General features: G+C 41.8%; 2 protein-coding genes across 2 annotated transcripts; both read left to right on the top strand.

Moving 5' to 3' along the window:
• The first annotated feature begins 56,075 nt into the window (after positions 1-56,075).
• Positions 56,076-70,559, top strand: DUSP5 (dual specificity phosphatase 5). The gene is made up of 4 exons (XM_067537063.1): positions 56,076-56,839; positions 61,842-61,984; positions 64,775-64,994; positions 68,897-70,559. Exons 1-4 carry the CDS (start codon positions 56,446-56,448, stop codon positions 69,295-69,297), a joined length of 1,158 nt encoding a protein of 385 aa, XP_067393164.1. The 5' UTR covers positions 56,076-56,445; the 3' UTR covers positions 69,298-70,559.
• A 25,607-nt stretch (positions 70,560-96,166) lies between these two features.
• On the top strand, positions 96,167-143,353 carry SMC3 (structural maintenance of chromosomes 3). Its single transcript, XM_067536959.1, has 29 exons — positions 96,167-96,316; positions 104,274-104,349; positions 106,161-106,199; positions 107,009-107,076; positions 107,733-107,804; positions 107,983-108,062; positions 110,856-110,934; positions 112,575-112,692; positions 115,661-115,836; positions 116,033-116,113; positions 117,762-117,926; positions 118,585-118,706; positions 119,379-119,592; positions 122,797-122,900; positions 123,146-123,245; positions 123,952-124,112; positions 125,545-125,686; positions 127,018-127,168; positions 128,725-128,877; positions 131,107-131,258; positions 131,744-131,902; positions 132,626-132,733; positions 138,619-138,727; positions 139,442-139,689; positions 139,819-140,031; positions 140,802-140,993; positions 141,164-141,341; positions 141,956-142,062; positions 142,880-143,353. Exons 1-29 carry the CDS (start codon positions 96,302-96,304, stop codon positions 142,949-142,951), a joined length of 3,654 nt encoding a protein of 1,217 aa, XP_067393060.1. The 5' UTR covers positions 96,167-96,301; the 3' UTR covers positions 142,952-143,353.
• Positions 143,354-144,179: the final 826 nt, after the last annotated feature.

Genomic DNA, 144,179 nt, shown 5'->3' with positions numbered 1-144,179 from the left:
CTTTAAAAAGAGAAACAGTTTCTTGAAGACTGGCTCATTGGCAATGCTATTGGCTTCATTTTTTTAAAGGTCGCAGGAAAACCTCTTCTGCTGCCTCTCCAGGGTGTAACACCTGCTGATCTAATCTGGTAACAAACAAATCGTGTTCTACAAATGAACCCAGCAATTACCTTGCCATGAAGCTATTTACAGTAAGATAAACCTGTTTGTCTGCTAGTGAAAAAAAAATGTTGATTTATTATCAGACTTGTGGGGAATTTCAGGGCCAGACCTAATTTTATGTCTTCACCGAATGATTTAATGGATTTTAAAGGGTATTTATAAAAACATCCTGCTAGAGGTCAGAAGATATATTCCTGAATATGTAGGCATTGTGCGTCTGTGTGTATTGCATCCAAAAAAATCTGTGAAATGAACATTAAGGTTGCTAAGTCAAGCTCTCAAAAATGAGGAAATACCAGAATTAGGGTTGTCTGTGCAACCTTAATTCAACTCTTTTGTGCATTGTGCATTATGATGGTCACATGATCACATGCAATTTTTTCCATAGTTTAGTATGTCTTTTCTAAAATATTGTGCTATTCTGTCATTATGACCTAAATCAGTGTTCTAACAGGGGGGTCCAAGTGATTCAGCAAACTGGTAATGGGCCGTAGAGCCTTTCACCTCTTAGTCACCCGTTCAAATCTAGTCCAGTTTGGCAGAAATCAAAAGCTATCGCTAGCTGGCTATTGACTGGCTTTGTGAAATGAGTGTGGGGTCGCTCCAAATGTAATTGGACAAGTGTCCGTTCTCTTCTCTCCTCCTCCCTTTGGCACTAACTGGAACCCTTTTGTTGGCACTCTCAGCAGAGTTGTCAAGGAATGAAAGAATTACAGAGCCTGAATTATTCTCCCATGGAGCTGGTCCCTTCATGTCATGGCTGAGGTACGTTGGCAGGGCAGGATGGGGGAAAGTGCCCCGCTGCTGCATATGCTGGTCGTGTGATGTGGATAAACATGAATTTAGGCTCCATCACAATCAGCCTGGCACTTTCCACTAGCACTAGGTATAACTGAGGGAGAAACTGCAGTGTTTTGGGGTGGATCTTGTCTAATACTGAGATATGGATGTTTGTAGGTTGTAGGAAATGGGTAGAATCAATTTTGGGGGAAGAAGGGGAGATGTAGCAACAGAACTCCATGCCCGTGTACCAAAAGAGCAACTATTTGCATGGGGTTTGTGGCACAGGCTGAATCAGAGACTAAAGAGAAACTCACAAAATAGCCTGTCCTTGCAGAATTTCAAGCTCAGGTTTGGACAGTTTGAGCGAGCATCAGAACTTTGGCAATACTGATGCAAGCCAAGCCTGAGCTCCGAATCTTTTGGAGGCTCAGACATCACTAGTGGGAGGAAGGAGAACCTTGTGGTTAATGCATTAGGCTAGTATTTGGGAGATCTGGGATCAATTCCTGCCTGTGACACTGAGTTTCTGGGGAACTTTGGGCAAATCACTTAGTGTCTCTGTCTGAATTTCCCATTTACAAAATGGGGATATTGATATTTCCTTTCTCCCACACTTTGTCTGGTTTCCTTCGACTGTAAGTTCTTCCAGACTAGTCTCTGTTCAGCATCTAGCACAGTAGAACCCTGCAGACATGGAAGTGGCTATTGTAAGAGGAATAAATAACTATTCAGCGTTCTTCTCCATATATTCTTGCATGCTCGTTTTCTCTCCCCTTACCCTTCTCTTCTTCAACTCTAGTTGGGCTTTACAGTGGTTATGTCATGTTCCAGGTGCAGTGACATCTGAATGCTTTGTGCAATAGATCCTGCCTGGAGACAGTAAATTATCCCCTGAAGTCTGTGCTGTTCTCAGAGAGGTGAAATGCTTCTCTGCTCTGGGAGTAATTTATTAGGCAACACTTTTTTCATGTCACAAGTCAGTCCCGAAGGAGAGCTCTGTGCCTCATGGCTATTTCAGCTTGTTAAGGATATCTTTTAAAGGTAGGGATGGGTGAGCAGTTTGAATAAAAGATTCAGGAATCTTTGCCCAAAACGTGAACCATAACCTTTCCTTTTTAGAGATGAGCCCAGGCTTAAACTCCACATCTGAATGATCCTGGACTCTGAACAAGTTTGGATCCAAACTTTGTGACTTGCCCCTGTATTTGCATTGGTCCAAAGCAAGACTTTTGATCCAAAGCCTCCTGAACTTTGGACCAATTCAGGCCCAGATCCATCTCTTTTTTCTTTTGTTTTTTTTTTTTGTGTTTGTTTGTTTGGTTTTTTTTGGTAAGATTCAGGAAATGTTGTTGAATGTCTTATTTTTGCTGTCCTGGCACCAGCAGTATTGTCACAGTATAAGGAAATTGGACTGTGCAGGGTGACCAGAGGTAGGAAGTACCAAGAATTTCACATGAAACCTTGTTCCTTCGGGATTTCCAGACGAAGTTTGCAGAGCCAAGAGCTTGAGATCATTTGAATAGGCCAGACTTTGTGGAGCTTATCTGAAATTGACGCTAAGTCTAGATAGAAGTTTTTGTCATTTGCCTATTGTTGCTTTGGATTTCCACCAGTATCTTCAGCTTCTTTTGGTCTCTATTGTTCAACCATTAAATTACATAAAGAATCACCAGGTAGAATGTGTGCCTGGCTCATTACACAGGGAGGGAAACAGAAAGAACAAGACCTTTTATGTGCCAACAGTGATGTCAAAATGTTACTGTGCACAAGAGGTGAAAGATGAGAGTAACCTGTCTGTTTTAATTATAGCTGGATGAGCCACCATCAAGGTATGCTAAGGTCTGTACTGGTTGGGGAATGGAGCGGAGGCATCACAATGATTACTCTGTTGATATAATGGCGATGACTTGCCTAATAAAGTCCCTGCACTCAGCTGAGCAGAGTGAAAGCATTTTTTTCATTTCAAACTACTTATAACTTTGATGTTCAGCTTAATCTCTCTGGAAATGCTGGCTGAAAGGAGGATTGCCTGGTGTGCAGTGACGGTTCTGGGTCTACATGCTGTGGCCTTGAAGGACAGATTTGACCAACTGAATTTCTCATTTTGAAAGTACTGTAACATTTTGGCCCCTCTTTGTGGCATCTGAGCACCTTGCCTGGCCGGAAATGCCCCAAGAGCAATCTTTCTCAGAGCATCACTTTCACCTTTGGTTCTGGCTAGAACTAAAAAGTCCAGGAGTGAGTGCAAAATGAAAAGGTAAAGAGAGATGGGCTCATACAAAAACCTCCGTTCCAAACAGCCTTGAAACTTGGGAAACTTTGGATCTGATCTTTGTGTCTGGCCCCCAAGAACCATCAGAGGTTAAATCAAAGCTTTAGATCTGAACACCCCGAATGTTGAGAATGTTTGTTTGTTTGCATTGGGTCTGAACTTTGTGGCTTGGGCTCAACCCTAGAAAATAACTGTTTTTAAAAAGTAAACTGTTTTGAACTCCAAAGAGTTTGATTCAGGATCTACATAACCCTGAACCTCCATACTAGCCATCAGACTTTTGGGCAGTGCTAAATCAGGCAGGGTTCATGCTAGCTATGCTGAGTCTAGTACAACCCCAAGTCATTGGGCAACATGCCAGAATCACTGGGTGAAATTCTATGGCCTGTGTTATACCAGAAGGCAGACTAGGTGATCACTGGCTCTAAAAATCTAAGAGTCTATGCAGCAGTAGCTTCTATTCAGTCCACTATCTGAGTATCCCTATTGCCTCATCTCCTTGTTTTGTAATCCTGCACATTTCCCATGTATAACCCAAAAGATACTGAGTTACAAAGTTTAAAATGAACTTTTCCATTACGCGAGGTGACCTAGGCTATTTGCAATAAACTGCACTGCAGGAGCAGGAGACTTTTCAGTAGGGTGCAACGGTGGCTGATTTTTAACGAATTCTCCATGTAATGTCCTGTTCTGCTGACTTGTGCCTCCTGTAATTATTTTTGGAAGTCCATAGAGGTACAGTTCAGCTAACATTCTACTAGCTCATTATATCCTCCTGGTTAGAATCCTGTTTAAAGAGGTGGTAACCCTGGAGTCTCAAGAAGATATACTGGAGATGCAGAAAACATCAGATGTGTTCTCTGTGCATGTTGATGATTGTGTTCTCAGCACTGCTTACGTTTTCAGATTCCTTGGAGGAATAAGGTTGCTGCTGAATTGTCAGAATCTTCTGAAGATGCTGACTTGAAGTTGCTGCCATTGGCCTCATTACATTAACAAGAGATATTTTAAGAAATACAAATAATTTGGCATTTACATTTTCAGAGAGTGAATGGACTTACCCAGCAGTTCTTATTTTATGAGACTCTTTTAATTTCATCTTAGAAAAAGCTGACCATCTCTATCCCCCACTGCTCCCTTGCTAGAATTAAGATCGTCATATGTCTTCCGTTGCTGTCTGCAATATTCGAGTCTCTGCCATGTGCACAAGCAGACAGCCTCAGTCCCTGAAGAGCTCACGATATAAGACTTCTGGTGAACCTCAGCATATCTTTCATACTGAAATACACAAGATGAACTAACGAGGGATGGCCAAAGTGAACCTCAGCCTGAGCTATGGGCCTCAGCTGCCAGCTTCTTTAATATGTATGGAGAGGATGAAACCCAGCATGCAATGTTCCATCTTGAATCTGAATGGACTCTGGATTGTCCTCCTTGCGTTGTAAGACCTATAACCTCAGCAGAGACCACAGCTGTAAATCAAAGAGGGTATGCTTTCAATCTGCTCCATGGTCTGCAAATCCCAGCCCCTGGGAAGTTGCCAGTGTGGCCCTTAGTGAAGAAAATATGAACATAACATAGTATCTTCATGCTCTTGTATAAACAGAGTTCAGTAATATCCCCCAAATCTCATCCTGTTGGCAGAATTCAGTAGCAAAATGAAGAACTAGTAGCAGGCTTTGCATATTATCACTGTGCATTTCACAATCAACAGTATTAAACACTTAGATAAGCTTAGTGACTCTTAATGTAAGAGTCCAACTTGTAATATAATGCAGGTTTATGAATAGCTCCAAAATCATCTGCTTGCATTGGAAGGCACTACCTCTAGTTAGCTCCCTAGTTGCAGACTTGCTAAGTAGGTCTATCTAATTCTGACATCTCAGCAAAACCTCCTCCACAAACCCTGAAAATGTTTTAAAATAGTAAAATTAAGGCTGAGATTTTCAAACCTGCCTGATGCAGCTGCCTGATAGTTTATTCCTGTTAAAATTTATGGGAAATGAGTGTCTAAATCCTCTAGACAACTTTGAAAACCTAAGTCTTAATGTGTTGCTTTCAAAGCAGTGACAGCGCAATTGGACCTTTATTTAATACTTATCCGTTCCAAAGAGTTTTAGGAAACACAGTGAATTCCTTAGCTGAACCTCTTTCAGAACTTGATGCAGCAGCCTGTTTTCATGCAGTTCAATAGCTTGCCCACATACAGACTGCAGGGTTGGGAATAGGAGGAGTTCGTAAGGCATTCACAAGCATTGTCTTAGTGCAGGCTTTATTACACAATGAACTTACATGACTTCCCATCACATGAGGTGTTTATCTCTTGGGTGAGGATTAACTAAATACTGTAGCACAAAGTCTGGTATAGCTGACTAAGTGGTTTAGTCTAATTCTCCTGAGAAGGATTGCTGTCCTGAAGGGGTTGCTAGGAAGTGATTCTGCGCACACCAGTCTTTTGAGATGATTTTCAGATAGTTTTCTTTTTATTTTGAGTTGTGTGATTGTTCTGGGACACAATTTCTAATCAAGACACCTAGGTAATATTTGGTTCAAGCCAGATCGTCTTGGAACTCAGACAGTGTGAAAATAGTTTGCTTAATCCTGAAGTTTCCACTGAGGAAGAAATGCCACATTGTTCCAACAGGACCATGATGGATTTGAGTCAATGGAAGTTTGTCTGAGTAAAGGCCCTTGTGAATGGGGCCAGACTGATGCACGACATCAAAGTGGTTCTGTTTTGACATTTGTGGGTATTTTACGTGTGTTGCTCAAATGAGCATGGTCTTTCTTGTTTTGCATATAGGTTCATTTTAAATTTCAAGGCATCTCCGGGACTGGCCTGGTAACTGTAATAGGTGTAAGGAATGATGTAGATGCAGCATTCAGTCACCAGATAAAAGGAAGCGGTGTTGTCTTGTTAGAGGAATTACTGACTTAATTCAAAATGGGGCCCTTCCCCCATTTCTGTCACTGGTTGGGCATAGGTACAAACTCTCAAGACAATCAGATGCTTGAATTCTACGGTTTATTAATGGGGAACACGACTAGGGTAAGGGCACTGGTCACTTGTGGATTAATGATATAGATACAGAGGTGAACTCAAGGTCCTTTCCCAACATAAAACCTTATATCCTGGGCTCGGGTCTTTATATACTCAGGATCTTTCTTCTCCCTCACTGGGTGCTGATACCGACTCCAGCAATGACTCCAGGGGATCAGGAACCCAGGCGGAGATGGTCCTTGATGTCATCCGGATCCAGGTGAGTGTGTCTATTTTCAGCATCTCTTGTCCCTTGTCTCCCAATCCTGAAGACAAGCAAGAGCTGATGTCGCTGCTCCTAACTGCCACTAGGATGGACAGTCGTGTGTGCTGGTAAGACTGTTTCCAGGGTGGACAGCCGCGAGCGCTGTCTGCTCCGCCCTTATATAGAGTCCCTGTTGTCAGGCAGATTACAGACCTCTCCCTTCTGGAGGTTTCCTGCCGTTTCCCCTCCTAGAGTGGGAATCTTGGACAAGAAGGGGCCTCCAACATGGAGTATGCTTTGTACTTACCATAATCCAAAATGGCTACGCGTCAATTTATCATATAAATGTGTCTGATAGCCAACCGTCTAGTGGCTGGAGCAGAGGGCTGGGTGTCAGAACACCAGTGACTTTGGGAAAGTCATTCATCCTCTCTGTGCCTCCCTTTACCCACTTCTGAAGTGAGGTTAATAGTCCTGGGAGATTTAACTGAAGCTCCTCAGATTAAAAGCACTGGATCACTCCTAGCCCAATCAAAGTTGTGGGTTTGATCCAAGAATTATTAGGTGACATTTTCTGGTCTGTGTAGTGCAGGATGTCAGGCTACATGCCCATCATGGTCCTTCCTGGTCCTGAAATCTATGACTAGACAATACTGAATGGTGTACTTTTTTAGCCAGTCAAAGAGTGATATTATAGTAATAGACAGGGATGTAAGTCTTGGGAGGTGCCTTAATCTAGGAATGATGGCTGCAACCCAGAGTGAGGGATTGAAAACAGCCCAAACATAGGGGGTACCCATGGAGCTCTGGCGTGGACATGCCAGGCTCTCCCACACCACCCTAGTCACTCTAGAAATACAAAATCCTAGGATATAAAACACGAAACTATTACAGCAACAGAGGAAACAAACATGAAAATTGGACATTGGGCAGCTGATATCCCCTGATGGGGGAGGGTCCTAGGATTTGTTTACATTCTCCTATTTTTTTAATGATGCAAGGATTGTGTATGGAATTGAAATAACTCAACATCTGGCCTTCTCATGGAATTCCAGTTTTTATGTTGGAAATGAAATGACCGATACTGAATTACTGGGAAAATGAATCCCTGTGGCATGGAAAAAAGCCACTGAAAGTGTAAACACAGGTATCAAGATTCTCTGGCTTCATTGGGATTGTGGCCATGCTGCTGATTTCAATTTTGTTCAGGTTCCTGCGGAACCCAAATGTCTAGCAGCATCTTGGAATGTGCAGTAATGCCGATCTCAGGAAGGCCAGAGCACAATTGGAGTTGCAGCTACATGAAAAGTAACCAGAAGAGTTTCTACAGATATGTTAGTAACAAGAAGGTGGTCAGGGAAAGTGTGGGCTCCTTACTGAATGGGGGAGGCAAGTTAGTGACAGATGTGGAAAAAGCTGAAGTACTTAATGATTTTTTTGCTTCTGTCTTGACAGACAAGGTCAGCTCCCAGACTACTGCACTGGGCAGCACAGAATGGGGAGGAGGTGAGCAGCCCTCTGCTGAAAGAACAGGTTCAGGACTATTTAGGAAGGCTGGACATGCCACAAGTCCATGGGCCGGATGCAATGCATCCAAGGATGCTGAGGGAGTTGGCTGATGTGATTGCAGAGCCACTGGCCATAATCTTTGAAAACCCGTGGCGATTGGGGGAGGTCCCGGATGATTGGAAAAAGGCAAATATAGTGCTCATCTTCAAAAAAGGGAAGGAGGAGGATCCGGGGAATTACAGACTGGTCAGCCTCACCTCAGTCCCTGGAAAAATCATGGAACATGGACCATAAAGAGGTCAATTAATGGTGATTTTTGTGGTGTGGACTCTTGTGTGTTTTGGGAGAAGAGCTGAGACCCACTAGCCTTTCCCATGTAGTTCACCTAGAGGGTAATATGCCTGTTACCAACATGGGTTCTACTGGAATATATTTAAGCAGCCTCTGAAGAAGTCATTTATTTTCAAGGGTATACCAGTTGCTCCTCTGTTTTAACTATGAACTCAGTGCAATATACATTTCTGGTATTGCTGAAAACGAGTGATCAGTTGGAACGATTATATTTACAGCCAGAAATGTCACTTTCAGTTCTCTCATAAAAACAATTAACAACACAGAGCTCTTATGTAGCCCTTATCCTCTTAACTGTCCATTCACATAACATGGTAACTAGTGCTGGCCTAGGAAAAGGAAACAGAAGCAGCACAAGGTCTCTTACCCTTTCTTTTCCTTGATGACATACAAGCTTTCATTTTCAAACCTTTTCAGATCAAATAAATTGACAATTCACAATGTGCCAACAAACCAATCAGGCAGCTTTCAACTGCACTGCATGGTATTGTGTTCAGGGAATTAATATGGATACAATTCTTTCAGCAGGTCTGCTTGACAGATCTCTATTCTGACACTCTCCTTTTCCTTCTCCCACTCTCTCCCTGGGATGGATACAACGCAGCCATTTCCAGCTCTGATCTGATCTTGGAGTAGCAGGATATGGCTTGCATTCCCATGATCCCCCCTTGAAAGTAGAGACAATTTCCACCACTTTCTGTGACACAGTTATTGACTTGAGACAGGCTTGACTCAAACACCCAGTGAGAGTGATTCACTACTGGAATAAACTTCCAAACGGAGGCGTAGATTTTCCATCCCATGATATCTTCAGTTAAGAGTGGATGACTTTTTGGATGATGTGCTTTAGTCAAACACAAGTTATTATATCAATATGGGGGTGACTGGATGAAATTCTCTGACCTGAATTCTACAGTTAGTCATACTGGATGATCTAATTGTCCCTTCTGGCCTTAAAATCTATGATCCCTTGGACTTGGTGTGATTTCAGATGTGAACTTCACTTGCTAATTGTCATAATGGACTGAGCCAAACACACACACCCACCCACCCACCCCCCCAGGCTTCAGGAAAATGTTGAGCTGAATTTCGTAGTTAGTCCTTATTTCTATAATAGGCCATACACAAGCCACAAATTTGAGTAAACTTGTACTTTAAGAAAGTTTGGCTCTGGATTCAAACTTTACATCTCTGGCCCATCTCTTATGCTGGTTTATTTTAGCTTTTCATAATTCAGCTTCCTAACTGCAGATCTTTAAACCCTCTAAGGTACTGGGAAGGCTCTCCATTAGAATAGTACCTAGGAGCCTTGATCTTTAGTGCATGTATCTCACAATTCCCCTGTGAGGTAGGTAAGCATTACTTCTGTTGAACAGATGGGGAAACTGAGGCACAGAAACAAAGTGACTGGCCCAACATCACACAGGAAGTCTGTGGCAGAGCAGGGATAGAACCCAGGTTTCTGAACATCTGGACCTTCCTGCCAAAATGTATACTGGAAAGGGAGATGTGGTGCAGATTCTTTGCTTCCTTGTTCTGCTGTTCTTCTGTATAAACTTCTTGGATTTCTGTACACGTGGGGTAGGGAGATCACATCATGGTTAGTATGCCAAATGTGTCATGTAGACAAAAACTGAGAAGCAAGACCTGATGCGAGTCAGAAAGGAAAATTACCGCTAGTGATAGCTAGATTATGATTTTTTCCCCCTAGATGTCCTTATTAATTAATAATTGGTCAAATGGCCTTGCTCTTATGTAATACATAAATCAATTCACAACCTTCTCAAGTAATCTTCCAGCAAAGAAGAAACACACTGTATGTCCTATTCAGTTCTAATTTTAAGGTGAAACCAACAACCTACTCATTAGCCTATTATTGTAATAGACTAATGTAAGAGTATGTCCATGTTCCAAGTCTCCCAAACAAATGCATCCTGTTCGGTAGGAATTCCTGACCTCCGGAGTAGGGAAATGATGACATAAGAAGTCTCCTACGCAGATTGTTTAATCTGTCCCTCAGACACTCCCCAAGACTTGGGAGAAGAATGTAATTGACTGTGAACTGCAACCGAAGCTTTCCTGAGAAGTGGCATACTTGCAATTCAAAAATGTAACTGGTGCACAGTGATGCAGGAGGAATGGGTTTGAACCAGGACAAGCAATGACTGTGATCCATAAAAGTCCCTTTGTAATAGGTTCAGTGCCTTCTAACCCCATTTGTTCTTAAGTCTTTGTGCCATCTCTCCTTAGGAGCTCTCCCCCACTGATTGCCAAATCTCCCATTACAGTTCAGCCTCCAGGGCAATGGAGGGGGATCCTTACAGAAAAGGAAGCAAGGATTCCGAGAGATGTTGTGGGTGTGAAGGAAAATTAGTGTGTATCCACATGGTTCTATTACTGGTAGGTGCTGGCACCACAACAGTCCAAAACATGTTTGCCAAAGAGGTTGTAATGTAGTCAAATGACATAACATCTTCATGCTCTAGCGCTTCAATTTCTCGGAATTCCCCTTCTGTGCCATTTTGTGAATCAACTCCATCTTCCTAAAGGGTTTTAAACCATTTTCTCATTATTTCAGCTGTTATTAGGGATGATCCATGCAAGAACTGATCAACTCCCAGGGTTCTATTTGAGTAGTGGATCTTGTGGGAAGCAAACGAATATGTGGCAAGCTAGACTGGTGGTCTAATATTCTGCACCGGCATGAGAGAGGCAGGTTGGGTTTCTGGCTTAGGTCTCTTTTTGAAAGCCAGCAGTAACTGGAGAGCATGAAGGAGGAAGGAGAGCAGTGTGGCCTAGTGGACAGAGCACTGGATGGGGATCCGGGAGAATTGGGTTCTATTTATGGCTTTGCTACTGGCCTGTTGGGTGACCTTGGGCCAGTCACTTCACTTTTGTGCCTCAGTTTCCCCATTCATAAAATGGGAATAATGATGCTGACATCCTTTTGTTAAATGGCTTTGGTATCTACTGATGAAAAGTGCTGTATTAAAGTTGGGTATTATTGTTCTATCTTTTACCACCATGCCCCAAAAACAAATTCTGGGTGATTGACTCATCTTGCTGCTGTTGCCTTACCTTGTTTCCCCATTTGGGTAACATTGACAGTTGAAGGCACCTGATTTCATATAATGCAACACTAAGGTACTGTTTTATGCCTCAAACCATGTTCTTCCCTCCCTCCAAAAAAACCAAAACAAACCAAAACAAAAACCTCCAGTGTTAAATGGAATGATCTTCACAGATAGATAAATAAATCAAATCAATTTTATTAGATCACATGACGTATGTCTTTTGCAACTACAAAAAGAAACATGCACAATCTAAAACACCAACATTCATATAATACTTTAAAATGGCAATCAGAACTTGTTAAAAACTCTTTACTTTGTCACAATGCTAGCAGGACAAAAATTGCCATTGATCTCATTACTACTGGGGATTGACAAAATCCTAAAAACATTATCTTTTGAGATGGTGATAAAGATTATTTTTTTATACAAAAGATGTAAAATCCAGCATGCTCTCAGAAGCTGGAAAATTCTACAATCCAAAAGATAAGGACGTAGATCTTATGTATGCTCCGGATTTATATGGGCAAAAACAAAGATGTGAAGAAACTTTTCCATATTTACCTTTTAAGGAGAGTAGTTTTCGTGGTTTGGAATCTTAACTGAATATATGCCTTACATAAATGAAGATTTGATGATTCATTCAAATACAGTTCAAAAACATGGGCTGTCTTCAAAGCAAAAAACTAAAAAGCAAACTTAGAATAATGAATCATAGCCAGATTTTCTTCGTGGGAAATATCTGTCACTCTCTGTTTGAGTAGTTTATTATGTTGATGAAAAGTTATGGACAATAAATGAGTAATAGAAAAACCCAACCTACCTATAATAAAGCAGAGGGTCTCATATTGTGCAAATAAGGAATACACAGGTTATTCCTCCACCTCTTGAAGACAAAGATGGGGCGATCTATAATCTGAAAGAGTTCAGAATTTAGATCAAAATTTAAGAAAAGCTCTCCTACTTTACAGAAAAAATACCCATCTCAGCACATAAAAATGAGGCGGGGTAGAATTTGGGAGAATTAAGTCTGCTCAAAAATTATTTTGAACTACCTCCTAAAGCAAACTTCAGAGCATTTGCAATCTTATTTTAATATTACAAATTCTTAGCACTGGGGAAACTCAGTTCCCACCACATGAGTGGGTAAAACAGAGCAAAGCTGAATGACCCTAAGAGGCCAATAGGAAAAGGAGACACAAAAAGCTTTTAGCTGAGATGGCTAAGCAGAGAGAGGCAGCGAGGCTAGTTCAGATGGCAGGAGCTGCAGCACGGAAAGCTCTTGCACCAAATGCAGCAAGACAGTGTGAAGGATGGTACCATACAAGAAAGAGGGGAGCAAAAGAAACACAAGGCCGGTGGAGTTCAAACTTATCCGTCATGTAGTCCTTTGTAAGAATTAGTGGATAGGCCAGAGGTTTCAAAGGGTGGGAAACTGTCTATAGTTAAAAGCAGAGCTGGGTGAAACTTTTCAGTGAATTGTTTTTCATAGAAAACTGCACTTTGGGGGACAAATGTTGTCAAATTCAGGTGGAATTTGATTAGTTTTGGTTGGAGGGAAAAATCAAAAGTCTAAATGTTTTGGTTTGGCCGCTTGGAAACATTTCATTTTGACTTTTCTGTTCAAACTGGATTTCAATTTCAAATTTGGCCAGGTTTTTTTTTTTTTTTGGGGGGGGGGGGGGGGGGTTAAGTGAAAAACACCTGGAATGGCCAAATCGAAATGAAAAACTTGGAAGGGGGAAGGGGAAAAAAGGTTTTGTTTCGAGTTGACTGAAAGGTTTTGGTTGATTCAAAACTTTTTTAAAAGCTTTTCAGTTTGATGAAAAAAATTGGAAAAAAAGTTTAGATTGAAATGGAACCTGGTTTTTTGTTTTTGTTTTGCCCCTAAACTGAAAAAATCCATTATTTGGTCAGGTCTAGGTAAAAGTAATAGGGAAAGACAGTGCAAACTGGGAGCTAGAGGAAAGGGTTCCCACTCTTGATCCACACTAGATTCCAATCTTTTAACCCTAGAAATTAGGCAGTTCCATTGTAGTGCCGGCCTGATGAGTAGCTTCTTTGCTAAGTGGGAATTGTAGACAGACTCCTCTGATACTCGGGGCTTGTCTACACTACAAGGTACAGTGGTGCTGCAGCTATGCTGCTGTAACCCCATAGCATAGATATGTCCCACAGTGACAGAAGGGTTTTTTCCCTCGCTGTAGGAATTCCATCTCCTGGAGCAGCAGTAGTTAGGTCGATGGACGCATTCTTCCGTCAACTTAGCTGTGTCTACATGGGGGGGTTAGGTCGGCATAGCTACGGTGCTCAGATGTGTGATTATATATTTTTTTTTCATGAAAATCTGTTTTTAGCCGAGACCAGCCTACATAAGGCAAGAATGAGGTAAGACTCTACAATGAAATCAAACAGGGAGACGTTAATGAAAGCAGCCGAAGCTGATAGACTGTTGCTAAGCACATCCCCTGAATGCTAAGTGCTTCAGGTTGCCAATGACGTGGCAGCTCAGATACAGCAGATCACTTTGCTGAAAGGAGTAGAGAATGAATTCATATTGTGCTCTGACAGAGAAGAAGATCACGTAATCCCAGGACAATATAACACAGTTACTTAGCACTGAGAGGAATATTCCATGCTGCCTCCAGCAAGGGAACAAAATCCATAAAGATTGCCAGTTAATGATGCACAGTCTCTGAATAAAATCTGTAACTAGTCATTCAGGCAGAGTGACAGAATTCAGTACCTGTTTCTTAGCTGGGATTCCTGCTTTAATGAATCTTTTAAGCTTTTAATTGTGCTCAGTTTTAGCAAGGCTGAAATGGAAATAAATGTAAAGGAAATTGTACCCTCCTATTAGCCATAGGTGGCTATCTTGCCATGGCTTCATCACATGGTCACCAATGACAGGGCACGTAACAGCAGAGCTGGTCAGAAAGTGTCATTTCCATTCCCTGGGAAATTCCAACACTTTGAAATTTCCTTTTGGTCCAAATCATAACAAGAAGCTAAAATGTTGACATTTCCAGCAAAACAAAGATTCTGAACAATTTCAATTTGGAACTAGTGAAACGCTGTGTTTCAACAATGTTGAAATAGTTGAATGGAATATAAGATATAAAATATATGTTATAATATATAACTAGAACAATCAATATAGTAATGTAATATCAAAATTGAAACTAAATTAACTAAAATGAGAAAATCAAAATGAACTTTTTTGAAATGAAAAGTTTTGATGGAATCAAAATGAGATGAGAAAATCGAAACTCATGCCTTTTTCAGGTTTCATCAAAATCAATTCATTCACTCGTGTGAAATGTTTTGATTTTGCCAAAACTGCATTTTCTGCCAGAAAACCTGTTTTATCAAAATATATTTGACTAGCTCCACTTTGCGGGGAGAGTTACAAGGTCAAGGTGGGCCTCGAACCAACATCAAGCTCTTTGTGGTTTTGGGAATCCAGATCTGGATTCAGGGGTTTCACAGTTGGCTTCTCCATCTCTATAATAGGTTGAACTAAAACCTTGGTTCTGAACAGCCCTCCATACTTTAGGGGCTTATTACATTCAAGTCTGGGTCTGAATTTCACAGCTTGGGTCCATTCTAAACTTAGAGAGACTTAGGGGGAGAGCAAGTGACTTGGAGTTCCAGCAAATGGAGACGTTATCCCCAAATTGCAGGGGAGGGCAACAGAGAAGAAGCCAAGAGTAGGCAGAGAACAAAAACACATGGGCCAAAATTCCGAAATGTAGGGGCCCAGATATTTTGGGTTGCTGAGGACTTTGGAAAATCTGGGTGCTTTGTCTAAATGGGAGCTGAGCTCATCTGAAAATCTGACTATTTACTTTGGTGCCTAAGCGGGAGCTGCTGGATGCTGAGATTGTTTTGGAAAATCTGGTTTCAAGTAATTAAAGCTCCGTACTGAACCCCTAAATAAAAGTGACCTTACTTTCAGATGTTCTGACACCCCTAATTCCATGGGGAAGACCATAGGAGCTGCCAGTCCATTGGGCCACTCTTTCTGGGTGCCTAACTTTGAAAGCTTTGGCCATGATTTCCAATGCTCCTGTACAAATGTAATTTGGGCTTTTTGCTTCCTTCCATTTGACTAAACGGCCTAAACAAATGGGCACAGATATCATGGGATTTTCCGTTGGCAGAAGGGGTCTTGTTTACCAAGTTGTGTGTCACAGGAAGGGGTTTGCCTTTGATGCTCTTTAGATCTGGGATTTTCCATAGGAAATAAACTACAAGGGGACACTTATGCGCCTCTTGACTAGCGGCTGGTTGTTCAGAACTCGGGTTCTGTTATAGACACGAGACAGGGCAGCTGTGTGTGCATTTAGCATGAGCGGATGGAGAGAGGGGACAGAACAGCCAAAGGGCAAGGGCTGGCTGATTTATGAGCAAGCTGATGCCCAAAAAAAGAGGGAGCACGTGTCCTCTGTCCCTGTCTGTGCTCATGCATAAGCTTCCTTCCTGCGGTAAATCCTGCATGGCTATGGGTGACCCAGAATCAATCAGCCAAAAAAATCCTACCCTTTATTGCTTAGGTTAGGATGCTTCCAACCCTACACAAAGCAGAAGCTGAGCAGTTTGTGCTGTGAACCAGGCAGAGGGAAAATGCCCTGAGTGAGACAGGATTCGCTTCTCAGGCAGAGGGTTCACTATGTGGTGCCAGTGTTGGGATTAATCTTTGTTAGAGATTGGAAGTGTGACTTCATGGCTAGAGGCCCTGGAGAAGCACCCGATCAGACAAGTGCATGGCTACCTCCTCGCTTTGGTGTTTAGGTAGAGGCAGCAGGAGAGAGAGGTCAGCTCCAATCCTGCTTGGTGAGTGTTTGTTTGCTTCCTTAATCCTTTTCTTTCTCTCTGTCGCGCACACTCTCTCACACACAGCCCCCTCGGCCCTCCTTCCTGATACTCTGGTCAGTCCAATCTATATCCTTCCCCCTGATGCCTTCCCTCTTGCTTCTCCTGTGTCAGTGCCCCCCACCTTCCCCATACTGCTGCTTGTCCTCCAAGTGCCCCAGTCATGGGTCCCCCCCTCCTATAGGTGCCTTCTGTCTGGTCTAGGGTTATGTGCATGCACTCCCACAGCTCCAGGGAAGTGTCCCCTGTTCACACTATTCCTGCTGTTCGCATAAATGGGATGCACACAAGGGTTGTGCATTAGATTAGTCTCAGACACAACAGAGGAGCACAATCATTGTCTGCTGCACTTTCAGTGAGTGAATGTGTTTATCTCTAAACACCTGTAGAAATATGGCCCTTGATTGGCTGCAATAACCTTTCCTCATTAAATCACCTAGCCACCCTCTGACCTGAAATTTGCAAACAAAAAAAAAGAAAGAACCTTTGTTGTTAAATAGAAACCACCTTTGCATAAAGGATTCCTTTAAAAATTGTTGCTCATTAATTGCCTATCTTAAACTTACAAGCAAGAAGAGCTAGTCAAATCTGCAGATCTGGTATTTATAGAAGCCCTGTGCTTCTGTGTCTGAGTCACTTTCCACTCTGCCCCCAAGCCATGCACAGTCTGAAATTGATGGAGCCAAAAATGTTAATGCCGGTTTTGGGCAGCAAACTATGCCTGGTCACAAAAACATGGCAAAGAAAAACAAAAAATTCCCCTGCCCAAGAAAAGTCTGTTCACGGCCGATGTAACTTGTCTTCTAGCTTTTTGGGTTTTTTTAACATGTGACTTAATGCCACAGAATTCACTAAGCATGGACATTGCTACAGCAACAGCAGTAGCACATGACCTGTTGGCTGCCTTTTGAAATGCAAAGTCTTGTCTAACAGACACTCACGCGTGCCCTGGCTGGTGGGAACTGCATCCATTTGCACGCTGGCTTAAAAATAATGTACACAGGGCTTGACAGCAAGACACGCTTTGTTCTGTTTTTACTGAAGCTGTGGCAAGGTGTTTTTCAGCCTACATTAAGAATTGCTTAATTTTCCATTGAAAGGGAGATGGATTATTTTCGGGAAGGTTTGGGGTGCTAGCCTGGATGTGCAGCTCAAAGGAGGTTGAGAGAGAAATGACTAACTGCTGACTGAATCCACGCAAACTCCTGCAATTGTAGGCGGTCATCCCAGTATTGACTAATATCTGTTATTACATTTTATCTTTGGTGGCAGTTTTCTATAGATCCATTTTGGTGCTGAGCAGTTACGCCTCAACTAAATAAAAAAAAGACGGGCAGGGCCTCTTTTGATTTTTAGTTCTGAGCCAGTGATTTTAAAACACAGACTCGGTGGAAACAAAATACAGTTGCCTACATGTGGACTAAATGTTGCTTTGACGCTAGGTTGCGTAAAGCATCGTTCCTTTATTACTATCACTGCAGATGTTGGGCAGCTCGTGAGGATGAAATAGTTGGTGACTTGATAGATCTCTTCCAAGACTAATCACAGAAAATTAGTTCTAAAAAAATGTGAAGTCATCTAATCCATCCTCCTCTTGGCTAGTGGAGGATTGTGCTCTACCGCATATTCTCCATTGCTTTGTGTAGCTGTTCTGAAATGTCACAAGCAAAAGGACTTCCATCACTTCTCTTGAGCGACACTTCCACAGTCCTAATAGATCTTAGATCCCAGGAAGAGATCAGCACTTTCTCATCGCAGTCACTCATAGTCCAACTTTTCAGCTTTCAGTGTGTCAAAGGAGCTGAGACACCATCATGGTGAGTTTGGTATGAGAATATGAATGGAATAGAATTCAAGATCTTCTCTGACACGTGCATAACTTTCCTCCTGAAAAACACATTGCACTCTTCCACTGAAGAATGGGCAGCAGAATTTGTCTGACAGCCCTTCCCCACTTTGGCTGAGAATAAGATTCAAGTTACCAATGCTTGCTTTTGTTCAGAACTGTCCCAGGAGCTCTCTTGCTCATTGGTGGATGTTGTGCCATTGGAGCTCTGATTGTTTCTCTTGAATGCTTTTTGCGAGATCTCGTTGAACCAGGGCTTTGACCTTTTGTATGTGATCTGGGCCTGAACAGAAGAGTAGAGCTTCTAGTCTTGACCTTGAGGTGCACATCAAGCAATGTTTGCTAACCATGTTCCTTTTACACGTTAGAGCAGCCTTGGAGTCATCTGAATACATGGAATCCAGGCGTCATTAATCCTGAACGTCATGTTCAGAATAGCAGGACTGTCTCCATGGTAGGTTTTGAGTCAGTTAGCAGCTTCTCAAGCAGAAGTTGAGGGTAAGTCGAAAAGCAGTGGCTTATCTGCCTAATCGCTGCTGACTTCTAGAAGTTTCATTTCAAGTCTTTTCCTGAAACCAAGAGAATTCCAGAAGATTGAGATCAAGATTGTATCAACTGTCCTAAAGGGTGTGTTTTGTTTTGGTTTTGTTTTTTTGTTTTTTGGGGTTTTGTTTTTTTGTTTTTTGTTTTTTTTTGCATTTTTATTAGCAGAAAGCCCATCATATGATGGATTGCAATAAAAAATCATCTGCCATGCTGTGGAGGTTCTGCATGTCAAGTCATATTTCTGACTGACAGTGTCCACTCTAGATAGTGTTTTGCTTCCTGAAATAAAAACTCCATCAACTGCTGATCTGAGTTTCCGGCTCTCCACCAGTGCTGCCAGAACAACTTCCATTTCCTCCCTACAGCCTCCTTTAAATACTTGTAACTACTTTTCAAAAGCTTTATCAAAAGCCTTTCTTGATAAGCAAGGGGTGAGACATTTATCATGACTTTCATTTTCACAAAAGGAAGAAGAAATGGTATCAGTTTTGGTGATTTCCTACAGGAATTATGGGTATTTCCACAGGATATTGTGGGAGTTTGACCTCTTCTTCCAGAGGTCCTTCTGAAATTTTCCACAACCTTCTGCTTCAGGGACCTGTACTGGGAACTGAGGTATAAGTACCCAGAAGGCAACATGACTGCAATGGTGCAATTCCACACAAGTGTGGATGTAGGACAAAATTGCAAGTGAAACAGCCCAGCTAGTGTAGACACACTGCACGGCTTGTATTCACACTGGTGCAGTCCTAGCGCTTCAATGGCCAATGGTTCAGTTCTCCAGTGTAGGCATGATCTATGTGTGCTTTGGACAGAATTTGTCCCAAAATTTGCAAAGTGCTTTGGGATCCTTCAGGATGAAACCCATGCTAGAAATGTAAAATATTATTTTCAGTCGCTTCCATAATGAGCTCACCAAAGGGTGGACCCGACACATTCTCTGACCTTCACTATATCACGCAGATGTATGTAATATAACTTTCACTTTAGTTGGATATTGCTTTGCTGGACAATGAAATTACTACCTCTGCTTTGGAGAAACAAGAATCCTGCTTGATGACATTTTAGTGTAAATTTTTGATGTCTGTACAATGGCTGGTTTCCTCTAAGCCCTCAAAGCTGTTGCTTACAGGAGTGATGTCTTATCTACAATAATGTATTTCTGAAGCACAAGTAGGCTGGAGACTAATTCTTTTGGTTCTGATCATTGCAATTCAGAAATAATTTTCATTTGGCAAGAAGTCAGCATTGCAAGGAGGAAGGTCTTTACAAATCTAGTAAAGCAACATGGCTTTTAGCCAAATACAAGTTTTTTTTCCCCTGGAACAGGGACTGTCCTCATTTAGAATTCAAACACACACAGCTTGGATGATGAGTGTGAACACATGTTCACCTCTGGCATAAGCACCATCATGCCATCGATACCCCTTCCAACCTGACTCTACCCCCTATGGCAGAGCAGCTCCTATAGGGCCTCCTGGACTTATGTGACCCCCCGCCCCACCAAGCTCTTCAAGGTCTGGATTTACATCCATAATCCCTGAACATTTGGGACCCATCACATAGAGGCTTTTAAAAATAGAAAATGTCTGTGACATTATTCTTAATGCCTCTCATGATTACACACAGACTGCCAGTGGTGGGAATGCTAACACAGACCGATCACTGACGACTCTAACACCATGTCACTGAGACCTGCACTGTGCACGCTAGCGGTGCCGCTCATAGAGCTACAACGGTGCTAGTGCAACAATGGGAAATTCTGAGGAAACTGGCAAGGTGGGCAATGACTACAGGACAAACCTGCTTTGATTGAAGCCAATGACAAAACCCAGATGATAAACTTAACTGACAGCAAGATCAGGCTCCCAATTATTTGTTTGTGATTTATCCTCATGTTATGGATAAAATACCTTTTTTTTTTTTTTTCTGTAATTTAATTTTTTTTTAAATGCATAATTTAAAAGGGAGGGGAAAACCATATGACTAGTTGAAAACTTTTTTAGATGTGAAATTGTATTTAAAAAAAAAAAAAAAAGGAAGGAAAACATCTAGAAGCTAAAGTATGATGCTGGTGCTCTTTTTCCACTACACTTGCCCATCAGTCAGTCCATCTTCAATCCCTTGACATCATGTCCCCAGATGTCTCAGCTGTTTAGATGCCTAATAGTGTCCATTTGATTGACTAACTGATGAATGGCAGCCCAGGTAAAATAGCTCTGTAAGTATCAAATGATCCTATCTTCTGCTCAGGGTTCCTACTAATAGAATTACACTAAAAAAAAAAAACCCAAACCTAACACAACCTCTCTCTCTAAAATGGGATTATTAATTTAGAAAAAAAGGGAACGTGGTTTCAATAATCTTATTAGTTATACTTAATTTTAATTCTCTCTTTCATTGATCAAACTGATGTGTGGATTTATGAATTAGCTGAGCATGTGTGAGCTAATGGATTGTTAGTGACGGTTGCCCTGTGTAACTATAATCATAGGAACGTGTGTATGTATAAGGGAGCAGAGAGAAGGTTGGTCTGGCAGCTTAGTGCTGCCCTCGCCAGCTCCTTTGAGCAAGATGGGTGGGAGTATAGCGGAAGAGAGCAGAGTTAAGGTTAATGTGGCCAATGGCAGGGTTGCCTGTGCGGCAGGAAGGAGCAGACAATGGTATACGTGGGCACCCTTAACTCCAAATATCCTGGCACATTTAAATTCTGAACCTCAATGGTGCATTAGCATAGGAGTTTGCCTTGGTTATATAAACACTGGAGCCTGTGTAAGCCATGGGTCAGTGAGTGCTACACAGGTCCTGATCTACAGGGCAGGCAACCCCGTCGCCTACAGAGCCTGTCTCTTCAGTTCAAGCTGTAGGGACTTATGCTTTCAGTTCTCGGTCTCCAGAGTTGGCCAAGATGGCAGACATCATTATAGCGCAGAGTTCCAGCAGTGCGCAGAGCCCAGCTCTGCTCCTGGCTTGCTGTGTGACCCTTGGCAGTCACATCACCTCTGAGCAGTGAGACCGAGAGAGAATGTTTTGCCGGTTTTGGGAAAAACGAGTTGAGATTAATAGATGACAAGCCCCCTCTAAATTAGTGGCAGCGCTCAGGGGTGTTCGGCTGACCCGTGTGGGGAAAGACAGGAGCATATGGACCTACTCTAGGACATCCTGTTTTTCTTTTCATGAGGGAGTCAAGGTGGCAGGAGGGCAACGTGAGGGAGCTCATTTACTCAATGGGGCCTCACATCTCAGTTTTCAGAGCCAGTCCCAGCGTCCCCCGAACTTGGAGCGTGTAACGCTGTTCGTGTAACCCCTTGTGCACTCTGGCCAGCTGAGCACACAAAATAGACAGCAGGCAGGCTGAGCACATGCACACCGCAATGTCTACAGCCTGTCCTCCCTCCACCCACGTGGAATCCTACAGCTAGGAATCTCCAGGCACGTGAGTGCCGTCCTAGCCTCCTGCATGAGTTAACAAAAAACAATGTCCTCAACTTGTGAACCTGCTGCAGAGGTGCTTCTAGCCCTGCGGTAGAACGGGTAGAGGAGGTGGTGTCCTTTCACTCTCTTTCCAATGTGTCAAAACCCTCCCCGTTCACTTTCCTGACCCCCCCACCAACCTGCAATGTGTGTCCTGGATTTGTCTTTGAAAACTTAGTCCCCTGAATATCCTCTTTCAGCTCGTCTGCCTCCCCAGGTGCCCTGGAACAGAAATATAGCAGGAAGGTTTAGGGCTGCAGGCATGTTAATTTTTGGCCAAAGCTGCCCAGTGAGGACTGAGCAAGCTTTTCTGTGGTGTTCAAAGGGAAAACAAAAGGCTCCTTAAACCTCTGTGCCTAAGAGGAATTTAGTTAAAGTCATTGAGTAAGTATATGCCTCCGCCTGATTGGAGAGGCTCCCACTTCACTGTGGAAATGGAAGCAGGAATTTGCTCTCGGACTGTTCACACTATAACTGCGTGCTGGAAAAGGTGTTGCCGTGACACCACTGGAGACCGCAGCCCTCGGCTTATCCCCATGATACAGGACCACATGGCTAGCAGCTGTGTAACCTGCCTCATGCTCCTGTCTTAGAGTCCCAGGGGCAGGCCATTCTTGCTCTGTTGAGTGAGTGCTGGATTAGTGCTTGACTTGTGATGGAGTTTTTTCATTATTTGTATTACACAAGCACCAGACTGAGTGTGGCTGCCCTTGTGCTAGATGCGAGGGTCTTAATTTTGAAATTGTTCCTAGGCCATCTCCGAATGGGCAGAATAGATGGAGCAATGAGGATCAGTGTGGATCGTGTCCCCCATCCCTCTCTCCTACCCAGCTGAAGCCGGAGGTGAGCATATTTGCAAGAAACAGCAAGTCACTTTAATGAAATCCTCCAGCGGTTTCACTAAGCCTGGAGAGCTTTGATGTCTTTAACTTATTAATGGAAGAAATAGGCTTGCTCAGGTATCCAGCTGTGCTTGTCCTAATGTAAGAAGCTCTGTTTAGGACTCCAAAAATCTGTGTTCCAAACACAGTTGGATCCTGACTCTAACCCTTTGGAGAATATAGCAAAATCCCTTCGCTTTCCACTCAGCCCCCTGCCTCTCTATTCCAAAAAGAAGGTGAATTTATTTGCCATTGAAGACAGCATCTGAGACGTCTTTTCCTGAAACGTATCACCCAGGAGAGTTTTATGCACCTGCGTTGTATAGAGCTCCTGGGAATATATTTGATTGACATATTTCAGGATGTCAGCGAATAAACAGGCAAAGCTCAATTAGATGTAATTAAAATGCTGCATCTTGTGCTGCACTGTGTTTTTTCATAAGGGTAGATGTTAATTATTGGCTAAGTCCCTTCTTTTGCTGTTACAACAAATGTCTTTGAAACTGACAAGTGGAAGAATTTGAATCTTCAGGTCTTAATCCCTGTCTTCATTCAAGTAGTTGTACGGCACAGTTTACCTTGATCAAACATCTCCTTCTCCAGCCTTGTCTATGGCCATGTCTACACTCAGGGGACTATAGTGGCATTACTGTGGTGCTGTTGCTAAGCTAGTGTAACTCTGAAGTGTAGACACAGCCTACACAGAAAGGGGGGGAGGTTCTGTCTATATAAGAATCCACCTCCCCAAGCAAAGATAGCTAGGTTGATTGAAGCATTCTCTGGTTAATCTAGCTGCATCTACACTGGCGGGTAGGTCAGCATAGCTACATTGCTTAGGGATGTGAATATTTCATACCACCAAGCCATGTAGCTATGTCAACCTAAATTTTAAGTGTAGACGAGGCCTATATCGTGCAAATATAGCCATGTTAAACACAGATGGCTGATATGGTTATGGTCAGGATATAATGTTCCTTATTCTTGTCCAAGTAAACAGGAAGGAAAAATGCTGATACCATATTAGAGAACCTTGGGTGGAAAAAATCCTGGCCCCAGTGATGTCAATGGCACAACTTCCTTTGACTTCAGAAGGCTTGGGACTTAACCCATGTTTTCAGACTAGATGTTTAAAACCGGGTTTTCTAGTGTGGTTTTTACTGCCTGCACAGGCAAGAATAAGCCACGCTATAACATAGTGCAGTCACAGTCATGTTAAACACGGCTTCTTTCGTAGCATTGGCCTTGTCTCTCCAGATTTCCCACTCCTGCCACCACTCGTGCAGTTCCACTGACAGAAGGAGCGGTGGGGACCCTCATGTAGACAAGGTATCGGCAGCTGCTGACATGTACCTTTGTATCTTGGGCAGGGCTACAAAACATGGCCCCCTTCCACGCTGAAACCACTCAGGCACGTTACTAGTCTCGAGGAAATCAATGGGACTGCACATTTGCTTAAAATTAAGCATCTGCATTATGTATTTATGGGGGGCCTGGAGCTATACCTTGCCCCCATTACCATTGCTATGGGAGTCTGTGGAAGATAGCAATGGGAAGAAATCTGAGTGAGAAAAAGGTTAATGTAGACCTAGCCATAGACAGAAACCTGCATGTAAGAACCATGGTACTGTAGCAACCACTATCTTTAAAGACAGCTGTTGCAAGAAGGATGCTAGGATGGTTTCTGTGAACTGGTGGTGTTAATTTGTATTGCAGTAGTGCCTGGAAGCCCCACTCATGGGCCTGGACCCTGTACAAACACGGGACAAAAAGATGGTCCCTGCTTCAGGAAGTTCACAATTCTATGAATTGTGCCGGTGTAATGTAAACCAAGTGATTTTGATAGGGGTGATGCTACCCCACTGAGCTATAGACTAGGCTACCTATGGGCCTCTCTTTGTGGGCAAATTAACTGTGTTAGGTATCATACTGTAACCCAATAGCCCCCCAGGCATGTTAGAATCGACTTGGTCTGGCTGTTCTTCTCATGTTACTGAATTCTGTTGGTCTTCGTCTTTATGGGGCTGTAGTCATTATGATTCAGGAAGTCTGGGTTGAACAGTCCATGTCACGCAAATTGCTAATCCTGTCACCTTGGCTGTCTAGACGGGCCCAAAGTCATGGCTATCTGACAGCTTCCCAGACAAAAGCCATCTGTCCTCACTAGCCAGGACAACCTGTCTACACGTTGGAAGTGCTCATTGTTAAGCACATGGCCAGGATCCAGGTGAGCCGGCTTCTATACACATCACTTCACCTCTCTGTGACTTGGTTTTGCTATCTGAATTCTTAAAGCAATAATATTTATCTGTCACAGATGGATATTGGGAAGCTTGCTTTAATGACTACCAAGGATTCTGACATCCTCAGGTTCTATGTATGGGTTCAAAGTCTGGTTTGCTAGGTGGCTATTCTGTGTCTGCTGGCAATCTGGTCATTTTCTCCTAAATATTTTGGTCTAGTCCATGTTATCACTGCTGAGAGCTGAACAGATCTGCCTGTCTGCAAGCAGATACGGCATGAGTCGCAACGGCAGCTATAGACACTTTCTCCCCATGCCTGGCTATTAGATCCTGACCTGGAAAGAGCACCACTGGAGCTGAGAGATTAGCTCACTCTTCATGGCCCATTTGACCCTTGGCCTGTCTGGTGAAGCTGTCAGCAGAGGGGCCAATTTCTCCTGCCCCTTTCCCTGCTTTTAAAAATAACGTTGAAAACGATGACTGATTAAATCTAGATGTGTGCAGCGATCGTGTGTGGGATTCCAGACCTTGCTCCTGTATGATCATACCGAACAGGAGCCAGGAGCCTCATCTGATGACTGCTCTGCAGCGCATGCAAATTACATTACACAGGATGATCCCATAACTCTTTTCCAGTTGAGCTGCTGTGCTTGCAAACTCCGTATTTCTCTAAGACTCCCCTCTTCTCCTTGGAATCTTTCCAGTTATTTTTCCACCTTCCTGTGGCAGGATGCAACGTTCATTGTAATAATAGATCAGACTTTGAGTGGAAAACTGTGCTTTATGGTTGTCTTAATGAAACTGGGATTCTTTCTGGTTAGCTGACGTGCAGCCCTGACCCACGCACTTATCCTCCTCTCATTACCCCACCAGGTACTACAATGTAATAATGTGGCTAACAAACCTAGCAGTTCTGTGTAAGTACTAGCAATTAGCTGATGGGGGTTTTTCCACAGGATCCTTTGATGTGCAGAAAATGGGGCATGTAGTTTTTAATCTGCCCCAATTGCGTCCGGCTATCAGGTATTCAAACCTTAATGTAATAATTCGCTTTTTAAATAAAGGGATATGAAATAATCTTATATGATGAGCTGCTGTCTGCTAAGAATAGCCTACACATGTGTTCTGTGTCTCACTGCAACCTTCTTTTTTGAGATTGTAGCCTACCTCTGGCATCTGCAGCTCATATCGATAGAAATGGGATTCCTCTACAAAAACCCTTTGTGACAGGAAAATCAGTTAGGTCATGGTGTTCTCATATTTATCATCATCTGATGTAGACAGGAGCGGAATTATAAGTGTTAAGAACGAGCAAGAGAAATCAGCAATATGCAAGAATACCGCTTTTTTCTTTTTATAGTCCTTTCCATCTGAGGAACTCAGTGTATTTGTCAAATAGTAATAAATTCATCTTCCTGATATACCTGTGAAGTAGGGAAAGAGATTCCTTATGAGGTTAATATTAAGGCACAGAGAGGTTACAAGACTTGCTGAAGGTTGCACAAAACTTCTGCAGAAGAGTGAAGACTAGAACTCACATCTGCTTGCCATTTCTCCTCTTCAGCCACAAGATTGTCCACCCAAGAAATATATGGGGTCACACTTTCAAAAGCAACCAAATAATTTAGGAACCCAAGTCCCATTGACTTTGAATTAGAATTAAGCTCCTAAATGCCTACATGTAATCAGAAAATGGAACGTTGATTACAAAGACACTTTGGTGCTTTTGAAAGTTTTGCCCAAGCTTTTTCAGTGATGAGTTACTTAACTTCTGTGCCTCAGTTTCCTCATCTGTAAAAGGCATATAAATAAATAAATAAAATGTTAAGTGTCTAGGTGCTTTTGAAAATTCCCTAGTGATCCATCTGCATCTTTTGGTGCCTAAATTACTCTTTAAAAATCTAGACCTCAGTGATGTTAGCAAGTGCTAAATATTATCCAAAGAGATTTTTCTTAGTAGTTTTCAAGGTGGAAATGCAAAATCTATTACTTTGTTTGGAGAGGGTTTTGTTTTTGTTGCTTTTTTTTTTTTTTTTGGCTTCCTGTCACTCTTAAATTGTCAGCATGGAAATACTCTATTAAATTATGTGACCAATGTAGCCAGGAAGACTAGCCACAGCTATTATACAATGTCTGGTTGCAGTAAACATCCCTAAGATTCTCTCTGTGATTGCAGTGTGACTATATCCTGTGTTCAGTATGTGGGTTACTGGGCAGGGTTATGTCATGACTCAAGATGAGCCAATATCATGAATTTACATTAATGATGGGTGGGATTTTCAAAGGTGTTCAGCATTGACCTAGTTCAGCTCCCGTGGAAGAGTTAGGCCAATATGCAGTGCTTCCTGAAAATACCACTCTAAATATTTACCTGCCTTTATTGGTCCCTCCTTCATAGTGGGGGCATGGGAGATTATTGTTAACCTACTAATCACATGCGTGCACTAAATAAAACTGTCGGGCCTTATCCTGCAAATCCTTATTCACGTGAGCAGACCTTACTCAGGTAAGTAGTCCCATTGAAGTCATTGGGGCTACTCACCCCAGCAAGGGTTTCCAGGATTGGGCCCTTATTTAGTGCAGCATTTTGCAGACAAACTTTAGTTTGAGACTTCTTAGAAATCAATAGGAGCCCGTCTTTTCTGTGTAGGGAGAGGGAGGATTCTTATACATGCCCAGTCTCTTGTCATGCTATAAAGGCCTTGCTATTACCCAACTGATCAAGACTGCTGTCTCCTGAGTACCCCTCTCTGAATCTTGCCTATTTTACATTGCTCCAGCGTGTCTGTAACACACTAGTAGCCTCTAGCTCCACTTCAAATGCCTCCCTATAATAATTGGCCCATGGCCCCCACCCTGCGTAAAAGGGTTCTAGTTCAGATATTTCCTTATATAAAAACAGCTTCCATTTCTGCCTGAGCACCTCCTCATGTTATGTTGTTGGGGCAACGGGATCCCCAACTGCAGAGAAAAGCGAAGGGCTTTTCTGCTCAAGTTGCTTTCGATGAGCAGGGTTTTCTCTGAAAAATGTTCTACGCATCCTCTGTTAACATATATATTCAGGTAAGAATTGAACCCTCCTAGTCAAGGAAGTGGTGTCACACACACTTGCAATAAATAAACCAATTCTAAATTATTATGAAACCCCATCATTCTGATTTTTAATAACCACTTACCTACCTATCCAGTTCTGAATATGGGCCTTTTTCATGATACTGCTAATCACATAAACCTCAGGTTTTAAACAGGTAGAATTAAAATGATGCATGAAATTTCAAAGGGGTTGGGCTGATTTTTTTTAATCGAAATTGGAGATTTTATTTTAAAGGTTGGATGGGAGCAAGGGATCTTACAAAATCAAATTCTGTGGTTATTTTATTTAGCTATATATAGCGCACCTAGAAGCCTCAACCAAGATTGCAGCCCCATTGCGCTAAGCGCTGTACTAATATGTAGTGTGAGACAGTGCTTGACCAGAAGAACTTAGTCGTAACGGACAAGATAGACAAAGGGTGAGAAGGGAAGCCAAGACACAAAAGATAAAATGATTTGCTTGAGGTAGCACTGCAGGTCAGTGGCAGAGCTGTGATCGTAACCCTATTCTCCTAACTGTTAGTCCTGAGCGTTGTCCACTAGACCATGTGAACATTTTTAATAGAATCACAGAATTGTTCTCGATTGCTTTTTTTAAAAAAATAATCTAATAGAATTACACATTTATTGATTTATTCCAACATGCCCCTACAGTGCTGGCAACACCCAGTACTGTGACACTCTATTCATGCATGAGAACCAGCAAGTGAAAGGGACCCGTCTTGTGCCCCTACCCAAAGTGAGTGAAATGCCAAAAAAGTAAACCGCATGAAAGGTGAATAATAAATCCGATTTTTAAGAATTGAAGAGATTTACAAAGATGCCTACGGGATTTAGACGCACAACTCCCACAGGCATTCCTAAACCCCTTAGGCAACTTTAACACTCTTCCTGCCTTAGGCCATAGCTGCAGTATGTGTGCTACACTACACTATAATGCAAGAGCTCTGCCGCTGCAGATGCTTCCTACAGCAATGGAAGGGTTTTTTCCAGGACTGTAATTAATCCACTTCCCGAAGCAGTAGTAGCTACTCCTCTTCGATTGCAGAAGAATTCTTCTGTTGATCTAGCCTCATCTACTCCAGGCTTTGGTTTGGCTTAACTACAGTGCTTAAGGGTGTGAATTTTTCACTCCCATGAGAGCCGTAGCTATGCTGACCTAACTTGTAAGTAAAGGCCAGGCCTTAGATTTTCATAATTTTGGACGTGAGTAAGAGAGAAGGGATCTCTTTAAAAAATGAGCGATGCTGTCTCTAGCACTCCTTTACTTGTCGTTCGCCGTTATACAATAACGAGTAACAACTCTGGGTAGCCTTCTGGGTGATGTAAGAGCTTTTAGAGTCTATCTTACGGCTGCATCTGTTTATTTTTAGTAGCAGTCACAGAGCAGCCTAGGCCACTTACACAGAGAAAATACTGGTGGCCTGAAGGTCATTAGTTACAGAACAACCCTGTGCTCTACTAGGACAGCTGAAAATACGTCAGAGCGCTGACACAAGTAGCACAGATCTTTGTATCTGGGTGCTTATCGGCCTACATCTGTCACTGCTTGTGTTGCTATAGGTGCAACACCATAGCTCAGCCGCTGAGAAGCCTGTCTCCTGCATCAACTGCCCTCTTCAGTGACACAGAGATGGCTCGCCCAGCAGGTCAGCTCAGCCCAGGGCTTCCTGTGAATAGGAGCTGAAACGACCTTATGGGAAGTTGCATTGTGCTGGTTATCCTCTCCAGTTTAGACCCTAGCCGGTGACAGAGGTGACATTAGTGTTTTGGATACTCTGGGAATATTAACGCTGTTCCCATGATGGCACCAGCTGCCATTAATTCCTTCATCCTTGAATTCTTTGCTGCCATATGCAAAGAGCACCCAGTAACAATCTGAGATTATTTTACTAAGATTGTGAACTCTTTAGGATGAGGTCAGTGTTTTTGTTCTGTGTTTGTGTCGCACCTACCACTATGGGGACTTTTGTCCAGGACGAGGGCTCCTGGGTGCTATTGCAATGGAGATATATTGGTACTCTGCATGTTTAACTAATGGCTCTTCACAACACCCTTGTGAGATATGAGTACCCCCATAGTACAAATGGGGAAACTGAGGCACAGAGCAGTGAGGTGACTTGCCCAAGGTCACCCAGTTGGTTAGTTACAGAGCCAGAATTAGAACCGGGGATCTCCTGCCTCTCAGGTTTAGGCTTAGTTCAGACTGTGTGGCTTCTAATGTTTTGCTGTCCTGAGCAGCACAAGACTCCTCGGCCAGCCGCTGATGGGTTTTGCATACCCTGTTTTGAGTCCAGAACAATATAAGTCTTTACCTGCTGCTGTAAGTTAGCTGTGAGCTGCAATCAGTGTCCTTCTTTAGGCTCCAGCGCTGACAAGCTGCCTGGTCAACCAGAATGATAGCAATGGCTTTGTTGAAGGGTTACCAGACTCTGGGGGTGGGAGGACGAGCAAGCGAGCGAGAGAGCGCTTTTTAAAGGGCTTCACATATGAACTGGCTTTCTTTGAGAAAGTCCTTGATGTGGGTGTTGTGGGGGGGTCTCGTGGGTCTGGTGTTTGTGTGATGAGTAATCAGTGTCTGCAGACCTGCCGTTGTGCTTCATTTACTGCAGTAAGAGTGGGTGGGAGAGGAAAACCACTCTTGGTTCTCATCTTACATTCTGCCTCTGTAACGCAGCCCCCCGCTTCCTCTCACTGTTGTTCCCAGCCTCAGCAGAGCAGCTTCCAGTGGGAAGCCACTGGAGGCTTCAGCTCAGCAAAAATTCCTCCTCCAGGAGCTAAGCTATAGTGTAAACAGGGAGTCAGCAGAACATGAATTTTATCCACCCGAGAATGTCACATAGTTGTACCCACCCTGGGGGCGGGGGGGGGGGGGGGTCATCGAGTGACAAATGCTTTATCCCTGAGTAGCCCCCTCTGGGAATTCTTTCCAAAAAGCCGCATCTGGAATTTGCAACTCACTGATCTTGCTTAATAGAGTCGGTGTAATATAAACGTTAATGCTCGCTTATGATCTTCCTCTCACCCTTGCTACCCTTTTAAGGCGCATATATAAGAAGAAATGGCTACTGATATAAGAGCTTAGGTGGATAGATCTGGGGCATTGGCTGCATGGAATCACTGGTAGCCTTGCTTGTCCTAGGATTTTGTGGCTCCATGGGGCACTGTTCTTGGCAGAGCTGTTTCGGGGCATCTACATGCATAATGCTTTACAGCTGTGGTGGTATCGCTGCGTTCTGGGGTTCCTGAAGGGCTGTTCTGTAGTGCCCACTAAGGGTGCTGGGAGCTGGGACTGTGTGGAGTAGCTTCCGCACAGAAAAGGCATTCCTCTGTAGAATGCAGGTTGGAGGCCTGGCTGAACCAGGGCAGCCACAGTGCTTGTCGCTTCCTATCCGTAGTGTGTGCCACAGCTGCTTTTGTTACGTAAGGACCAGGGTGTAGCTGCAGAGACCAAAGGTCATCCTCCGTTTTGGAAAGTAGGGCACCAGCCTGAAAGGACCAGCAGGCTGCAGTCAACACCCAGTTCCGGGCGTGGTGGTTTGTTACATAACATTGGAGTAAAATAATGTCAGTATTGCCGCCCAAAGTTTAAAGAGGAGTTAAAAATAAATAAATGTCGGGATTCTTTTTATTTCCTTCCTATTTATTTTTATTAAATGGAGCCTTTAGGGGATCACACTTTCAAGCTTCCCTCCACAACCCTGAGGGTTTTGAGGTGAAAACTGATCTCTTCACATAATCACATGACTCCAGGAGTGGAGGCTTGAAGAAAAACCAAATATTGCAAGACTTGCAATAAAATCACAAGAGCTGGCAACACTGTCAGGTCTCCACACCTTACTGAAAAGAACAATACAACACTGTGGGCAAACTGTCAGACCAGGAATGACTGTTGGGGTGAATATGTAGACACAAGGTTTTGTACAGGAGCTGCACAACAGTTGGCTGGAATATTTTAACCTAGTAACTTTTTTTTTCTCTTTTTATGAGTCAGACCTGAGAAGCCATGTGTCACAAAGAGTTAGACTTCAAATTAACACAATCATAATTTTTTTTCTCATTACCTATTGGTCATTAAGTGTAAGCGTAAGAATGTGTAAGTCAGGAATTGAGGATAATGACCGTGGTCAGAGTTGTGTGAAGAGGAACGAGATTGAATTACGTTTTTCAGGGTGAATACTTTAAGTGTCCTGGGGAGGATTTAGGAATGGCTTAAACATTACCTTGGCCAGTGATATCAATGAACCATAGAAATATAGGACTGGAAGGGACCCCGAGGTCATTTAATCCATCTGCCCGTGCTGACGCAGGATTAGGTAGAACAAGCCCATCCCAGACAGATATTTGTCCCAAATGATCTGAGAATATCTAATGACGAATGGCTGAGAGGACCTTGTACTATGTACAGTCAGTCTTCACAGAGAGCATCTCCACTGTTTCAAGCAAATACGCAGTGCATGACAGAGGCGCCGAAAGAATTTGTAAAGCTAAAACTTACTCTGTGTATAATGCTCTAGAGCCTCTTGAGAGGGGTCATTCATGACCTAAATCTGTGCTTAATTATGGAACCCTTTAGCATCTTTCTATATTTTCCAGTGCTGTGGGGACTTTAAGTGTAACTTTATTTTTGCTTTGTCTTGCTTTGAAAGTATGGGTGAAGTTCCACTTTCACTGACACCTGTAAGAGCTGGAATGAGTCCACGCAGAGAAATCGCTCCCCTATTTTTTTTAAATTACAATGTTGTGTTAAGATTTTCCTCCCTTTAAGTAATGTATTTGTCTTTACAGCCTAAACTCCAGTTTAATGATGTGTTTTGCCCATGAATTGTAATTTAATCAGAGTTTTGCAGTTGAAACTCAGCAGAACGCTAGTATCGCTGGTAAATTTAGAAAGGGTCGTGAACTCCTTGAAAGAGTAGGCTTTTGTTGGGATATGGTCTTTGTGTTCAGTTCTGTTAGGACTCTATGCTGTGTTAATGCATGTGTACTTGGGCAGAAAGTCCTTTTACTTCATGTACCATTTTATTATGGAACTGCTTGTACCAGTCACAGATCGTTACCAATTTGAGTATCCTCCTGCCTTTCCCTGCCCCTTTCTATGTTCCCCATTTTAATGCCAGATAAAATATTTTTAAACAAAACAAGGAATCAGCACTTCGTACTAATCGGTTAGGTGCTATGAATTAGTTGGCAAGCTTTCGTCCAGCAAAGCCTAGTTAACGCTGGCCTTTTCAGTAAACTGATTATGATAAATAGGCATGCTGCGTCTTAGCAGACGGCTGAAATCAGATCAGCCAACTGCTGTTAGACTGGCCATGCGACGTAGGAGGCTTTTTGTTTTGTTTTGTTTTTTAAGCCCCAGAAGTGGTGACGCTGTACTGGCTTTGCTGAAAGATCTTGTTGGGATTTGATAATGGCAATTGGCTGCTGGCCACCAGCTGAGGTGGGTTGAGATCAGAGGAGCGTCTGGCGGAATGGTTTGGGCTTATGTGGACGCTTGGCAGCTGTTCTCTTGGAGGGAAGATGTGCATCACTTCCCGTGGAAGAGACTAGTCTGAGCATGGAGGGGTGGGAAGCATGAAACCTGCCTAGGGAGCAGCTGGGCAGGGGGAGGAGTGGGAACAGAGAGAGAGAGATTGACTCTCTCACTTCCACAGCACCTTCCATCTGAGGATCTTTAGGGAGTGGGGATTAGGGTATTTGGCCCATCCATATAATGGGCTAAACCCATTATAAACCCATATATCATAAACCCATGTATAGATCCTCCGGTACTGGTAGCCATCATTCTATAGTCTCTATGTAAGAGAACAGTTTTTCTGTTTGCTGGATGGTGGATCAGAGGATCCCAGAACTGCATGGCTGCAAGTTTTAATCTAGCCAGGGATGAGTAGTGAGATATATCACTGCATTTCCCCTCTAAGGGTATTCCTACACTGCATGTGAAGGTGTAAACGTAGCACGGGTAGGCAGACACCCATGCTAGCTTTAATAACAACAAACAATAGCGGTACAGACATGGTGGTGTGGGCTAGCAACCAGAACCTCCAGGGACCTTGGGTATCTACTCTGTGCTGATGGTGCTGCCACCACATCTTCAATACTATTGTTACTCATGCTAGGTAGATTTTACAACTAACAACGTGCGTACTTGTGCAGCAATCGCTCCTTCACTTGCCATGTAGTCATACAATAAAAGCAAACTCTCCTGGGCATGGTGGAGAATAAAGCTCCCCTTCTGAATATTGTTGCTGTTTAAGAATCTTTAAAGATTTTTAAAAGCCTTGTTTATCAGGAACTAGTCTGTTTATATTCATTGCCAATTATAGCCAGAGGGCAATGTTCAGACCTGGTGTAAGTGCTTGCAATTTGTTGACGTCAATGGAGTTTTGCCCACTTACACCAGATGTGAGTCTGGTGGGAAATTTCTAAGGGATTTAGGTGCCTAACTCCCACTGAATTTCTATGAGTTGGGCACCTAACTTCCCCTTTGGAAATCTTCCCCTTGGCTCTTAGACTTTGTTTTCAGACTCCAGAGGTGGCCATGTCCAGCCATGAATCTTGAGAGAGTGTGCTGTGTACAAAGGGGTATTCAAAATTCAGAACAGAGAGTCAACCACCAGTAAAGACAATGAGAGGCGGAGTGGATAGCATACTAACGGGCATTTAGGAGACCTGGATTCCATTTCCGGCTCTGCCACTAACATGCTGGGTGGCTTTGAGTGAGTCACTTCACCTCTCTGTGCCTCAGTTTCCCCATCTTTAAACTCCTGCTGATCATGACCTCCTTGTACACAGAACTTCAAGACCTACTGATAAAAAGTGCTATATAAGAGGTAGATATTATTTAAAAGGACCCACCCTGCTGTGTTAGTTCAATGAGGGGCAATATAATCAAAGCAAAAGAGAAAACTGTCACCCACTGTGATCCGCCAAATCTGCCACCAGTAACAAAAAGCCCTGGAGTGAGAAATGGAGATATGGGGAACACTAGAGCTAAGTGTCGTTCGTGTTAATGCAACAAGCATTGTTCTGAACTGGGATGTGTTTTGTACCCTCTTACGTTGTGCTGTTCCTAGTTCTCTCTCTTCAGCTCACACGCCCAGCTTTATACCCTACAATACGTAAGAGAGCTCATGGCAGGTGTATTTCATTGGGGACCTTTCCCTACATTTTAAGCTGAAGTCTCAGAGCATCCCATAGTTCCAGTTCAATGCTATAAATTCCTCCCCATCAGCCTTGTGGCGCAAAACTCAAGGTAGGCCCACACAGAAAGTTCACAGACCTTTCAGGGCCTGAATGAATGAAACCTTCAGCTATTGATTTGGCAAAGACGTGTATCTTTAGCACCTTACTTGTTTTCGTTTCTCACTCACAATTCTGAGAGAGTACGGAAAACCCAGGAAACTGCCAGGCAGAAATGAGGAAGAGAGTCAAGAAAATAATCAGGTAGGTCATTTTTCCCAAGGTTTGGGTTGCAGGGGCCTGAAGCAGACAGCAGCACATTAAGCTGCCTGAAGGAGGGAAAACTGGGCCTTGAAGTTTCCTTATCCTGTGGTCAAAGGGTGTTCTGGTAGTGACATGGTGCATAGTCCTTCCGGCCTGCAACATGCGGGAAATGGAACTGACCCATGAGTTGTGGAGAATCCCAAAAGAGCAAAGCCTGCATTGACAACCTGTGTTTTAAAGTCTGGTTTTGATGGAAAGCTTTATTGCTTATGTTTTAGAAAGTGAGTGTAGCGGAGACTACAGGGTGCATGCCTTCAGCCCCGTAGAAGACGTAAGAGTACCCACGTAGGCAATACATGAGTACAATATGTAGCATCTTCTCTGGTATTCTAGAGGATGCTGTAATTCTGCTCTTCGTTACTACCAAGTCTCCTGCATGTTACATTGACTGATTCCATCTTCTATCTTCTACCTATGCCTGTGCAGCGGAGAATGTCGGGGAGCAGAGCAATGGCAAGCAGAGCATGTCCTGAGCTATCCGAATGGAACAGCTGTTGGAACCAAAATCAGAGCCTCATAAAATATAGTATCCCATCAAACCTCAGGCCCTCCCAGATTTAACCTTTCAGGTTCAGGATGTGAGGCATTTGTGAATCTCACCCCATGTTTGTGTAGGTGGAGAGAACATGGGCAGAGTTTGTTGGTGAACCTTCACCCCCTCTCCAGGCTTTGGGGGGACACCTTCCTGGCTTCTTTGGAATAGAGTCTGTGGCTTGGTGGGAAGAAGGAGGCCATACATGTATAAACAGACCTCTTACTGGGGCAGGGTGTCCCCTCAGAGGTTCTCGTTTGTTGAACTGAACCCAGCAAGTGTTGATTCACTTCCACTTGCTGCGAAGCAAACAATGGTTCAGATCTCAAAGCATTTCATTAACTGAATCCTGCAGAGTTTGCACAGCCCCGACCTAAGTTAGCATCAAACTCTCCTGGAGTGGCCCTGAATACTCTATTAGTTTGTACACACAACTGCCTAGAAACCAGGTATCCACAGTAGCTTGTTGGCTTTGGTTTGTTGTTCACTTTAGATGCAGAGTTTGAAAGGCAGCCAGCAGTTTCACTCTAATTCCAAACTTTTGTTTACCCACCAAGTTCCTCAAGCTTCAAGGATCTGTTTTTCCATTGCTCCTAACCCCCATATCCAGCCAGCTGTCCTTCAGGCCAAGCACATTGCCCTCTCCTGAATTTGTCAAGCATGCTCCTGGCTCTGCCAAAGCAAATATATTGCAGAGAGCAATGCAAGGACCTGAGACCTCTTCCTCCCACCCCTCTTTTGCCTGAGAATGAGGGCTCAGGATCAAGACCCAGACCTGATTCTGCTCTATCACTAAGGGGCTAGCCAGACCTTAGTCACACCTCCTAAAGAACTGAATGCTTGTTCTTAGTTCTGTATGAGGACAGGTGGCTTTAAAACACATACACCGAGGGACCACGTCCATCAGAAGGTAGCTGTAGGCGGCCAGTGCTGGTTCTGTAGATGGCAGACAGACCTGTTCTGGAGAAATGCCACTTAGATCAAAGGGGTCCAAAAAAGCCCAGCATTGTATGTAACTTTGGGGAGGAGAGCAGCGTCTGCCATGGCCTACAGCTCCCTTCTCTCATCAATGCCACTTCCACCTTGTTCTGTCCCTGATGGACCATCTCTGGGAATTCCTCCTGCCCTATGGCTGTCAGACATGGAGTGGGACAGGACTCAAGCTAACCGAAATAATACACTGGAGCCAGAGCCTTGCTTTAAATTCGCTGGCTGATCAGCCCCACCACATGCCACGCAGCACAATAAATACACACAATGCATTTCCCCCAAAGTCATTCCTTTGAACCCAGGAGCCATCTGACTCAACCCCTCATCAGAGGGCTCTCTCCGCCTGCCATGGAGTGCTGGATGACAGGGGCAGTAATGGTCTTCCTCAAGCCCATCCCAGGAAAGAATATCCTCAGGTTGCATATCTTAGGAAGTCCTTGATGGACTTCCTGGAGGCATCAATGGAGAGGCACCTGCAAACGCTTTCCACGTAACCAGCCTTAAAAGGAATCTGTCACTTTTTATAACTGTGTCTATCTAAACTGATCAAAAATTAATGGGGGAGGGGGAAGGATAGGAAATTGACATTCATAGAAACACAGATATGGGAGAAAAGCCAACGTGAAGGATTCCCCGTGACTTAAAAAGCCTGATTCTCCATGCCAAAATGATGGCTGAAAAGGAAAATGAGGCTTCTTTGTATTTTTAGTTTCCTGGGTCTATGCTTCTGAGGGTAATAAGCTGCTGCAGCAAATGGTGGGGCTTTTAACAGATCCAGCAGGCTGCAGGGCGATTAGGATAGAAAATGAGAGAGAGATTAACATATAAAGGGAGGCAGCTGAGAGGTAAAGTTTCCTGTTGACTGGAGGGAAATCCAATCAAGTCATTTTCTTTCTTCTTGTCTTTGATGTTGAAAGGCAAATGTTTAAAACACTTGTTTGCTGTGGAGCAGCTTGGGGTATTACTGGGAGCCAGGCAGGTAAACAATATGCAGAGCTTCCTCCTACGCTTTCATGATGTCACATGAATTAGACTGATCACCCAAGAATGTCTTGTCTTGCTCAGCAATGACTCTGACTAAGCCTGACTTCGTTACCAGAGCTGTCATCACTAGGAACAGGAGCAAGATCCAGGCTGTGAAACCAGTCCAGCAGTTCCTGTTGAAGAATAAAGATGAAGGGAGCTTTAAGGTCTTCTCAGTGAAAACTAAACTAATGATGTATGATATATTACTGCGTGGGTAGGAGTGTGTGCTTCATAAATATACGCAGAGCCACATACTGCTTGTCTAATTCACACAAGCAGTCCCCCTGATTTCAGTGTGACTACAAATGTGATTAGGGAAGCAGGATTTGTTTCTCGCTCGGTTGCTGTGGGTGTCTTCGATCAGTATATCCGTGTATATAAAGCATCACCGTCATTAACCACTTAATTTAAAGGATCTGCTTGTAAGAAAAATAGAATCTTGGTGGGAGAAAGTGACCTGATGACTGTAACGCAGTCTGCCTATAAAGCTGTACGGTAAGAATTGGTGTACCTTAGGGTGTTAATGACTCCATCCCAGCTGAAGTCAGCTGTGCTGCAGGTACTCGGCACCTCTGCAAATCAGGGCCAAGTTGTGTGTGTCTGTGTGTTGCTTGTGTGTGTATATAATGAAATCACTGCACCATCAGCTTGATATGTGGGTGCATAACGCAATTAAAAATGACAAAAGTGCTGCCAGTGGCTGGCACTCAGCCTGATTAATCCTATCTGCTGACTAATCTCCCTTTCCCACATCTCCAGCTGCCTGCCCAAATAATGGGAATACTACATTTATTTCATAGGGGAGCCTTGCAACTTGGTTTGAAAGTCACCAAACAGCAAAATGTGGTTCCTGCGGGATGGCAAAAGGAAATCCAAAGCCAGGGACCCTTCACCAAGAATTTGCTGCCTGGATTTCAGCCTTGTTGGGGGACTAATAGTGTTATGTGGTGGTATGGAATAAAATGGGTGGGGGAAAGACACTCATTTTCCTTGAGCACGCACTGCTTCCCAAGCCCATGGCCATGAAAAATTGATACCATCGCATGCTTTGGGCATTGTTAGCAGGCAAGCAATGCAGGATCAGGCCCATGATCATGCCACGTTTTTCTTATTTTGTTGGGGCTTTACTCTCTCACCATCTGAAATATTCTGAGTCTGCCGTTCTCAAGGCATGATGCACGGATCCCCCAGGGAATGTGGTGGGATCCCTGGGAAGTTAGTTGACCGGGCTCAAGGAAATGATTCTAAATGTTAAAACACATGGAGTACTTTCCTAATATTAATTTTTTCATGTGAAGCAGTTTCTATAGCTGTCACAGGGATGGGATTGCAAATGGGGTGGGAGCTGGTCTGTGCAAATGAGAATGGGCATGAGGCGTTCATTAGACTCTTTCTGCATGTGCTGGCCACCGGGGCTGCAATCGCATTGTTGAAATTCCTCTTGTATTTGTCTAAGTGAATTCAAAGCATCACTCCGAGTTTTGCTAAATAAGGAAATCTGATCAAAGTCCCTGTCATGGAGAAACCCCATCATGTTGTTGTGTCTCAGAGTCGTATTTCCCTCGCATTGGCACATGGCAGGGGGAAGTCAAAGGCTGACTTCTGATTGGAGAAGCGAACCAGCTGCTGTGTTTGTACACCACACAGAGTGTGGTGGGCCTGTGTACTTCTGTTGATGACCATTTCAATATGTGTAGTGCTTTTCACATCAGACTAGATTCCAAGATGACTTGCAATGTAACCCAGCAAAGCTCCTCACCAGATTTTAAAGTCTATAAACAGGAGCAATCTTTTTTCATCCAAAGGATCTCAGTGACGTACACATAGTGTGCTAAATTCTGACTTAATTTAGCCCTAGTAACCTAGAGTCTTTTGCAGAGGGTGTTAATCGAGGCAAATTATTCCAATATGTCAGTGTATCCCTGACCACTGAAATGCAGTCATTTAAAGGTGGAAAGTATCCATCTGAAATGTAAGCATAACATTATTTTTCCTATGTATGATTGACTTCACACAGTGATTGGTTTTACTTTTGATAGGGCAGAGTAAAAGTGTTTCTGTCCAGTAAGGAGAGGCATTGCTGAATAATGTTAACTTGGGCCCTGGCACAAACATCCATACAAACCAGCAAAGGGAGCGGGACTGGAAATGGAAGATGGCTCCAGTTCAGGTTGATAGTGATTGAAAATCACCACCTGGTGCGTTCTTGGTGGCCCATGTGAAATGAGTTTGGTGGGCCATAGCGCAGGTCCCGATGTGATGATCTTCATGTTGCAAAGAACGTTACCATAATGAGCAATCTTACTGGGCATCTCAACAGAGAGGTGAAGGGCAGAATGAGCATGAAGACTGAACTAACTTTTTAACCCTAGAAGTGGTCCTGCTTTAGAGTAGAAACTGTGAGCTATTGCTGCTTGTGTTGTACGTGTTCCCTATAGAGAGGATTTCACTCCAGGGCTGTCAACCCAGTGACTTTCACAAGGACTATATCCCTAAAAGATTTAGAATAGATAAAAAAATAGACCCAGGTGTGAAACGGTTTTCCCATCCCATGAAAATTTTCAGAATTTCAAAACTTCTCCCCATTCTTCTTCATCAGATGAACTAAAGACCTTTCTGAAATTTTTGTGGAAAGTGTGTGTGAGAGAGAGAGAGAGAGAACAAGAAACGAGAGATGACCCGTAACTGCTGATAGTGAGTGGCACGATTTAAAGGTTCAGCTGCCCCTGGAACAGCTCAAGTCATGCCCTCCCAGAAAGCAGCAGCCTCTCCCTGCAGCTCCCAGCTGTTGCTCTTGCCTCTCTGGGCAGGGCGCAGCTTGCAGGCTCCAGCAGCTGCTGAGCAGGGAGGGGGCTCAGCCACATCCTGTGATGAAGCAGGGCCAGCAAGCCCTGGTGGAAATCAGGGGATGGGGGGGCACATGTCCCCGCATGTGACCCTCCCCTCCCCCCCATGGGTCACTTCTGCAAAAGGACCCATCCCAGAATAACCAGGGCTCTCACTTAGGTTATGGAAGACCCAGGTTCAAATCCCTGCTCTGCCTGACTCTGGACTTGAACTTGAGTCTCCCACATCCTAGATGATTAGCTGAACCAAATGGCTCTTCTGGGGAGTGCACACGTTTTGATCAAAAATTCCACCCTGGACGTGAGACACCTTCCCCGGATACGGTCCTGTGAAAAGTTTCGGTTTCAACAGATTGGCATTTTTTTTGATGAAAAACAGTTTGATTGAAGAAGCCTTGACCATCTCTACAGAACAAAACAGCAAACTTGCCCCGGGTTTGTCCCTGCCATCACACAGAGTGGCTTTTTGTGTTTCACTGTCTGCACAAGAGAAATAAAGCGAGGTTTAAGAAATTGCACAGTCAAGCCAGTCTGCGAGCCGGAAGAATGGAGATGCTTTCAGAATCCTAGAGCCTCTTGGAATCAGGGGTGTTAAATTATTCTGCTAGGTGTTGTTTTAACAGCTGGCTAGTCTTAAAAATGACTGCAGCAAGTCATGACGTAAGTAAGTGCCTTGTATGCTTCCCCATGCAGCTCATCCCTTGTTGTGCTGAGCTTCTAAGGGCCAGTGTATGTACAATTACAACTGAATGAAGGGAACACAATTACAGCCTGCCTGTGGCCCAGCACGGATAAGTTCTAGTTCTGCCCAAGACTGTAGTGCAGATGTGTTTAAGCTAAAAACATGCTGTAAGTCTGTCTGGGGACGACTGTGTATATAGCCAAGTCCTCGGACATGATTGCATTTATAGTGTAAATGGGGCCTAACTGTACAGTGGTTTTAAGCTAGGACCATCACTCGTTTCATTTTTGTATGTAAAGTCCAGAAAGCTCAGCCAGCCTATAGAAAAAGGCTATTGCATGAAACAGCTGCACAGGGTTAGGGCACTGACCTGGGAGTCAGGAGATGAGGGATTCTATTCCCAGCTCAGCCACTGACATGCTGGGTAACCTTGGGCAAGGCACTTCCATTCTCTGGGCCTCAGTTTCCCCATCTGAAAAATGGGGCTATATGATCCCAGCTTTTCTTTGTAACGTACTTTGAGATCTGTGGCTGCCATGTAAAAGCCAGTTACTGCAAACATTCTTTATTTCACTTCTATCCCGTGCTCAGTTATTTGAATTAAAAATACAGCATTCTCTTGTGACTGGAACTCAGGAGTGTCAGTAGCCTTTGTCCACTGTCAAACAGCTAGCGCTGTGGAAAAGAACTACTCTCCCTTGAGGACACTTTAGCTCGCAGGTCCAAGGATATGCTGCTTAGGGCTCGTCTGCACAGTGCATTAGTGAACACCAGAAGTGTGTAAATTGCAGCATGCACGAGCATGTTGCGCAGGAACTGACTCACACGGACCCTGCTGGCGTGCAGTAAAAGTTCCCTGGTGTGCATTAATGTAGTCCAGTTTCAAACAGGACTATATTAACCCACAGTAGGGAACTTTTAATGCACACCAGCAGGGTTCACGTGGGTCAGTTCACGTGGGTCAGTTGCTCTGGTGCAGACCAGCCCTTTCTTGTTCACAACAGTCAAGACCATTTTTTTAGTGTTTAAACACTATTTATTCCCAATCCCAGTGGAGCTGGTTTACAACATGACTTGGCCGACCTATGTGGACAGGGGCCAAGCCATGTTGCCTCAATGTTTTAAAATCATGCTAATAGACACATAGGGTACAATTTCCTCCTGTTATTCAGCCCAATCATTTATACAGATGCCTTGTTACGTGCAGTTCAGGTAAAACAATCTTGCAGTTAATCATGGAGTCAGGTCTGGTTCAGCTGCCTTCTGCTATACCCTGCGTGGAAGAGAAGAAACGAGGCTGAGAGCATCTCTACACTCTGGGTGCTGCTGAGGCATAGCTACAGCATTACAGCTATGTCACTGTAATGCCATAGGGTAGATTCCTACAGTGATGGAAGGGGCTTTTCAATCACTGCAGGTAATTGACCTGCCCGAGCAAGCGGTGGTAGCTAGGTCGAAGGAAGAACTCTTGTGTCGATCTAGAGGCATCTACATGAGGGATTAGGTTGACTTAATTATGGCGCTCGGGTGTGAATTTTTCACACCTCCGAGTGCTGTAGCTATGGTGATGCATAACTTGAATAACAGGAAAACTCCCATATGTAAATGTTGCTGTTGCTGCTACTTTGCATACTGCTGGAGCCATTACCATTTAACAGCAAGCAAATGTCAACACACAATCTCGGTTTGCTAATGGGCTTTGTTTCCCATTGAACTGTGCTCAGGTGAAGAATTAGCAGGATAGAATTATGTGCCACTGCATAAAATGCATCTCATAATCCCATATGTCTGGTTCAAATCTCATGATAACCACTTTCATTGTGCTCAGATAAATCCTGAATGGTTGCACACGCTGCCCATCCATCAGTGAATGAGTGAATGAATTATTTGCAGTAAGGTACTTGCCTTTAGTAAACTAGTGTCCACTAGAATAAGGATTTACTTCTGGATGTGCATCCACTTCTTTCTGCATTGAGCTCAGCATGTCAGACTGGATCCTGCCTCCTTTGATAGGTTTCCACATGGCATTCAGCGTGACAGAGACTCAGTATGTTGCAGCAGAGTTTCTCATAGTGTGTCTAAACTGATTTGATATATAGTGACAGCTAAAGTACAAGGCAATAAGCATGTATTCTAAACATGCTATCAATAGTCACTGGACTGGATAACTGTCTTCTATTCAGGCAGTGAATTTTCAGCCCAAAACTCAGGGAAAGAACGGAAGCTGAATAAATGGATAAAGTTGCCTGTTGTGGAAAAATTATGACTGATGCATTCCAGTCTAATTTAAGCTGTTCTTGAGGTCTTTGTGCTCATGCTTTGATAGAGAGCATTGTAGTATGGCTGCTAATGCATGGATCAGCTTGATAGGATGAGGCATTTTTCTAGCCAGTCATAGTTGGAAGAGGTATTTTTCACAGCTGTAGCTATTTTGAGACTTTAAGATACTTACATGGTCTCCATCACAGTAATATCTTAGTGCCTCACAATATTTAATGGGAGATATGATGGTGGTAGCTAGGTCTTGAAACTATTTCCCCCTTCCTAGTAATGAACCTCCCATTTCACCGTGTCCCAATGTACTTCCATCCTAATGGAACCAGAAAGATGCATTCAACTGCTTGTGCAGCTAATATACTCCTTTAAAACAGTTTCATTGCACCAAACTCCATAGGGCACTGGGGTGTGGGAGGGGAGAACTATTTGCCTCAAGCCTCTTCCTGATTTTCCAACCCTTTTCAGAGGGTAACGTTTGTTTCTTTGTCTGACTCTGAATTATGAGACTGGACTTCCTGCTGGGAAGTACCATGCTGTGTTGTTAAGAAATAATCCTGCCAGGTGCATGATGGGTTCTCTTATATTATCAGACCTAGGGCACTGTCTAGGCAGGGCCCTGCCTAGACTAGGATAGAAGGTCTATTCTTAAAACACATTAGCTAACATGTTTTAACTACCATGGTTCAACACTTCAGTGCAGACAGGGTAAATTAGATAGTCAAGGTGAACCCCAGTGATGAGCCTACACTACAAAATAACCAGTTAACATGTTAAAATACATCTTGTTCTATCTATGCACTTTTAAATGCACCTATTGTTTTGGATTAGACAAACCCTAGGTGTTTGAGTGCAGATGTGCTGCAGGCTGCGGAGACCACTTTACCGACCAACTATCTGCAGAACCAATTAACTGGCTCTTGCTTGGGAACCCCAACTGTTTAGGTAAAGAAGCATTTGCCCTAGGCTGGGGGGATAATTGCATGCTGATTTGTCCAGGTGGAGTGTTAGCTAAGTGAGTCTGCATTATCATCAGACAGATGTAACACTTCCTCAGTCTCTTCTCTTTGCATAATCCATTAGGATAACCTAATGTCAATCAGAGTGAAATCCTGGACTGGAGTTTCTTACCCATCCCAAAGATATTGTAGCTATGCCCTGAGCGAAGTCTGGTGTATAATCTGTTATGATGGAAGATTTACCTCTCCTGTCCCCAGCTGTGGTGGCTAAGGAACCATGTTTACAGGGCCTGTTTTTAACCACTTCAGACTTACTTTGCCTAAATACGCTTTGCCCAACCAGTAAGGATTGAAGCAAATATTGAACTCAAATTTGGAAACTGCTCTGGGACAATGTAAATTTCTTTAGATCCTAAAATGTATAGGTATTTCCTATGCAGTATCACTGTGTGCTGTTTCTCTCCTCTTCATACATAGTAAAAAATTAAAAAGCTTTGTGCCTAGTTTAGGACAAGGAGGAGTGGTCAGTAAATCGTATAACATTTATTGGTTTTCTGCGTTCCCAGGCATAATTCTATGGGTCACTGTCCATTCTGTAGTGTGTTTTTGCATTGGATCTTTCCATGCCCTTTGTTCACCAAAAGAAGGAAATGGAAGGAGGGAATTGACAGAAAACTCCCATTTGCTGTACACGACTCACTGCCTTCAAAGGACACTTGTTTTCAGATGAGTTACGCTAAGTAAGGTTGTTTAATGGTGAGAAATCTGATCTATTGGTAATGCTAGGTGGCTACCAGTGCGCCGCTGTAGCAGTTATAATTATGTATTTATATTACAGGAGCATCTAGAAGGTGAGAGTGATATTGTGGTAGGTGCTGTAAAACATATAAAGGAGACAACCCCTGCCCAATTACAAACTAAGTGCAATATTAGACACAACAAGTTTATACAGGGCCATGCACAGGAATAAAAATTTCACTTCTTTTGGAGGGGCATGTTCTATGCACCCTACCCCCTCCTCCTCCCATCATGGCCTCAGGGCTAAAGGAGCTTGGTCTACCTGCTGTGGCCCTGGGGCCAGAGGGGCTTGCTATCCTCTCCCTCTCTCCCGGGCCAGAGGAGTCCAGTGTCCCCACCGATTATTACGGGGACCCGTGCCCCTGCTTGCCTCCCCTTTGCATGTCCCTGAGTGTATAACAAACAGCCATCCCAGGGGGTATGGAAGGGAGAATGGGCTCTAACAGTATTAGAAGTACATTTTTGATCAACAAGCTTTGTGCAATTTGTAGGTAGCCGGTTTGGTTTTCTTAATATACAAAATAAACATGAAAATCAGCTGTCACAACTGTGGTTTCTAGACACAAGCTGTGTTACAGGCATGGTGAGTGCTTGCAATGCCCAAGTTCTCTAGCATAGACCTTCCTCAGTTGGTATTTTCAAAGCCAAAGCCGCATTTGACATCTACCATTTCGGAGGTATGAGCTATCCAGATCAGTTCAAAAGAGCGATGCTTTTTCTTTCTAGTGGATGTATTGTAAGGATTTCAGAAACATCAGTGATTTGTGTGGCGGAACATCAGTTGGTGGTTCAGTAATCCACACGCAACATTGCTGACGACACAAACAATGTTACGGTGAAGAAGTGGGGGACCGAGTTTGTGCAAGCTTCCTCAAAAGAAGGTAAGTGTTGTATAGCCTTTCTGAAAGGAGGCTGTTAAGTTGATCCTAGCCAGGTTGATGCTGCCCCTTTAAATATTCCTGGTACTGGTCGGGCTGTGGTGCTTATGGTGGCTTCTGAGCGTATGCTGTGGGCTGCAGGCAAGGAAATAGACACATCTGTGAGTAGAGCCTTTGGAATGGAGGAATATTGTGGTATGCAGCCACCTATTCCATTCCCACGCACTTCAGAGTGAGTAGAACCTTGGGAATGGAGAGCTATAGAGAATCTCTTCACCCCTACATCTCAAACTGTTTCTAGCATCTGATTCTAAGGTGGGGTCAGATCTATAGTATCCTTTGGAAATGCCTGTGGTGCAAAGAGCATAGAAAAGCCCAAATGAAGTGCAAACTGAAAGCTGATTTCAGATGATGTAGCATGTTAGCCACAATACAAATATGCTCTGCTTGGAGGATGATATATTAAAGTGAGGCAGTAAGAGGGAATAATAGGGGAAATCTTTCATAAACATTTTGGCAAATGCTGAATCGCTTCCCAGTTAAGCTATGTTCAAACTGCCTTTTTGGTTCCTTTTTCTTTGTGAATAGATTTTTGTTCATACAGAGGTTCAGAGAATGAACATTTGTTGCATGAATATTATTTGTATGATCATAGCACTTGGGTCCTTGTCCATGACTGAGACTTCTTCTTATGCCAGGCGCTGTACAAACAGAACAAAGTGATGGTTCCTGTCCCAAAGAAATCAAGGTATCTTGATCAAGGTATCAAGAGGCAACAGATGGAGATTGACAGACCAGTAGGGGGCGCAAGGAAAGAATGAGACAATATTTGTCAGCATGACAGGCAGTGGTCTCAGTACTCCAGCAGCTTAGCACTCCTATTCTCAGGCCACCAAAAGGACTGGTACATTGATACCAGCATTTACCATTTATGCCAGAAGCTTTCCTTCCCAGACACATTCTCACAAACCTTCAGACAACCAATCAGGGAGCAGAAACGATACCATGTGATTTTCCTCCCCACTCGCAAACTATGAATAACAGTGACAGTAGATGCTCATAATTTGCGAACAATCCATAGGCTGAAATGTTTGTGTAAAATATTTGTCTGGTTTTACAGGACCTGGAGGCCTGGGATGAAAGCAGTTTAGAGTGAGAAGGAGGGGCCAGTCTAGCTGCCTCCTCTGTGGCTGCTGCTAGATAAGATATCAGATTTATAGAAATTTCATGTTGTTTGCAGATAACTTGGAAACAGACATTGAAAGCTGAATTAATTGGGAAAATTGTTCATTATGAATTGCTTGCCCAGTGCTATGCACTATTCCTTGCCTCTGCAGCATTTTTACATAAGCAGGGGTATTTCCCAGCTGGAATTTGAGAAACTCGAGATGGTTTTTTGTTTGTTTGTTTTTTTTATTACCACAAATTTCTTAATAAATCTGGAAATCCCCCTCAAGTTTGGGACACCTCTTTCTTCCCTTCCCCTCCCAAACCTGCAGCTGAATAGTTATGGCAGAGATGTTGCATACCATGCACTTGAAGTTAGGGAAATAGAGAAGAGGGTTTTTAAGGGCTTGTCTACCATAGAAGAGGTATACCAATTCATACTGAAGCGTGAACTTAAACCAGTATAATCATACCGATATGACTCCCCTCTGGAGTTTATTATTCTGGCATAGGAGTGCCTATTTTTAAAAAAAATTTCACTGACGTTGCTTGGGAAAGATTAACCTAAACTGAAAACGCCACTTTCATACTGGAGTAAGAGGGTTCACACGGGAAGTTATTCTGATATAGCTGTATTGTTTTAACTAGACCAGTATAACTGGCCAAACATTTCTGTATAGACAAGCACTTAGTCATGGCTTCTGTTCCCACAGTACATATGTGAACCAAACACATGCCTAAAAAAAAAACCATCTTGAGTTCTGTAGCACTTTAAAGACTAACAATTTTAATTTCAGCAGGCATAAGCTTTCACGAGCCTCAGCTCACTTCCTCAGATGCAGTTGGTAGAAATGAGCTGAGGCTCACGAAAGCTTATGCCTACTGAAATTAAAATCGTTTGTCTTTAAAGTGCTACAGAACTCAAGTTGGTTTTGCTGTATACACACTAACACAGCTACCCCTGTGGAATGCCTAAAAAAGTTGCCCTTCAAATTTTAAATGACCCTTCCTCCACTTTTTAAAATGTAAATTACTTTTATTATTAATTTTTACCTTGCCCATTCACATCAGTATAAAGGATCTGTAAGTGCTTAACATACATTAATTACTTCACCCATCAATGAAATGTAGCCACTTCTGACACAACAGTTGGAGCACAAAGTGAAAAATATAACTAGCTGAAATGGCTGGGGTGGGGAACTTTTATTTTATAAAGACTCTCTAACAGGCTATATTATCAAAAAGGATACAAAGTACAAGGCTCATTCTGCCCACGGACTAATCCATAAAAGAGATTTCAGTATTTTCCCTTGAAGCAAAGGCTTTAAATTTTAATAAGCTGGAGTGTGCTTTCACCGGATGTCATAAACTGATATAAAGTTTACCTGGGGTTAAGTAGGTGGGAGCCTTGGAGAAATGAGTAAGAGATGTAAATTATTTTCTACTTTTTATAAGTTTTTTTTTTTCCATTCATGAGAAATGTGTGTTTAAGATTATTTGGAAAGAAATGATTTTTAAAATTCAGATGATATGATTCAAAATGTCAATGAGGGTAAAACCTTAGAAATACTGGTAGAGCTTCTGGAGCCATGGGGATATACTCAGTGCAAGTTACATCCTGGAAATTGATGGATTCTATTAATTGAGTTTATCCTTGTAATGTAATAAATTAAAATCTACCAAGAAAAGGTTAGATGTTCTGTAGAAGATCATAAATACCTGGTGAAATGAAGGCTATAGAATATAGAAAAGGGCCTAGATCTTTTTGCAGATCTAGGGGGAAAAATGTCTTTTTAAAGATGCACTGTATGGTACAAAATTCAACATGTAATGGTCTAGAACAGCAGTTCTCAAACTGTGGTCTATGGAGCCCTTTGTGCTTTGTGAAAAGCTGGTTGGTCACATGGTTCTGGCTTTACAAAGCCTGGGGATCTGTAAAACTGCTAAGAATAAGGAGAGGGAGCCAGCCTAATTGCCTCTGCTAATGCAAGACGAGGATGCAATATTTTGAGTCCCGTATTGGCTTGGTGGTGTTGTATGTTAGTCACACCCGGGAATTGAACCAGGGACACACAGAGCTAAACGCATTAGCATCTCCATCTTGAGTGAAAGCTAACTCCTTTAAGTAGGAACTATATAGACACATTCTCTGTGGATCAGGCACAAAGCGAGATGCGCAACACCTCCTGAACAGTAGGTTACGCTTGCATGATTATATCCGCCCATTGGCAACAGCTTGACACTGATGAAGCAACTGAGTCAGAAAAATCCCGGAGGAGAGAGAACCAGCTTTAGTGGTGATAAATTCTGCTTAAAAAAAGGCACCCCCCAGCTTGCACCAGACAACCATTTCTCCAAAATCTAATTGCCTATATGGTCAGTTAAACAAAACATGTAAAACTATAGTAGTGTCATCTGGGAACTCCTTATGCTATACTGTAGAGAAGAAGCAAAGGCCACCCACAGGAACTAGGGCTACCTGCAGCAGACACGTGTTCAGGGCAGACTGGAACAAGACAGCCATGCTGTATGACAGGGAAGTATGGATAAAGCAGATCAAGTAGGTGAGTAAGCATGATCAATAGAGAAAGGGAGCATGTGCTGGGGGAAGAGGAGGGCTAAGCTAATTGGAAATATATCCAGGGAAAAAGGAAGAAAGGCAAGTGGCAAAGAAACATGTGCTGTGAAGTAGGAGCAGTGAGAGGATAAGATTTGAAGAGTCAATAAAAAAAGCAAAAGGGCCGCCCTGAAGACAGCTACAGTACACAAATTGCTGTAGTTGCACCAGGGATGTTATTGGATCAGAATTAGGAAGACAACTGGGATATGCACTCATGATTAGCAGGAGAGATGATCAAGAGGTGAATGGTGAGGGTCCATGCTATGTGAAGCGTGAGAGTCCCTGGTCTAGGAGTTAGTCTGACTGTTAATATATTTGAAATGACTGATTATAAAATTTGTTCTCAATTTAAAGCCACAGGTGGAAGTAATTACCAGCAAGTGTAACAGAAAGAACAGCAGCTCTTAAATTAAGACAGATGGCCTGATTCTCCACTCTTACTGCTGTAAATCAGGAGTTTCTCCACTGCTATCAGTGGAGGTACATGGATATAAGCGAAATGAGAAACAGGCCTAGGATGCATAAAACCACTTATGGCCTGATTTTTCAGACATGCTGAGCACCCACAACTCCCACGAAAGTCAGTGGAAGTGGCAGGTGCTCACCACGTCTGAAAATAGAGCCCCATGTATGTTGTTAGAAACATTTTCAATCCTCAGATCTCAAAGTAGTTTGAAAAATGGGTATTGCTGTCCCCATTTAATGGGTGGGGAAACTGAGGAACGGAGTGGTAATGACTTGCTCAAGGTCACACATCAAGTCAGTTGCAGAGTTGGGAATAGATTCCAAGTCTGGGAACATTCATTCCACAATGAAACCCCAATTCTACCAGCTGGTTGTGCCCAATTTTACAGTTTGTGGTATCCAGTTTTGCATTCCTTGGCAATAGCCATTTATGATGGTAGATTTGCTGGAATCTATATATGTTGCACTCAAAGATCAATTAACTCCGTTTATCACAAATGCATATGCAAATTACCAGTCCTCAAATTAGCAACACCTCTCTGAAAAGAGGGTCAGATTCAACAATGAATCACACTGGCAATGCGGTTAAGCAAGGCAAGAGATTGTAATGCAATGTAGAGTTCTTGTCTTTAATTGCATCTAGCAATAAAAAAATCAGACCTTGACAATGAGTTACTATATTTAGACTGAGATAAATTATAGTGAGGAGATTGTTAATTCATTATTTGCTCTGTTTTATTGGGATTATGAACAGTGAGAATTACAGTTGTCAAATCTTTGGGTTCTTAACTCTCCAATCTCATTTTGGGTATTTTTCCAGCCATCCCTTAATCCCCAGTATGTATTTGCCTTCATTTCTAGACCTCCGTTTACTAGCATCCCTGAAACCTGCTATCTCACTGTTTGCTGCTCTGTGTTTGACATCAGCAATTTTGAATTTAGAAAGGGAGGTTATGGAAAACTTCAGATGTGTTTAAAGAAATGTCAAGCTGTCTCTTCTGCTGTTTTGTCCCTCATTTTGAGTATGTCTCGCATTTGAAATTTAGCTTCACCGACTGGGTCCAGAGCAGGCTAAGGGAAGGATGATTTTTTGATTAATGCACTGGACTGGGATTTGACATCTGGGTCCAGCTTCCAGCTCTCCCATGGATTTCATGTGTGACCACAGACAAGTCACTTAAACTCTCTGTGCCTCAGTTTCCCATCTCTCAAATGGGGCTAACAGCACTTCCTTTGTCAGTCTTTTCTATTTAGACTGTAAGTTCTTTGAGGCAAAGATTCTCTCGTACAATGTGCCTGTACAGCGCCTAGCACAATAGGGCCTTGATCTCAGTTGGAGCCTCTATGTGCTATGGGTATACTAATAAATACAACAGGTGGTCATGGAAAACTGGCTGATCATGTATCTCTTCCTTTTAAGATATGTAGAGCTCAAAGGAGTTGTGTTCGTTATTTGACTAAGCTGTTTTAAAGCTGTTTTTAATTATATTCTTAATAAAGGCACACTAGGTCTTTTAAGAGGCAGCATTTTATTCTTGAATAAACCCTGGATATTGCACATGTGGGAGCTTTTACCTGTATTTACGGGTTAAGCTTTGTTCTGGCACTTCTCTCTAACAGGAGCAGAGTGCCAGCACTTCTGAATCACAACGAGAATGTTTCTCATTGTTTCCCAAGAAAAAGGAAAAACAATGAGTCTTGGATCGTGGGGGAAAGAATGAAATAATTTAAAGGAACTAGTCTGAAAGAAAAGGAAAAAGACCAGTTGCTCTGAGAGGGCTGATAAAAGGTCCAGAACAATGGGAGAGGTAGCGAGAGAGATTAACAAGGGGGGAGGGGAAGAGACACAGACAACACAGCAGCAGGAGGTAATGACAGGAGGTGCAAGAGAGAGGCAGCATGGGGGAGGGGAATTTCCTACCTAAACCAGGGTGGTTTTTGGCTTGCTCAACCACTTCCCTTTACAAGAATCCAACCCCCTTCTCTCTTCTCACTTTGAGCACCTGCTCTTAGAAAAATAAAGGAACCACCCCAGCGCCTACACCAAACTGGGAACAGTCTGGGTCCAGTCCTGCAGCCCTTCAGTGAATAATTCCATTGCATGCAGTAGGTGACAGGATGGGGTCCTGTATTGCTAATGTATTCCCAAATGTTAGAGGAGGGGTGTTACAGGCAAGAATCCCAGTCATTTATAATCTGTGTCACCGGCTTAGTCAGATGCTTGGGCTGGGCTGGGGAGTGGGGCAGTCAAACTCTCTCCTCTACCCCCTCACTTTTCACTTGTGCTTCCGTTCTGAGACAGGGCCCCCACATGGGGGGAATAACGGTACACTTTACCGGGGCCCAGGCTGCAATCCCCATGGGTATGTGTGCGGGAGAGGGCCCCTGTTACAAGTTTGTACTGGGCCTGAAAAAAATGATGCTTGGGCCCTGTCCTGAGAACAAGAGAAGATGTCATGTCACTGATTCTCCCCCTCCCCTTCAGCAGGGGAACTTTGCCATCTTCTTTCCCGCATCCTTCTCTTCCTCTTCCATTGTGTTCTGTGCAGTGAACAAGGAAGGACTGGTTAGGGAGAGTGAGTTCACTCATTGGGTTTCCGAACTTCCCCGCTTCACACCCACTGGCTGCTAAAATCAGCAGGGAAAGCAAATGTGAAAGGGTAAGTCTTTCCATGGTCCGCTGTCTACAGCTGGGGTTCCCCGCGGGGCAGGAAGAATGGGTTGAGGCAGGAAATGTGGGTTCTACTCACACTGAGCCTTAGCCTTCCTGTATGACCTTCGGTCACTTCACCCCTCTGTTAGATTCCCCACCTATAAAATGGCGATGATAATTATCTACCCAGGGTTGGGGTGATGCTGTTCTTTGAGACCGTGGGGTAGAAGGTGCTATGGGAATGCAAAGTATGCCTACAGTCAAGCTGCTAGTGGTAGCAGGGGCAGGCAGATGCACGTAGGCACTAGCCACCCACCAGACACTTTCATCAACATTGGCACCATCGGTTTGGCTGTTTTTGTCTCAGAGTGAGACTGGCTGTCTGGGGGGTGTCAGGGTGAAAGGAGCAGTCAAGGGCATGTGGAGAGAATACAAGAGGTAGAGGAAGGGGGTACTTAAAAAAAAATAGCATGTACCTAACACCACCTCAGACATTTTCCTTGCATGTTGTCTAGTTTTTGAACTCTCTTATCTATGTATTAAGACCTTCCGGTCTGAGCTGTGTCAAAGGACCAATTTGATATTGGAGGCTAAATTGGAGCCTTCCCCCTTAAGGTTCATTCTGGATATATTCCTGATCCCTGGAGGTTACCTGGTAGCAAGGCGGCGGTGTTCCAATGTGCAGCTTTGGTCGCTAAAAAAAATTAATCCTGCAAAATGGAAAAGTGGATCCCTCCCAACCATTGATGCAGGGCTTAGGAATGTAGCTGACTTCGCAGCTAGCGAACTGGCAGTTCGCAGAAAGGGCATGCCTGAAAAATTCAAAGCAACTTTTTCAGAGGTATATGACTAATACAGATCCTGAAGATAGGTATATCACTTCCCCTTCCCTCCCTTTATCCTAGCCCTCTTTACTTAACTTTGTGCAGTAGGGGGACTCTTGTATTTTGGTATATTTGTTGTATTTGAAAAAAACAAGGTAGATTATATGTATAATTTATTATCTATCTACGTTGTAAGCAATTTGAGACGGCATCTTCGGTATGCTCTGTGAATTGCCTGGAATACTTTTGAGACATCAGCCCAACGATGTCATGCGTACATAATGTTTTGAGTTTGCGCCAATATGATCTTTAGGGGCTGCTGTAGTTTTGTTCTAAGCTTGTGCTTTCTTGTATCAGTTGTGCCTACATTTCAGGTATTGTTAGTGTCCCTCTGGTCATCAATGAAACAAAATGTCACACCAGGCGCTCTAAGGGGATGTTTATTATTTTACTGGGGTAATGTCTAGAGGCACCTGTCAGGGACTGAGGCTCCGTTTTGCTAGGCACTCTCTACAGACATACTGAAAAGATTGACCCTGGCTCACAGAGGATAGGATGGAAGTACATCATTCTTATAGTACCCACAAGTGTACTAGGCACCATGAAGAGTATAAAATAGTTCCCCTGCCTCAAAGAGTTGATAATCAAAGAGATGTGACAGTAAGAGACATTAAGTGAGAGTAATAAGCAAAGGGGGTGATTTTGATGTATTTCAATCATTAGTCCCATACCTTTTACCCGCCCCCTACACCCCTTCCTCCCTCTTTATTATTGCAAACCTCTTCTAGTCTTCCTGAACCCTTACCCTGCCTTTTGTGTGCCTGTCAGCCTGTGTTGTCTTGTAGGCCTCGTCTACACTGGGGATCTGCCTTGCTGTGAGCCAACCCTGTGGTGCAGGCAGCCCAATGGGCTCTTCTCAGGGGGGTAATACACCCCTTCTAGAAACTGGGGTAAAGGGCAAGTGCCCCTTCCAGCACTTTTGCCTCTGCACCGGCAATGAGAGCTCCCCCGCTGCCTGTAAACAGGACCCATCTCTCCCCTCGACCTGGCCTTGCCTGTGCTTCATTCAGGGCTGCCCGTCGATTCGCATCGCTGCCTGCCTCTTTAATCCGAAGCACGGCTCAGGTTTTTAAACCAAGCCAGGGAGATGGCTGAAGCCCCCCCTTCTCTCCGGGCCGGATTCTAAGAAAGATGTCGGTGAGCCACCTCGGCCCTTCCCCCTCCCCCATCACGCTTCCTTGCTTTCATTCATCACTAAATGCGGGGCGAGTGAGTGAGTGAGTGGCGGGGCTGATGACTGGAGAATGTTTGAGGCGTTCGGCAACTTCCTCTGCCCCGGGGCTGACTAACCCTTTACTGAGAAGCGCCTCTGCTTTCCCCTCTGCCCTCCCCCGGGCGCCACTCGCGGGGCTGGGGGAGGGGAGGGGCGGGGCTCTTAGCCTCTTCCCCCCTCCCCTCCCCTCCCCGCCTCAGTGGCCGTGGCCCCAGCGTGGTGGAGGCGGGGGGTTGCCCATATTTAGAACGCGGCCGGCGTCACGCTCCTTGTATGGGCAGTGCCGTCAGGAGCCGGCGTTCCATTCAGATAAATTTCCTCCCCGGCGAGCGGAATCCCCTGCTGCTTCGGTGGAAATGCAGCGGCGGCGCGGCAGCCGGGGGAAGTAGGGGGACCCGCTGTAGCCGCTCGAGCTCGCCCGTTTTAAACCCCCCCCCTCCTCCGGCCGCTCGAGAAGAGGGGCTCCCCTCCTTCTCCTCCTCCCGCCATTTAAGCCACGCCGAAGCGACACCCGGTTGCAGCCCGCTCCGCTTCTTGCCCTGCCTCGGCGACGCTGGAGGAGCGCTCGGCTCTGCCCGGGAGCCGCGGCCGGGACCCCGCCATGAAGGTGACGGCTCTCGACTGCCGCCAGCTCCGGAAGCTCCTGCGGAAGGAGCCCGCCCGCTGCCTGGTGCTGGACTGCCGCCCCTACCTCTCCTACTCGGCCTCCCGCCTCCGGGGCGCGCTCAATGTCAACCTCAATTCGGTGGTGATCCGCCGGGCCCGCGGCGGAACCGTGCCCCTGCACTTCGTGGTGCCGGACGAGGCGGCCCGCAGCCGGCTGCTGCTGCTGCCGGGGGAAGGGACGGTGGCGGCGCGGCTGGCGGCGGTGATCGTCCTGGATCAAGGCACCGGCCACTGGCAGAAGCTGAAGAAAGAAAGCACGGCGCAGATCGTCCTCAACGCGCTGCTCTCCAGCCTGCCGGAGACCGGGGCCAGGGTCTGCTTCCTGAAAGGTCAGGGCCAGGGAGCGGCGGGATGGGGGAAGGGGCGCCGGGAAACGGGGGGCAGACAGACAGACAGACAGACAGACAGAGCTTAGGAAGGGAGGGAGAGGTGGACCGAAGACAGGGGAGTCAGGGGAGGGGAGACATGGGGGAGGAAAGGAGCCGGCTCAGTTATTTCTCCACCGACACAGCCAGACAAAAGCCTGCAGCCAGGTAACGGCGGCGGCCCCCAGAGAAATATGCGCAGACAGAAAGAGCAACATCTGCTCCTTGGCTAGGGAAATGACCAACCTTTGACACCAATGTTGTGTGTGTGTGTGTGTGTGTGTGTGTGTGTGTGTGTGTGCGCGGGGGGGACAGCGGAGCGGTCACGCTGAAGTTTCATTTAATTTGGTTCCCCCCCCCCCCCCACCCTGCAAACCAATCCCTGGGAGAGGCCGGAATGCCTGTCCCTCAGACATGAGTTAAGGGGCTGATGTTGTTATGGGGGCTGAACCTACCTTTAAGGAATAAGAGCAGAAGCTGAATACTAAATGTGTGTGTGTGTGTGGGGGGGGGGGGGTTGTATTTTGTCATTGCCATGGTATCAGGTGGCTCTAGCAGGGATATGAATTGGAGCCATTTGCAGGATTTAAAGTATGCTGGGCTCTTCCCAGCCTGAAGGTTGCTGTTACCTGGGCAGTTTGTGCACTAGTTAGATTACCAGTTCCTCTTTCTAACCAGGAGGAATAATGGATTATTTCCCTCGGCAGTGTCATAAGAGAGTCTGAAATCCTCTAAAATGGTGGAAATTATCTCCCCCTCCACCAAACAGAAAGGGTGCTTTCATCTCAATCAGACATGTCAGAACTCCTGAGTGTAACTGCAAATCGAAGCAATCTGTTCCAGTGTTCAGCATAGCAGAGATACCGAAGTAATTTGTGAAGAACAGTGCTATAGTCATCTCTGGGTTCTCTAGGGCCTCAGTAAATACCGAAGTAATTTGTGAAGAACAGTGCTATAGAAATCTCTGAGTTCTCTAGGGCTCACAATAATCCACCAGGGTGAGAATCCAATGGCTGATGTCACCGATACTTTAAATGACTATTTATAGCATTTTTCATTGCTGTTTTGTTTTCCTTTTGTGTAATGCATGGGTCATAAAACAATAAAAAATGAGCAATCGGGCCTTTCTTCTGTCCGCCCAGCTCACCCTTATCCTTCATTTCTCCTTGTAACTCTTTTGTCCTTCTACCCTTGCTTTTTCCTTCCCTTTTTCTAAAGCCAGTCTGCCTGTGCTCTTCTCAGTGCTGTTAGTAAACGGGTGGGGGGAATCCATGTAGAGAAATAGAAGCTCTGTCCCACTCTTTTTCAGTAGCATTTCATCTTGTGGTCTCGCAGCTCTTATGCTGCAGTTTACAGAAAACAACAGAAGACTTTGTTCCTCCTGGAGGGATTTGAAAATGTAAAGTAGAAATTTAAAACAAATAGAAGGCCCCTATCCCGCCCAGTAAACAAATAAATGATTGCAGCAATGCTGAGAATCTAGGGTGTTTGTAAGAGAGTTAGAGAAGTTGTAAATCATAGGTGTTGTCATGTGTGAATGACAAACCTGAGAATATATCCATCGATAAGCATGAAGCAAAATCTTTTAGTGATCACAATTTGATCAGTCCTTCTGTTCACATGGTCTCATTGCAATGTGTGCGTCACATAAGGAACAACACAGAACAGAAAGGAATATAGTTGCTTGAGTTGTAGGTATATGACATATATTCCATGATACAAGGCTGAAGGAAGTCCCTCATACTTTCAGCACCAGAGATGGGAATATGTAGTAATATTCTATCCTCTTCCCTTTTCCAAATGCTGAGTTAAGCTTTTCAACACGCCTGTGAGGTAGAGGTTACGTGACTTGTCCAAGGTCATTCAGTAAGTCTGTCATGGCTGGGAAAAGAGCAAGATCTTCTGATTCTCAGTCTTGTGTTTTAACCACAAGTCCATCTTCTCCCTTGTAATGCACTGACCCCTCACTTTGAAGTGGTATTTGTGGAATACTTAATATATCTGAGGCAGAGTAAAATGCAGGGTGTTTATTACAAAATGTCTTATTAAAGCCCCATCCACTTGGTGTAAAAATAGTTTCCCTTAATTAGTAAAACTACAGACTCTCTTTCCTTTTCCCCTCCAATCCCGTTTAGTTTTCATTACCATAAACACACTCTAAGCTTGAGACCGCACAGGAACGTAAAACACCTAGCAGCACTTAAATGGTGTGATTTGAAACAAGCCAGGCTGACTCAGGGGGGGAGAAAGCCCCTTGGTAGTCACTGTGGTTCTGGGAGATGCCCCCTTCTGAAATGCTGGGGAAATAAGAATAACTTTTTTGAAACTCCATGATCACTAATCAGAAAACAGGTTCATTTTGTTTTCTGCAACATTAACATTGCTGCCTATTCCCTGCTACGTGAAATGGATCATCCTGTTGATGGCTGGAGGGGTTCTTTCCTGGAAGCTGTCATTGGCTTTGATAGGCTGGCTGTCCAAAAGCCTCAGTATGTGTTTCACATTCTGTTAAAAATCATCTGACTGAAGCATGAGGACATAAAAACAAAGAACCATAACAGAGAAAATTCTGAAAGCTTTCTCCCCTCATCATCATTTACCCATTCAAGGGTGTGGTGTGAAGAGAGGGGGCACAGGGCCACAGAGGGACAGTGTGGCTAACTGGGACCTGACCCAGGGAATTATGGTGAGATAGAGGGATGAGTCAGAACTCTTGTCAGCTAATCACGGTCCTCTGTACAATTCTATAAGGAATTGCTTTTAGTGCTGTGTAATATCATGCCTGTTTGAGTTTTTCTTTAAAGCTTCCCTTACTTATTAGCTCTAGGAGTTCAATGTGTCAGATCTTCCATGTGTGTAGGTGCAGTTTCTTTGTGTGTGTGTGTGTGTGTGTGTGTGTGTGTGTGTGTTGGGGAGACGGGAAAGGGATCATGGAAGAGTAAAATAATAAATCACTTACCACTGGGTCACGGTACTAGCTTAATATGACAGGAATTATATTAATTATTGATGAAAAGAGCGAGCTGTGCTGTGCTTCAATGTGATGAGCTATCTAGTATTTGCAGAAATGACCTCAAGGAAGTTAGGTTGGGTGGGGAGGGGGAGACAGAGGGAGCCGGCGAGCCAGATGAGAAGATGACTCATTTTAAGAATGGCCTGCAAATATCCTGATCCCCGAGGCTTGCAATTAACCATTCGCCTGCTGCACACACAATCTGCCCGAGAGAAATCTGTGTCTCTGTTGAAAACAGATATAGATTTCTCTCTGGGCAGATTTCCTATGCTCATTCAAGAGTGAAAACAACAATATAGGTCATAAATGGATATAATGGTTAAAATATATAAATAATAGAGAGTCTTCCTACGCAACGCCACAAGACAAGGGAGAGGGAGCAAAACAAAGATGGAGTTTGGGGGGGTTTACTAGAGGCGATTTCAAGTCAGGGTAGAGGGTGAATTTGAGAGCTTGCAACACTTAATGTAAAGAGCCAACACTATTTGCCATGGGTATTGTTTTATTAGCCCTTTTAAAAACCTGTATATTATTTATTAATTTGCCTTCTGATCTATTGACTTGCACTGTATACTCACATGGCAATCTGTAAATTTCAGCGGAGGGCTGCACTGTCTTGGAGGAGTGGAAAGGTACAGGTTCTGAATTATGGGTGGATGGAATTTCTACCCTTCCAGGCCTGATCTAAAACTCACTGAAGTAAATAGAAAAAGGCTCCCATTGATTTCAATGGACTTTGGATCAGGACCTTAATATCGCACCTTCAGCACCCCATCTTAAGAGCAGTATGAATTTCAGCATGCATCCGCTCAAACACTGCATATGTATATCAGACATCTGCGACACAAAGAGGTTAAAATGTCAGCACGACTGTATCTTTATTTGGGCAGCCAATACATCCAGCTTTCTGATGCCATCATTCAAAACTTTAGCACTTGTTTCTGAGGAATTCTATTAATATGGTACCATGTACTGACCTAAAATAGAAGTATTTATTTAAACAATTGCAAGGCAGCTAAGCATATCTTGCATGTATTTGGTCTGGGAGCCTTGTTTACTTAAGGCTTATTCTTCCTTTTTCTTTTACTGGAAACTCACTGAAAGGTGCAATTCATAAAGCACAAAAATGGCTTTTAAAAGGTTTTTGCTTCATCTGTTTTTCACAATCATGCTTGAAAGTGATGTGCAGATTTCTCCTGGTGGTGAAAGAGATGACACTTTAGCTGATGACAGACTTTGAGTTACAATGTAATAATAGGATTAATTCCTTTTCATTAGCAGTTCAGTGAGGATAACAAACACTATACTTAACGATGCAGAATAGCTCATGGGAGGCCTATCCAGTTGTCAAAGGCTATCACAGGATTTCATTAAGTTTTATGACTGTTATTTATTGGATCGATTTCATCTGAAACATCTTCATTAACTTGCAATCCCTTGTGATCGTGTAAATAATCATCTCTGTGCAAACACCTCATATGATCGTATATAAAATGCAAATAGTTGGGATTTATGATGTTGTCACAATGCACAGAGTAATAACTGATATAAAGAGGATGAAAACTATACAGCAATCTCCTTTTCTGTCTCAAGTACTAGAAATCATGCTCATTGAAAAATATGTTAAATATTTAGTCCTAATGAAGTTAATATTTTCCAGATCCAACAGATTTACATTCACAAACAGTTTTAATCTGTGTCCTTCAGCTTTTGAGCAAGTTAATAATTGTCAGCTACAGTACAGTTTTTCTTTGAGAGCACAGAGGCTCTTTAAACAAACACTCTTACTGAATGGAACTTTCTTTGTTTTTGAACACTCCATGGGTCTGATCATTTATTATATGGTATTCTGATTTATTGGAAGCTCCTAAAGCTTACCTTCTGAGCCAGTTTAATTGACTAAATTTTCAGAAACCTGAAAATTCATGTTTCTTTTTCTCTGTTTTTTCCTAGGGGGATATGAAACCTTTTACTCTCAATATCCTGAGTGCTGCGTAGATGTAAAACCCATTTCCCCAGAGAGAAATGAAACAGAGAGAAACCTCAACAGCCTCTGTGAGACGCAGAGTACCAATCACAAACCGGCTTATGATCAGGTATGTTTGGGGAAATTGTGAATAATTTCCCCTGCCCCTTCCCCCCCTAGACATTTTCCAGGGGCTTCCTGTCATAATTGACTATCACTCTTTTATTTTCATCTGGTACTTCAATTAAGCTGTCAAAGTGTAGGTCTCTGGTTTTTCCTGTTTTCATGGGGTCTTAAGTGCTGAAGATTTGAGACTAGGATTGAAGCCAGCAAATACCACTTAACTGAGCAAACACATTCAAAATGATCTGACAAATGCAGTGTGGAAATAGGGATAAGGAGAACACAAAGCAGTTGCCGCACTTCTGAGGTTAAAATTAGTTGTAGGTTATTTCTTAGGGTCTTAAAGGCATGAGGGAATCCTGTGTCCTCTCTTTGCAATTTATTGCTTCCATCTCCTGCAAAAAAGGTCCCAAAATTACAATCTAGTTACCTTAGAATCTAACTATTCATGATATAAAATATATATAAGGTGTATGATGCACAGTATTTTCACAGCAGCCAACCTCTGCTCCCATTGACTTCAGTGATACAGGATTGAGCCCATAAAGAGAGCTTTTACTTATTCCAAGAAATGGGGAAAAAAGCAAAATACTGAGTGTTTTTTAAAAGAAGAAATCCATAATCACAGATGTACAAAATCGTCTTTGTGGTATGTTAGGACAATAATATTTGTACGTATCTGAGTTTTTTCCTGTATTGAGAAGTAATCAAGTCTTGATCTGATAATCTGTGGCCACTCCTCTGTAGGTACTGCCAGCTAAAAGAGTCAGGATGCCTCTTGAACTAAAGCCCTTAAGTAGATCACAAATGAAAGAAGCATTAGTTATGGATCTACCTTGCCAAATATCTGCATACCCCCTACTATGCAAATAGACCATGGTGCTAGAGTAGGCCATAAAAAAGCCATTGTAGTTTGAATCGGCAATCCACATGTCAAGTAAAGAGCCCTTCCAAATACTACTCTGTAGTATCTTGTACTAGTGTTTTCAAAACAAGGAAAACCACAAACCAACAAAACTAGCACAAATATTTTGTTGACTTTCTCATTACACTGGCAGCAACATCACAGTCAGCAAAAGTAGACTTTCCTTTTCAAAGTCCTTGAGCAATAAATGTCATGCTAGGGGAATTAAATCTTAGAGCAGAACAAGGACAGAACTGCCACATGAATTACCAGCCATTCAGAATATATGCATCTACCTTTGATCTCCAGTGCTTTTCAGTCCCCTGTATGACACCTAATGAGCCACTACTGCAATCTACAACAGATGCATATTCATTTTAACAGGAACAAGCCACCAGTGGGACCTGAGGGTGCCTTGCACCTTGTTGGATTGGGCCTCTGAGTAGCCTGGTTGAAATCAATGGGGCTATTCATATGAGTGCGTGCGGGAGGGACTGTATTCTGTGAATGGTATATTGTTTAGAAGATCAGTTTCTCTGTGATGAGGAAACACAGGGCAGATACTTCCTCCTCGTGGGATTTCCACTGGGGAAATCCTGACACCCACAAACACACCCGGGGGAGCACTTCGTCTTGAGCCCAGGCTGAGAGCTCTAAACAGGTTTCGTTCAATAAGGGTCCGTTTTTTTTAACCTGGAGGCCAGTTTTGTCCTGAGCAGACTGAGAAAGTTCATTCCTTTTTACTGCTGAACAAAACATTTACTCAAAGCCACTCTTTTGGATGGTGTCTCTAGATGACTTGCAAAGGGGAAGTACTCCGATTCCAGCCGCTTTCCCAGCATGTGCTGAATAACCGCATTAATAGCCAGACTAAGGCAGGTATTCACCATATTGCAAATGAAGGCCATGCCTTTCAGCTTGTTGCTGTGCATTGAGCACACCATGGGAAAGTTACCTGCCGAACCCAGTCTCTTTGAAATGCTTCTCTGTCAGGCTGTTTTGGATTTGTTCCCCTCTCCCCCCCCCATCTAGTCTTTGCTTCATTTAGTGGAAGAGGGAACAGAGATTACATCTCAGGTGGCAGGGAGCTGTGGGTGGCTCAGAGCAGCAGGAATGAGTGTGTGATGACGTGGCAGAGTTCTGTGCCTCCATGTTACTGCTGTTATAGGCGTGCAGGAAATGGAGGCAGCTAAGCTAAGCTTTGTCATTGAGGTCGGGGGAGGCTCTGCAAACAGACACCAGCTGTCACTGTGCAAGTCTTTCTGAGTGTGGGTGGAAAAGGTGCTTCACTTTTAAGTCCACTTATATTTTCAGGTTTGCTTTCAAAGCAGCTATACAATAAACACATACAAATATCTAGGCATCCGGAAGGCTGTGTATGGGGGGGTTGTTTGGTCTTTTTTGTTTTGTTACAAACTGTGAGGTTTCTTATTAACCTACATTGTGTGCGTGGGTTCCAAGCCCTGCACTGAAAGTATTAACTGGCTTTCTGTGCAAACCTTTTGTGCACTGCTTTGAAATTGCAACCTTTTTGTCTCTGCAAAAAAAAAAAAAAAAACTCCAGGGAAATTAGCTTCACATATGAAAGCACTTTGGTGGGTTCTAAGGGGAAGTGCTTTAAAGGAAACAGGAAACATCATGCCCACGAGTGGGCTGGAAATGATTTCGTACCTTACAGATGTGGACAAGAAAATGAAAATCTTTTTCTGTGTGGGCTTTTTCTACCATTACAATGGTTCATTGGCCAGGATCTAAAACCATCAGACAGGGTGTTGGCACCCACGCTGGCTCTGCTGCATTTCTTTGTTCAATGATTCTGCCATAACTTAAGACAAAACTCACTTTGAGGGGGGGGGAAAAAGCAAAATAACATATTTTTTCTTTAACTTCCAGGGTGGTCCAGTTGAAATCCTGCCTTTCCTTTACCTTGGCAGTGCCTACCATGCTTCCAAATGTGAGTTCCTAGCCAATCTGCACATCACAGCATTGCTCAACGTCTCCAGGAAAAGTTCAGAGTCCTTCAAGGAGCAGTATTGTTACAAATGGATCCCAGTGGAGGACAGTCATATGGCAGACATCAGCTCGCACTTTGAGGAAGCCATAGATTTCATTGGTAGGTATAGCTATTCTACTGCAGCTTTTAAACAAATATTTAAAATAGTCACTGAATTTTAAAAAATCTGGGCTACTCTGTACTTCTATAGCATCTTTCAGCCAAGGGACTCAAGCGCTTTTCAAACGTTAAGCCCTTACAACAGGCCCACAATGCAATTTTATATATGGGCAAATTGAAATATGGAGAGGTTAAGGGTTTTATTTAAGTCAGTAGTAGAGTTAGGAATAAAACCTAGCAATCTGATCGCTTTCTCTTGTCCTAACCACTAGACAACACACCTAAAAACTAGATCTACATCTAGATCTATGTCTGAATATGAAAATCGCTGTTTAAATACTAAATCGGGATTTATATGTAAAATCCATATGGAACTGGCATACGAAATAACTTTTGAAAGGAAAAACTGCATTTAACCGTTCTTTCTTATTACGGAGATTAATTTTTAAAATCTCTCTTCTAGCTAAATGTGGCAACTCATTTACACACGTTCCCAAAAAAGGGAAAGCACAAACTATTTTCACACATTCCCAGATGTCATTGCAAATGCCCAAGATTATTGTAATCATGTATAAAATTAGACAGATTTTTTATTCTCACCATAAGAGGAGTTTAAGGCAGGCAAATAAGGAAAATGTGGACTGGGAGCATAGTTTCTTTCCTTGTCTCTTTCCCAGATTTGCATAGGGAGCAGAATTTGAAGACAAATGTGATTTCCTTTCGCCTTTGTCAGATGGGACAAGGCAACTCCGGGATATCAAGTTGCACAGACTACAGGCATGTCTAGGGCAGGGGCAGTAGAAGGGGGCTGGAGATAGTTAAATGAGGTTTCTTTATGGGTCTATAGATTGCAGCGAGCACACATGTAATCTCAGCACAATAAAAGAATGTTGCCAAAACCAAGATGGTCTTAAGAGAAACCAGTTCCATCTCTTCCTTCTGGCTTTCATATGGGGGTGTCCCCTACACATCAGACCTTGTCCAAAGCCTACTGGAACTAATGGAAAAACTCCCACTGACTCCCTTGTCTTTGGATCAGGTCCGTGATTGCTAGTGAATGCAGGGTTAGTTTATGATGTATTTATTTATTTTGTATTGCAGTAGGCGCTCTAGTCATGGACCAGGGGCTGCCCAAACACAGCATCTCCCCATTACTGCAGAGCCATTTTAGCCTTGCTTCTCCTTTAAACCATTTGATTACTAAGGCCTGGTTTACATGAGAAAATTAGGTCAGTTTAACTATCTCATGAGAGGTGTGAAAAATCCACATTCCTGAGTGGGGATGTTAAGCCGACCTAAGTCCTGGTGCAGACAGCACTAGGTCGACAGAAGAATTCTTCCATCAACCTAGCTACCTCTCCGGGAGGTGGATTACCTGCACCCATGGGAGAACCCTTCCCGTGGGCGTAGGTAGTGTCTACACTGAAGTGCTTCAGCGACACAGCTGCCGTGGTACAGCTGTGCCACTGTAGCATTTTACATACAGACAGGCACTTAGTAACTTAGAGTATATTTACACAGGGATAAAAGACCTTTGGCCGGCCTGGGTCAGCTGACTCGGACTGACGGGGCTTGGGCTGCTTGGGTAAAGATTGTCGTGTTGGCTTTCTCCCAAGCTGTGGGACCCTCCACCCTCACAGGGTCCCCGAGCTCAGGCCCCAGCCTGAGCCTGAACATCTACACAGCATTTTTTCAGCATGGACTGCAAGCCCAGGTCAGCTGAGCTGATCCCTCTGTAGACATACCCTTAACTTTTGCTTTTAACTAACCCTATCTTGCATGAGATCGTGGGGCCTCCTGAAAGATCCAGACCTCCCCTCTCACCCTCAGGATATTGGATAGACCTAGACAGAGTTAATAGCCTGGCAGTTATCTCCATGGAGTGCTACAAAAGGAAGGCACAATGTAAAACCATCTGTAAAGCATAGAGTAGATGGGCCTAATGCTAGGTGGAGACTGTACTACTGATCATCATAAAAGGGTGGCTAGCAATAGTTGGAAAGGAAAACAGGGGGAATCACATACTTAATTATGGAGTCTCTTCTTTCTGCCTGTCTGTGGCTGGCAGTTTAGTTCGGTCATTCAGGGGTAGCTTGCAGGTGCTAAAATACATTTCTAGCCTCTGATTGCTTTCTGGTGCTGATGACTTATGGGACTTTTTGCATTTTTATGGGGAAACTCCAGTTCACCACAATCAGTAGGGAAGGGGTTTTTTTTTATTCCCCCCCTCCCCCCCCCCCCATTCTAGCAGAAGCTGAGTCACTTCAAACTCTCCAAACCCTTTGAGGATGGCTTAACTTTTGGTTTTCCTTTTTATTTAAAACTCTGTGGGTTCTGTAGATTTCTATGGCAGTTCAAGAACATTCTATTATTTTGTACTACAACTAAATGTAACCGACCGCCATGGATCTGGTCCTTCACCAGACAGCAGAAGAGCTTTTTGTGTGGTTTCAGGGCCATGTACAGAGCACACTCTCATGTTCCATTTCTCAGTAAACTGGAAATCAGGGACATATTTCTCAAGCCGGCCTGACCAACGACTTTCTATTTTAAAACTAGATTTTTATGGAAGGAGCTTATTTTAAGCATTTTTTTTCTTTAATCTAATGACAATAATTGTGTTGTGTGAGGAACCTCAGCGCCTCCTGATGTGGAAAACGGGAGTTTGCACAAGCCATTTATATCCTGACTTAACTCAAGTATCCTTTTAACTGGGCTATAATTAGAGACTTTAGGCTATTTATTGTGCACTTTATGGTGGAAGCCACTTGGAATCAAGCTTGTGGGGGGGGGGTTGGAGATACCAGAAACACCCAGGGCAGACACAGAAGTGGTATTTCATGTTGGCTAAGAACCTATATTAGCAGTGGAGAGAGACGTTATACAACCGTTCGGCCCTGCCAGCAATTAGGTGCATGCTCCGTTACAGCTCTGCTATGGCACTGTATTTCTCCTCTGGTTTTGCATTATAACACAGTCGTTTTTGCTAAGCAGATGAACCCTGAATTACCTATCTTCACCCATTGAGCTCTACAGCTTGCTGAGAGACTTGCAAAGATGGGTTGAGATATTTGCCCACTGCAGACCCAGTAACTTTCTATCTTCGAGTTTGGGACCATTTAAGAATGTTTGTAGGTGGGTGTTTTGGGGAGGGTTATTTTTTGCAACAGAGCTGTCAGATGAAGGAAAATAAGTGTAATATTTTCTCTCAAAATCAAAGGGAGGTTCAGGTTCCTCATTTCTGAAAACACGAGTTGTTCAAGTGAACCTAAGCAAAAAACTCAGTGCTGCAGTTCTATCCCAAGTGAACCTCCCACTGACCACCGTCACGGCAGCTTTGTCTGGGTTAGCACTGCACAACTGGGCCTGTGCATTGATGACTTTGAGCACTAAAAAAGAAAATGTTAATGCCAGCTAGAAGGGCAGCATCATACAAATGTCTGTTGGGTACCAAATTCTGTCTCTCAAAGCTGAACAAATATAACACTCTGGTTACTGGGGAACTGCTGATACTTGCCACGTTTTTGCTGTAGGAAAAGAGAATTTGTTTACAATTTTTTGCAAAAGAGGCGAGAAAAGACTTCTTAAAATTAGAGGTGGGGCCAAATCAACCCACCCTGTCCCCAAGATCCAAACATTCTTAAACAAAGGGATAACTCCAATGCAGACCCCAATCTGAATTTTGACTCAGACCCATCTCTGCTTTTTTGTTTAATCTCTGCTTGATCATGAATTGTTTGTGTATCAAATAAGAGGGGGTGGACTCTTCCTCCTGGATGACTGGACATATGGCTTCTTCTAGATGCTGCATTTTGTTTTCAATGTCACTTGGAATGGGTACTCTAGCATCCTTCCCATCTGTAATGAGAACTGACGTCTAGAATGAATTTCTTTCTTTCCAGACTGCGTGAGACGGGCTGGAGGCAAAATCCTGGTGCACTGTGAAGCCGGAATTTCACGCTCCCCCACCATCTGCATGGCTTATCTCATGAAAACGAAAAAGTTCCGCCTGGAGGAGGCATTTGATTACATCAAACAACGTAGGAGTCTGATCTCACCAAACTTTGGTTTCATGGGCCAGTTACTACAGTATGAGTCAGAGATCCTGTCTTCCACTCCCAGCCCCCCTGTTGCCTCATGCAAAAGGGAAGCTGTGTCTTTTTTTGCAGAAGAACTGACTTTAAGCAAAAACTTTGAAGGCTCATGTTACAAATTTCCTACCTCAGTCTTGAGCTCTGTGCCCATTCATTCTCCTGTCCATCAGTTAAAACTTAGTCCTATTACTGCATCTTCATCATGCTAAAACCCTATTGGAAATTAGAGATAATATGGTCCTTGGATACCAACTGTGACTCCAATAAGAACATTTCATAAACGTGCAATACAGAAGGCCTCACTGATTTATTCCAAAACGGAATAGTCATAGTGGGTGATAACTTGTGTATATGGACACTGACAACAAACAAGAGTGCTGTACACAGGGCTGGCTTTCTAAAGATTTAATGTCCTCTTTTTAAAACAAAAACAAACAAAAAAATAACTACGTGCTTTTCTAAGTTTTTAATAGTGTGCAACCACTACTGTACTTCCAGATCCCAACGGAACAATGGGAACCCCTTCCACGTAAAAGGGTCAGACCCATACAACTGTCTCTCGGTTCCTGTCTCTTCTTTTTAAAATTGTTACAGCCTTGTTTAAAGTGTAAGCAATAAACAGCTGTATCAGGGAAGAGCAAGTCGAACGAAAAGCACAATCCTTGAAATGACATGGGAGGCAAGACCTCGAATATTCGTTTTGCTTTTTTCCTTGTTGTTCGTTTCATGCGTCAGGGATGAATCTGATCAGTAACTGGGGTTAGGAAGAAACTTCCCTTTGTAGCTTTATTATTGCAGAATCAGGGGCATTAGAGGGGGTTTTCACCTTTCTCAGAGGCATCAGGCATTGGCCACTCTCTGTGACAAGATAATTGATTAGATGGCCCATTGACCTGTTCAGGTATGGCATTTCCTGTGTTTCTGCATTTGCCTTTGTACTGTATGTGCTTTTACCTAACGCAGAGAACCGGGTACTTTAAATGAAGTGATCAGGCTACCTTGCTGAGTTACTATAGTCTCACCTGTTATTTAAGAACTGCCCTATAATACTTGAACATCTACCTACCCCTCCTCAGAGTTACACTTCCATCCATTGAAACTGTAATTGATGGAGTTTAGACTAAAAGTCCCAGCCCCTGACCCCTTCAGAGTGTTACTGGTTTGTACTATGTGCAAAGAAGTGGTCTTGTTCAGTGTTACATGAATTGCTGTCATATGTGTGGTCACGTCCACCTAATGTTTCTTCTGGTGAAACTGTCTGTCTCACAAGGAGACTGTCTTTTGTGTTGAGTTTCTGTGTCTGCAGAGAGTTCAGTCCGTGCTGCTGCTTTGTCTGTTGACCTTTTTTTTTTTTTTTGGTAATTGTTTTTATATGGGAAATAGCAATAATTTCCTGAAGATCTTGTGAATGTGAAAGAAAAACTGAAATGTTTTTATGGAGTGCAAAATAAAAGAAAAAACTGTTGAAAAATTCTGCTTGCCTTACTTTTTGCGACAAGTCCGTCAGGCTCACGAAAATGCTTTCGCTATCCTCCGTGGCACAAGTGATCTTAAACAGGGCCATGGGAATCCCAAAGCAGGTTTATTGAAAGAGGAGAGGGTAAAAGCAACTGGTCTACCTGCAGAAGGCTCCCAAAATAATTTTCTTTAAGAAGACCAGACCACCTGTCTCTGAGCCATTTCATGTCCAGGACCCCAGGATCTTTCTGGCTCAGCACTACACCCTGTTTTCTCCAAGTTATCAGACTGGAAAGTTTTGGCTCCCTTACAGAACCTCCAAATCCTGTGTGGTTCACCCATCTCTAACATACCCCTCCATGGAAGAATTTCTTACAAGACATTACAGGCACCACTGACTGCAGTATGGGATTTCTTCCACAGGAATGGGTGAAAATGACAAAAACCCAACATGAAGTTCAGAACAGGCTAGTGGAAGCTGAATGCAGAATAAGCAGTTGGGAGGTGGGCTGGGTGGGCTAACTGCCCTAATAGATCCTTTGTATCTTGACTCCCAGAAGTCTCCCAGATGTAGGGACTCAAAGCAAAAATGGCTGAACCATCAGGAAAGTGGGAGAAGGGGAAGTAATCTCTGCAGTTTTAGGTGCCCTTAAGGAATAGAACTGGCCTTCCTGCCTTTCTAAACTTGAACCGGCGCCTGTGGGAGATGCTGAAAGAACCCCTCTAACTACATGTAACTGAGCTCCCTTCTGTCATTCTACCAGCTGGCTAAATGGAATAAAATATTCCAGATTACCTACGTGCCACTCCTGACTCGAAGCGTAGGGCCTTGGAATGCACAAGCAAGAGATCAGACACGAGATAAGAATGTCATGCCCTCGGGCTGTCCTTCTACACTTGCCATGCACCTGGCTTGTGAAACTTTAATGTGTCATCATGAGGACCAGACCAGAAAAAGCTGCAAGCCCACTTAGCAGTCCTTCCTAAAGGTAAGGAGACAAACTGTGTGTGACTAGAACGACACCCATGAAAATCCTTTATTAATCATGTTTATTACAGTTGTGCCTAAAGGCCATTGAAGAATGAGGTCCCCTAGTGCTAGGCACTGTACAACCCACAGCAGATGGTCCCTGCCCCAAAGAGCTTACAATCTAAGTAATCAAGACAGGCACAGGGTAGGGGAAGGGGTAAAACACAAGCAGAATGAACAATGTAATGGAAGCAGATGACATTAGTTCCATGATTTTTGTGTTTGGGGAACAGGGGGGTACTTAGGAAGGGGAAAACTGCAGGGAAAGAGAAGAGAAATGGGGTGAGGCTCAGGGGAGAGAAGGGTAAGAGAGGCAGGTGTGGAGTGGATCTAAGGTGAAGAGATGGGGAGGGTTGGAGCAATCAGCTCAGGGCCGAGAAAGTCTAGTCAAAGCTGAAAGTCCAGTGGTCCCCCTCTCTTGGCTGTTTCTGTTCCTTCTGGCTGGCTCCACATGGCAGCGGGGAGCTACCACCGGGCTCCTGGTGCACTGAGAGTGGGGGAGTTCTCCCCACAGTTCTGGGTGCTGAGGTAAGGGGTGACCCCACCTGAGCCCCATTTTACCCACTCCCCCACCCCGGGCAGCAGTCCCTCCTTTAGCTGCTTCTGTCCCGACTGGCTGCAGTCTCTGGCTCTGCCCTTAGTGTTAGTACTAGTAATGACTCATTGTCTTTACGGCAGCTCTCATCAGAGGCACTCAGAATGCTTTACGAGACAGGGGCCAGTACTGTTCCCTAGACCTGAGGAAACTGAGGCCCAGAGGGTCCGATAATTTGTCAGAGGTCGCAGTGGGAGTCCAGGACAAAGCTGGGAATAGAGCCTGTGTCTCCTGACCCCCGTTCCTGTGGCTCCTGTGTGTTGTGCTACCTCCCTCTGAAGCGCTGCAGTATTCTCAATCAGCTGAATTTCTCCTGTCTTGAAACCTCTGTACGTCTCTAGTAGGTGTTTGTGCACGAGCCTCTTTGCGAGTGGCCCATCTCCCTTCCATGACGCCCTGCCCGGGACTCGCATCAAAACGAGAGATGATTTTATGCACCCCAAATGCATGTGAGATGTCCAATCCGCACCACTAATGGCAAATGCATCTACGAGCTGTCAGGAAAAAGGCTAAGCCAAGGAATTGTTCTATACGCTATTGTTCTGTAGCAGAAGCAAGAATTACAGCCCAGCCATCTGTCTTCCTCTGTTTGCCTCTCCGCTCCCTGCCCACAATCAGGCCGTTCCATCTCCATACTATTACCTGGTTGATGCTTCCACGAGCTGCTGTAACTGCTGTAGAACCAGCTTTCTAAACGCCAGAGGTCCCAGAGCGTGGCGGCCAGACAGCTCACTCACTCTTTGGCACCATCCCACCCTCCGACACGTTCACCGGCTTCCTATCCATCTCCAAATCCCCGTCACACCTGAACTGGTTTTCACATCACTCCAGGGACCGGCTCAGCCTGGCACACCCCCGTTCTCCAACGCTCAGCTCTTGAGTCCCCACAATCAAAGGCTGCTATGTCGCTGGAGCTGTCCCACCTGTTTGAAGCGCTTCACCCCCTCTGAGTCACAGCCTCTCTCCAAATGTTGCTAACAAACTTTTTTTTCCCTCTTTAGCATAGCGGTGTGTCTGTGAGGCAGTTTGTGGCATGCTGTGCGAAGGATCCTTCAGAAAAATAAGCTGTTGTCTTCTAGAGTATTAATCCTCACTTCCAGTGTGACGTGGTAGCAGTAATGAGCAGTATCAGCCCGGTAGGTACACATTTTAATCCCTCTCAGAAGCCAGGATTTAACCTCTGGTAACAGTGCATCAGATCAACTCCTGGTGTAAGCAAGTGCACCACCATGCTTACCTCTCACCCCCACTGATTCTGGCCCTTGAGTCTTGCAAGCAACAGCTATGTTGAAAAAGCATTTGAGACTTTGTTTGACTTTGCCAACAATTTTTTTTTCCTAGCACAAACCCCTGGTTTTTGAAAGGGTTAGAAGTCAGACGGTGGAGAGGGGTTGGTGAAATTTCATGCACTGTGACCTCTCACATTGATGTTCATTAATTCATTTTAAGGAAGGTCTATATTGTTGTGTGGTGATGCTAGTAATAGATTTTTTTTTTCCTATTCATATGATTAAGGAGGTGGCTCAGTGCAGACACTAGGCCACTGAGGCTATGTTTCCACTGCAAAAAGGTGTATTTTTACAGTGAGTTAGCTATCCCAGTGTAAAATTTTAGCGGGGATAGGGCAATGTAGTTTTTACCTTGACTAGCTACATTGAGGTAAAGCCCAGGTCAGGGGGATCTACTGTTGAACTGGACCAGCCACATCAAGGTAATAATGACCTGTGCTTGGTTTCCACTGGGATTTTACATCACATTAGCTACCTTGAAGTAAAAATACCCTTGTTTTGCAGTGGAGCCATCGCCTGAGAGTGGCCCACTTTAGTTGTTTAATTTTAAATTCCTTGATTTCCGTTGGAGATCATTTTTCAGGAGCCAAAAACTGAATGAACGTGGTTCTCAGCCAATATTGTAATTTGAATGTTAAAAATAACACTCTGGGCATCAAAAATTCAAAGGACCAAATTCACTGTAGACATAACGCAGTGAAAGTCAATGGAGTGCCATCCAGGAGGAATTTGAGCCCGTGCTTTTCTTTTCTCCGGTGGCTGTGCTAATTGGAAGGAAAAGACAAGGCTAGCTCATTCCGTTTGGGGAAAAGCAAGCACCACTTTATAGAGCCACATAAATGTGGCAGTAAGACTTTTGGTGGGGGAGGTGTTCCCGCCGCCACCACACATTACACTTCCCTGACATTTGCTTTATCACATTGCAGGCTCTCTCTGAGACATGAGTAAGTCCTCTAAATAAGGCATATGAAAAAGAGCTCATGAGATAGATTGAGTCATCGGAGTAAAGCAAATGAAGTACTGGTACTGGAGTTTCAATTGTAAAGTCCCACTTCGTTTCATATTCAAAGTATGGGGCCATTTCACTCTGATTCTGTCTCAACTTAAACATTGTAAATGCTCAGCCATTCATGAGGTATTAAGGATGATGAGCTCAATTCAGTTTTCCATTACCGGTTATGATGCATTTCTCTGCCCTGTCTCCATATGTCCACGTACAAAATGTACAGCCCCATGCAACAAAGATAAAGGCTACAGAACCAAACGGCCTGTATGCTCGGGTCCTGCATGTTCAGCTGTTGTTTCCATCCTGGTCTCACAAGGGTGTGTGTCAGTAAAATATCCCTTTAAGGTGGGGTTTCCAGAAGCACTCGGGAATGGCCTAACTGGTCACACTGACGTCAGTAGGAGTTTTTTATTATTAATTATTCATAGCGTGGTACCACCTAAGAGCCCTAGTCCGGGCCCAGGTTCCCACTGTGTTAAATTCTGTACAACCACAGACCAAAAAGACAGTCCCTCACCAAAGAGCTTTCGAACTAAGGATCAGACAAGAAAGAATAGGTGGATACAGATCGGCAAAGAGAGGCGCAAAAGGCAACAATGAGACAATATTAGTCAGCATGATGGGCGGTGGTCTCAGTAGACCAGTTGGACAGCACATCATCAGGTCTCCCAGTGGCTTCAGGCAGAGCAGAGCTAAGTCAAGGCTGAGCAGGTGAAAATCCCACCCTTAAAATACACTTCTCGCTCCATTTAACTTTTCAGCAGAGTACGTTGCCTGGTCCTCATTTCCAACCTTGAAAGTCCCTGGGCTACTCCTGTTAGTAAAGTTACTCCTGGGGGTAACAGCTCCGGGTCCCATGTCCACAGAGCAATGCTGGATTGCAGTTTTTTTTCCATATGCCTATTCTTTTTGCGAAATGAATGACTGGTGGTTTATGTCTGTTATCAAGCGACGCTCAGTTGCTGAGCTTCCTGTGCAAGATGGACAGGGTTTGATAATGAGTCAGCAATAGGTCTTAAACTGTACTACACTGGACCCTGACAGGGCCTGATCCAAAACCCATTGTAGGCAGTGGGAGTCTTTCCATTGATTTCATTGGGCAAGTGGTGAAAGAATCTCCTGCTCTCCCCCACCCCAATAATTTCACTTTAAAAGTGGTTCACTGTAATTGGAATGATGATTTCTGCTGGATTGAAATTGTATTTATAGTTTTTTATTTTTATATTACTCAGCCTAGAGTGAACCACACCCAAGAGACAATGGTTTTTGAGTGTCTGCACTTGCACTCCTGTTAATTAAATCAAGCTAATTAGAAAGCAATGTAAGTGGAGTTACAACCTAGCCACAAGCTGTAGCCTAGGCAAGCATGGAGGGGCGTAATCAAAGGAGTGACTGAAAAAGAAAAAAAAGGTTGCTGAAGCATGGTAGGTTTCTAACAAGACTGGAGCACACTTGTGTTTGTTACTTTTAGGGACACTTTGCATCCTAATAACTGTGGTCTTCTGTGCAACATTCACAGTGCCCTCAAAGCATTTATGAAGGGGGGAAGATGTTTAGGCGGTTAACGTAGAGGGCTAGGAATCAGGTGAGCTGGGATCAGGTCCGAGCTCAGCCACTGATTTCCCGGGGCAGCCTTGGGGAAGTCATTCAAACCCTCTATACCTCATACTAAGACTCACCTGTTAGTGAGCCAGGCTTTGAAGCTTTATTCACAGAGTATAAAGCCAGATGGAAATGCTGTAGTCTGACCTCTTGCATAGCACAGGCCATGGGACTTCCCTGGATTAATTCTCGTTTGAACTAGAGTGTATATTTTAGAAAACCAGTGTTTGCAAAGCACTTTGAGACAGAAGGTGTTCTAGAAGTGTAAAGTACTATTATTTATGAAGGTCTGGCCTCCCTGAACCCATATGTTCAATACTAAGAGATAAGATTGTTAATATTCAACTGATTTTGTTTCCAGTGTATATTTTACTTCAAATCAAAAACATCAGAGCACTTTATATAATAGCTTAATAAAACTACAGGGCATACCAGCCATTCGTCTAGTAAATAGACAGTGCAAAGCGCTGGGTGGGTGGTGAAAAGTCTGTGGGGCTACAGAGTGGGAAAGCATGGACATGGTTCAGCTTCCTAACTCCAGCTGTGAGCAGCAGCTGGTCTGCTGGCTGTCAGCATGACATGCGCAGGCGGATATGCTGCAGCGAATTGATCAGGGGGCCGCTCATAGGGGAGAATTGAAATGGGAGAGTGTATTATTCTGTCTGCCGCTGAGCCTAAAGTGGCTCCTTACAGTTCTGATTACTAAACCCAGCTGTGAAGAGTGCTTGCTTTTTTGGAGGGCTGGCGGGGACGTGCTTCAGAAAATGTGTGTGTGTGAGTGTGTGAGAGAGAAAGTGTGCGTGTGTGGAGGTGTGTGTGTTTGCGTGGGTGGGTAGAGAAATCTGGAAGGAAGAGAAAAATGGACTGCTTTTCAGTAGCCTTGCATTGAACTGCCTGAATGTCTGACTAGCTGGATAGTGGGGAAGGGTCACCAGGACAAGCAGGAGCGGTGTATAACCATTAGTTGGGGAGTGTCCGTTCTTCCATTTTTCTTAGCTTGGTCTCCCTTCCCACTTCCTTTTCCTTCAGCCCTCTCCTGAGAGGGAGCAAAGAATCCCCTTCTGTGGAAATCACTGATTTGGGACGCAGGCTGGGAGTTTTGCTGTGAGGAAGGAGTGGGGTGGGGAAAAGGAGTTCAGGAGACAAGGCAACAACAAATGAATAAAACAACTGAACTAAGAAGACAACGCTAGCAATCCCTAACTCCCTGAAAGTCTCTGACTCAGCAGAGAGATGATTTCTATAGGCTTCTTCAATGGACAAGAAAACCATACTGCAATGCTGGGAAAGTATCACTAGCTCTGCTCTGGATTCCACAGGTGACCCCACTGCCGTCGGTGTAAAAGAGGGCAGAATTTGGAGGGAACACCTTTTGATATCTGTAATTTATTACCAAACACTGTCTTGTCCCACATAACTCTGTCAAGCATTTTAAGATGCAATTTGTATCAGAGTCTTTCTGCAAAATAAAGCGGCGTTACCGATTAGTGTTAGAAAAACGTACGAACGCATGTTGACTGTGATAAGTCACAGCCTTGCAGAGGTGAAAGAGTGACCAGAAAATGTAGAATGGATGCCTGTGAACTGGCCTGAATGAAATTTGTCACTTCCAGCAATACTGGTAAGACTCAGGCAATGTTTATATGATTAGAGGAAGTTGCTCGTTCCATTGGCCTTCCATGGGAAGGAGCAGTGTGGTAGAGGGCTGAGTAATGTTGCATCAGGGCCCAGGGAGCGAGAGGACTGAACGGATCCCTGGTGTCACAGTGTGGGGCAGTTAGCTGCAAGGATCAGACTGGAAGTCATCTTTGTTTCCCTTTGACCTTCAAAGGATGAAAATAAATTTCACTCATTTTGAGGGCCACTCAGCTGCCTGTAAAGGATGCTGCTGGTTTTGGGAGCCAGTTAGAGCCAATTATAAGATGGTGCTTCTGCCTTGGCATTAAAATGCCTAACAGAACTTCACCGGCCCTGCCAAGATGCTGATTTTAGTTCTATCCATGTGCGTGAACACAGGAAGCTCATGATTTTATGGATCGGGATGTAGTGATCACTTGTTCAAAAGGGGAGTTAACGCCAAGTAGCGTGACATGATTCCAGGTGCAATGCAGAGGCCAATCTGACATTCTGGTGGATTTAAGAGAGGAAATCAAAATTGGACTTGAAGTTGAAACTCGGAACATAAGAATGGCCATACAGGGTCAGATCAATGGTCTAGCTAGCTAGACATTGACAGTGGTCAATGCCAGATGCTTCAGAGGGAATGAACAGAACAGGATAATCATTGAGTCATCCATCCCCTGTCATCCAGTTCCAGCTTGTAGTAGTCAGAGGGTTAGGGACACTCAGAACGTGGGATTGCATCCCTGACCATCTTGGCGAATAGCCATTGATGGACGTATCCTCCATGAACTTCTCTAATTCTTTCCTGAACCCAATTATACTTTTGGCCTTCACAACATCCCCTGGCACCGAGTTCCACAAGCTGACTGTGTGTTGTGTGAAGAAGCACTTATGTTTGTTCTAAACCTGCTGCCTATTAATTTCTTTGGGTGACCTCTGGTTCTTGTGTTATGTGAAGGGGTAAATAACACTTCCTTATTTACTTTCACCATACCAGTCATGATTTTATAGACGTCTATCATATTGCTGCTTAGTTGTCTCTTTTGCAAGATGAACAGTCCCAGTCGTTTTAATCTCTCCTCAGTGGGAAGCTGTTTTTGTAGCCCTTTTCTGTACTTTTTCCCAATTCTAATCTATCTTTTCTGAGATGGGGCAACCAGAACTGCAAGCAGAATTCTAGGTGTGGGCATGCCATGGATTTATATAGTGGCACTGTGATATTTTCTGTCTTATCTATCCCTTTTCTAATGCTGTCTAGTATTCTGTTAGCTTTTTTGAGTGCCAATGCACATTGAGCAGATGTCAGAGAACTATCCATGATGACTCCAAGATCTCTTAAGTGATAACAGCTAATTTAGACCCCATCATTGTGTATGTATAGTTGGGATTATATTTTCCAATGTGCATCATTTTGCATTTATCAACACTGAATTTCATCTGCCATTTTGTTGCCCAGTCACCCACTTTTGTGAGATCCCTTTTGTAATTCTTCACAGTCAGCTTTGGATTTAACTATTTTGAGTAATTTTGTTTCATCTGCAAATTTTGCCACCTCACTGTTTACCCCTTTTTCCAGATCATTTATGAATATGTTGTCCCAGTACGTATCCCTGGGGACTCCACTATTTGCCTCTCTCCACTGTGAAAACTGACCACTTATTCCTGCCTTTTGTTTCCTATCTTTTCACAAATTACTGATCCATTAAAGGACCTTCTCTCTTATCCACAACTGCTTACTTTGCTTAGGAGCCTCTGGTTAGGGACCTTGGTTTAACCTTAATGCCAAGTCTTCTTTTGAAGGGGCTAATAAGTGGGCACTGGGGTGGAGACAGTGAATTTCCTGTGTTTCTTAGCTGCCTGTGGGAGTCAAATGCCCACTTAGCTGAATCAGTAAGAAATGAGCTGGCATCTGAAGATAAACAAGCAAAAATCTGCCCTTAAATTATATGGCACTGGTTCTGAGCTCATGCACATAAACTTTCCTCCTCCTCATCCCACAGCTCATCTTACCACACATGACTCCTATGGATTTTCAGACATTTCTCTGTGGCACCATGCTGGTTTCCTTACAGGCCAAGGAGTCGCCGCAGCTTATTGTTAGAACATATCCCTGAGCAGGCAGGAATGGGGGATATGGGTTTCAAAATATATCTTAGGTTTAAGCTGCTCGGTGGCTGGTGGATTTGCAACTGACATCAGCCCAGAAGAGACACCTACGGTACCGGGAAATGTGCCTGTCCTTCCCTGGAATAGTTGCTGGATTTCCCACAGGCCTTCGCCCACCATTCCACAGTGTCTGATAATGATTTTCCCCCCAGACATGGTTTCAGTGCAAGCACCGATCATGCAGCTGTGAAGTTTTCATTCATGTTCACTAGTTCTCTCCTTTAGAGCAGGAAGACTTGTAATTGCTTGTTTAGCTTTCTGAGCACCTTGGTGCGGGGAAATTCTCTGTAAAGTAAATAATGCTACTGTTATCAGTATTATTCTGACAAGGAACGGCTTATCACCATTTTCCACCCCCGGGGCATTCCCTGAGTACATTCAAGTTAATGGCAGATGTACAAATCCAACCTCCAGAAATATAAGACCTGTCAGTAATGCAGGTGTTTGCCTTAATGCAGCTACATGCTGCTAACCCAGAGCAACCTCCCCTGCCTCTCCTCCCCCGCGCCCTCCGCTCCCCGTGCGGATGTGCTGCAACAATGGGCTTACACCAGCGCACTCTGGTGTGAAACCAGGGTTAGCCCCCATCCTTGCTAGCCTATTTTTACACCCGGGCGGTGCATCAGCATGGAGGTGTGCATTGCTGTAGCTACCCTGGTACACTATAGACAGGCCCTTAAAGTAGGTACCAGGATGTACTTCACCCTGGAAGTGGGAGTAGCATGAAAGGCCTTGCATTGCTCTCTGCAATCACCAAAGTGTATGCACAGGAGGGACAGTTTTTCCTTGTAGACTCCATGGTCACATTTTCCCTTGATGATTGGGGTACCCAGATAGCTCCCTGGGGCACCCAGGGACAGGGGTGTCTATGTAGGCAAACCAGATAGAGCAGTGACTCTCGACCACTGGTAAATGCATAGGTACTTCAGTCTTTTGTGCATGTCACTCTAGGCTCCTCCTGGCTGTTTTAAGGACGGGCCCCTGGGCAGAGCTCAGTGCACCGCACTGCTTCGTGCATCCCCAAAGTTACCATCTGTAGAGGCACCGATAAGTGAGGTGACTTGCCCCAGGTCCCACAGCAAAACTGAGACTACAACCCAGCTCTTCTGAGTCTCAGTCCCCATTCCCCTAGCCACTGCACTGCCTCTCCCATGAGCCGTCAGTCTTACAAATGGCAGGACGTGGGCTTGGCACAGCCCACGCTCCGTAGTGGGGAGACGCAATGAAAGGGAGGAGGGACGGAACCAGCTCGTGCAGATGCAGCCTTAGGGCATGTCTTCACAGCGGCTTCACCTTCAGTTCGCTCAAGCGGCTGTGCTGTGAGATGACACTCGAGCTGCTGTGTCCACACGGACTGTGACACTAAAAGACATGGGCACATGCTATCCCATGGTTCTGAGCGCTGCACTAAGCTGAGCCACTGAAGGAATTCTCTCCCAGTGAATTGTCTCTCTGGGGTAGCACACAAGGGGAACTGTGGTAGGGTATTAGGGTGGTGGGTCTGTTCTACAGTGGTAGCGAGTGAGCCAGTGGTGCTGGCAGCTGATGGGTGGTGCCTGTAACCTTCTTGGGCCCGCCAACTTGAGTCAAAAGCACCGCTGCACTTGAGTTTAGAGGGTTCATGTGTCGATGGGCCTCAGATTAGGGGCAGCATTTGAGTTTTAATGCTAGTTAACGTTTTGTGAAGACAAGCCCTCAGGCTGGCTGTCTGCTAGAAATGATTGAAAAGGCTGAGAAGGGGGCTTACGTTCAGCCGGAGCTAGCAGAGCTCCGGTAAATATTTTCAAACCTTGACGTCAGCCTGATGCTGTTGCGGTTCTCACCTGGGGGTCCGCAGCCCTCTAGGAGGCCATGAGCCAGTTTCAGGGGGTCCCTGGGGCCCACTGACGCACCCCGTGGGACAGAAGTCCAAAGCCCCGGCGCCTCCTGCTGGGGCTGAAGCATCAAGCCCCAGTGTGTCCCATGGGGCTAAACCCCAAGCCCCAGCACCTCCCATGGAGAATGCTGGAGGGAGGAGTCTGGTGGGCTCCTGGAAATACTCTATGAGAATTTAAGGCCCTGGCTGAGAACCACTGTTGTAGTTGCTAATAATATTTGGGTCCAATCCTATGAGGTGCTGAAGATCCTGTGCACCCTCAATGCACTATGATGTCAGGGAAAGCGGGGGAGTCAGTCAGCACTTGGCAGGATCACTTCACTTGCTTTTTTTATTGAGTGCTAGGTGGAAAAAAAGTTCTCTGGTTTAAAACTTGGAGCAATAGTGTCTCCTTCACAAAATTTGCTAACGTGTTGTCTGTGTTTAATTTATAAGTCCAGAAAAATTATAGAAACCCCCTCTGGTTTTTGCCAGCTAAATTCAGGCCTTCTAATGTCATTTAAAAATCAGTGATATCTGCTCGGAGAGTTCACCTACGCCACCTGCCGGTAGAAATCCATTACACATGTTTAGAATTATCTCTGAGCTCTGTACTTAATTTCTTACTGGTGTATGGTTTGCCTCATGCAATACGTTAATGGAGCCACAAGCCATCTTTAGTTATAAAGATGTTGTATTGTGTAGCCTGATTTTATAGTTATTAATTTATTGAACAGGGTAATAAATTTGCCAATTAATCTGATTAAAGGATTATGAGGTTCGTATCCTTAATCAGGCTTCAGGTGAATTTTATAAGGACCCCAGGTACAACACAGGAAAAATTCCAGTGATAACCAATATTTGTATAATTTATAAATTTATTAAGATAACATAAAATAATAAACAAATCTCTGATATAGAGAAAATAAAATGAATAATCAAATGGATAATGGATTAATACAATCTTAAATGTAAAGACTTATTTGATATATATATCTATGATATGCTTTAAACTAGTATACTCAAACCCTTCCTGGACTTGGTTGAAAGAGATGTCTCATTTCTCAAGTTGGAGTTGAGTGGAATAAGCACTGCTTCAAAGCCGAGAGCAATAAGCTAAGGCTAACATTACAACATGACAACTTTAAGAATATAAAATGAAAGAATGAATCTTAACACTAAATAAAACTTCAAGCAGGGGTAGCTGACAGTCGACTGCCCCGATGAGCTGGATTTCATCTTTCTTATACCCCCAAGAATATGGATCCTCCTTCCTGGCCCATACTTGGTTTTTCCACCTCCAAACTTTTGGGGTACATATAATTTATTGGCTACTAGGTTTGTACGTATTATTGACGTATCCACATCCTTTTCCAGGTGGTCTTCTATCTCACCTTTGTTATTTCTAGCTTATTGTGGGTTCTGTGGTGTTCTTGTAAAGTTTCTTGGGCGTAACTGGGGACAGCCCCTTCCCCTTTTAACGTCCCTTGACTTGTCTAGGGTAAAGGTTATGACCAAATATGTCTTATCCTGTTATACATTGATACTTATCTAAGCCAAAGGTTAAATATATATATACTAACAGTAGCTGTCATCCAGGATGAGGCCTGTGATAGCTGTCATCCAGGATGTGGTCTGTAAGGTACTTTTGCATTACAGCTGAATAAAATATCTAATTGTATTATTTAATCACACAATCATATCAAAATATATATGATATATATTTCTAATAATAATAATGCAAACAAGCAGGCTAGTTCTATAGGCTACAATTGAAAGGCAATGAACTGAAACATTGCTCTCCCCATAATAAACATTCAAAACATTTGGATATTGACAATACAATGTATCATTTTTTAAAGTAACTGTTTTCCTAATTATTATTTCACCCCTTCCCCCAAAGTATACTAAATGTTGTTACAAATGTTGTATTAAAAACATTAGAAGTAAGTAGTGGTGTAAGCAGAACTGGGAACCAGGAAAATCCCAAACCTTAAGAAAAGTGGAGAGAGAACTTTTTGGGCTAAGTTCTGGCTTACAGTTGTACGCAAAGAAACTGTCGCCTGTTGTTTGATTCCTTCTCTGTTAAGGGAACAGGACTTTGTACCTTTTTTGTAAATAAACAGGATTGCATCAAAAGATATCTGGCTCCACCATCAATTTCTCCTCTTAACTAAAACAACCCTCAGCACCCCAAATTTGGGTGAAATGCTCTGGACAAAAATGGAATAACTGTTTACTGTAGACTATGTTCTATGAAAGGCAAATGGAAAGTATGACTCCCACTATTGGTATTAAGAAGCAGCTAGATTGAGAAGACAAGACACCTTTGTACATCAGGTTTTTAACAAGGTTGGGAGGATACCAGACTATTGCTTAAGCGCAACCTTAAGGGCAATTTTTGTAAGTGTGGTTGAGCACCGTGTGCTTCAATGGTTTGCTTGCCATTTAAGAAGCAGCAACTCCTGGAGGAAACTTTTTGACCTTTTTTTTTCCATCATGCATGATAAATGGTCAGCAATGATGCCCCATGACATTGTAGCATCACCGCCCATGCTCTATGCTGTCAATCAAGTCTCAGTGTGGGAATGTACTCAGATATTTGACACTCTTCAGAAGGGAGAAGTCTCTATTATTGCGGAAATTGAATATTTCTATTTGATCATTTTAATGAGACTAATAGTGGGCTCTTCGCAAAATACTTACAGAATTTTAAGTTTTCTCCGAATAGTGTTGAACCAACTGCAGCTTCTTGCTGTCCAGAGTTGGTGGATTGTGCCCTGGAAATCTTAACTCATTCTGTATCAAGTGCCAATGTGGAGTGATGAATTTCTAAAGCTAATCTGTTTTTAATGAAGAAAGAGAAAGCAAGGTTGACTAAGGACTCCCTTAAAATGTACTATACGATCTGCTATAACAAAGAAGAATCATCTAGCGTTAACCCTTTATATTATTCAGTGACACTATTACGTTCTGACTTTTAAGATCAATGTTTTAAAATAACATTAGAATATCTTAGGTAGTTTAAAAATTAATTAACTGATTAACAAAACACATGGTTTATGTGAAGCGCTAATGAAAAACTGATTGCGATAAAAAAATACATTAATAATTAATGTGCATGGCTTTTTTTCTAAATACACACTCACACAATCCACTGTTTTTATAAGATATTTACTGGGTCTCAAAAATTTGACAATAAAAGCCAGCATTGGGAAGAAAATAAACACAGGAAATGCGAAATCCTATTTATATTCTTGTGCACTGAACTTGGTTGGTCAAAGGGATAACTAATGTATGTTTTTCACTTGTGGAATCCGAATGAATTAAATTGCCATGCCTCCTTGTTGTCCCCTTTCTAATGCTAATGTTTAGTTCTAGTGTATTTATAGAAAACTACCAATTATAAAATAGGGCCATGATAAAAGATGTATGCACTGCAGCACGTATTGAAAGTGCTGCATTGATGCGAACTCCACATGTAGTAAGCGCTGATTATATGTTTGAGGTGCTTATTAAAATGTGCTGTATTACGAGTCGCCATTTTCCTGTACTCCTATAGCAACAGCAGCGTGACAGAATAAAGAAGTTGCACCTTACACTTCAGTGGGGGGGAGGGAGTCCATTTCCAAGATGGGCTATGAACAAAATTTAGTCACAAACTTCTTAATGGGAGGTGTGTGGACATGCACTGAGCAGAAAAATTATATTCTCCAGGTGTTTGAAACACCCACTACACCCTTACCCCAGTTACCATTCATCACACTCTTTTACAGCTATGGTAATTTTTTAGCATGGGGTACATCTTTGACCATCTTGGCTAATAGCCATTGAGGGACCTATAATCTGTGAATATATGCAATTCTTTTTTGAACCCAGTTTTTGGCCTTCACAGCATCCCCTGGCAACAAGTTCCACAGGTTGACTGGGCATTGTGTGAAGAAGTACTTCCTTATGTTTGTTTTAAACCTGCTGCCTATTAGTTTCATTGGGTGACCCTGGTTCTTGTGTTATGTGAAGGGGTAAATAACATTCCCCTATTCACTTTCTTCATACCTTTCATGATTTTAAGGACCTCTATAACCTTCCCTCTCAGTCGTCTCTTTTCCAAGATGAACAATTTAGTCTTTTTAAACTCTCCACATATAGAAGCTGCTCCATACCTCTAATCAGTTTTGCTGCCCTTCTCTCTACCTTTTCCAATTCTAATATGTCTTTTTTGAGATTGGGTGACCAGAACTGCATGCAATATTCCAAATGTGGGCATACCATGGATTTATATAACAGCATTATATTTTCTATCTTATTATCTAATCCATTCCTAATGGCTCCTAACATTTTGTTAGCTTTTTTGATTGCTGTGACACAGTGAGCAGATGTTTTCAGAGAACTATTCACAAAGACTGCAAGTTCTCTTTCTTGGATGGTAACAGCTCATTTAGACCCCCATCATTTTGTATGTTTAATTGGGATTAAGTTTTCCAGTGTGCATTACTTTGCACTTACTGACATTGAATTTCATCTGCCATTTTGTTGCCCAGTCACCCTGTTTTGTAAGATCCCTTTGTAACTCTTCACAGTCAGCTTTGGATTTACCTAGCTTGAATAATTTTGTATTCTCTGCAACCTTTGCCACTTCTCCTCCCCCCACTTTTTTTCCCACCCAGCAGTAGTGGAGTGTGATCTCTTGGGTTGCTCAGGGGTTTGGAATCTCTGTAGTTCAGTTCACCCTTCTGTAAAATAAGGATAAAAACTATTGTACTCTGTACCGTAAAGAGGTGCCGTGAGACTCTTTGAATTTAATAATGTATGTAAAGCCCTTTGAAATCCTAAAATGAAAGGTGCTTCCTCAAGTGTGACTTGGGCAAAATTAATTTTTGCTTCTTAGACCCATTTATTTCAGTAGTAATCTGTGTGTGTTAGCAACATGCAATGTAGTGCAGAGGTGCTGGGTATGTCATCTTCTAACACCTCTTTCTGTAATTGTTCATTACATGATTTTTGTTTGTTTGTTTATTGTGCAGTGTGTTCTATTTTCAGCAGAAACTACAATAAACAATTTCTTTTAAAGGAATAGGTAAAATGTACTTCTGGTGGATATTCATTAACAAACGCTTCATTAAAGGGAACTTAAAATGCACTGGGGATGTTAGCATTGAACAGAAGAACTAATTCACTAAACTATTACTCTAGGAGAGGCAGGAATCAGCCAATTATGCTCTGAACACATTTTTATAAATGAGAAAGAGGATAGCTACAGGGGTTCTGTTATACATATACACTAATTTTGATAATATTTATAATTTTATAGGCCACTATCAAGTTGAAAATGACGTTTCCTTCTGAAAATTTCCCCCTACTGTTGTTACAAGTAATGTCTAAAATTATTATAATTGAAAGAGATTAGAAGAAAACTATTTTTTCTCTTTCTTCAGTTCATTTGCTTTGTGTATTTGACAGCACTTTGTTGAGTGGCTTGTTTGCTCTTTGGGAGATAAATGAGTGGATATAGACTCAGGCTAGTCGTTCTGGTTTATTTTTTCCTAGAATATGCACATCGTTACTGTTATTGCCCTGAACAAAGATGGATTAATAGCAAACACTGCAGCAAACCCAAGCGTGCTATTCACATGGAGAGCTTCATTTTCAGAACACCAGTAAAAGCAAATATGTTTGAACATCTTCAGTCAACCAATCTGGTTATCCAAACTATTGAAGGTCACTGCTTCCAGCTCTGTGCATCTTAATCTCAGACACATTAAAAATCTTTTTCTAAGAATAGACACTTGGACTGTCATTCAAAACATCTAGGAGTTACCACATCATATTCTCCACTGCTTCTCAGTGCACTATTGGAGGACCATGAATGTACTAGCATAACTGGCTAATGGAAGATCACTGCCATGTAAGGGACACTCTGGTGGATAGAAATGGTGCAGCAGCTCCTGAGCCATTTCTTCTCTGGGATGCTTAAGTACTATAATAATGTGGGGTAGCTGAAGGAATGGGGGCATGGACAGGGCTTCCCTATTCCCAGCAATGCTTATCTGCTGTTTCGATTCCTAAGGTTGTTGGTGGCTTGCGTTGATTACACAGTTCTAACCTTTGCCAAGGCAGCTGACCCAACATGCAGCTACCCAGGATCTAGGGACTTCAAAGGTAAGTATTACAATATCTTTACACACAGACTCACACCTGCACCAGTGCTGAATTACTGTTCTGAAACTTGCTTGTGTGGATGCAGCCATTGTGTCTCTATGACAGGAGACATGGGTGGTTAGCGCTCCGGGGAGGAGGCTCCAGTCCTGTTAGTCCCCACACCAGTAGAGCTCTCAACAGGAAACCCTCACTGATCCAGGCAGCAGCATGTTTTAATTTGGGGGAGCTATGTGGGAGAGTAAATCACAGCTGGGGGTTAAGGGCTTGTCTACACTTTGAGCTGTTCAGGAACAGCACTCCTGGAATAATTCCAGGTGGACCCCCTTATTCCGGGATAGAGGTGCCTTGTTCCTGTTTAGTTTAACACACGTAGGTTAAACTGAACAGGAACAGGACACTCTTATTCCAGAAGAAGAGTGTCCACACATGGAGATATTCAGGAAGACCTGTTCCTGAATAGCTCCATGTGAAGACAAGTGTCTCAGCTGGGAGTACTTTCTTGAGCTGAATCAGTCAGGTGCAGCTGTGACAACTTGGCCTCAACCCCTTAAGGTGGTGTGGGGAGCTGGATTGTTTTTTATGTGGATATCGGGGATTTGTTGGCCAGGCGGGAAAGGGAGCTGTGGAGACCTAAGAGTCATCCAGTATGTGTTGTCTGGTTTTATATTGTTTGTTAGGAAATTACAGCCTGTTGGGATGTATGAAGTGAATATGATTACAGACTTTGTTGATTTGTATTTGGTTTAACAAGAATCTTAATACATCAGGAAGTTCTGGGGGAGATTTTAATCTGCTTATGCTGGGCCTCCTCTGGACTTTCTCTCTAGCCATTCAGACCTTAGTCTTGCTATAGTAAATATTTTTAAACTTGTTGCATTAAAGAAGGGACTTCTGGTTTTAAGGACTCAGACAAGCAAAAAGGGCTGTTTAACCAGGTTCTTACGCTGCTTCTGTCACCATGGTATCTGGACAACTGGTGTAGGGTTCTCTTGAGTACCTCACTTAAGACTTGTTGTAAGTAGGTGCAATTCCAGAATAGTTAATGCTCTTACAACAAAAATCAAGTTAGCTCAGAGAGTCTGCTTTCTTGGGGTTAATGCTAGTATTCTTAAATCAGAAGTTGCAAAAGCACATCTAAATTTCACACAATATTCTCTGAAATGTATTATTATTTTATTCCTATTTTTAGAAAGGAAATTGCCTACAACAATAAGCATTTAGGAATATAAGCCAAACCAATGGTTCCAGTGTCCTAGCCCAGTATCCTGTCTTATGATGATGGCCAAATGCTTCAGATGGAATGAGCAGAACAGCGCAATTTATCAAGTGATCCATCCCCTGTCATCCAGTCTTAGCTTCTAGCAGTCAGAGTTGTAGGGATACCGAGAGCATGGAATTGCTAATAGCCATTGATGGACCTATTTATTTATCTAATTCTTTCTTCAGTTATACTTTTGGCCTTCACAACATCCCCATCCTCCTGGCAACGAGTTCCACAGGTTGACTGGGCATTATGTGAAGAAGTACTTTCTTGTGTTTGTTTTAAACCTGCTGCCTATTATTTTCATTGGGTGATTCCTGGTTCTTATGTTATGAAAAGGGGTAAATAAAACTTCCCTATTCATTTTCTCCATACCTTTCAGGATTTTAAGGACCTCTATCATCTTCCCCCTCAGTCATCTCTTTTCCCAGATGAACAGTTCATCTTTTTAATCTCTCCACATATGGAAGCTGCTCCATACCTTTAATCAGTTTTGCTGCCCTTCTCTCTACCTTTTCCAGTTCTAATATATCTTTTTTGAGATGGGACAACCAGAATTGCATGCACTATTCCAGATGTGGGTGTACCATGGATTGATATAGAGGCACTGTGATATTTTCTGTCCTATTATCGATCTCTTTTACTAATAGTTCCGAACATTTTGTTAGCTTTTTTGATTGCTGAGGCATATTGAACAAATGTTTTAAGATAACTAACCACAATGCCTCTTAGTTCTCTTTTTTGAATGATAGCAGCTAATTTAGACCCCATCATTTTGTATGCATAGTTGGGATTATGTTTTCCAATGTGCATTACTTTTCACTTATCAACATTGCATTTCATCTGCCATTTTGTTGTCCAGTGACCCCCATTTGTAAGATCCCTTTGTAACTCTTCAGAGTCAGCTTTGTAGTTAACTAGCTTGAGTAATTTTGCATAGTCTGCATATTTTGCCATCTCACCGTTTACCCCTCTTTCCAGATCATTGATGAATATGTTGAACAGCACTGGTTCCAGTACAGATTCTTGGGGGATCCCACTATTTACCTCTCTTCATTGTGAAAACTGACTATCTGTTCCCATCCTTTGTTTCCTACCTTTTAACCAGTTACTGATCCATGAGAGGTCCTTAATGACTACTTACTTTGCTAAAAGAGACTTTGGTGAGGGATGTTAAAGGCTTTTTGAAAGTCCAGGTATGCTATATCCACCCTTGTCCTCATGTATGTTGACACTCTCAAAGAATTCTAATAGATTTGAGATCTAATAAATGTTCTCATTCTTTGTTGGTACTGCTGTTAGAAATTCTGAATGTAACATCCAGTTTCAACTATATTAGGATCTGAAATTCAGATAACAAGCAGTATTTTCTAATGGTCAGAACAACAGATATGCAGTTCTCCTGGGTTCTAGTCCTGAGTCTGTTAATGATTCACTGTACGAATATAAGTCACAACGTCCGTGCCTCAGTTTCTCCATTAGTAGAATGGAGATAATACTTATCTTTCAGGGATGTTAGAGGCTTGAGTAATTTTTTTTTTTTTTAAATAAGTGCTTTGAGATCCTTGGATGAAAGTAGCTATATGAATTCAAAGTATTTTCAAAGTGTAAAATTGTATGGTATTTTCCAAATAGCTGCATAAAAACAGCATAGGAACAAAGGATACTTACAGACCTACCACTTCCTTCTGTGTTCAGAATTCTTCACTGAATGATTCTGAATCCTTTGTAATAGATGGGAAGGGAATCACATTTTCCTCTCATTCTTACCTTGTATGAAATAAATGTGAATGCACTGCACAGGCTACATAGTTTTCTACAACACTAATTGTCTAAACCCTATACACTACTTGTGTGGTTAAAGTGGTACATCTGCTTTAGTGTGGGTTCAGTTATAGTGGTGTAGCTTATTTCTATATGGGAATATGCTATACAACACCTATACTCACTAAGGGTTGTACCCATATGATTATTTTGTAAAAATCATGCCCCTCACCAACATAGTTATATTAGTACAAAATCTTTGTATTTGGTAGTGCATAAGCCTATGACAAGTACAGTAAAGGTAAACATTTCTATCAAGTTCACAGAGTTTCCATTCGGTTCAGAACTATCTGAGTGCACAAATAAAGTATGCAATATTACGCTTGAGTCTTTGAGGCATACACTGTTGGTAGAACAATGTGATGTATTATTGTAATGATCAGTGCAGACAGCAGCTGCACCAATAGGTGGTGGTGTATCTTTAGCTTAGTGTTAAGTTGTTTCAACAGCATGATTGTATCTGAGTCAGCAATTTCCTGCAATATCCTTGAAAAACCTTATTGAATTAATTTAAGTATCTTGGTATTAAATGCAAAGTTTATGCATTATTGTGGACTAGGACAGTATGTAACTTCTCTATTGGGGAGATGTGATCTGAGGCCTGGGAGTTCTGTATTGAAAATGTGAGACGAGGAGGGTGAGGTAATATCTTTTATTGGACCAACTTCTTACAGTGAGAGAGACAAGTTTTCGAGCCACACAGAGCTTTTCTTCAGGTCTGAAAATGTGGCAGTCAAGAATAGACTTCTGGGATAATAAAGGGTAAGTGGGTTTCCTGGAGAATACCTGGGGGAAGGTTAATGCAAATTCCCCAACACTGCTTATGCAAAAATCCTGCCTTTTGAAGCTACACCTTAAAGAGAGGGTCTTTGCAGATTACCTGTTCCTGGAGACTGGAGATCAAAGGCTTGAAATGTATAAAGAAACAGATGAACTGCCCAGCTGCTTGTTCTGACTCTGAGCTAGTAATAAACGTGTAACCATAGGGAAAACTCAGTTGTGGGTTTTGAAGGACACTTACCAGAGCCCAGGGCTGGCATTGGGGTGACCCCCAATAAGCTTTGTAGTATGCAGGTTCTTTTATCGTTTTTTATATATTTTCTCTGTAATACTTTCATCTTAAGATAAATGTGCTTGCGTAGAAAGAGCTGTGTGTAACTTGTGACTGCAGTAGTTACACTCTGCGTAGCCTTTGGAGAGAACGCAGAGTGCAGAGGCTGGCCTGTTAGGCAGTCTGGCTTGCTGGGAGTATCACAGTGTAGGCAGGGAACTATGTACCCTGGTAAAACTATGGTTGGGAGGGAGTCTCTGTCCAAGAGAGGTGATGGCTGGAAGCCGAAAACCTTTAAGTGGGTTCCTTAGTGGACCACGGAGGGGAAATACAGGTGCAGTTGCCCTGAACATAAGGATGGCCCTACTGGGCCAGACCAATAATCCTTATAGCCCAATATCTTCTCTTCCAACAGTGGTTGGTGCCAGAGGGAATGAACAGAACAGGACAATTATCAAGTGATCCATCCCAGCTTCTGGCAATCAGAGGCTTAGGGATACACAGAGCATGGGGTTGTGTCCCTGATCATCTTGGCTAATAGTATTACTGGAGCTATCCTTCATGAACTTATCCAATTCTTTTTTGAGCCCAGTTATACTTTTGCCTTCACAACATCCCTGGCAATGAGTTCCACAGGTTGACTGTGCGTGGTGTGAAGACGTACTTCCTTGTGTTTCTTTTAAACCTGCTGTGTATTAACAATGCCTATGAAACTGTGACAGTGATGTTGTCTTGCTTCAGGGGGACAGGAGGAAGTTCAGTCATGCCTGTATCTGCTGGAGTTCTGACTTGCCGTGTCCCAATACATTTTTTTATTTCTGTAAGTATTACAATGGGCGGCAGCAGTTTCAAGAAGCCAAAAGTACTTTTGCGGAGAAGAAATTTACTGGTTATACAGCTGAGACTGGAATCTGTGAGTACTTGACAGATTTTGTCTGAGTGGGAGTGCAGGGACACATGGGGATGGGGAAAAAGGGGTAACTGAGTGGGGGCGCAGGGATACATGGGGACAGGACCAGATGTGCCTGACTGAATGGGAGATGCTTGGGGTCAGCCAGGGTGTGCATGGGGGAGGCTCCCCAACTCCATAACAATCTCTCTCCTCCCCCCCAAAAGCTGTTCCATACTTCTCCTACCCGCACCCAACAACCCTTCAGGTTCATTCCCAAGCTATTTCCCAGCAATTATTGCCTTTTCCCTCAGCTCCTGCGTTACCCCTCACTCTTCCAAGCCTTTGCACTGCTTCTGAGGGGCACAGGAAATGTTTCTGTATTGTAGTTTAAATGCATTATTACTCAGTTCTGTATTAATATGCCTAGAAAGGAATCTATTTGTCAAAACACATTTCCTGAATCTTTTTTGTTGTCTGTATTGTTACTAACATACTTGTTGACAGGTATTTTGAAATTAATTACCAAAATGATTGAAACTGGTGTGATTACATTGTTATTTTGACAAATAAAAGATGTAGAATTTTGCAGAATGTTTTAAATTTTTTCGCACAGAATTCCCCCAGAAGTAGATGGACCAGGAAGTGTAGCTAGTGAAAAATCAGATCATGGGGTCAGCGTCCAATGTAGCTGGTGTCTCAAAGCCTCTCATAGGGGCAGAGGTCAATACCTGTGAAGCAGATAAGACACTAAAAAGGCAAGGTGTTAACTTGCCTTCTACAGCTGTTTCTGTCTACAAAAGGAAGCAATTACAACAGCTGTTCTTATGCTATGCTTTCGTTTTCTCCAGGAAAAATGAAGAACTTGGGAAATATGATCAGGTGCAATATTGCACCTGGTCAAGCCAGAGAACATTCCTGTGAGGCAAACCCCTCTGTCAGATTCCCTTGGCATATCAGGTAGCAGTAAAAGAGAAGCTAAATTGCATGCTGCAAGATTGCCTGACTGAACAATCTGAATCACCTTAAGCATCCTCAATTATAATTGTGAAAAAGCCCAGTGGAGATTGGAGGATATTCATTGAACTCCCTGTAAATGAAGTGTCTTGTAGTCAAGATAAGTACCCACTTCCCCACATAGTAGATCTCCTGGATAAAATGTCAGAAGCAAAATATTTTAGTATAATTTTGGTATCTGGGTAACATCACATGAAAGTAGCAACTGAGGATCAGGAAAAAATACTTTGTCACACCTTATGAATTGTTTCAATTCTGAAGCATGCTTTTCTGACACATGAATACTCCAGGGATGTTTCAGAGGGTAGTAAATAATCTAACCCAAGTTCAGAGTAATGAAGACATCCTCATGTACTTAGATGACTTCATTTCTTTCCATAAAACACTGGAGGAATATCTGGTAGGAGTGAAAAGGATTTGAAAGTCATGGAGAGAGTCAGTGTTTAAACTTGCAGGAAACAAATGTCAGTTTGTGAGGTGTCGCATCATTTTCCAGACGTTAATCAGAGAGGATAGGTTGGAGCCCAAACCCCAGAAACTGAATGTTCCTACAAATCTGTGGGAGGTACAATGATCTGTAGATAGACCACTAAACTCCTCAGCACATTCTTTAATACATTTTGCATCCTGTTCTGTAGACAAGTTATAGACAATTTAACATGTGTTTGCAGCCTTCTGTTCAACCTGGTACTTACTCGACTGTATCAAATGTGAGTTGCATCCCTCCTTCTACAACCACACATGCATGTGGCTTTATCACCTGGGCTCATTTTGTACCCACTGTATGAAACAAGCTTCGTTTTCAACACTGCATGCTCATTAATCCTTTTTTATACATTTACTGCAGCTGTGTGCAAAGCTATCAGAGCAAAGAAGTGGCAGAAACTGCCTGAAGTCCATTATGGACTTGGCTATTGCTGTTGAATTTGCATGGATGGTGCTCAGATACTAGAGTGATGGGAAGCAGTATAAAATCCTTAGAGAGCATTTAGGCTGAAATTCATTCTTTGTTTGTCCTTGTCTACACTAGCACTTATATCCGCAAAATGTTTGTGTGAAAAAACACAACCCTGAGTGACATAAATTCTGCTGGCACACGTTCTTGTGTGGACAGCGCTATGTTAGCGGGAGACAATCTCCCGCTGACATAGCTACCGCTGCTCTTTTAGGTGGTGTCATCAGATGAGAGGGAGAGCTCCGCCTGTCGCCATAATGCGGCTATACAAGTGCTCTGAAAGCGGCACAGCTGCACCGATACTGTAGGTTTTAAGTGGAGACCAGCTCTTTGTTTGGGTTTTTTTCTCCATTCACTGAAGCTTCATTGACATGACGCCTGGTTACAAATCCAGACCATTTGCTCCAAGGACCAAGTGTTACCACGCTAGCCACCTCCTTCAGTTCACTGCGGGCTTCCTGTAGTAACTGAGGCAGGCAAGTAGTTTCCTTTGCACTGCTTTTGTCTATTGATTTGTACTATTAAGGTGCAGTTCACTTCTAATAGGATATAACACCCAGCAGTGTGGTTAAGTGATTGCTCATTATTGCCGCCCCCCCACATAGCCCCCCCTGTTGGAACCCTCCTATACAGCCATTCTCTGGCCACCTCCCTACTCCACAGCGCCCTCTGTGGGAACCCTCCTATACAGCCATTCCCTGGCCACCTCCCTACCCCACAGCGCCCCCTGTGGGAACCCTCCTATACAGCCATTCCCTGGCCACCTCCCTACCCCACAGCGCCCCCTGTGGGAACCCTCCCATACAGCCATTCCCTGGCTACTCCCTCACCCCACAGCGCCCCCTGTGGGAACCCTCCCATACAGCCATTCTCTGGCCACCTCCCTACCCCACAGCGCCCCCTGTGGGAACCCTGCTAGGCAGCCGCTATGCAGCCATTCACCGGCCACCCCCTACCTCCGCCCTTTCTCTCGGCTCCCTCCCCCCGTGCTGCTTCCGCCACGTTCAGGCCGCACACATTTGTCTTGCCTTTGGCGCCCAACCCTCCCCCTAGCGGGCGGAACCACCTGTCGTAGCCAGCATGGGTGGGGGGGGGTGAGGAGGGGAGAACTGTGTGTGTCTAGCTACTCGCTCGCTCAGCGCTGGGCTGGGACGGGAGCGCAGCCTTTGGTGTTGGTGGTCGGCACCCCGCGACCCTCGCTGGTGTTCCCCTCCTCGCCTCGCGGGCCTGGCCCGCTGTCTCCGACCCCCCCCCCTCCAGATCCCGAGTGGTCCGCTCCGAGGGGGAGGCTCCGCCGCCATTTTGTTTGTGTGCGGGCTGCAGCGCCGCGAGCGGAGGGGGAGGTTGCGGAGAGCGGGCCGGGTGCCGCCGTCAGGCGAAGGAGGCCGAGCGCGGCAGGGGCAGCTACCGCCTCCTCCCCCTCCCCGGCAGACATGTACATCAAGCAGGTAAGGCGGCGAGCCGGGCCGGGGCTCGGGTCCAGCTTCCCCTGGCCGCGGACAGGGTCTGGCCGGGCCCAGGCCCTACATGGGGGGAGCCGCTCTGAGGCCCCGCTCGGGGGGGAGTGCTGGGCCGTGGTGTGGCGGCGGGCGAGGAGGCTGTTGGCAGGAGGGGGTCGCCGCCCGGCCCGGCCCGGCCCTGCCCTGCACTGCCCTGGGGTGGGGCGCTCCCTCTCCCCCTCCCCGTGTCTCCTGAGTCCGCGGCTGCTGCTTGGTTTCCCTCAGAGCCCGCCCCGCTGCGCTGAGTTGCGGCGCCTCTGCAGGGAGCAGGCTCGGCAGGGCGCCGCCCCCCATCGCCCCGCCCGGCGGGCCTGGAGCTCAGCCCTTTCTCCCTCCCCCAGCCTGGGTGAGGGCTGTGTAGGTACAAAGACGCGGGAGGAGGAGGAGGGGCCGCGTTGGAAGGGAGAAGGGGGTGGGAGGTGGCCCCGCCAGGGACGCCTCTGTCAAGTGTGGACCGACTTCTGTGGGTGACCGAGACGAGCTTCCCAGCTTCCAGAGAGCTCCTCTTCAGCCCTGGCTCTGGAGAAAAGAAAGGGTGCAAAGCTAGGAGTGCAGAGGGGACAGAGGTCGAGGAAGTAGCCTCAGATGGTGGTGGTAGCGCCAGTCGTTCAGGACCTTGGAAGTAGAGGCGTGCAAAGCCGCGGTTTGAGGCGTACTGGTGGCAAGTTTTGTTCTGCATATGGCACAGTGATTGACATCTTCTGTGACCGTGCAAGAGCTAAAAAATATTCGTGTCCCCCCTAATATCCATGAAGTCTTGATCAGTAAAAGCAAGGAGAGTCCAGTCGCACCTTAAAGACTAACAGATTTCTGCGGGCGTAAGCTTTCGTGGGCTGCAACCCACCTCGTCAGATGGATGAAGTGGAAATCACAGATAGGAGGTGTGTATAGCTATATACATCCAAGGGTAAGACACAGCAATGGGGAGGGCAAGTGCTAACAAAGTCGGTTCAGTTAGGGTAGATGAGGCCTATTCACAACCATTGACTAGAAGGTGAGAATGTGTGAACGGTGACGATTACTTCTTGTAATGAGATAACCGTTCCAAGTCCCTGTTCAGACCCAGTCTGGTTGTGTCAAGTTTGCATATGAGTTTCAGCTTTGCAGTTTCTCGCTGAAGTCTGTTTTTGAAGTTTTTTGTTGAAATACGGCAACTTTCAAGTCAGCTACAGTGTGTTCTGGGAGATTGAAGTGCTCTCTTACTGGCTTATGGATGTTATAATTTTTTATGTCTGATTTGTGTCCATTTATTCTTTTGCGTAGTGACAGTCCGGTTTGGACAATGTACATGGCAGAGGGGGATTGCTGGCACATGATGGCATATATTACATTAGTAGATGTGCAGGTGAATGAGCTCCTGATGGTGTGGCTGATGTGGTTAGGACCTGTGATAGCGTCACTAGAGTCGATGTGCGGACAGAGTTGGCAACGGGGTTTGTTGCAGGGATAGGTTCCTGGGTTAATGTTCATGTTGTATGGTGTACGGTTGCTGGTGAATATTTGCTTCAGGTTGGGGGGCTGTCTGTAAGCAAGGATAGGCCTGCCTCCCATGGCTTGAGCGAGTGAGAGATCATCTAGGATAGGTTGTAGATCCTTAATGATGTGTTGGAGAGATTTTAGCTGGGGACTGTAGGGGATGGCCAGTGGTGTTCTGTTGTTGTCTTTGTTGGGTCTGTCCTGTAGTAGGTGACTTCTGGGTACCCGTCTGGCTCTCTCAATTTGTTTCTTCACCTCCCCAGGTGGGTAGTGTAGTTTTAAGAATGTTTTATGGAGATCCTGTAGGTGTTTGTCTCTGTCTAGGGATCGGAGCAAATTCGGTTGTATCTTAGGGCTTGGCTATAGACAATGGATCGTGTAATGTGTCCAGGGTGGAACTGGAGGCATGAAGGTATGTATTGAGGTCAGTTGGTTTTCGGTATCGGGTGATATTAATGTGACCATCTCTTATTTGTATTGTGGTGTCCAGGAAGTGGATTTCTTGTGTGGACTGGTCCAGGCTGAGGTTGTTGGTGGGGTGGAAACTATTGAAATCCAGTGGAATTCTTCGAGGGACTCTTTCCTGTGGGTCCAGATGATGAAAATGTCATCAATGTAGCGTAGGTAAAGAAGAGGTACTTGGGGACGAGTTTCAAGGAAGCAATGTTCTAGGTCAGCCATAAAAATGTTGGTATACTGTGGGGCCATGCCGGGTGCCCATAGCTGTGCTTCTGACTTGAAGGTATAGATTGCCTCCAAATCTGAAGTAGTTGTAGGTCAGGACAAAGTCACAAAGCTCAGCTACCAGGTGTGCCATATCATCACCAGGGGAAATGTTCCTGATGGCTTGTAGTCCATCTTTGTGTGGAATGTTGGTGTAGAGAGCTTCTGCATCCATAGTGGCTAGGATGGTGTTTCCTGAGAGAACACTGATGGAATGTAGTTTTCTCAGGAAGTCAGTGGTATCGCAAAGATAGCTGTGAGTGCTTGTGGCATAGGGCCTGAGGAGAGAGTCCACGTAGCCTGGTAATCCTGCTGTGAGAGTGCCAATGCCTGAGATGATGGGGCATCCAGGATTCCGGGTTTGTGGATCTTGGGTAGCAGGTAGAATAAGCCTGGTCGGGGCTCAGGGGGTGTGTCCGTGTAGATTTGTTCCTGTGTCTTTAGGGAGTTTCTTAAGTAGATGTCGTAGTTTCTTTTGGTATTCCTCAGTGAGATCGCACAGTAGTGGCTTGTAGAATGTGGTGTTGGAGAGTTGTCTGGTAGCCTCCTGTTCGTAATCTGACCTATTCATGATGCCTATAGCACCTCCTTTGTCAGCCTCTTTGATTATAATGTCAGAGTTATTATTGAGGCTGTGGATGGCGTTGCATTCTGCACGGCTGAGGTTATGGGGCAAGCGATGTTGCTTGTCTACAATCTCAGCTTGTGCACGTCAGCGGAAACACTTTATGTAAAAGTCTAGTCTGTTGTTTTGACTGTCAGGAGGAGTCCATGCAGAATTCTTCTTCTTATAGTGTTGGTAGAAAGGTATTTGTGGGTTAGTGTGTTCAGTGGTGTGGTGGAAATATTCCTTGAGTTGGAGATGGCGAAAGTAGGATTCCAGGTCACTGCAGAACTGTATCGTGTGTGGGGGTCGTGGGGCAGAAAGAGAGTCCTCGAGACAAGACAGACTCTTCTGCTGGGTTAAGTATATAGCTGGATAGATTTACAATATTGTTGGATGAGTCAAGGGTATCACAGTTGTGGTCCCTTGTGGCATGTAGGAGCTTATATAGTTTAGAATCCTTTTTCCTCTGTAGAGAAGCAAAGTGAGTGTTGTAAATGGCCTGTCTTGTTTTTGTAAAGATCAGGCACGTGGAAGTTTCTGTGGAAGTTTAGCTTTTCATGAGATGAAATGGATGTAAATATATACTTCCTATCTGTGATTTCCACTTCATGCATCTGACAAAGTGGGTTGCAGCCCACGAAAGCTTATGCCCGCAGAAATGTGTTAGTCTTTAAGGTGCTACAGGACTCTTGTTGTTTTTGCTGTATACGGACTAACACGGCTTATACTGGAACTTTTCGTCTTGATCAGTGAATCAGTCCAGAGGGCAAGTAACTTGATTAATCAGTTTGACTGTGGTGAGCAGTTCTTACTATTGTAGAGTTTTCAGATTACTTTACAGATAAAATAGCAGGATGTCTAGAAAGGAGTAATTCTTCCAAAATAAAAGGTGGATTTTTACAAAACACGTTACCTTGTAATTTTAACAATCTTTTAAAAAAATCCTATTCTAGACATAACCTCATTGGGAACAAAGCATTGTTAAGAGGTAACGAACAATGTATTATGTACTTGGGTGTCAGCTAGTTTCACTCACTGAGGGTCTGGTGGTGGTTGGGGGATTTGCAGGCCAAAACTTCTCCTGTCTGAAGGCCATTAAGAGGTGCTGGAATCATTGCTGACATTACTCAAACCCCTCCATTCAGGAGTGCCAGATAAACCTACCTCTTTCTGAAAAACTGTTTACAGGCCTTTTCTCATTAAACTGATTTGTTCAGACAGAGACATTCTTCCATTATTGCTCTGTCTCAAATAATCTTTTGGGGAGAAGATTGTTTACTAGGTAATTCCAGCAAAATCTGGAGTCATTAGCTCTAAAACCAAACTAACTGGGTTAATAAAACTGAGTGTAACACAGAGACTGCAAAAATTAAGTTCGTGTTTAATCTGGCAATGAATTAAGATCATAGGCCATAAAATCATAGAAATGTAGGGCTGGAAGAGACGTTGAGACATCATCAGGTACAGCTCCCTGTGCTGAGGCAGGACCAAGTAACCTAGTCTTAGACCATCCTTGACAGGTGTTTGTCCAGCTGTTGTGAAAAACCTCCAGTACTAGGGATTTCACAACTTCCCTTGGAAGCCTATTTCAGAGCTTAACTATCTTTAAGTCAGAAAGGTTTTCCTAATATCTAACCTAAATCTCTCTTACTGCAAATTAAGTCCTTTACTACTTCTCCTATTTTCAGTGGACATGGAGAACAGTTGATCCTCCCCCTCTTTGTAATAGCCCTTTGTAACATATTTGAAAACTTTAATTGGGTCCCCTCCTTAGGCTTCTTTTCTCAAGACTAAACATGCCCAGCTTTTTAAATCTTTCCTTGTAGGTCAGTTTTTCTAAACTGTTTTTCATATATCATATTGTTGCTCCCCTCTCTCTTCATGTATCTACATCTTTCCTGAAGTGTGGTACCCAGAACTGAACACAGTACTCCAGCTGAGGCCTCACCAGTACTGAGTAGAGTGGGACAATTATCTCCTGGGTCTTTCTTACAACTCTCCTGTTAATACGCTCCTGAATAATATTAGCCTTTTTTGCAACTGCATCACATTGACTCATGTTCAATTTGTGATCCCTGCAACCCCCAGATCCTTTCCAGCAGTACTACCACCTAGCCAGTTATTCCCCATTTTGTAATTAAGAAGGAAAAATTAAATACACAAGTGCAATACTTTGCACTTGTCTTTATTGAATTTCATCTTATTGATTTCAGACCAATTCTCTAAATTTGTCAAGGTTCTTTTGAATTCTAATCCTGTCTCCCAAAGTGCTTTCAACCCCTCCCAGTTTGGTGTCATACACAAGTTTTATAAGCATACTCTCCACTTATACAAGTAATTAATAAAAACACTGACTACTACTGGATGCAGGACTGACCCCCATGCGGGATCCTACTAGATACATCCTTCCAGTTTGACAGCAAACCATTGATAACTAGTCTTTTGTGTATGGTATTTCAACCAGTTGTGCACCCCGTCATAGTAATTTCATCTAGACCTCATTTCCCTAACTTGCTTAAGCGAATGTCATGTGGGACTGTGTCAAAAGCCCTGACTAAAATCAAGTTATATCACATCTACTCCTTTTCTCCTGTGACTAGATCAGCATCCCTGATTCATCAGTTACCTTTAGAACTGTTGACCATGAGGTGGTGTTGATTCACTTATTACTCTAGCAAAGGTACATGTGTTTAGTGGCTACATTCCTTTCTTTTTGAGAGATCCCAAAGAGTAGTTAGGATTGAGCTATTTTCCCATCTTCCCTGAGGGATCTGTTACTTCTCCCCTTCCTGTTTTATATGGGGCTGTTAATAAGGAGATATTATGTATGGTGTCTTAGTATGTGGGTGAATCTTAACTTGATATTTAAACTTCATTTATCGTGTCAGATGAGAAAGAGACTGACTTACTCAGTGCTTAATAGAGCTAGAAGCCTGAATGTCTGTGTATTAACCTATAGATACTGGGAGATGGAACCAGAGGAAATGGCCAAGATTGTATCATTTTACTTGAATAAAGGGTATACAAGCTGTTTCTCAGTTTGCAAGTTAGTGATCTGGTATTATCAGGATACCCAGAAAAATTGGTAACTAGCTGGAGTTACCAATAGTGCTGTGTGGTGTTTGTGCTCTGCAGATGAAGAATAAATTGCATCTGTGAGGGGCCAACTATCTGATTTCTAGGTGAAGTTTTGGTTTTAACCTCCAAGATCCTATATTTGTTAGATCCTGTGTGCCTTGGAGCTTGCTTCACTTTGCGTGATACCAATGGAGTTGTATGCAAGCTGACAGCACGAGTTGAAACTAAATGTTTTCTGTGAAGGGTCCTTGATTCATGAACTCCGATCTACCCCTGCTGTTTGACAGAGCCTTTTAACAACAACAACAACAACAACATTTTAAAGAATGAATCAGGACATCCACTTCTCTTCCCCACCTTCCCAGTCCTTTATCTTGCCTGTTTAGACTTTTGAGCTTTTGAGAGTAGGGGTGTGTCTTCTGTTATATGTTTGTACAGTTCCTAGCACAATGGAGGACTTTAGGTACTACAGATAATGCTGCAAAGCTCATGTATTTTATCAGGACTTTTCAGGGTCAGAATCTGAATGGGGCTTTTGTAGTAGAGGGAAAGATTGTTTTGGCGGGTTGAGGATTTTTCTAGTCTTTTTAACCTAGTGAGTTTGTGTGTGTGTTTGATAATTGTATGTATAGTACCTAAATCCCAGAATAGGTGCTTTTTTAAGTCAATTTTGAATAAATACAGGGGGATGCTGGGGTCAGAATAGTGGAAAGGAAGATGCCAACAAAGCTATTTTATTTAGAAGCAGTTTTGATTGTATAATCCTTACTTCAGCAGTGAGAATATTAGTAGGAAAACAATATTTGTGTTTAATAGTTCATCTGTTTCTACCCAAAGTTATAGTTACCTATTTGAGACACAATTACTATTTTCACAACAACAAGGTTTCAGAATGTGAATAAGCTGGAGGGAGGAAGATGAAGACAACACCAATGCTGTTTCTCCTACAAGAACCCCCCCCCAAAAAGTAGGCTGGAGAAATGCAATTTTTTAAAGAGATTCTGTAGTTTTCTCTCATGTCCTCCTTTTTGGCTCTTACTTGAAGGGAGTCTCCTTTTGTGATTGGAGGCGATTGCTTGAGATACATATACTCAAAAGTTAGCTGAGCTTTTTTGGTATGTAGAACCAGTTTTGAGATACAAATACTCTATGCACTATATTTTACTTTATCCGACCGGACCAAAATTTCCCCTACATCCAAGGAAAAAAAAGGGAAACTGACAGTATATCTGAGATTTGCAGTGTTGTTGTAGCAGCTGTTTTGGCCCCAGGATATTAGCGAGATAAGGTGGGCGAACTAATGTCTTTCACATACAGAAATTGATCCAATAAAAGATAAGCTTTCATGCTACGCAGAGCTCTTCTTCAGGTCTGGGAAAGGTACTCAGAGTGTCACAGCTAAATACAAGATAGAACAAATTATTTACTATAAGTAGTTAACACACATTCTAAGGGACCATTCATGATGAAAATCTGTTATCTACAGGTTGGCCCTGAGACACACAGAATAAGCTCCAAGGAGAAAGTCTAGGATACACACTGTAACACACTTAAAATTCCACCAGAAGAATAGATCATATCATGGAATGGGCCACCCAAATACTCCAAGAGAATCTGCTTCTATACAGGAAAAAGAAACCTCTGACTACACACCCCTAGTTGTCACCTACCACCCCACGCTTGAATCCATATGGGTATCATTAAATAGTTGCAACTCATATTCGATGGGGACTGCATCCTGAAAGAAAGCTACTCATAAACTGATTTTGCGGTGAGAAAGAAGTTTTTAAAAAAAATCTCACCATTAATTAATTTCTCAAAATGAACCTTGATCTGAACTGCAAGACTGGAAAGAAAAAATGACTAAATGTTTTGTGTTTTTTTTAAAAATAGAAACCTATTCATTTGAGTTAAAAATTTAAAATCTTGTAGCTCTTTTTTTAAAAACCCCCCAACTGTTTAAAGATCAAACTAACTTAATTTCCTTGATTTTTAAGATTATTAAACTTATTTATCCATTAGGTGATCATCCAGGGATTTCGAAGCTATAGAGATCAAACTATTGTGGATCCTTTCAGTTCAAAACATAATGTCATTGGTAAGTTCTTATATATATATATTACAATGTGAAATAAGCATTGCCTCATTATTTTTTGATCAAGGGTCAAGTCAGTAGTCTGTATGATTTTCGATAGCCCTTCAAATTTCAGAGGCAGTTGTGTACATATTGGCTAAATTTGAAACTGTTCTTTCTAGTAATGTGTCAGTGATGTATTACAGGACCCTTTCTACTTGCAACAACTAGAATGATTATGATTTGCAGATAATTTACTTCTAATTTTGCCATAATGACCATTTGTTCATTGACTTTAATCTTGCAGTGAGCTTCTGTGTAGGCAGACCCCTCCACCTATGCAGTACTCCATTGCTGTGAGTGAGTCTCCACACAGATACAGGGTTCACCTGCATGTAGCTTGTTGAAGGATCAGGGCTGCAGAATACTTGAAGAACTCTCTCATGATTTATATTCTGGATGTCTGGTGATACCCCTTAAGGTTCAGCCTGATTAAAATATTTTGAGTGCTGCTATGTAGTCTGTCACTTAAGCTGACTGACTTGAAAGAAAAATGTCAAAAAATGAGTAGAAGTATTGTCAAATTATGTTTGATGTGTCAAGTGTTAATATGTACTAAAGTGCAAAATCCAGCAAAAATGAGCATTTGGTAATTTAATTGTATGTTTAAAGAGCTGAGTGAATTCATAAATACAAATTATCTTTAAGAATTGCAGATAGTGTATTTATTTATAAAAGAGGGATTATTATTTACACCATTTGTTCATAAAAAAAAATTAAGGATACCATCTGTCCTCAAAAATCGGAAGAAGTATTTATTTATTCTCCACATATGTTTTTAACTTGTAATTAAACTATAGTTATTTGCAACAGATCATTGAACAATGCTGTCTTAAAAAAAATTCCAATCAATCTGCAATCTTAAATCTTGTTTGTATGCATGTAGCTATATAAATTGTAACCTGATAGTCAAGTGTATTTTTCAAATGCAGTTGTTTTTGTTATTTGGCAAACACATTAGTTTGCTCTAGAGCTTTACAGGGCAGCTAGCGATGATTTTCTCTTATTTTACTTCTGAGAAAATAATTTTATACAATTAGAGTACTGTATGTTTTAAATCCTCATACAATTCTTAATGTTTTAGTAGTACTTTTACTATATAATCGGTCACTTCTACTTGATCATGTAAATTAGTGTAACTGCTCAATTTCTGAAAGTAAAATTTCTAAAGCATGTTTGTCCCTTTGGATTTGGATTGCCTTAACTTGACTGAGTTGTAAATATAAGTTGGCTTGCACTTCCCTTTGTTGTTATTTAAATAGGAATATTTGATCCTCTCAAAGTTGTGTGTAATTTTTCCCCATCAAACTGGTCTAGACCTCACTAACTCAGCTTATTTAATTATTCAGTGAGTCTAGTTGTTGAATGGAAAATGAAAATGGAAAACCTCTTTCATAGGTTTTATAGATCAGTGTTTCTCAACAACCGGTCCATGGACTAGCACTGGTCAATGAGATCTCCCTGATACAGTATAGGAAACTAGTCCCTGATATCAAAACGATTGAGAAACACTGTTGTAGATCACAGTAATGTCTCTTTTGGGGAGTGGGAGGGAATTGGGGCCAGGGAACCATTCTATATTATTCAGGTAATGATTATGTGATCCATCTTCCTAAAAGGTTGTTTGATTCCTGGAAGGTTTTATTTTGTCTAGATTAACTAAAATTGGATTCTTAAATCATTTCTATAGTTTCCTGTATATTGTCATACTACTTAATTTATTTAAATTCATGAAAACTTCTGAATTTATAACTTTTTTACCTTTTAATTTTTAGTGGGAAGAAATGGATCTGGGAAAAGTAACTTTTTCTACGGTAAGTATTTCTGTTGCTATATGTAACAGCTAAATGATGTGACTAAAAACATTAAACTGTTTGTTACTTGATTTTTTTCAGTTTTACTTTATGCACTTGTTTAATATTCAGTTTCCCTTGTGTATGTCTTTTACATTGCAAAAGAGAGGCAAGGGTGGGGCAATCTTTAAAAATAGAAAGACGGAAAACTAGAGACTTTTTTTTTTTTTTTAAACACTTTTAACTGAGTGAGTTCTAAATTGTCTGTCATTTAAAAACAAACCCCAGAATATTTTAGGTGGATCGGGTAGCTCCTCTGAGAGTCTTTGGCAGTTGTGATGCTTCTCCATTGTGCTTTATGTAATTTTGACTGCAGCTTGTGGATCTAGCAATATAGTCTAGCAGTTGCTTAATAGCACTTATGCTGTCTTGAGGCTATATCTACATTAGACTTTTCTGGAAATATTTATCACCTTTTCTAACACCAGTATTGCTCAACTGGTACCAGGTCTATGTGACATAGTAAAAATCCTGGTGGCTGAAAGATACTTGTTTACAGTACTATTATTTCACCAGTTCACTGCACTGGTGTTGGAAACAATGGAAAATATTTCAGAGAATTGTTTAGTGTAGACAAGGCCAAGTGACCAGGACCCAAGAACATTGTTTGTTTGTTTTTAAAAGAATGAGACACTGTGATTTAATGCTTCCATGTTACTGTTAATATATGAATTTAAGAAGCATACATTTTGGTTATAAAGAAACAGACTGAGTACTGCTCTGAAAAGAAAGAACAGACCTTTTGTACTTCTTTTTTTTTTAAATTACAGCAATTCAGTTTGTCCTCAGTGATGAGTTTAGTCATCTTCGCCCAGAGCAGAGACTGGCTTTGTTGCATGTAAGTGAAGATATTTTAAAACAAAAGGATGTAATATGTGTTAAAGTATTTTGTTGTTATAAAGTAGGCCACTCACTGAAATGCAAATACTTTAAAAACAACTCTTGTTGAAAGTGTTTATAGCAGCTTTCCCCTCTGTCTCCTGGCAAAAGTTATTTTGGTATAAATTAATATAATTATGCTGCCTTTTTGTAACATGGCAAGGGAACCACTAATTTCCTGAACAAGTAGTACAAAATTCTCACATGCATCTCAGTCTTTAATGTTCTTTTCAGCTTATAGACCTAACTATACCCTAATATAGTCAATCAAGAAAGTTGCAATACTACAAAATACCAATGTAGTATTTGAGTTCCATATCTTCTAACTTATTAAATGTCTACAACAGTGCAGCAGAAAATAGGATATGATACTCTAGCACACAGTTGTGCGTTTTATATAATTCCTGCACTGTAGACAGCAGACACAATGTACATGTATGACCTTTTGAGCCGTACACGTCTGTCTTATTTTCAGAAATGTAAGTTTAAAAATTGTGGAATAAGTATGTTAAAATAAATACTTTTCAATCTTTGAGAAATCAAGAAAAATATACATTAAAAAAATTAGTTTAAAGAGGGAGTAATCTAACCAAAATCAATATTTTCTTTCTTTAGGAAGGCACAGGTCCTCGTGTTATTTCAGCATTTGTGGAAATTATTTTTGACAACTCAGACAACAGGTTACCAGTAAGTTAAAAAGCATTTCTAGAGAGACATATCTTATCATTTGACTACCTTCTTAGTTATTTGAATCTTCATTAAAGTAATTCTTCTTTTGGGTCAGTATTAGTGGAAAATACTGTGAATGAATCGAAGATGACTTACAGGCAGTTAAAAATTTGTGGGTTTTTTTTGTTTTCTTAAGATTGATAAAGAGGAAGTATCGCTTCGCAGAGTCATTGGAGCCAAAAAGGATCAATATTTCTTAGATAAGAAAATGGTGACGTAGGTACACTTCTTTTCCTCCCCCAAAATGAACTGAATACAGAATATTGTAAAGCATGATGGAATCATTCAGAATATGTATATTTGTTTATACCTTCAGATTTAATTAATTTATAACATCTGAGTTCGTTTTCCAGCAATATTTAATATTAATAGTCTGCTAATAGATCTTCATTTTTAGTTCTTCTATAATCTCTAAACTGTGACTGGGTTGAGTTTTATATCCATTGACCTATCCATTTAATTTCATAAAAGAAAACTATATTCCCAAAATGTCTCTTATTCTTTTTTCAAAAACTAAATTGACATTTATTTTGAAATTAAATATTTACCACCTGTAGAGTTTGAACATGAAGAAGCCATTTCCTGCTTCCTGACAAGTATGAGGTCTGATTCTACAAATACTTCATGTGTAATTCTTACCATTAGGCCTAGTAGCAAGTACTTGTATGTTGACGCTTTAGGACCAAAAGAGAATAACTCCATTAGATTCAATGGAAGGATCTGCACTTTTCTATTTTTAAATTGGAATCTGTTTTGAAATAACAAATTGGCATATAAAAAAAAGAAAATAGTTAAAGAAAAAACTTTCTTCATAGGCACATGGTATTCAGTAGTTTTAAGACTACATATAACTAGCATACCCCAAGCTTCCACACAGTAGTTCAGTCTTCTTTCCATTCCCATCTCCTCAAAGGCCAAGGTTCTCAGCTTTAGCATCAAATTCTGCACTGACTTTTGCTCCACACAACTACGTTGAAGTTAGTGGAATTGTACAGGTTGTAAATAGCTCAGAATTTCATTCCCAGTCTGCTGGTCCCAACCATTTATGCACTTAACGCCTTCTCTTATCCTCTTTTGTCACCAGGAATGTACGGCTGCCAGTAGACAGAGACGTGTTTAGTATAATTGGTGGTGATATGAAACAATCTTGTCTGGGGTTTCAGATTGTGCTCTCAAACTTCTGTACACAATCTGTGTATGAAGAATATTGTTACTGAAAAAATAAGCCTTTATATAGGGATAAAAGTATTTCAAAACAGACTCCAACTTATATATAATCAGCAATACTCTTCCCCCCCCCTTCTTCCTATTGAATCTAATAGAGATTTTATGACAGTGCATGTGTGTATACACACACTTTTTTAATGAAACATTTTTTACTCCTGGAAGGTTAGGTGATAAATCACTTGAATTTTTTTCCTTTATCTGAATTCAGCTTCACAAACTGGTGTCACAGGGATTGAAGGCTGTCAAGTTCAAGGGCCATTCTTATCACCTTACAAACTTACAAAGTTTCTCTAAAACTTTTTTACACTTACACTGTAGATGAATTTGAATGCCTATGAAAGTGAGGATTGATATTACTAACTTGAGCCAGTCATATCGTGGGCAGACACTGTGAATTCTTTCTAAACTTGTTTTACCAATAGTCCTTCGTTCTCACCAGCTATTCCAGGCCTCCCTTTCTCTTGACTGTTCTCTTCCAATCTTGCTATATTAATGGGGCAAGGATCATGTGAATAAATAGGGTCTAGAAAAGACTACTTTCACCTATGACCTTACCAAAATTTGAACCTTACTCTCCAGAGCTGAAATATTAGTAAGTTAATCCACAGTAATGTATTAGCAGTAACAATTACTTTTTTAAACCTGACTTACAGAAAAAAAATCTAGTATTTTGTTTCTCTCGTTCAAGTTTTATCATTCAGGCATGAAGACAAAGTTGCCCAACAAAGCCAGAACTAGATGTATTTTTATTCTTAGTACCTCTTCATGTTTAAATTGCCCAGTAAAACTGGTAGATTCCTCTTTATCGGAATTGGGAGAAAGGGTAAAATTCTAATATCATGAGATCTATGGGCATATATAATGCTTTATTTTAAAATACCTGTGTTAAACTAAACTATGGCTTTGCCATCTTTCTGACAACTCAGCAGTGTGGCTAATCGCTGGCTGATGTCTCCACTCTTCCAGATGGCCATACTTCTATATCACTTCCCCTCGGTGTTTGAATAGTCATCAAATGACCTAATTAATTATTGGATAGTGTTAATGCTGTTACATTAATTGTATAATTCTCAGCAACTTGCTTTTAATACCTGAAAACGAGAGGAAAAGAAGCAAATCTTATACTAAATTCCAAATAATTCTTTCTGACATCTGTTTCTCCGTTAACTGTACTAACCTGCTGTGATGTAAGGGGTGCCTTTTTTAGTTGTAATCTCTTCCCAGCCCCATATCTCTTGCTTAGTTGCTTTCTGTTCTTATTTTCTCATTTTGTGTTTTATCAGTTTAAGTTTTAGTACGTGATAAGACATTATCATATACAGAAACTTCTTTGAAGAGATAGTGCCCTGGTCTACACTTACCTGGAGAGTTGGCGGCAGTCGACAGGAGTTACACAAGCTATGCAGAATAGCTTGCAAAACTCGCATCGACTGCTGTGCTTCCTTTCTGCGTGGCGTCTTCACTGCACTGCACTGATGGGAACTGTGTTCCCGTTGACGCAGTGCTACACCACTTGAGGGGGTGGTTTACCAGCGTCGACTTCCTGATCGATTGAGCGGGTCTACACTGACTGCTCAGTCAATCCAGAAAGATCTATTTGATGGCGGTGACTTTGCCACTGTCAGTATAGACATACCCAGTAATGGAGAGCATGCACCGCATGCATTTTTCATATAATGTGTTGTATAGGTTAAGTATTATTTTGCTGAATTTGTTCAGTGGTCATATTTGTCATATGTAGTTTTAAAAAAGTATACTTACTATTTGAGATATTATTTACAGAAAAAACGATGTGATGAACCTTCTTGAAAGTGCTGGGTTTTCTCGCAGTAATCCCTACTATATTGTCAAACAAGGAAAGGTGAGATTGATTTAATTTTGCTTTGTGATAACCACTCATTTATAAAGAAAGTTCAGACTTTTTGGAGGACTACAATTTAACTTAATTATTACTCATGAATAATAAGGCTTTCTTTTTACTTTTAAACTTTATATAAAGGATTAGTTCTTCCTGTGCACTCTTATTTTGCAACGGATTCCTCCATATACAGCTCCCTTATATAGAAATAAAGTAGATGTAATTGTGTTCCTCCATTGTTCTGATTAGAAACATCTATATTATAAGTCTTACCACATATAATGTTGCTGTACTCTAAAAGCTCTATTTAAGCACAGAGAAAACTGAGTCATAACATGTGCATCAGTGTAGCTTTCCAAATCCTTGGCTTCCAAGAAGAGCCATGAAAATAATTAGAATCACCACTTTATCCATTTTTTTTGTTCGTATTTCAGTAGGTTGTATTTTCCAATTCAGAAAGTTTTGAAAAGTTGTTTTACAGAATTGTCCGTATTTAATCTGTTTGACTTTCATTGTGGGGCAAGACATGTTTATTTTAATGTCCTGTCTAATGGCTGAATCTGCCAATTGTCTGTATTCATTATTTTGACTTCATAATCCTAAAAATATTTCTCTTGACCAAATTATTCATTTTATCTGCAAGTATTTGACTGCCAAGCAAAACTGAAAATATTAGAATAATATAGATAATTCCAGTTTAGCAACACAAGATACATTTTTGCTATAGAACTGAATTTACCAAATTGAGGAACAAATAAAAAAACTTGAGTTAGAAAGTAACTCTGTGCTAGTGCAGGAGTCAGGATCCTATTACAGATTAGAAGCCAAAGTAGATATACTATTCTTCATGCTCTGTATAAATTGAAAACATTTATCTACAAGCGTTCTATAAGGATGCAGCAACTAAAATTCTGATGAAGAGTAGTAAACCTGACACAGGATTAATTACTTAGAGCCCATACAGGGTTCCAGTAATATTAGAACAGCAGGGGCTAGTGGTGTGAGGCACTCCTGCAGCATGGGATAAGGTTTTTTGGCATAATATGTTGAAGTACATTGCCTTATGGAGATAGGGAAAGTAAGAGGTGGTTTTGCCGCAACAGAATATTAATGCTCAAAGTTGAGTTCTGTGCAAATCAGTTTAAGATGATATATTTTCTCCCTTTGAAGTCCAAGAAATAGTGACTCATTTACTGGGTTTCAGTAAAGTCTACTAGCATTTGAAAATTAATAACAATGAAATACAAGCAGAATCATACAAATATTCAATTTCTTGTCTCTTTTAAAAAGTAACTGATGTCTCAAAAGGAGGAAAATAGTGTAAATTAGAATTTCTAATCTTCCTGGAAAAAAACACTCCTGAAGAATTGTATCCTTAAGCAAGTATATATAAAAGTCAGCAGGGTGGGTTTTCAGACGAATGCATCATACTAGCTTGGCTTTAAGCTTATGGTACCTAACTGGAAAGAATTATCAAGTCTGTAGATAAACTAAGTGAGAATTAATGAAGTTCTGTTGTAATTAAACAATTATAAGAGATATGCCCCATACTAGATCTCTTATGTTATTTTGATCATTATTACTGTATAAGGAACATGATATTCAAAATGTAATCTTATAACTTTGTTATCTTGAATTCTTAGATCAACCAGATGGCCACAGCTCCTGACTCTCAGAGACTGAAGCTGTTAAGAGAAGTAGCTGGTACTAGAGTGTATGATGAGCGTAAAGAGGAAAGTATTTCCTTAATGAAAGAAACAGGTAAAAATAGTTGTTTTTATCCCGTGTTTCTTTTATATAAGGAATGTCATCACAATAGTTCCACTAATTTCAAGGATTTACAACTTGCTTATTAAAAATAATTCTTTGATTTTATTTGTAAATGTTAAATAACTTATATATACTTCAATAATTTAAATTATTTTACTTTTTTTTTTTTCACTCCAGAGATCCCAAAGGGCTTCACAAACTCTGTATAAAACACCTACACATTAACTTACTGCTAAGTTGCAGATGGCAGTTAAGTTGGTAACCCAGTACACACCATGCTGCACCAAAGTAGGGGGAGGGGAAATTTTTATATACTGCCACTGTTAAAATAAATAACATTTATAAAAAAAAGTTGTGTTGTGATTCTAACAAACTTACAAAAGCCAGAAAATTCAAAATTAGGGCCACAGCATCATGTATTCTGTAGCCATGAAATTTGCTACGGGATTGTGCTCCACAGTCAGTTTTTACTTTTTAAAAATTATGTTAATAGCCCTTATTTGTGGACATGAATATGCAAACTGGCATTGATCTCTTCCTGAGTCTGTAGGTACTCTGAAACAATAGCTCTAACTTTTGTGAACTTCCCCATTCACTTCAGTCAGGGCCCCGTGGACTCTGCAAATCCACAAATATAGAAATTTGACACTTTTCTAAGGAAATCAGTTTTTTTTTACAGTGGAATTTTTGCTATAAACAGGCTTTCCATGTTTGGGTCTATCTTCCTACCCTACCTGCTCCTGGCTGCAGCTATCTCTTGTTCTCCAATTTTCCCCATTGGGCGTTAATAAGGTTACAGTGTGTTCTCCCTACACTGTTCTATGGAGTCAGCCAGAGTTGGAGCTTCATTTGCAGTCAAGGAGTGGGGGAGCTAGAAGTTCAAGCTGGCATGCTTGACTGCCTGAAAAAGAGAACAACTGAGGCCCAGGAGCAAAATCTCTGAAAATGGCTTCTCTCTGCCCCCTTCCCTGATATACATGGGGGGAAAAGGAGGTTCTGAGATTGGCTGCCTGGACAATATAAGAATATTCAAGGCCTGGGAAGTGGAGCTAGGCTACTTGATGAGCATCATGCAAAAAAAAAAAAAAAGTCCTCTGAAATTGACTGATTTTACAACAATGGATGACTTCAGCTGTTAGCCATAGTTGTGTGCATTTGTGGTGAGGGGTGGCGAGAGAATAAATGAGTGTTGCAGCAGAACTTAGTGGTTGTTGTCATGGAATTTGGTCTCATTATACCAGGGAGTCCATTATCTCTGGTTAAGGCAGCAATTAGACTTTCAATTCATGTTGTGATGCCTTTCTCTCATTCTTCCCCTCACCACCTTACCATGCCCAATTTCTTATACACCCAAAACAAACAAAAACCTCAACAACCCAGAAATACTGAATGGAGTAACAGCTCTATCTCCAAATTGTCTAGCCTTTATTTTTCATGACCTTCATATTGACTATATATATATATATTTAATTTTTTTTACTTACAAAAGCCTTTGCTATAAGTAGAATTAGCATTTATTTTTCAGACATATCAAAAATCACCATGCATTGAAAATGGCCTATGGTATCAATTTGTATTAGAATTTAACACCAAAGTCAATTTAATCACATCCATGCTTATGTCATCCAAAATACTACCTGCCCTATATTTTTTATATAAATTGCTATTTTATAGATAACAAGAGTGCCTTTAGAAAGCACCAATCTATGCAATCATACAGTGAAACATGCAAAAATATTGATGTAGTTTAATGAAAATTCCTGACTTTTTTAAAAGCTTTTAAAAGTTGGTTGGCTTGTTTATGTAATTTAGATGTATTTGTATCAGGCTTCAAAACAGTGTATTAAATAAGACTTTTCAGTGCAGCTTGATATTCATTTAGGAAAGCCTGTAAAACATTCTGTTGAATAGCAACATATTGACATGATTATTCAAAGTCCTTATCAACTGCTCAAGAAAACTGTTGAGAAATCATGGGTATGTAAAGATAGTCATCATCAATTTCCCATGTAAATTTTGTGTGGATAGTTGGCAATGAGCATTCTCTCCTGCCTGTTTTTGAGGAGCTGTTATCTTCTGGTAACTTCAGTGTGCTGAAACCATTGCCCTCTATATCTTAAAAACGTTATTTATTGTAAATTTTATCCATACTCTAGCTTCTGTAGAAGTGGATAGATATTTTTCTTTTAGTGCCGGTGTTTACTTTCCTTGATCTGACACATTTCTCCATCCCAGTGTGGTCCTTCTGCCAGAGTTTGTGAGGAGGTTCTTAGAAAGCAGCCTGTATTCTGCAGTTTCTGTACTGATGAAATTCTCCCCCAACTGGATCCAGGTCTTAGAGTCCCTTTATACCACTCCATCTCCTTTACTTTATGTATGGGAAGAGGGTGTCCAAAAAAGACTGTTGCTGTGGCTTGTGTAGAGTCTTTTGACTAAACTTCCATTTACAATTTAATTATCTTTGTTAGATTTCTAAATTGTGAGGTTGTAGAACACACATTTGAATTGATTTAAATTACCCTGTATTTGTGAGACATGGAATTTATATTAGACCGTGTTAGTGTTGAGACCTAGAATGCAGTAGCTTAAAAATTGAAAGCTCCATTTATAGATATTTGCCAAAAATATAACTTTTGGGTGTTTTCTGGAATGAAAGTCCAAGAATGGTTTAATTCTGTTCCATGTATGGTCAGAATAGTTGTCCATTAATTGTCTCCAAGTGAGAAACAGAAGTAGAGTTGGAATAGCATGAGCTTTGGGAATAGGAATTTTTGGAACGGGGGTGTGTCTGAAAGTTAACTCCAGACCTAGATCTTAATTTCAATCAGTCAGTTTTTTCAACAAAAAAGCCTTACTTATGAGTCAAAGATAAGAGAATGATGTAAAAAGAAAACAAATATCATTCTGAATATAATAATAATTGAGTTGCTATCTTTGTCTTGCTTCTCATTTTCTAAAGAGGGTAAACGAGAGAAAATCAATGAGTTGTTGAAGTACATTGAAGAACGATTACATACCCTGGAAGAGGAGAAAGAAGAGCTAGCTCAATATCAGAAGTGGGATAAAATGAGGAGAGCTTTAGAATACACCATTTATAACCAGGAACTCAATGAAACCCGTGCTAAACTTGATGAGGTAAAGCATCTTGTTACCCTTCATTATATAATTCCTTTGTTACAGACATTTCATGTTTAAACTTTCATAGTTTTGTGTGGAATAGAATAGTTAAAATTGTGTGATTTTTATGATCATTAATGTACCAAATTAACATTTTCTTTCTGAATCAATTAAAAAAGGACCTTATTAATTAAGTAGTATTATTTCTGTACAGCTTTCTGCCAAACGAGAAACAAGCGGAGAGAAATCCAGGCAATTGAGAGATGCACAACAAGATGCCAGAGATAAAATGGAGGTAATATTAGAAGTAGTGTATTAACATGAGCAATTCAAAATTTTTGCTTTGGCTGTATGTAGTCTAATTGCCCTGAAAAGTCTTTTGGGTTACTCTTTTGTGTGTGAACATTTCAGTCTGATGTTTCATATCTGAGTGAATTTAAACTCAGACTTTGGAGTTATTTAATTATTTAATGCTAAGAAGTGGAAAATGGATCCTGTCAAACCAAACTGATATATTTTTTTGATGAGATCACAGGTTTGATTTCTAAAGGTAGTAGTGTTGATGTAATGTTCTTTGACTTCTGTGAGGCATTTGACTTGGACTGCATAACATTGTGATTAAAGAAAACCCTAGAACAATAAAAAATGAATATGGCACACAATAAATGGATTGAAAACTAGCTAACCAATAGGTCTCAAAACATAGTTGTAAATGGGGAATCATCATCGAGCGGGTGTGTTTCTAGTGGAGACCCTCAGTTCTTGGCTTTATGCTATTTAACATTTTTATCAATGACCTGGAAGAAAACATAAAATCATAACTTATAATGTTTGCAGACAACACAGAGATTGGGGAGTGGTAAATAATGAAGAGGACAGGTCAGTGATAGAAACTGAGCTGCATGGCTTGGTAAGCTGGGCACAGACAAATAATATGCTTTATTATATGGTTAAATGCAATATATATATATCTAGGAGCAAAGAATGTAAGCCATACTTGCAGGATGAGGGACTCTTATCTTGGGAATCAGGACCCTGAAAAACAGTTGCAGTTCTTGGTGGCTTATCAGCTGAATGCGAGCTTCCAGTGCAACGCTGTAGTCAAAAGAGCTACTGTGATCCTTGCATGCATAAATAGAGGAATCTCAAGTTGGATAGAGAGGTTATGTTAAGTCTGTTTTTGGTGCTGGTGCAACTGCTGCTGGAATATTGTGTCCATAATTCATGAAGGATGGTGATAAATTGGAGCAGCTTCATAGAGGAACCATGAGAATGATTAAAAGATTAGAAAACATGCCTTATAGTGATAGACTCAAGGAGTTCAGTCTACCTGGCTTAACATAAAGAAGGATAAAAGGTGACTTATTCAGTCTTATAGGTATCTACATAGGGAAAAAATATTTAATAATGGTCTCTTCAGTTTAGCAGAGAAAGATATAACCCAATTTAATGGATGAAAGTCAAAGCTGGACAAATTCAGACTGGAAATAAGGTGTAAACGTCTAACACTGAGAATAATTACCAAGGGTCATAGTGGATTCTCCATCATGGACAATTTAGAAATCAAGGCTGGATAGTTATAAAGATGTACTCTAATTTAAAAAGGAATTGAGGGAGTTCTATGGCTTGTATTATACTGGAGGTCAGACTAGATAATCACAGTAGATTTTTCTGGCCTAGGAATCTCTGAATCATCTATCAACGTTCCTAAATTTTAAAGCAAATTAAACAATCAACTTATTTTTAAGGTTAATTTAAAGATTTTTGGATTTCATATGGTGATGACTCTGTTCTTCTCAAATTGACTTTGCATTCTCTTTAGTCTTAATGGTTAATAAAGCTGTCTTGTGCCTGTTCCTTTAAATGGGTACCGACATATGGATTAAATCAAGCTATGATACACATTATTAAACAAAGTTTACTACATACCTCTGTTTATGTAGGATATTGAGCGACAAGTTCGGGAACTAAAAACAAAGATTTCAGCGATGAAAGAGGAGAAGGAACAACTCAGTGCTGAGAGGCAGGAGCAGATTAAGCAGAGGACCAAATTAGAACTTAAAGCTAAGGACTTGCAAGACGAACTAGCTGGCAACAGTGAACAAAGGGTGAGAAGCAGCTGCAAGAGTAATATGTACAAATACGGTATTTTGTATGGATAACATTTTAGGCTATAACTTATGTATGTTTATGAGTAACAAGGTGTTATTAGACACCTACAATTAGATGTAAGATTTAATTACATTGTAAGAACTTTACAGCAGTACAAGAGTTTTGTGCCCTGATGTGCATAGCACACTTTTGAATGCTATAAAACATAATAATAGATCAATTACTTCTTTCTGCCTCCTCTTGTAAAATCAACCTGCTGTAGCTGTTGTCCGTGCCTTTTTTCAGTCAGATGGTAAATACTAAAGGGAGAATGTTGTGAATCATCTAAAGAAGATCATTCAATGTAGCAGCACTGAGTTGCACTCAACTGTTTGGTCTGTACTGACCTTTGTTTCCCTGCTAGTGTAGGAGCACTTTCTCTAGAATAATACTATATACCAAATCCCCCTCCTTGCTGATCCAAGGCTGCTCCTGAACCTGCCTCTCCCATATGTCAAAGCAGTGTAGCGTCAGACAAGCAGTGGAGTCCATCGAGTAATTTTACAACTGTTAAAATATGTTCCAGAAATGCCCTACTATGTTCACTAATTCAATGATTGTACTAAGTTGATCTACTAAGTTACTGTTATTAAATATTACTTTGTTTACTTTTAGAAAAGACTGTTAAAGGAAAGACAAAAGCTTCTTGAGAAAATTGAGGAGAAGCAGAAAGAACTAGCAGAAACAGAACCCAAATTCAACAGTGTGAAAGAAAAAGAAGAGCGAGGAATTGCTAGGTCTGGAGCTTTACATACAAAGAATTAAATCATTTTAGAAAGAGCAAGGAATAACAACAAAGCAGTACATACTTAACAGCTGTTATAAAGTGAGAGAATGCATTTGAGTCTAAATGTTTTTTTTATTTACAAGGAAATGCTCCTTTTGCCAACAAATTAAAAAAATTAATTAAATTAAAAGCACACACATTCGGTGCTTATGTGGCCCTGCATTATTTTTGCTCGTTGCATGCAGAGTCACTGAGTTTGAAGATAATTGTTTCTCAAGAACCTTATTACAAAAGCTTTGTTGAAAGAATCAGTGATATACTACTGAACAAGGAGGCATCAGAGTGATGTTGCCCTGTTCTTGAAGAAACAGGAGGTGAGGATCTTTTGCATATTAGAAAAAGGCAAACTGGATAAGTGAGAGGGAACTTGTTTTAAAGCTTTAAAAAGCAACCCATGGAGAGTAAATGAAAATTCAAAACAAAAGTAAATTGGTGCTTCTCAATTGCTCTGTTCATTTTAAATCTTTCCCTGAGATGATTGTACAATTTATAAAAAATAAATCACTGTTAACAGTTTAAAATTAATTTTGATAGCGCTTTGTTCTTGGAGATCTTCTGAATAAAATTTGTAAATGAAATGTTTGACACATTATAAAGAAACTTTTTTTTCTCTCTTACCTAGACTAGCACAAGCTACCCAGGAAAGAACAGATCTTTATGCAAAACAAGGCCGAGGAAGCCAGTTTACCTCCAAAGAAGAAAGGGATAAGTGGATTAAAAAGGAACTCAAATCTCTAGATCAGGCCATCAATGACAAAAAAAGACAGATTGCAGCTATACACAAGGATTTAGAAGATACAGAGGCTAATAAGGAGAAGAATCTGGAGCAATACAGTGTAAGGAGTTCTGAACTTATTAGTGCAGTGATATTTTGAGGAAAAAAGGCTATGTTCTGTGTCCATAATTGGATTTGTTTCAATGAATGAGTTTTATTTCTCTTTAAAATCTAGAGGACAAGAGAATTTCTTGCTGTGTCTTACATTATTATAAATGTTTGCATGCTAAAACTAATTTTAGAATCCTGTTCTCAAATATTTTTCTTCAGCACCCTACACTCATTTTTTCCTGATTTGGAGGGAGAGGGAAATTAGCTAGACAGCATAAGCAGCATCCTCCAAGACAGCGTGCCTATGTATTATTGTTTTTGCCAGTTAACAACGCTCCTGGGTAATTTTGGTTCAAAATTTTTTTTAAGTCTTAGAAATATTTCTATTAATATCTTTTATTTAAAACAAAAGCACTATTTCTTCAAACACTTCTTGAATGGATTTTGCATTTGGCTTGAGAGTTTCTGTTCCTTTGGATCCTATTAAATAATTGCATAAGTCTTAATATAGGCTAAGCACTTTGCATGCAATAAGAATCTGTTTCCATCTGCACAAAAGAGAAAAGGAACTACCTTGTGTTTTGATTGATGAAATCAGTGTGCCCTTTGTTACCCAAAACATCTGCTTTCAAAATCCTCTGTGTGTGATGCTATATGCTTTAGGGAGGGGTAAGAATTTGGAACACACTGAATCCTAATGCCTAAAAGAACTATGGGTACAGAAGTCAAGTTCTACCGGGTACTCTGTGCTGCTGTAGTATTAAAGGAAAAGTTCTTTAGAAAAAAATAAGGAAATTGTCACCATTATGGAGCCTGATCGTTTGCCTCACTAAAACTCTGGTGTAAGACATGTGGAAGGAGGATCAAACTTAAGTAAAGAGTGGGTTATCAGTGCAGTGGCTATGTAACAGTTATCATGAGGAAAACCTTTTTCATGTGATGCTGCCAAGGACACGCTGCATACATTATCAGCTTTGTGGATATTATTTATGAAAATAAATTCTTATCTTCCACATCGGGGCTTGAAAGCTTCTGTAACAATTTTGTTTTCTGTCTGGTGTCACTTAGTCTTTGAGGCCTGTTCCTTTGCTTTTCCTTGTTCCTTGTCTAATAGCCATTGACAGATCTATGCTGCATGAACTTATCGAATGAGTTTTTGAACCCAGTTATCCTTTTGGCCTTCACAACATCTCTTGGCAATGAGTTCCACAGGCTGACTGTGCATTTGTATGAAGTACTTCCTTATGTATGTTTGTTTGTTTGTTTTTTGTTTTTTTTTAAACCTGTTACCTATTAAGTTCATTGGTTGACCCCTGGTTCTTGTGTTAAGTGAAGGGGTAAATAACATGTTTTCTCTACACCATTCATGATTTTATAGACCTCAGCATATCCCCCCTTCTTACCTCTTTTCTAAACTGAACAGTAGCAATCTTTTTAATCTCTTCTGATATGGAAGTTGTTCCATTTCTCTAATCTTTTATGTTGCCCATCGCTATGTATTTTTTTCAATACTAATATAACTTTATGAAGATGTGGGGACTAAAAACTCCACACAGTATGTAAGGTGTGAGCATACCATGCATTTATATTTGGCATTATATTTTCTTATTATCTTATCAAATATTTCATCTTTGCCCCACGCCTATGAGGGCTGTAGTTAAAAGCCACAGCAGAACATATGTTGAGCAGAGTTTTGGTCTGCCCTATGATGCTGTCCAATTGAGATGTCATGCATATTTTCCAAAGGTTCAGCCAGATTGCAAGGTATTAATTATGGGGTAAGGAACGTTTCTGATTCTGGATGGAAGAATTGATGGCAGCTTTGATGGCACTATACTGGCTGTTTTATTGGAGCCTTTAATCAAGGTTGGACTGTAGCCTATTCTATTGGTGTTGATTTTTCCAGACTGTGTTTAACACCCCCAGTATGTCAGGAGAAGCCATATAAATGAAGAATCAGTTCTAACCAGTTACATGGCCATGAAAGGAGTATGTCCAGTGCCAATATGCTTGATGTGCTGACATATGCAGCTTTTACAATCTCTATTGTATAATAAATGTACTAAACTTGGTGATAAATGAGCAACCTGATAAAATTTATGGACATGGTTGCACTGAGAAAGAAAGTGTTTTGCCAACGTAGACCATATTTTGGAAGAGAGCCATGCTATTCAAGCAATTCTCTTTAGTTGGTTGAATGAGGGAAATGGCATACTACTTTGGCTATTTGTTTGTACTGGCAGAGTTCCTGCAGTGAACAGCTCACAAGCTCATTTCTTCTGGAAATGAAAAAGATCTTGACAGGCTGGTTGCTGAAGCTGTCTTAGTTCCTTTGAAGAGCTTCTGAAATTTTGTGTGTGTCTGTGCGTGTGTGCGCGTGTATAAAAATGATATATACAGGAATGCTTTTAACCACGCTGAAAGAATTGCATGGCTTTTTTTTTTTTTTGTAACACAGAGATGTTTCAGAGAAATTGGTCTAGAGACTGGAAAAATGACTAATAAAATAAGAAATTTTAAGACTGTAAAATAGTGGTGCTATCATTAAGAATCATAAAGTTATTACCAGCAGATTTCTAGCCATTGAGCTGCTGAAAGAAAAGAAAACTCTTGGTCCCAGACAAGGAAGAGGGAGGAACTTCCGCTGGCAAGTTCTCCAGTTATGCTGTTTAGGAGAGTACCTGCAGCTAACTGGTATCAGTATCTTGACTTTATTGGAGAACACACTAGAACCATGATTACAGCAAGTGTGGCATGTAATGCCACCATGCAGTATATTCTTATACCGCAATGTAAATGCTGCTTAGCCTCAACGGAGGCTTATTATTTTTGTGTTGTGAAGGAACAAACTTCTAAGCAGATGGCAGTAGTGTGTCTCTTTGATTCTACTGTTTAGTGTAATTTTTATGATGGTTTTGAATGTTTCTGCCAATTTTCTAATCCTTTTAGTTCTGAAGGTGGCTGTAACATCAGAATCAACAAAATAACCTGTTGTAGTTTCTTTTTTTGTCCTTTTTGCTGGCTTTTAGCACTCATTCTCTTCATAGTCTCCATGCTGCTGCTGACCTCTGAAGATCTGTTTATTCTTACCACTTTAGCAATTTTAATGTAACTCATAGAAAACATTACAGGAATTCTGAATTATAAAATGGATAGAATAGGGATTTAAAGCTAGCATCTTACATTTTAAAGATTTATTTTTTATGTGCATTAGAAATTGGACCAAGATCTTAATGAGGTGAAGGCTCGCGTCGAAGAATTGGACAGAAAATATTATGAAGTGAAAAACAAAAAAGATGAACTACAGAGTGAAAGAAAGTAAATTTATTTAAAATTTGTTTTAATTATGTATAAAATGTAAAGGATGTCAGCTGTGTAGTCATTAACTTGGCATAATTAAGTATTTTTAAATAGTTATGTGTTTGGAGTTTTAAACATCTACACTTCAATTTAAAAAAAAATGACTACTCTAGAAGGAAGTTAACTCAGTTTTACTCATTAAGAACTTTCTAGTAATCAAAGTGCTTAATAACATTAACCTGACTTTTGTTTCATTTTGATAGTTATCTGTGGAGAGAGGAGAATGCAGAACAACAAGCTCTTGCTGCAAAACGAGAGGATTTGGAGAAGAAACAGCAACTTCTTAGAGCAGCAACAGGAAAGGTGTGAGATACTGTGCATTCATGAAAGTTATAAATTGATTATTTGATGTGGGGAAAGGTTTCGTATCTTTTAAGGAGAATTGCCCCATCTTTAAGGAAAAAAGCAGTCTGTGGCTGCAGATCACAGTATCAAAGCACTTTTTTATAAGCCTTATTTTTCAGATACTTACAGCTTTCTGAAAAAAAATCTTTTGGTCTGAAATATCTCCTACTTATTCTCAGCCTAAAGCCAGTTTTTGAGATGAGAAATTTTTGCTGAAATTCAGTTTGAGTTTATCAAAGCATTGAAAACTGGTGGCCCTCAGACTATAAAGCTATCGTGCCTGTTGATTCTTGTATTGAAAACAGGAGCTTGGTGCCAGTGGCTGGGATGGAATTTAGAATAGTCAGTGATAGCTCATGTGCACCCACATCAGTAGCCATGGATTGGTCTGCAATCTTAACAAGAATTGATCTGTGACTGTGGCCTTCATAAGGCCCAATGGCTGACACTGAACAACTGAGAGGCAGATTGTGAATGACCCATGAGCTCGATTAGAAATCGCTCACAAACTTTAAATCCAAGCAATAAACTTACGAATATTTTGTCAGTTTATATTTTAAACTGGCAAGAGAGAGAGAGGACCAAAATCTGTAGATTAGCATTATTTCTAGGTCACATGATCCTTGAAGTCTAGTAATATAAGTTATTAATTGTATTTTGACAGGCCATTCTTAATGGTATAGACAGCATAAACAAAGTCTTGGAGCACTTCCGCAGAAAAGGCATAAACCAGCATGTTCTAAATGGTTACCATGGAATTGTGATGAATAACTTTGAGTGTGAGCCTGCTTTCTACACTTGTGTTGAAGTTACTGCAGGAAACAGGTAAATTATAGTGTATTGAATTCTTCTTGAGTTTGAAAGGGGAATATTGAGAGGTATGACTTCATGCACGTTGAAAGCCAGTTGTTGGGAGGACTTATTTTGGTTTATATATTGGGCCTGTTGTCAACTTTAGTTGCATGTATGTATGATGATCAAATTCAGAGTGTCAAAAAGATACTGAAAAAAACTCTTTACCTAGCTAAAATCCACCACCCAAACTACACCCCTCCTCTCAACCTGTCCTCTTAAGAAAATTCTTGCTGTGTCCCCAAAAGATCAGTAAGCTTGGGCTCTGCTGAGCAAAACTGTGGGAAGGAGGCAAATTCCAGACTCAAGAACCCTTCACTGAGTCCTTCCCATGGGCCATTATGTAAATATCTAGAGGTTATTTGCCCAAATACCTTGTAAATATAATCTGTCAGGATACTATAGAAATGGCAATCCCTAAGATACATAGGCTCCAAACTATATGGGCTATCTTTTGAATGGTACCTGGAAATTAATTGGAAACCAGTGTTGTCTCTAAAGTAGAAGTGTGATATACTCCTTAGAAAGAACACTAAGTAAGCATTTAACTTCCATCTGCACCAGCTGATAGTGGTTAGTAGCCTAAAGTAGAGTATGTCACAGTGATCCACTCTGGTGGTAGCAGAGGCATGAGCATTGGTAGTGAAGTCCGCATTCCTTAAGAAAGGTCACAATCACTTAGCCATGCATAATTTGTTCTAGTCTTTATTTTTGTAACCTTCCTGATTATTTTCTTTAAGCTTTTAAGAAAAATGATCAGCACTGTTGCTTTTGTCATTTCTTTTTCCTTTTTAAAGCCTACTGGGATGTTGTATTCAATGCGAAAAGATTTACAGTCTCAAATGAGTGAAGATTATCCTTTTTTGCTCCCTTTGGTTGACGATAATAGCACTTACTGCCACCTGGAAAATGCTTTTTAATGCCCTTTCAGCACCTGGCTGAAAGTTGGGTGCGTGGAACAGGATTTTAATTTTGCCCTCCTGTGATCTTATCCTTAGATAAGGTGTTTCTGTGTAAACTCATACAAGGAAGAAAGGTAGACTGAATAGGCTTGCTATTGCAGGAGTATACAACAAGATTGCACAGCTGATGAGAGAAAAAAAGAGTTGAGGTCAAATATTTATTGGGGTTTCCCTATGACCAGGAAACCGAAAACATCCCAACTAGTTAAATGGTGTTTCATAGGACTTTAGTATTATGTAAATTATCTTCTTCTAAAAATGTCTGTGATCATTATTTTTTCCACTTACATTTTCTAAGGCATGGTAATGGTGAAAACTGTTGAGAAAATAAAATGTAGTTTTGTTTGTTTAGTGGTTCCTGCAAATTTGAATTTGTGGTAGAAAATATCAATGATTTTGGCATAATAAAATCTGGGTTGTTTTTCTTTGGTCTGTTAAATTAGGTTATTTTATCATATTGTGGATTCCGATGAGGTCAGTACAAAGATCTTAATGGAGTTTAATAAAATGAACCTTCCTGGAGAAGTAACTTTTCTACCTCTCAACAAGCTGGATGTTAGAGATACTGCTTACCCTGAGACAAACGTGAGTCATGGTGTTGATATAGACTTCTGTTTTTTCTTCCAGTAGATTACTTATAAGTCACATGTTTATGTCACATAGATGCTATATACTCATGATAGTGCTACTTCATAATGCCATTTTCTTCAGGTTGGCCATGTACAACTAAATATGTTTTTCATTATAGCTCTTTCAAGAATCTCTTTAATTTGATACCTGGTAGATTCAAAAAGTAATGTTAAACTTTGTGGTTTTTTTAAAAAGATACAGAGGTGAGAATGAAAGGAAGTATTTCATTGTAATCTGAATTGAAATTATAATTAAGAGCTGTCAAGTGTACTTTTTTCAAATTAGAAGGCTGCCTTTTACAAGACCTGGGCAAGAGGATAATACGTCGTAGCATGAGACAACTGAATTTATTATTTGAAACAAGTTGTGCTCCATTGCCACTATGAACGTTTTGTTAAGACTGTTATATTTTCACTAGTAAATATATAATATAGTTACAGTAAATAATTATTTGAATTCAAAATTGGAATTGTAGATTAGTTTAAAAAAATTACTGAGTTGTATTGTAAAGTAGGTCAGCTAGACTTTTTATACATTCTGTTTTAATTTTGCATAAACAACTAAACATAAATATTACAGATTGGAACAACCTGATTCTTCACCTATTTTCATTTTGGAAATCCATTATGTATGTGTGTTTCTGGTAGCAACCACAATATCTTAAGCCTAATACAGAGAAAGTTAAATTGACAGATATGTAACAAAAATAATTTAAACTCACTCACTAGCTACTTAGCTCCTGTTCCTGTTGAAATTACTGACAGACCTTTTATTGATTTCAGTGAGAGTAAGATCAAACCTTAAATCTGTTCCTTCAGATTTTCAGAATTGTTTGTGCCTAACTTGCACTTAAATTTTTTTTGATGTCTGGGCAATTTTAATAAGCTTATCTTCTAATTGCACAGCAATCAATGAACACTTGGCCATAAACAAAGCCAGTAATTTGTGTTCACAATCACAGACATATATGTAAATTATGATGGCATACACCGTTCTTCAAATGTGGTTCTAAACGGATTTACTTCGTTAATTTTCAGTATATTTGAATGGTCTGTTCCTAGTGTTTTACTTCTTAAATTCAAGATTACAGAAGTTCTTATTGTAAATTTGAGGGTTTATTTTATTTTGTACTTTTTATTGGGTCACCAAGTGTTCTCTTTAAATTATTTTTCACTTGTAATTGCACAATGTACCCAGTGGATGCTTCAGATTGTGTGCATCATATTCGTGCAACTTATTGTTCTTATTGTTAAGATACTTTATTGATGTGAGTGCTATATTTTTAGGATGCTATTCCTATGATCAGTAAACTGAGATACAATCCCAGATTTGACAAAGCCTTCAAACATGTTTTTGGAAAGACTCTTATTTGTCGTAGCATGGAGGTGTCTACCCAATTGGCCAGAGCTTTCACTATGGATTGTATTACTTTGGAAGGTATGTATTGCAATTATATAATTGAGTTAATGGAAAAACAGGTCTTTGGGGACTGAGTTAATTGAAACTAGTCTATTACTTTCCTAGTGTTCTTTGCAAAACCTGATACTATGATAGTTTACTTGGGTAAACAAGATGAAATAAACTAAATGTTAGTAGTGCTGTTATCAGAGTCCAAAATGTTGTTTTTGTAAGTCCTCTAGGATTTTAGTGACTTAAGGTGACAAATCAGTAGAAATCACTCCCCATCTCAGAGGCTTACAAAATAGATTAGATTTGTATCCGATTTTAACTGGTACCAGTGTCCCTGAGGAATTAAGAAGTTTATTCTGCTACGTTTAAAACAACTTACATTGCATTCTTATGTGCTGTCTTAATTACTAAGAAGTGTAGGTTTGCTACTTTGGTATATTAGCCACATATTTTGTCTTGATTAGGTATATCCCTGTGTTTTGGAGAGCAGTCTTTTGTTTAGTGGTTCCCTAGAGGCTACACTGCTAGTTTCTCTCTCCTTTGAAAAGTTCCTCAGATCCCCACTCTGAGAGAGAATGGTTATTTTATGGTAACTGGTTCTTACAGTATTGTGTCTGCATATCCACTCTGCCACTTTCCTGTATTTTTCCAGAGTCCTTTAATGAATCTTTGAATGGGTAAAAGGAAACTCAGAGCAGTTGAGGCCACAGTCCATTTTCTATCCTTGAGTCCAAATGTTAGGATCCACACATGTTACTTGTATGACCCAAACAGCCTTATAGAAGATTCTGGATCCAGCAGCATTGTTGGTGTGCACATCCAGTGTGCATCTGCAGAAGTAGTTCCTTAAGAACCCCAGTTAGTTACAAGTAACCTTTCTTGAGCAAAATAGTTAACCATAAGATTTGTCAGGCATAAAGTAGACTAAGGTTTTGTTCAATGGGGAGAGCAATTATAGATGGAGGTAAGTTGGAAGACTTGGTACAAAGGATGCAGTGTATCAGCAAATGTTAAGAGAAGGTTGGATCTTGGTTTTTTTTGGGTGGAGTGTTTTAATATCGCACACACCAGTTGTTTAAGGTAATCCTTGTTTGCCTTGATTATGTCTGACCGTTTTGGCCATTACTGAGGAAACAGCTCTAACATGATGCATTTTTTAAAACTGGTAATGGTATGGTGTTTGGATGTCCCCATTGTTCATACAATTTGATTTTTATGTGGATTATATGATTTCGGAAGTTAATAAAAGAAATTGAACTGCTTGATGCTGAGAGAAGGTGGTGCCTGGTACTTGGAGCCTGCTGGTCTTGAGGCATTAAATACACTTTTTAAAAGCTTTACAAAAATAAATGTGATTTGATTTTTTTTGCCTTGTTAACATTTGAAAGTGACCGTCTGTAAGTTAATTGCAAACATTACATGCATGCATGACTCCTCAGAATTATATAGAATCTCTCTAGGAAATTGAGAGTACTTAAAATACATATTAGCAGAATAATCATTACCTTTTAGGAACTGCTGTGAACAAATGTCCTGTGGGTGTGCAGTACAAAAGTTCCATTTTAATTCTGTTTTGTTCATAGGTGATCAGGTCAGCCATCGTGGTGCTCTGACTGGAGGTTATTATGACACGAGAAAGTCGCGGCTTGAACTGCAAAAAGACGTTAGAAAGGCAGAAGAAGAACTTGGTGAACTTGAAGCAAAACTCAATGAAAACTTGCGCAGAAACATTGAAAATATCCTTTTGATGTATTTGTGTATGTTGGGAGGGAAAAGTTGCATGGTAACAAGGCCAAGTCAGCTTGCTCTTTTCTCCCCCCTTTGTTACAAAATGCACAAATTGTTCTTCTTCGAGTGATTGCTCACGTCCATTCCATTATAGGCGAGTGCACGCCACTGTGCACGGTTCCCGTAACTTTTTTCCCCTTAGCAAACCCCGTAGGGCCGGCTCTGGTGCCCCCCAGAGTCCCGCGTGCGGTATATGAAGCACTTCCGGCCCTACGCCCCCCAGTCTCTCCTTTCTGCTAACTCCAGCAGCAGGGACGGGGTGGGTTGTGGAATGGACATGAGCGACACATCTCAAAGAACATCAGTTACTGGTAAGTAACCTTGTTTTCTTCTTCGAGTGATTGCTCATGTCCATTCCACTATAGGTGACTAACAAGCAATACCCTGGAGGTGGGTAGGAGTTACCAGTGAGCTGCCGTCAGCACGGCTCTGCCAAATCTGACATCCTCTGTCACCTGCTGGGCGATGGCGCTTTGAGCTCTGGTTGTGTGCTAGATGTCATGGTCTGGAAGGTTTTTCTGACAGTTAGCCTGAATTTGTCTTCTCTTAATCTCATCCCATTTCTTTTGTTTCTACCCTGTTGTGCTACCCTTAATAATCTCCCTTGATGGCTATTGCATCCTTCCAAATAACCTCTTTTGCGGCTTTTGAGATAGCTGTCTTTTCTGATTTTAGTAATCATTTAGCCAAGATATATATTTTGTTCACCCATAAGTTAAATATAGAATTAGGTCAGTTGTTAACATGGTATGTGTAGTACATGTCTAAAATAATAGAAAGGAAACTAATATATAGGTGGATGGCAATAACGTGTTTAAAAATACAGAAGAATATGATATGGATAAGGGGAGAAATTGAAGGTTAGTTTTCTAAATTAATCTCTTTATTTAACTAGCTTTCTATAAACCTCTTTAGTCATGACAAAATAGCTGTTTCTTTATAAGCAGGTAAATTATAGCTTTCTCAAATTGTTGACTGATGTGTAGAATAGGGAGTTTTCAAGCTGTTTCAACATGTGTCAAACCATGATGCAGATGACATGACTAACAACATGGATGCTATTGTAGTTATTGAAGGAGGCTTTCAAAAGGAATTAGTGAAACTTTTAAGGCTAGAGTGAATAATTTTGACTTAATTTTTTTCACATGTAAATCACATTTGTGTGTCAGTAGCCCCTCTGGTGATATTAATAGAAGTTTTTTAAAGCTTTTAATATCATGGAAAAAGCCATAAGTAAAGACTTGGGAGTAGAACCAAAACTTTAGGAAGATTAACCTTCTAATGCTTTGTGTTTCCCAGTTCTAATGATGTGTAGACTCCCCGTCTGCCCACACCTGCCTTCAGCATCAGGTCCCAGACTGTCACCCTACAGTTCATAGAAAAAAAAATTTTTTTTTTGAGGGGAGTTAATACTGGCTCTGTTCAGGAGCGCTACAATTCTCTAGATATTCTCCTGTCAGTATTTCTAATTTCTGACCAGAGTGTGGACCACTTCCGGGAGCAAAAAGTTTAGTTAAATTTCCAAGCTCTTATAGGCTTGGGCCTCCCTCTTTCTGACTAACAAATGGTAGGTAATATTTGTAATATGGACACATGGGGTGAAATCTTTGTCTCATTAAAATTGGCAAAGTTCCCATTGACTTTAATAGGACCAAGATTTCATTCTTGTGATCTCAGGCTTAGGAAGATAGGAATTGCCGTACTGTATCAGCCCATGGTCCATATAGTCCAGTATCCTGTCTCTGACCACTGGCCAACACCAGATGCTCTAGAGGCAGTTACAAAAAGCCTTACAACAGGCAGATGTGGGATAGGCTGTCCCCGTCAACATTTCCTCCTAAACTAATAAATAAGACACACTAATTTTTCTTTGAGTTTGTCTCTTAGAGCCTATTGATTACAATTCTATAAAACTGCTACTGGTATATGTCTGTTTGGGTGGTGTTGTGGAGGCAGCATATTTGACACCCAAGAAGACTGACTGTTTAATATCTTCTGGTCAGTTAAAGGCTTTGTGTTGACCTCTGAGAGCAGCTGAATCTGACTGGTTCTATACCTTTGGAAGTTGTGATATGGAGCCTTTGATGGGGAGGGAGCAAAAATGAAATACTGCAAAAACAGCGTGGGTATAAAATACCTCATATTTAAAACTTGGAATTTTCCTTAGCCCACAGTATGGATTAATAATGAAATTGACCAACTGATGAACCAAATGCAGCAGATTGAGACCCAACAGAGAAAATTCAAAGCTTCCCGAGACAGTATCTTGTCAGAGATGAAAATGTTGAAAGAGAAAAGACAGCAGTCCGAAAAAACCTTTATGCCAAAGGTATAGCATATGTAAGAACTTGTTAGTGACTTCTTAGTTAATTGGTATCGTATCAGTTTTTGAGCAGACATTGTTCCTGTTCCAAAGAATTTACAGTCTAAGTAGACAAATAGTAGAAAATTGACATACATGATACACTAGATGACCTTATGTTGCAAAGTATCATTCAGGAGTCAGGAGGGGCAATCAAAGGGGCTGGTTTTCAATTTAAATCTTTTTCTGCTTTCTATAGGCTATCTGAAAAAATCATTCTCCAATGGGAAACAATTTTGTAGCGTGCATGCGGATAGAAGTGTCCTAGAAAGAGTTGGTAGTCTGGCATTTCTGATAGGTTGCAAGTTGGACCGGTCTGCCTGGACTGTTCATGTTGTCTGTAAAGCTACCACTCTTGATTTACTTCATCCACATAGAAAAAGACAAGTTGAGAGAAGCATGCAGTTTCATTTGAATGATGATCTAATTTAATACAATAATCTGTTCCGTAGCAACGCAGCTTGCAAAGTTTGGAGGCAAGCTTACATGCTATGGAATCAACTCGAGAATCCTTAAAAGCAGAATTGGGAACGGATTTGCTGTCTCAGCTCAGCCTAGATGATCAGAAACGAGTGGATGCACTTAATGATGAGATTCGACAGCTGCAACAAGTAAGGAGAACTAAGAGGAAAAATGTCATGACACTAAAAGTGGAATATTTCTTACTGAGAAGACATGCATTTGGCTAATTGCAATCTTTTCTTCTTATGTAGGAAAAGTGAGATGTACTCATTGATTATCAACCACTATGTATTTCTGTTATCTTTGCACAGCGTGAGGGAGATGTTTGGTGTTTTGTTTAATTGCTGCCTGTGCTATATATACGTATATGTTCTAAAGTATGCTTTTTCAGATACTGTCTAGATTTTTTCTTTAACTTAGATGTCTTTTGTTTTTAAATAAGATCTTTATTATGCAGTAGGCATGGGGTCATGGCGTGGGGAGACAGATCTGTGTTATGAAATAGACAAACCAACTCAGTTTTTGTTTCATGTGGGGCAGTTGGAGGAGCATTACAATTTAAGGATATATTTTCAAGCTGTTTTGGTCTTGGTAAAAAGTTGGAGAAGGCTAAAGTTTCAAATAGCCTTCCGTTTTTTTAATAAACGTTGGGTTGTTTGCTCAGTTTTGAGTCTAGACAGCTGTAAAAATATTTAATAATAAATATTTAATATTAAAAACTTCCTTACATTCATATTAAAATAACATAATAAAATACAAGCATGTAAGGAATTGTGTAATATTTTCATTTATTGTATTCTCAAACTTTTCTCCCCTCAAAGAATGGGAGCCTTTGTTTGATGCAATTAATATTCTTTCCTACTTTCTTTCAGGAAAATAGGCAGCTTTTGAATGAGAGGATTAAACTGGAAGGCATCATTACAAGAGTTGAGACATACCTCAATGAGAATCTGAGAAAACGCTTAGACCAAGTGGAACAAGTAAGATTATTTTCTTATATCCAGTTTGCAAAATATTCTTGGCTTGCCCTCAGAGATTTGGCAGACTATCCTTCTCTTAAATATGTACCAGATATACTGCTTATAATTATTACAGTAATAGTTACTGTATTCATACATATGTTTTGCTTTTCTACTTCTGTTTATCCAACATGCAACCTGACTGGGTTTTTTTTTAGGATTTAAGCAGAATTTTGTAAGAATATATTTGAGGTGTAATTGACAGTGTATCCAAGCTCACAGAAGGACAGACTATATATTTAAACACAAGTTCACAATATGACAGAACTACAGCAGTGGCTGTGGAATTTTTTTGAATAATTTAAAACAATTAATTGTTTGAATAATTTAATTTGAATAATTTAAAACAAAATTCTTACCTCTGTGAAAAGTATTTTAATGGCTATAGTCATATACATAGGACCAGAGTAGTAGAAAATAACTCATGCCGTCATCTTTGAGCAGTGTCCCTGTGGCTGCTCCCCTTCAGGTGAATGTGTGTCCCTGTGCCTTTGATCAGAGAATTTGAGCAGTTATGCTCATATGGGTCACGCATGCGCTGTCCCTGTCTCATGCCACTGTTGGCGCCTATCTAGCGTGCACAACCAGCCCTCTCTTGGTTCCTTCTCAACTGTCCTCGCCCTGAGACAGAGCTCCCAGCAGTGTGAAAACCAATAACTTTATTTAGTATTTAGAATTTTTTTTTACAGTAGTTTTAATATACTAGTTAGATTTACTTACCTATTTTTCTCATTACAAAAGATTGTTTTTCATAGAATAGTTTGCGTTCAGCCTTAAGGCTGAACCACCATAATTCAAGCCAAGTTCATTAGGCTTCAAGTGCTGTCATTCCTGCCGGGATATGATCCCGGTAGCAGATGGTCACTCTGTGTGTGCAATGCTTGGGTGAGACACGTATTCCACAGAAGTGCTCTCACTGCAGCAACTTAAACCTTATGCCACGAAGGGGAGAGGCCTGAGTCTCAAACTTATACTTATGGATAAATCTCTGTGCCCGGTATCCGATCCCAGGCAGCAGACCCCCTCCAGATAACAATCTCCAGAGATTTCACCCTCTTCACAAAGGAAGGCTCATTTCTCCAAAAAGGCAATGAGGAAAAGAGTATCAACTTCTCCCTTGAAAGAGCCACCGAAAAAGGAATGGTGTCGGGCTTACTCTGTATCCTCGGTACTGACTACACTATGGCTGAGTACATATGAGGCACCGGGATTACCGTGACAGCCAGTGACCCCAAGTGGACAGGCTCAGAGTCAAGAGGCAAACAAAAGCCCATCTCTTCTGCTTTGGCACCAACAGAACTGCTCAATGACACATTACTGAGACGTTCCTCACTGGCTGTGGCTGATAGCACAGAGTACTCAGTTGTCGGCACCGATGCCACAACTGCAACATTTTGGCACCAATCAGCAGCCACTTTGGTGCTGAAACCATTGGCACCGTGCCATTTCCTGCAGCACAAGGACTTACTTGTCTCATCGATGCTGGAATCTCCACTCTTTGGTACCGATGTGTCTCTGGTATGTATGGTACCATGTCAGTTTGCTTCATCACTGGACCCTCCATTTTTTAGCAAGGAGAAAAATAATGAGGAGGAGGGTGTTTTTCTATCTCGCCACTCTTCTCCCATCCAAGTAACTGCAATCTTAGGACCACCTGTATGGCCTAAACCTCACCACAGGATTGACACCTGGACCTGATATGTCCACTAATGGATGCCACCACTTATGCCATTTCCCACACGGTGGCCTTATTGGGACCCCTGGGCAGCATACAAAAGACAATACCCAAGTCCCTGAGTTCCTATAGGGAGAGGATTTGATTTCCCCCCCCCCGAGTGGCTGCACCATCAGAGCGCCCTGAGGAAAGCTTTGAGGAACAGGAGGTGGCCGTGGAACAGGATACGACATAGCCAGCCAACATTTCCTCCTCTTCTGCAGATGAGGCTATAATGCCTCCACCACCCACAGCTGCTGCTAACTTCAAACATTTCCAGGAGCTCTTCAAAAAAGTTGCAGCCTCCCTAGGAATCCCTCTAGAGGCAGTCCCAGAGTCCCAACATAAGTTACTAGATATTCTGCAAACCTCATCAGCATCAAAAATAGTGCTTCTGATAAATTAAGTACTTATGAAGCTGGCCAAAAACGTGGCAGACCCCGGCAACAGTACTGCCCACTTGCAAGAGAGCGGATAGAAGGTATTATAGCCCCTCAAAAAGGATGCATTTTTTATTTTCTTACCTTACACTGAACTCTTTTGTCATTGACAGTCAACCAGTACGGTAAACAACATCAATTTAGATCCATTCTATATCACAAGGAGTGGAGACGACTAGATTTTTTGGCCACAACTCATTGGCCATTCTGCAATTTTGGATTGCCAACTATGCCGCATTAATGGTTAAATAGAAACACACAAACTACTCCAAACTCTCAGATTTGATTGATTACATCCCAGAAGATAAAAGGGACCAATTCAAAGCCATCCTAGCCAAAGGCTACCTTCTGGCTAGAACCTCCTGCCAGGCAATGTGGCAGACACAGCAGCGTGCTCCACGGCCACTGCTATAGTTAAGTGCCAAGCGTCGTGACTCCATCTCTCTGGTTCCCCAGGGAAGTACAGTCTGCAGTGGAGGACCTCCCCTGTGATGGCCAGAAACTGTTCACCTCAAAGATGGATGGATCCACACTCTGCAGGATTCTTGGGCAACTCTCCACATCTTGGGGACATACATACCTGCAACCAGAAGAAAATAGAGTAAATATCCCTCCGAGCACACAAGACCCGCTGCATACATACAACAACAAAGACACTACGATACACAAAGGCAGAGACAAGAGACCTCCAAGGCATCGACCACTTCCACCTCAATCATCAGCATCCCAGCCACCCTCTACGAAACAATTTTCAGACTTTGGTTGAGGGCCTGAGTGGACTCCCCCTCCGCTCACAGGAGATTCCTCAGATTTACTCTGGGAACAACATTACCAATACAAAGTTCTAGCTTTTGATCTTTTGAAAGCACAGCATGTGTTCTCTAAAATTCTTGCAGTAGTGGCGGCACACCTCCACAAGCAAGGGGTAATAATATTTCACTATCTTGATGATTGTCTACTAAAAGTCCCCTCCTGGACAGATGCCTCGATGTTACTCACAGGACAATTGCCCTCTTTTTGCGACTGGAATTGCAACTAATTATACAAAAATCAACTCTAACCTGTACAGAAATTGGACTTCATTGGGGCTCATCTTGACTCTCTGGAGGCCGTAGCATCACTATCACCGAACAGATTCATCACTATAATCAACCTGGTCTCCTCAGTACTGAACAGTCCATGCATATCGGCATGGACCAGCCTCCAACTCTTAGGCCATATGGTGGCAACTACATTTGTGGTACGACATGCGCATCTTCACATGCACTGCCTTCAGGGTTGGCTAAGAGCCGTCTACACACCATACAAGCACAGCCTGAACAGACACCTCACAATGCTGCTCAAAGTCAAAAGATTCTATACTGGTGGACCCAACCCCACAAGGTGTGCATGGGAGTCCCTTTCACAGAGACTCCACCTTCAATGATTCTCACAACTGACGCTTCCTTGAGAGATGGACTTCCCAGCCTACAGCACCTCACAATTCAGGGTGGGTGGTCTCTCTCCGAGACACAGTTGCACATAAATCTCCTGGAACTGCGTGCAGTTCACAATGCATGCTTGCACTTCCTGCCATTGATCAGGAATGAGACCATATGGATAATGACGGACAACATTGCTTGCAAGTTTTATATAAAGCAGCAGGGATTGGCAAGCTCTCACTCCCTATTCACCGAAGCCCGAAACTATCGAACTGGTGTTTATGGCACAATGTCAACGTCTCAGCCTCGTACCTCCCAGGTAGTCAAAACATGACAGCAGATACACTGAGCAGAGAATTATCTCAGGATTGTGAGTGTGAACTAAATAATATCTTACAGAACATATTCAAACATGGGTCATCCATCCATTGACCTCTTCTTGACATCCCAGAACTACAAATGCCTACAGTTCTGTTCTAGAGCAGTGTTGGGGCCCCAATCCCTGGGGGAATGCCTTCCTCCTCAAATGGGATGCACCTCTGCTATATGTGTTTTCCCCAGTACTCTTGTTATTGAGGGTTATGCACAAAATATGAACTGACAAGGCCAAAGTTCTCTTGGTAGCACAAACGTTGCCCATACAGACTTGGTACTCGTACCTGTTGCAGATGCACACCACACACTTTTCCACTTCTGCTGAACCTTCTATCACAGAAGGCTGGACAGGTCTACTACGCAAACCTGGAGAGGTTTCACCTGAGAGCATGGCTCCTATATGGTTCCATCATGATGAACTAACCTGCTCGGAACAGGTGAAAGACAAATTACTAAACAATGGAAAGACATCTACACCTAATACTTACCTGCACAAATGGAAGAGATTCAACATATGGTTTCAAAATAAACTAGGGCCATTTCTGCTCCCCTACCGTTGGTATTGGAATATATATGGGGGCTGAAGACATCTGGGCTTTCTATTAGTTCAGTCAAAATACATCTTGCAGCTATTACCACTTTCCATCACAAGGTTGACAGGATAGTGATATTCGCCCATCCGATTACCAGACGTTTCCATAAGGGCATCAGAAACATTTACCATGAAATACGCATACCTACCCCACCTTGATTTAAACTTAGTACTGTGCTGCCTCACTGGCGGCCCCATTCAAACCCTTAGCAACATGCTCCCTGACCCATCTATCAATGAAAGTGGCATTCTTAGTAGCTATCACATCAGCCCACTGAATGTGAGGGTTAGGGGCTCTCATGGCACATTCTCGTTACATCATCTTTTTCGAGGACAAGGTCACCCTAAGACCTCACCCAAAATTTCACCGTAACATATCTTCTTCCTTCCACACAAACCAACCAATCCATCTTCCCAAAACTTCACGAGAGTGCACAGGACTCAGTACTACATACTCTAGATGTCAAATGCAAGTTAGCATTCTACATTGACAGAACTGAGTCCTTCAGAAAATCACTGAGGCTTTTCATTTCCACTACGGAATGCCCCAAAGATTCTGCTATTTCCAAACAGAGACTATTTAAATGGATTTCTGGGTGCAACCACCTCTCCTACCAACTGAAGGACCTGCAACCCTCATTGGGGATCTGAACTCGCTCTACCAGGTCAACTTCTGCGGCCTTCCTGAACAACATACTGATCATGGACCTACGCAGAGCAGCCACTTGGGCATCTGCACACATAATCACAAAACATTATGCAATCGACCAGGGTTCAAAATCAGACACATTGCTAGGTCTTGCAGTGTAATTGTCATTTATGTGTGCAACTCTGAAGCCCCTTCTGTCCAACGATGGGCACTGCTTGATGGTCACCTGAAGTGGAGCACCCACAGAGACACTCCTCGAAGAAAAGGGGTTACTCACCCTGCGCAGTAACTGAGGTTCTTCGAGATAGGTGTCCGTGTGGCTGCTGCACTACCCATCCTACTCCCTCTACTTCAGAGTTCAATTTCCATACTCTACAGTAGAGAAGGAATTGAGGGGGGTCTTCATCGTGTGCATTAAATAAGCGCTGACAATGGTGTGAGAGTGGGACCGCCCATGCGCAACCCAGACAAGCACTGCTGCTGCAATTCTCTGATCAAAGGAGCAGGGACATACATCACTTGAAGTGGAGCACCCACAAGGACACCTATCTCGAAGAACCTCTAGTTACCGCACAGGGTGAGTAACCTCCTCTGCAGTGTAGGTTTGTACTTTGATTCCCTGCTATGGTTATTCTTGTTAATTTTTTGCCCATAGGAGTTGAATGAGCTACGAGAGACAGAAGGCGGCACTGTTCTTACCGCCACAACATCAGAACTCGAGGCCATCAACAAACGAGTGAAGGATACCCTGGCACGATCAGATGGTTGGTAATACTGATTCTTGGAATGAAGATGCCCTATACTTTACAGTACTCATAAATATGGTATTCATTTTGGTTAAAGAATTGAGCATAATATGAGATCAAATAATAAAATTAAAACAAATTTCAAAATGAGTGTTTTTACCTGGTGAACTCATTTAACAAAATATTATTGAAGCAGATATTTTTGCAGTAATCAATAAAGGATTAAAATAGCCACAATTACTTACTAGGATAAAAACAAGTAGTGTGTTCATTTTGACTTAGGCTACGTACTGTCAGATCAATTTTTCCAGATCGATTGAGCGGCAGTGAAGACACGCTCAATCGATCCGGAAGTCGATCTATTAAAACCACCACCAAAAAAAGCATAGTGCTGCGTCGACGGGAACGCATTTCCCATCAGTGCAGCGTGGTGGAGACAGTGCACTAAAGGGAAGTTATGAAGTCGACTGCCACTGAATTTTGCTGGCTGTGTACACCTGCCCTCAGAATTCTCTATTTTCCTCACTGAGATTTTTAATGATATAAAATACCCCTGAAACTTTTTCCTTTTTTCAGCTTTTTAACCTCATTGGTAACTTACTTTTTTAAAAACATCTTTACTCTGTGGGCTTCCTATTTTTTTTTTTTTTTTTTAAATAGGTCAGTGGCTGGATAACTGCTGATTTTACACAGGAATATAAACTTACCATTTTGCTTTTTCCCTCATCTCAGATCTGGATAACTCAATTGACAAAACAGAAGCAGGGATTAAAGATCTCCAAAAAAGTATGGAGCGCTGGAAGAACATGGAGAAGGAACACATGGATGCCATTAACCATGACACAAAAGAACTTGAAAAGATGACAAACCGGCAAGGCATGCTTCTCAAGAAAAAAGAGGAATGCATGAAGAAAATCAGGGAGTTGGGCTCACTTCCACAGGAGGCCTTTGAAAAATATCAGACATTGAGTTTAAAACAGGTAACAAGTGTACTTGGTTTTATTGCAAAAGCATAACAAATGATTTGCATAGGGGATGTAGCGCCATGCATTTTGACAATCAAACTGGAATAGAACCCAAAGTCATCTTGATGTGTTATTTTTCCTCAGTTATTTCGTAAGCTGGAGCAGTGCAACACAGAGCTGAAAAAATACAGTCATGTCAATAAAAAAGCTTTAGACCAGTTTGTTAACTTCTCAGAGCAGAAGGAGAAGTTGATAAAACGACAGGAGGAGCTGGACAGGGGCTACAAATCTATTATGGAGCTAATGAATGTCCTTGAACTCAGAAAATATGAAGCTATCCAGCTGACTTTCAAACAGGTAAGAGCGGAAACCATTAGATAAGATTAGGAAGTCAGAAGAAAATGTAGTTTTGCTGTGTGGTAACTTTGTAGGGTGGAACAGATCAGTGCTGGAGTGTATTAGGAGCCTGCAAGACACTCAAAGCACTTTAAATCACCTTTCTCTTTTTGACTTGTACTCCTCATTGTGTACTGTATATAGGGGCCATCTATAGAGAATCCCCTAATTTAAATCCTCCATCTTCAGAATTCCCCTTAGAACTGGGTAAGATTCTCTGGAGCTCATTAAGGCTGCTCCTAATATTGGCCAATGGTGGGATGGCACACTTTGCAGACAATGCAAGGTGCACTCTCTACAACACTCCCAGACTGCTTAATTTGGGCCTACTCTAAAGCCCATTGAAGTTCATGAGTCTTTCCATTGGCTTCACTGGGCTTTGGGAAGACCACTTTGTCCTAAGGAAGCAGCAAGTTTATCCTGTGATGTTTACAGTCTTAGTAATTATTACGAGCCTTGTCCCTTTCCATAGATCTTCCAAAAAAGATGTAGAAAATTTTTAAAAAGCCATTTTCCTCATTTACTGGATTTCTACAGTAAAAGCTATGAATTATATGTACACTTCTTTCTTTTGAATTTTCTCTAGTATGCAAGCATATCTCTGTTCTTTAAGAGTAATAATCTATTATCATAATATGTAAAAATAGCTATTGTAATCTGCTTTTCAGATTACAGACTATCTGTTTTTATATAGATGAACCTGAACTGACATTGATTTTTTGTTTTCCAAGGTGTCAAAAAACTTCAGTGAGGTGTTCCAGAAGTTAGTACCTGGTGGCAAAGCCACATTAGTGATGAAGAAAGGAGATGTGGAGGGCAGTCAGTCCCAGGATGAGGGTGAAGGCAGTGCGGAAAGTGAGAGAGGATCCGGATCTCAGAGCAGTGTGCCATCTGTAGACCAGTTCACTGGAGTTGGAATTAGGGTAAAGAAAATCTTTGCGTTTCAATATTCATAGTACTCTTTTAGTGTGTCTAAAAATGAGGTCTAGAAACTGACGTTATAATGAATAAATAAATTCAGTTGCCATACAACAGTATTTGATGTAATGGCCTAATACATCAGCGTTAACTCATTTTTATGGCATTTTCTTAGGTGTCATTTACAGGAAAACAGGGTGAAATGAGAGAAATGCAGCAACTTTCAGGTGGACAGAAGTCCTTGGTGGCTCTAGCCCTGATTTTTGCTATCCAGAAATGTGATCCAGCTCCTTTTTATCTGTTCGATGAAATTGACCAAGCTCTGGATGCTCAGCACAGAAAGGCTGTTTCAGGTAAAGGTTTTGTTTATTTATTCCTTAATAAGGAATAGTCTGGCTGAAAATAATGTTTGTTTGTTGTTTCATATTCAAATACAACATTTTTTTCATAGTAAAGGGACATATGTTACTGTTTCCATGTGCATGACAGCATGCTATGAATACAGAAAATGTATTGTATTTCTTTGGCTATGTTCTCTTTGTACCTTTCAAAAAGTCACTACAAAATTAATTTTAGGAAATGTCTGCATAGAGAATACAGTGTCTAAAAGATCTGCTTAAAAAGTTACAATTGGGGAAGAGTTTTACTTTGGCTCTGAAATTGGCAAATTACTTGTAGAAAACACACTTTTCAGAATAACTTTTTGCTGCATGCATATCTTGTGACTGAAGTGGGATGAATGTTTACTAAATCGAACTCCTGTGTCCTACAATAAAGGGTCAATTCATAGATAAAAGTAGTTACACATTGCAATAAATTATACCACTTGGTGTACTACCTAAAATCTAATAAAAATTGGGCACTTTTGTTTACGAAGAAAAGAGCAGTTGTTGGTGTCTGCCCCTTAGTAAGAATTGTGTCCTGTTTATTGAAGGATGTTCTTATTAAGGGTGTTCTTATTTTTCAGATATGATTATGGAATTAGCTGAACACGCTCAGTTTATTACTACAACTTTTAGGCCTGAACTGCTTGAGTCAGCTGATAAGTTCTATGGTGTAAAATTCAGAAACAAGGTAAATATTTTTAAAATATGTCTATAAATGAATATAACATAAAATTTATGTTGCTAATATTGAAAATTAGGTGGGACTGTAAATTAACCCAGTAGGCTGGAAAACTAGGTTTTCAGTTTTGTTTAGAGTCACAAGTGATAGACAGTGACCCTTGCCTACCTAGTGTTGTAGTGCAGCAGTTCTCAAACTTCACTGTACCGTGACCACCTTCTGACAACACAAATTACTACATGACCACGGGAAGGGAGACTGAAGCCTGACCCCCAAGCCCCACCGCCTCTGGCTTTGGCTTCAGCCTGGTCAGTGAGGTTCGGGCTTCGGCTTCAGCTCCGGACCCCAGCAAGTCTAACGCCAGCCCTGGCGACCCCACTAAAATGGGATCACGACCTATTTTGGGGCCCGACCCACAGTTTAAGAACCAGTCTTAGTGAATCAGTGTCCACATCACATAGCTACTGCTGGATTTGGACTATGCAGCGTGGTTGCCCATTTCCAGTTCCATCGTGACAGGACAATAATTAAAATAGCAAGGATTTGTTTATGTCGTGTATCTAATGCATTCAAAACGGAGATGCATTTGTGCAGTTGGTGTCCGGACTTGAAGAGTAGTGGTTCTGGCCATTGTCATTGGTCTCTCCTTTGAAAAGGAGGTAAAACCTGCAATTCACAGAACCTCAATCTACCAGTTATGTAGACCCATTCATCTCAGTTGACACTATTATAACCCTGTCACTGGGTCTCAATTGGCACTTTGTCAAAGTGAGGCCTTCTCTGTCTGGGAAACTTTTTTTAATATATATCTCTTTTTCTTCATTAGGTTAGTCATATTGATGTGATCACAGCAGAGATGGCCAAAGACTTTGTGGAAGATGATACCACTCATGGTTAAATGGAAGTGTATTGCTGGTTTGCTTGGAAGATATGTATAGTGTGATCCCTACACCTGGGATTAAGTTAAATTAAAATCTGAAATATTTAGTCATTGTTAAAATAGTTTTTGAACATACATTTTAACCAAGAACACCAGAAGATTATTCGTTTCAGAGGAGCTTGAATACCCATTTTATGTCTCTGTTGCTGTATTCTTTTATAAGATACCTGTTATCTTTATACAGTAACTGTAGTTTGAAAACTTTATCCCTACAAATCTTTTTGTAATGTGTCCTCTTGCTGTTTTAAAGCTTTTCAAAAAGTGCTAGCTATTTCTTCCTAATTATAATTTTATCGTTTTTACTGCCTCACATGTTTTTTTTAAATAGCTTCAATTAAACAATTGTTTTTATGGCTGTCATTCAGTTGTGGTGTTTGGAGTTGTCTTCTCTTTAGAGGATTCCCTTTCCACCAGTCCAGGCAAAGACAGTATTTACCTTTCAGGATCTGACTACACATAAGAAATAGGAGGCAGAATAATATCTCATTCTCTTCTGTACACTTCTATTTTCCCATTTATTCTCCTTTGCTTGATGTATGAGTGGATGCTATGCAAAAGTGGATGTATGAGTGGATGCTATGCAGAAGTGTCAAATTTTGTAGCCAGATGCCATCTATGACTTATCAGAAAAATCACTTGAAATTTGTGTGCATCCATTTTCATAGGCTGTCAACTGTTGAACAAAAAACTGGATGAAATAGTAGGAGAAAATACTGGCAAGCCTTAGTAGAGAACTCTAAAAAATGTAAGTCATCTGTCAAGACAGACTTTCTTTTTGACCCTACTAAAGTAGGAAATACTGAAGGAAGGATGCCTCATACTCCAGTGAGCAGTCCTGGAACCTTGGAAACACCCAAGCCAAAGTAACAATAATGGCCACTGCATCTTTTCAGCTCCAAAGGTCTGCATAAGTGGGGCAGTTTGTATCAGCAGCCAAATAGCCATCTAGGGGGCCAAGTCTCTTACTTACATATACCTGGATTCTCTAGACCTCAGATGGGGGGTACTGGAGAGTTTTCTATGGTTATTCTCTAGAACCCCATCTGTTTATTTTATCTCTGATAGCAAGGGACTCAAACAAACCAAATTATCAAGAAGGAAATTGCATACAAGAGCACTAGAACCAGTTTCATCCACAGAAGAATTCTTAGGATTTTAGTCCATATTGTTCACTGTACAGAAAATA

Source organism: Emydura macquarii, unplaced genomic scaffold (assembly GCF_026122565.2).
Source record: "Emydura macquarii macquarii isolate MOO-44397 ecotype Brisbane River unplaced genomic scaffold, CSIRO-AGI_Emac_v2 contig_3692, whole genome shotgun sequence".
Taxonomy (NCBI): Eukaryota; Metazoa; Chordata; order Testudines; family Chelidae; genus Emydura; species Emydura macquarii.
The sequence above is the reverse complement of the archived record's forward strand: the minus strand, read 5'-3'. Positions and strand labels throughout refer to the sequence as shown.

Coding starts and splice junctions, on each gene's coding strand:
- DUSP5 (XM_067537063.1), top strand. CDS start 56,446: ATGAAGGTGACGGCTCTCGACTGCCGCCAGCTCCGGAAGCTCCTGCGG. Junction 56,840..61,841: donor CAGGGTCTGCTTCCTGAAAG/GTCAGGGCCAGG, acceptor GTTTTTTCCTAG/GGGGATATGAAACCTTTTAC. Junction 61,985..64,774: donor ACAAACCGGCTTATGATCAG/GTATGTTTGGGG, acceptor TTTAACTTCCAG/GGTGGTCCAGTTGAAATCCT.
- SMC3 (XM_067536959.1), top strand. Junction 104,350..106,160: donor TTCAAAACATAATGTCATTG/GTAAGTTCTTAT, acceptor TTTAATTTTTAG/TGGGAAGAAATGGATCTGGG. Junction 107,077..107,732: donor AGAGACTGGCTTTGTTGCAT/GTAAGTGAAGAT, acceptor TTCTTTCTTTAG/GAAGGCACAGGTCCTCGTGT.